Below are 144179 nucleotides of genomic sequence, written 5' to 3'. Positions count from 1 at the left end.
GCTTCTTTCCAGATTTCATCTGAGGATATTTCCTTTTTCACCATAGCCCTCTATGGGCTTCCAAATATCACTTTGCCAATTCCACAAGAACTGTCTTAGCGAAAGGATTCTCGAGGGGAAAGCTGTAACTCTGTTAGATGATTTCACAGAACACAAAGAAGTTTCTCAGAAAGCTTCTTTCTCATTGTTATCGGAGGATATTTCCTTTGGCCCTATAGTCTTCAAAGGGATCCGAAATATCTGTTCTCAGATTCCAAAGAAATAAGGCTAGCAAAGAGATGCACGAAATACAGATGTAACTCTGTGAGATGAATTAACAGAACACTAAGCAGTTTCTCAGAAAGCTTCTTACCAGATTTCATCTGAGGATATTTCCTTTTTCACCATAGCCCTCTATGGGCTTCCAAATATCACTTTGCCGATTGCACAAGAACTGTCTTAGCGAAAGGCTTCTTGAGGGGAAAGCTGTAACTCTGTGAGATGATTTCACAGAACACAAAGAAATTTCTCAGAAAGCTTCTTTCTCTTTGTTGTCGGAGGATATTTCCTTTGGCTCTATAGTCATCAAAGGGATCTAAAATATCTGTTCTCAGATTCCACAGAAATAAGGCTAGCAAAGAGATCCACGAAATACAGATGTAACTCTGTGTGATGAATTAACAGAACACTAAGCAGTTTCTCAGAAAGCTTCTTTCCAGATTTCATCTGAGGATATTTCCTTTTTCACCATAGCCCTCTATGGGCTTCCAAATATCACTTTGCCAATTCCACAAGAACTGTCGTAGCGAAAGGCTTCTTGAGGGGAAAGCTGTAACTCTGTGAGATGATTTCGCAGATCACAAAGAAGTTTCTCAGAAAGCTTCTTTCTCTTTGTTATCGGAGGATATTTCCTTTGGCCCTACAGTCTTCAAAGGGATCCGAAATATCTCTTCTCAGATTCCACAGAAATAAGGCTAGCAAAGAGATCCACGAAATACAGATGTAACTCTGTGAGAGGAAGTCACACATCACAGAGCAATTTCTCAGAAAGCTTCTTTCCAGATTTCATCTGAGGATATTTCCTTTTTCACCATAGCCCTCTATGGGCTTCCAAATATCACTTTTCCAATTCCACAAGAACTGTCTCAGCGAAAGGCTTCTTGAGGGGAAAGCTGTAACTCTGTGAGATGATTTCACAGAACACAAAGAAGTTTCTCAGAAAGCTTCTTTCTCTTTGTTATCGGTGGATATTTCCTTTGGCCCTATAGTCTTCAAAGGGATCCGAAATATCTCTTCTCAGATTCCACAGAAATAAGGCTAGCAAAGAGATGCACAAAATACCGATGTAACTCTGTGAGATGAATTAACAGAACACTAAGCAGTTTCTCAGAAAGCTTCTTTCCAGATTTCATCTGAGGATATTTCCTTTTTCACCATAGCCCTCTATGGGCTTCCAAATATCACTTTGCCAATTCCACAAGAACTGTCTTAGCGAAAGGCTTCTTGAGGGGAAAGCTGTAACTCTGTGATATGATTTCACAGAACACAAAGAAGTTTCTCAGAAAGCTTCTTTCTGTTTGTTATCGGAGGATATTTCCTTTGGCTCTATAGTCATCAAAGGGATCCGAAATATCTGTTCTCAGATTCCACAGAAATAAGGCTAGCAAAGAGATCCACGAAATACAGATGTAACTCTGTGTGATAAATTAACAGAACACTAAGCAGTTTCTCAGAAACCTTCTTTCCAGATTTCATCTGAGGATATTTCCTTTTTCACCATAGCCCTCTAGGGGCTTCCAAATATCACTTTGCGAATTCCACAAGAACTGTCTTAGCGAAAGGCTTCTTGAGGGGAAAGCTGTAACTCTGTGAGATGATTTCACAGATCACAAAGAAGTTTCTCAGAAAGCTTCTTTCTCTTTGTTATCGGAGGATATTTCCTTTGGCCCTATAGTCTTCAAAGGGATCCGAAATATCTCTTGTCAGATTCCAAGGAAATAAGGCTAGCAAAGAGATGCACGAAATACAGATGTAACTCTGTGAGGTGGATTAACAGAACACTAAGCAGTTTCTCAGAAAGCTTCTTTCCAGATTTCATCTGAGAATATTTCCTTTTTCACCATAGCCCTCTATGGGCTTCCAAATATCACTTTGCCAATTCCACAAGAACTGTCTTAGCGAAAGGCTTCTTGAGGGGAAAGCTGTAAGTCTGTGAGATGATTTCACAGAACACAAAGAAGTTTCTCAGTAAGCTTCTTTCTCTTTGTTATCGGAGGATATTTCCTTTGGCCCTATAGTCTTCAAAGGGATCCGAAATATCTCTTCTCAGATTCCACAGAAATAAGGCTAGCAAAGTGATCCACGAAATACAGATGTAACTCTGTGAGAGGAAGTCACACATCACAGAGCAGTTTGTCAGAAAGCTTCTTTCCAAATTTCATCTGAGGATATTTCCTTTTTCACCATAGCCCTCTATGGGCTTCCAAATATCACTTTGCCAATGCCACAAGAACTGTCTTAGCGAAAGGCTTCTTGAGGGGAAAGCTGTAACTCTGTGAATTGATTTCACAGAACACAAAGAAGTTTCTCAGAGGGCTTCTTTCTGTTTGTTATCCGAGGATATTTCCTTTGGCCCTATAGTCTTCAAAGTGATCCGAAATATCTGTTCTCAGATTCCACAGAAATAAGGCTAGCAAAGAGATCCACGAAATACCGATGTAACTCTGTGAGAGGAAGTCACACATCACAGAGCAGTTTCTCAGAAAGCTTCTTTCCAGATTTCATCTGAGGATATTTCCTTTTTCACCATAGCCCTCTATGGGCTTCCAAATATCACTTTGCCAATTCCACAAGAACTGTCTTAGCGAAAGGATTCTCGAGGGGAAAGCTGTAACTCTGTTTATGATTTCACAGAACACAAAGAAGTTTCTCAGAAAGCTTCTTTCTCATTGTTATCGGAGGATATTTCCTTTGGCCCTATAGTCTTCAAAGGGATCCGAAATATCTGTTCTCAGATTCCAAAGAAATAAGGCTAGCAAAGAGATGCACGAAATACAGATGTAACTCTGTGAGATGAATTAACAGAACACTAAGCAGTTTCTCAGAAAGCTTCTTTCCAGATTTCATCTGAGGATATTTCCTTTTTCACCATAGCCCTCTATGGGCTTCCAAATATCACTTTGCCAATTGCACAAGAACTGTCTTAGCGAAAGGCTTCTTGAGGAGAAAGCTGTAACTCTGTGAGATGATTTCACAGAACACAAAGAAGTTTCTCAGAAAGCTTCTTTCTCTTTGTTATCGGAGGATATTTCCTTTGGCTCTATAGTCATCAAAGGGATCCGAAATATCTGTTCTCAGATTCCACAGAAATAAGGCTAGCAAAGAGATCCACGAAATACAGATGTAACTCTGTGTGATGAATTAACAGAACACTAAGCAGTTTCTCAGAAAGCTTCTTTCCAGATTTCATCTGAGGATATTTCCTTTTTCACCATAGCCCTCTATGGGCTTCCAAATATCACTTTGCCAATTCCACAAGAACTGTCTTAGCGAAAGGCTTCTTGAGGGGAAAGCTGTAACTCTGTGAGATGATTTCACAGAACACAAAGAAGTTTCTCAGAAAGCTTCTTTCTCATTGTTATCGGAGGATATTTCCTTTGGCCCTATAGACTTCAAAGGGATCCGAAATATCACTTCTCAGATTCCACAGAAATAAGGCTAGCAAAGAGATCCACGAAATACAGATGTAACTCTGTGAGAGGAAGTCACACATCACAGAGCAGTTTCTCAGAAAGCTTCTTTGCAGATTTCATCTGAGGATATTTCCTTTTTCACCATAGCCCCCTATGGGCTTCCAAATATCACTTTGCCAATTTCACAAGAACTGTCTTAGCGAAAGGCTTCTTGAGGGGAAAGCTGTAACTCTGTGAGATGATTTCACAGATCACAAAGAAGTTTCTCAGAAAGATTCTTTCTCTTTGTTATCGGAGGATATTTCCTTTGGCCCTATAGTCTTCAAAGGGATCCGAAATATCTGTTCTCAGATTCCACAGAAAAAAGGCTAGCAAAGAGATGCACGAAATACAGATGTAACTCTGTGAGATGAATTAAAAGAACACTAAGCAGTTTCTCAGAAAGCTTCTTTCCAGATTTCATCTGAGGATATTTCCTTTTTCACCATAGCCCTCTATGGGCTTCCAAATATCACTTTGCCAATTCCACAAGAACTGTCTTAGCGAAAGGCTTCTTGAGGGGAAAGCTGTAACTCTGTGAGATGATTTCACAGATCACAAAGAAGTTTCTCAGAAAGCTTCTTTCTCTTTTTTATCGGAGGATATTTCCTTTGGCCCTATAGTCTTCAAAGGGATCCGAAATATCTCTTCTCAGATTCCACAGAAATAAGGCTAGCAAAGAAATCCACGAAATACAGATGTAACTCTGTGAGAGGAAGTCACACATCACAGAGCAGTTTCTCAGAAAGCTTCTTTCCAGATTTCATCTGAGGATATTTCCTTTTTCACCATAGCCCTCTATGGGCTTCCATATATCACTTTGCAATTCCACAAGAACTGTCTTAGCGAAAGGCTTCTTGAGGGGAAAGCTGTAACTCTGTGAGATGATTTCACAGAACACAAAGAAGTTTCTCAGTAAGCTTCTTTCTCTTTGTTATCGGAGGATATTTCCTTTGGCCCTATAGTCTTCAGGGGATCCGAAATATCTGTTCTCAGATTCCACAGAAATAAGGCTAGCAAAGAGATGCCCAAAATACAGATGTAACTCTGTGAGATGAATTAACAGAACACTAAGCAGTTTCTCAGAAAGCTTCTTTCCAGATTTCATCTGAGGATATTTCCTTTTTTAACCATAGCCCTCTATGGGCTTCCAAATATCACTTTGCCAATTCCACAAGAACTGTCTTAGCGACAGGCTTCTTGAGGGGAAAGCTGTAACTCTGTGAGATGATTTCACAGATCACAAAGAAGTTTCTCAGAAAGCTTCTTTCTCTTTGTTATCGGAGGATATTTCCTTTGGCCCTATAGTCTTCAAAGGGATCCCAAATATCTGTTCTCAGATTCCACAGAAATAAGGCTAGCAAAGAGATGCACGAAATACAGATGTAACTCTGTGAGATGAATTAACAGAACACTAAGCAGTTTCTCAGAAAGCTTCTTTCCAGATTTCATCTGAGGATATTTCCTTTTTCACCATAGCCCTCTATGGGCTTCCAAATATCACTTTGCCAATTCCACAAGAACTGTCTTAGCGAAAGGCTTCTTGAGGGGACAGCTGTAACTCTGTGAGATGATTTCACAGATCACAAAGAAGTTTCTCAGAAAGCTTCTTTCTCTTTGTTATCGGAGGATATTTCCTTTGGCCCTGTAGTCTTCAAAGGGATCCGAAATATCTCTTCTCAGATTCCACAGAAATAAGGCTAGCAAAGAGATCCATGAAATATAGATGTAACTCTGTGAGTGGAAGTCACACATCACAGAGCAGTTTCTCAGAAAGCTTCTTTCCAGATTTCATCTGAGGATATTTCCTTTTTCACCATAGCCCTCTATGGGCTTCCAAATATCACTTTGCCAATTCCACAAGAACTGTCTTAGCGAAAGGCTTCTTGAGGGGAAAGCTGTAACTCTGTGAGATGATTTCACAGAACACAAAGAAGTTTCTCAGAAAGCTTCTTTCTGTTTGTTATGGGAGGATAAGTCCTTTGGCCCTATAGTCTTCAAAGGGATCCGAAATATCTCTTCTCAGATTCCACAGAAATAAGGTAGCAAAGAGATCCACGAAATACCGATGTAACTCTGTGAGATGATTTAACAGAACACTTAGCAGTTTCTCAGAAAGCTTCTTTCCAGATTTCTTCTGAGGATATTTCCTTTTTCACCATAGCCCTCTATGGGCTTCCAAATATCACTTTGCCAATTCCACAAGAACTGTCTTAGCGAAAGACTTCTTGAGGGGAAAGCTGTAACTCTGTAAGATGATTAACAGAACACAAAGAAGTTTCTCAGAAAGCTTCTTTCTCTTTGTTATCGGAGAATATTTCCTTTGGCCCTATAGTCTTCAAAGGGATCCGAAATATCTGTTCTCAGATTCCACAGAAATAAGGTTAGCAAAGAGATCCACGAAATACAGATGTAACTCTGTGAGTGGAAGTCACACATCACAGAGCAGTTTCTCAGAAAGCTTCTTTCCAGATTTCATCTGAGGATATTTCCTTTTTCACCATAGCCCTCTATGGGCTTCCAAATATCACTTTGCCAATTCCACAAGAACTGTCTTAGCGAAAGGCTTCTTGAGGGGAAAGCTGTAACTCTGTGAGATGATTTCACAGATCACAAAGAAGTTTCTCAGAAAGCTTCTTTCTCTTTGTTATTGGAGGATATTTCCTTTGGCCCTATAGTCTTCAAAGGGATCCGAAATACCTCTTCTCAGATTCCACAGAAATAAGGCTAGCAAAGAGATCCACGAAATACAGATGTAACTCTGTGAGAGGAAGTCACACATCACAGAGCAGTTTCTCAGAAAGCTTCTTTCCAGATTTCATCTGAGGATATTTCCTTTTTCACCATAGCCCCCTGTGGGCTTCCAAATATCACTTTGCGAATTCCACAAGAACTGTCTTAGCGAAAGGCTTCTTGAGGGGAAAGGTGTAACTATGTGAGATGATTTCACAGAACACAAAGAAGTTTCTCAGTAAGCTTCTTTCTCTTTGTTATCGGAGGATATTTCCTTTGGCCCTATAGTCTTCAAAGGGATCCGAAATATCTGTTCTCATATTCCACAGAAATAAGGCTAGCAAAGAGATGCACGAAATACAGATGTAACTCTGTGAGATGAATTAACAGAACACTAAGCAGTTTCTCAGAAAGCTTCTTTCCAGATTTCATCGGAGGATATTTCCTTTTTCAACATAGCCCTCTGTGGGCTTCCAAATATCACTTTGCCAATTCCACAAGAACTGTCTTAGCGAAAGGCTTCTTGAGGGGAAAGCTGTAACTCTGTGAGATGATTTCACAGATCACAAAGAAGTTTCTCAGAAAGCTTCTTTCTCTTTGTTATCGGAGGATATTTCCTTTTGCCCTGTAGTCTTCAAAGGGATCCGAAATATCTGTTCTCAGATTCCACAAAAATAAGGCTAGCAAAGAGATCCACGAAATACAGATGTAACCCTGTGAGGTGAATTAACAGAACACTAAGCAGTTTCTCAGAAATCTTCCTTCCAGATTTCATCTGAGGATATTTCCTTTTTCACCATAGCCCTCTATGGGCTTCCAAATATCACTTTGCCAATTCCACAAGAACTGTCTTAGCGAAAGGCTTCTTGAGGCGAAAGCTCTAACTCTGTGAGATGATTTCACAGAACACAAAGAAGTTTCTCAGAAAGCTTCTTTCTGTTTGTTATGGGAGGATATGTCCTTTGGCCCTATAGCCTTTAAAGGGATCCGAAATATCTGTTCTCAGATTCCACAGAAATAAGGCTAGCAAAGAGATCCACGAAATACAGATGTAACTCTGTGAGTGGAAGTCACACATCACAGAGCAATTTCTCAGAAAGCTTCTTTCCAGATTTCATCTGAGGATATTTCCTTTTTCACCATAGCCCTCTATGGGCTTCCAAATATCACTTTGCCAATTCCACAAGAACTGTCTTAGCGAAAGGCTTCTTGAGGGGAAAGCTGTAACTCTGTGAGATGATTTCACAGATCACAAAGAAGTTTCTCAGAAAGCTTCTTTCTCTTTTTTATCGGAGGATATTTCCTTTGACCCTATAGTCTTCAAAGGGATCCGAAATATCTGTTCTCAGATTCCACAGAAATAAGGCTAGCAAAGAGATGCCCAAAATACAGATGTAACTTTGTGAGATGAATTAACAGAACACTAAGCAGTTTCTCAGAAAGCTTCTTTCCAGATTTCATCTGAGAATATTTCCTTTTTCACCATAGCCCTCTATGGGCTTCCAAATATCACTTTGCCAATTCCACAAGAACTGTCTTAGCGAAAGGCTTCTTGAGGGGAAAGCTGTAAGTCTGTGAGATGATTTCACAGAACACAAAGAAGTTTCTCAGTAAGCATCTTTCTCTTTGTTATCGGAGGATATTTCCTTTGGCCCTATAGTCTTCAAAGGGATCCGAAATATCTCCTCTCAGATTCCACAGAAATAAGGCTAGCAAAGAGATCCACGAAATACAGATGTAACTCTGTGAGAGGAAGTCACACATCACAGAGCAGTTTCTCAGAAAGCTTCTTTCCAAATTTCATCTGAGGATATTTCCTTTTTCACCATAGCCCTCTATGGGCTTCCAAATATCACTTTGCCAATGCCACAAGAACTGTCTTAGCGAAAGGCTTCTTGAGTGGAAAGCTGTAACTCTGTGAATTGATTTCACAGAACACAAAGAAGTTTCTCAGAGGGCTTCTTTCTGTTTGTTATCCGAGGATATTTCCTTTGGCCCTATAGTCTTCAAAGTGATCCGAAATATCTGTTCTCAGATTCCACAGAAATAAGGCTAGCAAAGAGATCCACGAAATACCGATGTAACTCTGTGAGAGGAAGTCACACATCACAGAGCAGTTTCTCAGAAAGCTTCTTTCCAGATTTCATCTGAGGATATTTCCTTTTTCACCATAGCCCTCTATGGGCTTCCAAATATCACTTTGCCAATTCCACAAGAACTGTCTTAGCGAAAGGATTCTCGAGGGGAAAGCTGTAACTCTGTTAGATGATTTCACAGAACACAAAGAAGTTTCTCAGAAAGCTTCTTTCTCATTGTTATCGGAGGATATTTCCTTTGGCCCTATAGTCTTCAAAGGGATCCGAAATATCTGTTCTCAGATTCCAAAGAAATAAGGCTAGCAAAGAGATGCAGGAAATACAGATGTAACTCTGTGAGATGAATTAACAGAACACTAAGCAGTTTCTCAGAAAGCTTCTTTCCAGATTTCATCTGAGGATATTTCCTTTTTCACCATAGCCCTCTATGGGCTTCCAAATATCACTTTGCCAATTGCACAAGAACTGTCTTAGCGAAAGGCTTCTTGAGGAGAAAGCTGTAACTCTGTGAGATGATTTCACAGAACACAAAGAAGTTTCTCAGAAAGCTTCTTTCTCTTTGTTATCGGAGGATATTTCCTTTGGCTCTATAGTCATCAAAGGGATCCGAAATATCTGTTCTCAGATTCCACAGAAATAAGGCTAGCAAAGAGATCCACGAAATACAGATGTAACTCTGTGTGTTGAATTAACAGAACACTAAGCAGTTTCTCAGAAAGCTTCTTTCCAGATTTCATCTGAGGATATTTCCTTTTTCACCATAGCCCTCTATGGGCTTCCAAATATCACTTTGCCAATTCCACAAGAACTGTCTTAGCGAAAGGCTTCTTGAGGGGAAAGCTGTAACTCAGTGAGATGATTTCACAGAACACAAAGAAGATTCTCAGAAAGCTTCTTTCTCATTGTTATCGGAGGATATTTCCTTTGGCCCTATAGACTTCAAACGGATCCGAAATATCTCTTCTCAGATTCCACAGAAATAAGGCTAGCAAAGAGATCCACGAAATACAGATGTAACTCTGTGAGAGGAAGTCACACATCACAGAGCAGTTTCTCAGAAAGCTTCTTTGCAGATTTCATCTGAGGATATTTCCTTTTTCACCATAGCCCCCTATGGGCTTCCAAATATCACTTTGCCAATTTCACAAGAACTGTCTTAGCGAAAGGCTTCTTGAGGGGAAATCTGTAACTCTGTGAGATGATTTCACAGATCACAAAGAAGTTTCTCAGAATGATTCTTTCTCTTTGTTATCGGAGGATATTTCCTTTGGCCCTATAGTCTTCAAAGGGATCCGAAATATCTGTTCTCAGATTCCACAGAAAAAAGGCTAGCAAAGAGATGCACGAAATACAGATGTAACTCTGTGAGATGAATTAAAAGAACACTAAGCAGTTTCTCAGAAAGCTTCTTTCCAGATTTCATCTGAGGATATTTCCTTTTTCACCATAGCCCTCTATGGGCTTCCAAATATCACTTTGCCAATTCCACAAGAACTGTCTTAGCGAAAGGCTTCTTGAGGGGAAAGCTGTAACTCTGTGAGATGATTTCACAGATCACAAAGAAGTTTCTCAGAAAGCTTCTTTCCCTTTTTTATCGGAGGATATTTCCTTTGGCCCTATAGTCTTCAAAGGGATCCGAAATATCTCTTCTCAGATTCCACAGAAATAAGGCTAGCAAAGAGATCCACGAAATACAGATGTAACTCTGTGAGAGGAAGTCACACATCACAGAGCAGTTTCTCAGAAAGCTTCTTTCCAGATTTCATCTGAGGATATTTCCTTTTTCACCATAGCCCTCTATGGGCTTCCATATATCACTTTGCCAATTCCACAAGAACTGTCTTAGCGAAAGGCTTCTTGAGGGGAAAGATGTAACTCTGTGAGATGATTTCACAGAACACAAAGAAGTTTCTCAGTAAGCTTCTTTCTCTTTGTTATCGGAGGATATTTCCTTTGGCCCTTTAGTCTTCAGGGGATCCGAAATATCTGTTCTCAGATTCCACAGAAATAAGGCTAGCAAAGAGATGCCCAAAATACAGATGTAACTCTGTGAGATGAATTAACAGAACACTAAGCAGTTTCTCAGAAAGCTTCTTTCCTGATTTCATCTGAGGATATTTCCTTTTTCACCATAGCCCTCTATGGGCTTCCAAATATCACTTTGCCAATTCCACAAGAACTGTCTTAGCGAAAGGCTTCTTGAGGGGAAAGCTCTAACTCAGTGAGATGATTCCACAGATCACAACGAAGTTTCTCAGAAAGCTTCTTTCTCTTTGTTATCGGAGGATATTTCCTTTGGCCCTGTAGTCTTCAAAGGGATCCGAAATATCTCTTCTCAGATTCCACAGAAATAAGGCTAGCAAAGAGATCCATGAAATATAGATGTAACTCTGTGAGTGGAAGTCACACATCACAGAGCAGTTTCTCAGAAAGCTTCTTTCCAGATTTCATCTGAGGATATTTCCTTTTTCACCATAGCCCTCTATGGGCTTCCAAATATCACTTTGCCAATTCCACAAGAAGTGTCTTAGCGAAAGGCTTCTTGAGGGGAAAGCTGTAACTCTGTGAGATGATTTCACAGAACACAAAGAAGTTTCTCAGAAAGCTTCTTTCTGTTTGTTATGGGAGGATAAGTCCTTTGGCCCTATAGTCTTCAAAGGGATCCGAAATATCTCTTCTCAGATTCCACAGAAATAAGGTAGCAAAGAGATCCACGAAATACCGATGTAACTCTGTGAGATGAATTAACAGAACACTAAGCAGTTTCTCAGAAAGCTTCTTTCCAGATTTCTTCTGAGGATATTTCCTTTTTCACCATAGCCCTCTATGGGCTTCCAAATATCTCTTTGCCAATTCCACAAGAACTGTCTTAGCGAAAGACTTCTTGAGGGGAAAGCTGTAACTCTGTAAGATGATTAACAGAACACAAAGAAGTTTCTCAGAAAGCTTCTTTCTCTTTGTTATCGGAGAATATTTCCTTTGGCCCTATAGTCTTCAAAGGGATCCGAAATATCTGTTCTCAGATTCCACAGAAATAAGGTTAGCAAAGAGATCCACGAAATACAGATGTAACTCTGTGAGTGGAAGTCACACATCACAGAGCAGTTTCTCAGAAAGCTTCTTTCCAGATTTCATCTGAGGATATTTCCTTTTTCACCATAGCCCTCTATGGGCTTCCAAATATCACTTTGCCAATTCCACAAGAACTGTCTTAGCGAAAGGCTTCTTGAGGGGAAAGCTGTAACTCTGTGAGATGATTTCACAGATCACAAAAAAGTTTCTCAGAAAGCATCTTTCTCTTTGTTATTGGAGGATATTTCCTTTGGCCCTATAGTCTTCAAAGGGATCCGAAATACCTCTTCTCAGATTCCACAGAAATAAGGCTAGCAAAGAGATCCACGAAATACAGATGTAACTCTGTGAGAGGAAGTCACACATCACAGAGCATTTTCTCAGAAAGCTTCTTTCCAGATTTCATCTGAGGATATTTCCTTTTTCACCATAGCCCCCTGTGGGCTTCCAAATATCACTTTGCGAATTCCACAAGAACTGTCTTAGCGAAAGGCTTCTTGAGGGGAAAGGTGTAACTATGTGAGATGATTTCACAGAACACAAAGAAGTTTCTCAGTAAGCTTCTTTCTCTTTGTTATCGGAGGATATTTCCTTTGGCCCTATAGTCTTCAAAGGGATCCGAAATATCTGTTCTCATATTCCACAGAAATAAGGCTAGCAAAGAGATGCACGAAATACAGATGTAACTCTGTGAGATGAATTAACAGAACACTAAGCAGTTTCTCAGAAAGCTTCTTTCCAGATTTCATCGGAGGATATTTCCTTTTTCACCATAGCCCTCTGTGGGCTTCCAAATATCACTTTGCCAATTCCACAAGAACTGTCTTAGCGAAAGGCTTCTTGAGGGGAAAGCTGTAACTCTGTGAGATGATTTCACAGATCACAAAGAAGTTTCTCAGAAAGCTTCTTTCTCTTTGTTATCGGAGGATATTTCCTTTTGCCCTGTAGTCTTCAAAGGGATCCGAAATATCTGTTCTCAGATTCCACAGAAATAAGGCTAGCAAAGAGATCCACGAAATACAGATGTAACCCTGTGAGGTGAATTAACAGAACACTAAGCAGTTTCTCAGAAATCTTCTTTCCAGATTTCATCTGAGGATATTTCCTTTTTCACCATAGCCCTCAATGGGCTTCCAAATATCACTTTGCCAATTCCACAAGAACTGTCTTAGCGAAAGGCTTCTTGAGGGGAAAGCTCTAACTCTGTGAGATGATTTCACAGAACACAAAGAAGTTTCTCAGAAAGCTTCTTTCTGTTTGTTATGGGAGGATATGTCCTTTGGCCCTATAGCCTTTAAAGGGATCCGAAATATCTGTTCTCAGATTCCACAGAAATAAGGCTAGCAAAGAGATCCACGAAATACAGATGTAACTCTGTGAGTGGAAGTCACACATCACAGAGCAATTTCTCAGAAAGCTTCTTTCCAGATTTCATCTGAGGATATTTCCTTTTTCACCATAGCCCTCTATGGGCTTCCAAATATCACTTTGCCAATTCCACAAGAACTGTCTTAGCGAAAGGCTTCTTGAGGGGAAAGCTGTAACTCTGTGAGATGACTTCACAGAACACAAAGAAGTTTCTCAGTAAGCTTCTTTCTGTTTGTTATCGGAGGATATTTCCTTTGGCTCTATAGTCTTCAAAGGGATCCGAAATATCTGTTCTCAGATTCCACAGAAATAAGGCTAGCAAAGAGATCCACGAAATACAGATGTAACTCCGTGAGATGAATTAACAGAACATTAAGCAGTTTCTCAGAAAGCTTCTTTCCAGATTTCATCTGAGGATATTTCCTTTTTCACCATAGCCCTCTATGGGCTACCAAATATCACTTTGCCAATTCCACAAGAACTGTCTTAGCGAAAGGCTTCTTGAGGGGAAAGCTGTAAGTCTGTGAGATGATTTCACAGAACACAAAGAAGTTTCTCAGTAAGCATCTTTCTCTTTGTTATCGGAGGATATTTCCTTTGGCCCTATAGTCTTCAAAGGGATCCGAAATATCTCCTCTCAGATTCCACAGAAATAAGGCTAGCAAAGAGATCCACGAAATACAGATGTAACTCTGTGAGAGGAAGTCACACATCACAGAGCAGTTTCTCAGAAAGCTTCTTTCCAAATTTCATCTGAGGATATTTCCTTTTTCACCATAGCCCTCTATGGGCTTCCAAATATCACTTTGCCAATGCCACAAGAACTGTCTTAGCGAAAGGCTTCTTGAGGGGAAAGCTGTAACTCTGTGAATTGATTTCACAGAACACAAAGAAGTTTCTCAGAGGGCTTCTTTCTGTTTGTTATCCGAGGATATTTCCTTTGGCCCTATAGTCTTCAAAGTGATCCGAAATATCTGTTCTCAGATTCCACAGAAATAAGGCTAGCAAAGAGATCCACGAAATACCGATGTAACTCTGTGAGAGGAAGTCACACATCACAGAGCAGTTTCTCAGAAAGCTTCTTTCCAGATTTCATCTGAGGATATTTCCTTTTTCACCATAGCCCTCTATGGGCTTCCAAATATCACTTTGCCAATTCCACAAGAACTGTCTTAGCGAAAGGATTCTCGAGGGGAAAGCTGTAACTCTGTTAGATGATTTCACAGAACACAAAGAAGTTTCTCAGAAAGCTTCTTTCTCATTGTTATCGGAGGATATTTCCTTTGGCCCTATAGTCTTCAAAGGGATCCGAAATATCTGTTCTCAGATTCCAAAGAAATAAGGCTAGCAAAGAGATGCACGAAATACAGATGTAACTCTGTGAGATGAATTAACAGAACACTAAGCAGTTTCTCAGAAAGCTTCTTTCCAGATTTCATCTGAGGATATTTCCTTTTTCACCATAGCCCTCTATGGGCTTCCAAATATCACTTTGCCAATTGCACAAGAACTGTCTTAGCGAAAGGCTTCTTGAGGAGAAAGCTGTAACTCTGTGAGATGATTTCACAGAACACAAAGAAGTTTCTCAGAAAGCTTCTTTCTCTTTGTTATCGGAGGATATTTCCTTTGGCTCTATAGTCATCAAAGGGATCCGAAATATCTGTTCTCAGATTCCACAGAAATAAGGCTAGCAAAGAGATCCACGAAATACAGATGTAACTCTGTGTGATGAATTAACAGAACACTAAGCAGTTTCTCAGAAAGCTTCTTTCCAGATTTCATCTGAGGATATTTCCTTTTTCACCATAGCCCTCTATGGGCTTCCAAATATCACTTTGCCAATTCCACAAGAACTGTCTTAGCGAAAGGCTTCTTGAGGGGAAAGCTGTAACTCTGTGAGATGATTTCACAGAACACAAAGAAGTTTCTCAGAAAGCTTCTTTCTGATTGTTATCGGAGGATATTTCCTTTGGCCCTATAGACTTCAAACGGATCCGAAATATCTCTTCTCAGATTCCACAGAAATAAGGCTAGCAAAGAGATCCACGAAATACAGATGTAACTCTGTGAGAGGAAGTCACACATCACAGAGCAGTTTCTCAGAAAGCTTCTTTGCAGATTTCATCTGAGGATATTTCCTTTTTCACCATAGCCCCCAATGGGCTTCCAAATATCACTTTGCCAATTCCACAAGAACTGTCTTAGCGAAAGGCTTCTTGAGGGGAAAGCTGTAACTCTGTGAGATGATTTCACAGAACACAAAGAAGTTTCTCAGAAAGATTCTTTCTCTTTGTTATCAGAGGATATTTCCTTTGGCCCTATAGTCTTCAAAGGGATCCGAAATATCTGTTCTCAGATTCCACAGAAAAAAGGCTAGCAAAGAGATGCACGAAATACAGATGTAACTCTGTGAGATGAATTAAAAGAACACTAAGCAGTTTCTCAGAAAGCTTCTTTCCAGATTTCATCTGAGGATATTTCCTTTTTCACCATAGCCCTCTATGGGCTTCCAAATATCACTTTGCCAATTCCACAAGAACTGTCTTAGCGAAAGGCTTCTTGAGGGGAAAGCTGTAACTCTGTGAGATGATTTCACAGATCACAAAGAAGTTTCTCAGAAAGCTTCTTTCTCTTTTTTATCGGAGGATATTTCCTTTGGCCCTATAGTCTTCAAAGGGATCCGAAATATCTCTTCTCAGATTCCACAGAAATAAGGCTAGCAAAGAGATCCACGAAATACAGATGTAACTCTGTGAGAGGAAGTCACACATCACAGAGCAGTTTCTCAGAAAGCTTCTTTCCAGATTTCATCTGAGGATATTTCCTTTTTCACCATAGCCCTCTATGGGCTTCCATATATCACTTTGCCAATTCCACAAGAACTGTCTTAGCGAAAGGCTTCTTGAGGGGAAAGATGTAACTCTGTGAGATGATTTCACAGAACACAAAGAAGTTTCTCGGTAAGCTTCTTTCTCTTTGTTATCGGAGGATATTTCCTTTGGCCCTTTAGTCTTCAGGGGATCCGAAATATCTGTTCTCAGATTCCACAGAAATAAGGCTAGCAAAGAGATGCCCAAAATACAGATGTAACTCTGTGAGATGAATTAACAGAACACTAAGCAGTTTCTCAGAAAGCTTCTTTCCAGATTTCATCTGAGGATATTTCCTTTTTCACCATAGCCCTCTATGGGCTTCCAAATATCACTTTGCCAATTCCACAAGAACTGTCTTAGCGAAAGGCTTCTTGAGGGGACAGCTGTAACTCTGTGAGATGATTTCACAGATCAGAAAGAAGTTTCTCAGAAAGCTTCTTTCTCTTTGTTATCGGAGGATATTTCCTTTGGCCCTGTAGTCTTCAAAGGGATCCGAAATATCTCTTCTCAGATTCCACAGAAATAAGGCTAGCAAAGAGATCCATGAAATATAGATGTAACTCTGTGAGTGGAAGTCACACATCACAGAGCAGTTTCTCAGAAAGCTTCTTTCCAGATTTCATCTGAGGATATTTCCTTTTTCACCATAGCCCTCTATGGGCTTCCAAATATCACTTTGCCAATTCCACAAGAACTGTCTTAGCGAAAGGCTTCTTGAGGGGAAAGCTGTAACTCTGTGAGATGATTTCACAGAACACAAAGAAGTTTCTCAGAAAGCTTCTTTCTGTTTGTTATGGGAGGATAAGTCCTTTGGCCCTATAGTCTTCAAAGGGATCCGAAATATCTCTTCTCAGATTCCACAGAAATAAGGTAGCAAAGAGATCCACGAAATACCGATGTAACTCTGTGAGATGAATTAACAGAACACTAAGCAGTTTCTCAGAAAGCTTCTTTCCAGATTTCTTCTGAGGATATTTCCTTTTTCACCATAGCCCTCTATGGGCTTCCAAATATCACTTTGCCAATTCCACAAGAACTGTCTTAGCGAAAGACTTCTTGAGGGGAAAGCTGTAACTCTGTAAGATGATTAACAGAACACAAAGAAGTTTCTCAGAAAGCTTCTTTCTCTTTGTTATCGGAGAATATTTCCTTTGGCCCTATAGTCTTCAAAGGGATCGGAAATATCTGTTCTCAGATTCCACAGAAATAAGGTTAGCAAAGAGATCCACGAAATACAGATGTAACTCTGTGAGTGGAAGTCACACATCACAGAGCAGTTTCTCAGAAAGCTTCTTTCCAGATTTCATCTGAGGATATTTCCTTTTTCACCATAGCCCTCTATGGGCTTCCAAATATCACTTTGCCAATTCCACAAGAACTGTCTTAGCGAAAGGCTTCTTGAGGGGAAAGCTGTAACTCTGTGAGATGATTTCACAGATCACAAAGAAGTTTCTCAGAAAGCTTCTTTCTCTTTGTTATTGGAGGATATTTCCTTTGGCCCTATAGTCTTCAAAGGGATCCGAAATACCTCTTCTCAGATTCCACAGAAATAAGGCTAGCAAAGAGATGCACGAAATACAGATGTAACTCTGTGAGATGAATTATCAGAACACTAAGCAGTTTCTCAGAAAGCTTCTTTCCAGATTTCATCGGAGGATATTTCCTTTTTCACCATAGCCCTCTGTGGGCTTCCAAATATCACTTTGCCAATTCCACAAGAACTGTCTTAGCGAAAGGCTTCTTGAGGGGAAAGCTGTAACTCTGTGAGATGATTTCACAGATCACAAAGAAGTTTCTCAGAAAGCTTCTTTCTCTTTGTTATCGGAGGATATTTCCTTTTGCCCTGTAGTCTTCAAAGGGATCCGAAATATCTGTTCTCAGATTCCACAGAAATAAGGCTAGCAAAGAGATCCACGAAATACAGATGTAACCCTGTGAGGTGAATTAACAGAACACTAAGCAGTTTCTCAGAAATCTTCTTTCCAGATTTCATCTGAGGATATTTCCTTTTTCACCATAGCCCTCTATGGGCTACCAAATATCACTTTGCCAATTCCACAAGAACTGTCTTGGCGAAAGGCTTCTTGAGGGGAAAGCTGTAACTCTGTGAGATGATTTTACAGAACACAAAGAAGTTTCTCAGAAAGCTTCTTTCTCTTTGTTATCGGAGGATATTTCCTTTGGCCCTATAGTCTTCAAAGGGATCCGAAATATCTGTTTTCAGATTCCAAAGAAATAAGGCTAGCAAAGAGATCCACGAAATACAGATGTAACTCTGTGAGATGAATTAACAGAACACTAAGCAGTTTCTCAGAAAGCTTCTTTCCAGATTTCATCGGAGGATATTTCCTTTTTCACCATAGCCCTCTAGGGGCTTCCAAATATCACTTTGCCAATTCCACAAGAACTGTTTTAGCGAAAGGCTTCTTGAGGGGAAAGCTGTAACTCTGTGAGATGATTTCACAGAACACAAAGAAGTGTCTCAGAAAGCTTCTTTCTGTTTATTATCGGAGGATGTTTCCTTTGGCTCTATAGTCTTCAAAGGGATCCGAAATATCTGTTCTCAGATTCCACAGAAATAAGGCTAGCAAAGAGATCCACGAAATACAGATGTAACTCTGTGAGATAAATTAACAGAACACTAAGCAGTTTCTCAGAAAGCTTCTTTCCAGATTTCATCTGAGGATATTTCCTTTTTCACCATAGCCCTCTATGGGCTTCCAAATATCACTTTGCCAATTCCACAAGAACTGTCTTAGCGAAAGGCTTCTTGAGGGGACAGCTGTAACTCTGTGAGATGATTTCACAGATCACAAAGAAGTTTCTCAGAAAGCTTCTTTCTCTTTGTTATCGGAGAATATTTCCTTTGGCCCTATAGTCTTCAAAGGGATCCGAAATATCTGTTCTCAGATTCCACAGAAATAAGGTTAGCAAAGAGATCCACGAAATACAGATGTAACTCTGTGAGTGGAAGTCACACATCACATAGCAGTTTCTCAGAAAGCTTCTTTCCAGATTTCATCTGAGGATATTTCCTTTTTCACCATAGCCCTCTATGGGCTTCCAAATATCACTTTGCCAATTCCACAAGAACTGTCTTAGCGAAAGGCTTCTTGAGGGGAAAGCTGTAACTCTGTGAGATGATTTCACAGATCACAAAGAAGTTTCTCAGAAAGCTTCTTTCTCTTTGTTATTGGAGGATATTTCCTTTGGCCCTATAGTCTTCAAAGGGATCCGAAATACCTCTTCTCAGATTCCACAGAAATAAGGCTAGCAAAGAGATCCACGAAATACAGATGTAACTCTGTGAGAGGAAGTCACACATCACAGAGCAGTTTCTCAGAAAGCTTCTTTCCAGATTTCATCTGAGGATATTTCCTTTTTCACCATAGCCCCCTGTGGGCTTCCAAATATCACTTTGCGAATTCCACAAGAACTGTCTTAGCGAAAGGCTTCTTGAGGGGAAAGGTGTAACTATGTGAGATGATTTCACAGAACACAAAGAAGTTTCTCAGTAAGCTTCTTTCTCTTTGTTATCGGAGGATATTTCCTTTGGCCCTATAGTCTTCAAAGGGATCCGAAATATCTGTTCTCATATTCCACAGAAATAAGGCTAGCAAAGAGATGCACGAAATACAGATGTAACTCTGTGAGATGAATTAACAGAACACTAAGCAGTTTCTCAGAAAGCTTCTTTCCAGATTTCATCGGAGGATATTTCCTTTTTCACCATAGCCCTCTGTGGGCTTCCAAATATCACTTTGCCAATTCCACAAGAACTGTCTTAGCGAAAGGCTTCTTGAGGGGAAAGCTGTAACTCTGTGAGATGATTTCACAGATCACAAAGAAGTTTCTCAGAAAGCTTCTTTCTCTTTGTTATCGGAGGATATTTCCTTTTGCCCTGTAGTCTTCAAAGGGATCCGAAATATCTGTTCTCAGATTCCACAGAAATAAGGCTAGCAAAGAGATCCACGAAATACAGATGTAACACTGTGAGGTGAATTAACAGAACACTAAGCAGTTTCTCAGAAACCTTCTTTCCAGATTTCATCTGAGGATATTTCCTTTTTCACCATAGCCCTCTATGGGCTTCCAAATATCACTTTGCCAATTCCACAAGAACTGTCTTAGCGAAAGGCTTCTTGAGGGGAAAGCTCTTACTCTGTGAGATGATTTCACAGAACACAAAGAAGTTTCTCAGAAAGCTTCTTTCTGTTTGTTATGGGAGGATATGTCCTTTGGCCCTATAGCCTTTAAAGGGATCCGAAATATCTGTTCTCAGATTCTACAGAAATAAGGCTAGCAAAGAGATCCACGAAACACAGATGTAACTCTGTGAGTGGAAGTCACACATCACAGAGCAATTTCTCAGAAAGCTTCTTTCCAGATTTCATGTGAGGATATTTCCTTTTTCACCATAGCCCTCTATGGGCTTCCAAATATCACTTTGCCAATTCCACAAGAACTGTCTTAGCGAAAGGCTTCTTGAGGGGAAAGCTGTAACTCTGTGAGATGACTTCACAGAACACAAAGAAGTTTCTCAGTAAGCTTCTTTCTGTTTGTTATCGGAGGATATTTCCTTTGGCTCTATAGTCTTCAAAGGGATCCGAAATATCTGTTCTCAGATTCCACAGAAATAAGGCTAGCAAAGAGATCCACGAAATACAGATGTAACTCCGTGAGATGAATTAACAGAACATTAAGCAGTTTCTCAGAAAGCTTCTTTCCAGATTTCATCTGAGGATATTTCCTTTTTCACCATAGCCCTCTATGGGCTACCAAATATCACTTTGCCAATTCCACAAGAACTGTCTTGGCGAAAGGCTTCTTGAGGGGAAAGCTGTAACTCTGTGAGATGATTTTACAGAACACAAAGAAGTTTCTCAGAAAGCTTCTTTCTCTTTGTTATCGGAGGATATTTCCTTTGGCCCTATAGTCTTCAAAGGGATCTGAAATATCTGTTCTCAGATTCCACAGAAATAAGGCTAGCAAAGAGATCCACGAAATACAGATGTAACTCTGTGAGATGAATTAACAGAACACTAAGCAGTTTCTCAGAAAGCTTCTTTCCAGATTTCATCTGAGGATATTTCCTTTTTCACCATAGCCCTCTATGGGCTTCCAAATATCACTTTGCCAATTCCACAAGAACTGTCTTAGCGAAAGGCTTCTTGAGGGGAAAGATGTAACTCTGTAAGATGATTTCACAGAACACAAAGAAGTTTCTCAGAAAGCTTCTTTCTCTTTGTTATCGGAGGATATTTTCTTTGGCCCTATAGTCTTCAAAGGGATCCGAAATATCTGTTCTCAGATTCCACAGAAACAAGGTTAGCAAAGAGATCCACGAAATACAGATGTAACTCTGTGAGTGGAAGTCACACATCACAGAGCAGTTTCTCAGAAAGCTTCTTTCCAGATTTCATCTGAGGATATTTCCTTTTTCACCATAGCCCTCTATGGGCTTCCAAATATCACTTTGCCAATTCCACAAGAACTGTCTTAGCGAAAGGCTTCTTGAGGGGAAAGCTGTAACTCTGTGAGGTGATTTCACAGAACACAAAGAAGTTTCTCAGAAAGCTTCTTTCTCATTGTTATCGGAGGATATTTCCTTTGGCCCTATAGTCTTCAAAGGGATCCGAAATATCTGTTCTCAGATTCCAAAGAAATAAGGCTAGCAAAGAGATGCACGAAATACAGATGTAACTCTGTGAGATGAATTAACAGAACACTAAGCAGTTTCTCAGAAAGCTTATTTCCAGATTTCATCTGAGGATATTTCCTTTTTCACCATAGCCCTCTATGGGCTTCCAAATATCACTTTGCCATTCCACAAGAACTGTCTTAGCGAAAGGCTTCTTGAGGGGAAAGCTGTAACTCTGTGAGATGATTTCACAGAACACAAAGAAGTTTCTCAGAAAGCTTCTTTCTCTTTGTTATCGGAGGATATTTCCTTTGGCCCTATAGTCTTAAAAGGGATCGGAAATATCTGTTCTCAGATTCCAAAGAAATAAGGCTAGCAAAGAGATCCACGTAATACAGATGTAATTCTGTGAGTCGAAGTCACACATCACAGAGCAGTTTCTCAGAAAGCTTCTTTCCACATTTCATCTGAGGATATTTCCTTTTTCACCATAGCCCTCTATGGGCTTCCAAATATCACTTTGCCAATTCCACAAGAACTGTCTTAGCGAAAGGCTTCTTGAGGGGAAAGCTGTAACTCTGTGAGATGATTTTACAGAACACAAAGAAGTTTCTCAGAAAGCTTCTTTCTCATTGCTATAGGAGGATATTTCCTTTGGCCCTATAGTCTTCAAAGGGATCCGAAATATCTGTTCTCAGATTCCAAAGAAATAAGGCTATCAAAGAGATGCACGAAACACAGATGTAACTCTGTGAGATTAATTAACAGAACACTAAGCAGTTTCTCAGAAAGCTTCTTTCCAGATTTCATCTGAGGATATTCCTTTTTCACCATAGCCCTCTATGGGCTTCCAAATATCACTTTGCAAATTCCACAAGAACTGTCTTAGCGAAAGGCTTCTTTAGGGGAAAGCTGTAACTCTGTGAGATGATTTCACAGAACACAAAGAAGTTTCTCAGAAAGCTTCTTTCTCATTGTTATCGGAGGATATTTCCTTTGGCCCTATAGTCTTCAAAGGGATCCGAAATATCTGTTCTCAGATTCCAAAGAAATAAGGCTAGCAAAGAGATGCACGAAATACAGATGTAACTCTGTGAGATGAATTCACAGAACACTAAGCAGTTTCTCAGAAAGCTTCTTTCCAGATTTCATCGGAGGATATTTCCTTTTTCACCATAGCCCTCTATGGGCTTCCAAATATCACTTTGCCAATTCCACAAGAACTGTCTTAGCGAAAGGCTTCTTGAGGGGAAAGCTGTAACACTCTGAGATGATTTCACAGATCACAAAGAAGTTTCTCAGAAAGCTTCTTTCTCTTTGTTATCGGAGGATATTTCCTTTGGCCCTATAGTCTTCAAAGGGATCCGAAATATCTGTTCTCAGATTCCACAGAAATAAGGCTAGCAAAGAGATCCACGAAATACAGATGTAACTCTTTGAGATGAATTAAAAGAACACTAAGCAGTTTCTCAGAAAGCTTCTTTCCAGATTTCATCTGAGGATATTTCCTTTTTCACCATAGCCCTCTATGGGCTACCAAATATCACTTTGCCAATTCCACAAGAACTGTCTTGGCGAAAGGCTTCTTGAGGGGAAAGCTGTAACTCTGTGAGATGATTTTACAGAACACAAAGAAGTTTCTCAGAAAGCTTCTTTCTCTTTGTTATCGGAGGATATTTCCTTTGGCCCTATAGTCTTCAAAGGGATCTGAAATATCTGTTCTCAGATTCCACAGAAATAAGGCAAGCAAAGAGATCCACGAAATACAGATGTAACTCTGTGAGATGAATTAACAGAACACTAAGCAGTTTCTCAGAAAGCTTCTTTCCAGATTTCATCTGAGGATATTTCCTTTTTCACCATAGCCCTCTATGGGCTTCCAAATATCACTTTGCCAATTCCACAAGAACTGTCTTAGCGAAAGGCTTCTTGAGGGGAAAGCTGTAACTCTGTAAGATGATTTCACAGAACACAAAGAAGTTTCTCAGAAAGCTTCTTTCTCTTTGTTATCGGAGGATATTTCCTTTGGCCACATAATCTTCAAAGGGATCCGAAATATCTGTTCTCAGATTCCACAGAAATAAGGCTAGCAAAGAGATCCACGAAATACCGATGTAACTCTGTGAGATGAATTAACAGAACACTAAGCAGTTTCTCAGAAAGCTTCTTTCCAGATTTCATGTGAGGATATTTCCTTTTTCACCATAGCCCTCTATGGGCTTCCAAATATCACTTTGCCAATTCCACAAGAACTGTCTTAGCGAAAGACTTCTTGAGGGGAAAGCTGTAACTCTGTAAGATGATTAACAGAACACAAAGAAGTTTCTCAGAAAGCTTCTTTCTCTTTGTTATCGGAGAATATTTCCTTTGGCCCTATAGTCTTCAAAGGGATCCGAAATATCTGTTCTCAGATTCCACAGAAATAAGGTTAGCAAAGAGATCCACGAAATACAGATGTAACTCTGTGAGTGGAAGTCACATATCACAGAGCACGATCTCAGAAAGCTTCTTTCCAGATTTCATCTGAGGATATTTCCTTTTTCACCATAGCCCTCTATGGGCTTCCAAATATCACTTTGCCAATTCCACAAGAACTGTCTTAGCGAAAGGCTTCTTGAGGGGAAAGCTGTAACTCTGTGAGATGATTTCACAGATCACAAAGAAGTTTCTCAGAAAGCTTCTTTCTCTTTGTTATCGGAGGATAATTCCTTTGGCCCTATAGTCTTCAAAGGGATCCGAAATATCTGTTCTCAGATTCCACAGAAAAAAGGCTAGCAAAGAGATGCACGAAATACAGATGTAACTCTGTGAGGTGAATTAACAGAACACTAAGCAGTTTCTCAGAAAGCTTCTTTCCAGATTTCATCTGAGGATATTTCCTTTTTCACCATAGCCCTCTATGGGCTTCCAAATATCACTTTGCCAATTCCACAAGAGCGGTCTTAGCGAAAGGCTTCTTGAGCGGAAAGCTGTAACTCTGTGAGATGATTTCACAAAACACAAAGAAGTTTCTCAGTAAGCTTCTTTCTCTTTGTTATCGGAGGATATTTCCTTTGTCCCTATAGTCTTCAAAGGGATCCGAAATATCTGTTCTCAGATTCCACAGAAATAAGGCTAGCAAAGAGATCCACGAAATACAGATGTAACTCTGTGAGATGAATTAACAGAACACTAAGCAGTTTCTCAGAAAGCTTCTTTCCAGATTTCATCGGAGGATATTTCCTTTTTCACCATAGCCCTCTGTGGGCTTCCAAATATCACTTTGCCAATTCCACAAGAACTGTCTTAGCGAAAGGCTTCTTGAGGGGAAAGCTGTAACTCTGTGAGATGATTTCACAGATAACAAAGAAGTTTCTCAGAAAGCTTCTTTCTCTTTGTTATCGGAGGATATTTCCTTTTGCCCTGTAGTCTTCAAAGGGATCCGAAATATCTCTTCTCAGATTTCACAGAAATAAGGCTAGCAAAGAGATCCAGGAAATATAGATGTAACTCTGTGAGTGGAAGTCACACATCACAGAGCAGTTTCTCAGAAATCTGCTTTCCAGATTTCATCTGAGGATATTTCCTTTTTCACCATAGCCCTCTATGGGCTTCCAAATATCACTTTGCCAATTCCACAAGAACTGTCTTAGCGAAAGGCTTCTTGAGGGGAAAGCTGTAACTCTGTGAGATGATTTCACAGAACACAAAGAAGTGTCTCAGAAAGCTTCTTTCTGTTTGTTATGGGAGGATATGTCCTTTGGCCCTATAGTCTTCAAAGGGATCCGAAATATCTGTTCTCAGATTCCACAGAAATAAGGCTAGCAAAGAGATCCACGAAATACAGATGTAACTCTGTGAGTGGAAGTCACACATCACAGAGCAATTTCTCAGAAAGCTTCTTTCCAGATTTCATCTGAGGATATTTCCTTTTTCACCATAGCCCTCTATGGGCTTCCAAATATCACTTTGCCAATTCCACAAGAACTGTCTTAGCGAAAGGCTTCTTGAGGGGAAAGCTGTAACTCTGTGAGGTGATTTCACAGAACACAAAGAAGTTTCTCAGAAAGCTTCTTTCTCATTGTTATCAGAGGATATTTCCTTTGGCCCTATAGTCTTCAAAGGGATCCGAAATATCTGTTCTCAGATTCCAAAGAAATAAGGCTAGCAAAGAGATGCACGAAATACAGATGTAACTCTGTGAGATGAATTAACAGAACACTAAGCAGTTTCTCAGAAAGCTTATTTCCAGATTTCATCTGAGGATATTTCCTTTTTCACCATAGCCCTCTATGGGCTTCCAAATATCACTTTTCCATTCCACAAGAACTGTCTTAGCGAAAGGCTTCTTGAGGGGAAAGCTGTAACTCTGTGAGATGATTTCACAGAACACAAAGAAGTTTCTCAGAAAGCTTCTTTCTGTTTGTTATCGGAGGATATTTCCTTTGGCCCTATAGTCTTGAAAGGGATCGGAAATATCTGTTCTCAGATTCCACAGAAATAAGGCTAGCAAAGAGATCCACGAAATACAGATGTAACTCCGTGAGATGAATTAACAGAACACTAAGCAGTTTCTCAGAAAGCTTCTTTCCAGATTTCAACGGAGGATATTTCCTTTTTCACCATAGCCCTCTATGGGCTTCCGAATATCACTTTGCCAATTTCACAAGAACTGTCTTAGCGAAAGGCTTCTTTAGTGAAAAGGTGTAACTCTGTGAGATGATTTCACGGAACACAAAGAAGTTTCTCAGAAAGCTTCTGTCTCTTTGTTATCGGAGGATATTTCCTTTGGCCCTATAGTCTTCAAAGGGATCCGAAGTATCTGTTCTCAGATTCCACAGGAATAAGGCTAGCAAAGAGATCCACGAAATACAGATGTAACTCTGTGAGATGAATTAACAGAACACTAAGCAGTTTCTCAGAAAGCTTCTTTCCAGATTTCATCTGAGGATATTTCCTTTTTCACCATAGCCCTCTATGGGCTTCCAAATATCACTTTGCCGATTCCACAAGAACTGTCTAAGCGAAAGGCTTCTTGAGTTGAAAGCTGTAACTCTGTGAGATGATTTCACGGAACACAAAGAAGTATCTCAGAAAGCTTCTTTCTCTTTGTTATCGGAAGATATTTCCTTTGGCCCTATAGTCTTCAAAGGGATCCGAAATATCTGTTCTCAGATTCCAAAGAAATAAGGCTAGCAAAGAGATGCACGAAATACAGATGTAACTCTGTGAGATGAATTAACAGAACACTAAGCAGTTTCTCAGAAAGCTTCTTTCCAGATTTCATCTGAGATTATTTCTTTTTTCACCATAGCCCTCTATGGGCTTCCAAATATCACTTTGCCAATTCCACAAGAACTGTCTTAGCGAAAGTCTTCTTGAGGGGAAAGCTGTAACTCTGTGAGATGATTTCACAGATCACAAAGAAGTTTCTCAGAAAGCTTCTTTCTATTTGTTATCGGAGGATATTTCCTTTGGCCCTATAGTCTTCAAAGGGATCCGAAATATCTGTTCTCAGATTCCACAGAAATAAGGCTAGCAAAGAGATGCACGAAATACAGATGTAACTCTGTGAGTGGAAGTCACACATCACAGAGCAGTTTCTCAGAAAGCTTCTTTCCAGATTTCATCTGAGGATATTTCCTTTTTCACCATAGCATTCTATGGGCTTCCATATATCACTTTGCCAATTCCACAAGAACTGTCTTAGCGAAAGGCTTCTTGAGGGGAAAGCTGTAACTCTGTGACATGATTTCACAGATCACAAAGAAGTTTCTCAGAAAGCTTCTTTCTCTTTGTTATAGGAGGATATTTCCTTTGGCCCTATATTCTTCAAAGGGATCCGAAATATCTGTTCTCAGATTCCACAGAAATAAGGCTAGCAAAGAGATCCACGAAATACAGATGTAACTCTGTGAGATGAATTAACAGAACACTAAGCAGTTTCTCAGAAAGCTTCTTTCCAGATTTCATCTGAGGATATTTCCTTTTTCACCATAGCCCTCTATGGGCTTCCAAATATCACTTTGCCAATTCCACAAGAACTGTCTTAGCGAAAGGCTTCTTGAGGGGAAAGCTGTAACTCTGTGAGATGATTTCACAGAACACAAAGAAGTTTCTTAGAAAGCTTCTTTCTCTTTGTTATCGGAGGATATTTCCTTTGGCCCTATAGTCTTCAAAGGGATCCGAAATATCTGTTCTCAGATTCTACAGAAATAAGGCTAGCAAAGAGATCCACGAAATACAGATGTAACGCTGTGAGATGAATTAACAGAACACTAAGCAGTTTCTCAGAAAGCTTCTTTCCAGATTTCATCTGAGGATATTTCCTTTTTCACCATAGCCCTCTAAGGGCTTCCAAATATCACCTTGCCAATTCCACAAGAACTGTCTCAGCGAAAGGCTTCTTGAGTGGAAAGCTGTAACTCTGTGAGATGATTTCACGGAACACAAAGAAGTATCTCAGAAAGCTTCTTTCTCTTTGTTATCGGAGGATATTTCCTTTGGCCCTATAGTCTTCAAAGGGATCCGAAGTATCTGTTCTCAGATTCCACAGAAATAAGGCTAGCAAAGAGATGCACGAAATACAGATGTAACTCTGTGAGATGAATTAACAGAACACTAAGTAGTTTCTCAGAAAGCTTCTTTCCAGATTTCATCTGAGGATATTTCCTTTTTCACCATAGCCCTCTAAGGGCTTCCAAATATCACCTTGCCAATTCCACAAGAACTGTCTCAGCGAAAGTCTTCTTGAGGGGAAAGCTGTAACTCTGTGAGATGATTTCACGGAACACAAAGAAGTATCTCAGAAAGCTTCTTTCTCTTTGTTATCGGAGGATATTTCCTTTGGCCCTATAGTCTTCAAAGGGATCCGAAGTATCTGTTCTCAGATTCCACAGAAATAAGGCTAGCAAAGAGATGCACGAAATACAGATGTAACTCTGTGAGATGAATTAACAGAACACTAAGCAGTTTCTCAGAAAGCTTCTTTCCAGATTTCATCTGAGGATATTTCCTTTTTCACCATAGCCCTCTATGGGCTTCCAAATATCACTTTGCCAATTCCACAAGAACTGTCTTAGCGAAAGGCTTCTTGAGGGGAAAGCTGTACCTCTGTGAGATGATTTCACAAAACACAAAGAAGTTTCTCAGTAAGCTTCTTTCTCTTTGTTATCGGAGGATATTTCCTTTGGCCCTATAGTCTTCAAAGGGATCCGAAATATCTGTTCTCAGATTCCACAAAAAATAAGGCTAGCAAAGAGATGCACGAAACACAGATGTAACTCTGTGAGATGAATTAACAGAACACTAATCAGTTTCTCAGAAAGCTTCTTTCCAGATTTCATCTGAGGATATTTCCTTTTTCACCATAGCCCTCTATGGGCTTCCAAATATCACTTTGCCAATTCCACAAGAACTGTCTTAGCGAAAGGCTTCTTGAGGGGAAAGCCGTAACTCTGTGAGATGATTTCACAGAACACAAAGAAGTTTCTCAGAAAGCTTCTTTCTCTTTGTTATCGGAGGTTATTTCCTTTGGCCCTATAGTCTTCAAAGGGATCCGAAATATCTGTTTTCAGATTCCAAAGAAATAAGGCTAGCAAAGAGATCCACGAAATACAGATGTAACTCTGTCAGATGAATTAACAGAACACTAAGCAGTTTCTCAGAAAGCTTCTTTCCAGATTTCATCTGAGGATATTTCCTTTTTCACCATACCCTCTATGGGCTTCCAAATATCACTTTGCCAATTCCACAAGAACTGTCTTAGCGAAAGACTTCTTGAGGGGAAAGCTGTAACTCTGTAAGATGATTAACAGAACACAAAGAAGTTTCTCAGAAAGCTTCTTTCTCTTTGTTATCGGAGAATATTTCCTTTGGCCCTATAGTCTTCAAAGGGATCCGAAATATCTGTTCTCAGATTCCACAGAAATAAGGTTAGCAAAGAGATCCACGAAAAACAGATGTAACTCTGTGAGTGGAAGTCACATATCACAGAGCACTATCTCAGAAAGCTTCTTTCCAGATTTCATCTGAGGATATTTCCTTTTTCACCATAGCCCTCTATGGGCTTCCAAATATCACTTTGCCAATTCCAGAAGAACTGTCTTAGCGAAAGGCTTCTTGAGGGGAAAGCTGTAACTCTGTGAGATGATTTCACAGATCACAAAGAAGTTTCTCAGAAAGCTTCTTTCTCTTTGTTATCGGAGGATAATTCCTTTGGCCCTATAGTCTTCAAAGGGATCCGAAATATCTGTTCTCAGATTCCACAGAAAAAATGCTAGCAAAGAGATGCACGAAATACAGATGTAACTCTGTGAGGTGAATTAACAGAACACTAAGCAGTTTCTCAGAAAGCTTCTTTCCAGATTTCATCTGAGGATATTTCCTTTTTCACCATAGCCCTCTATGGGCTTCCAAATATCACTTTGCCAATTCCACAAGAGCGGTCTTAGCGAAAGGCTTCTTGAGCGGAAAGCTGTAACTCTGTGAGATGATTTCACAAAACACAAAGAAGTTTCTCAGTAAGCTTCTTTCTCTTTGTTATCGGAGGATATTTCCTTTGTCCCTATAGTCTTCAAAGGGATCCGAAATATCTGTTCTCAGATTCCACAGAAATAAGGCTAGCAAAGAGATCCACGAAATACAGATGTAACTCTGTGAGATGAATTAACAGAACACTAAGCAGTTTCTCAGAAAGCTTCTTTCCAGATTTCATCGGAGGATATTTCCTTTTTCACCATAGCCCTCTGTGGGCTTCCAAATATCACTTTGCCAATTCCACAAGAACTGTCTTAGCGAAAGGCTTCTTGAGGGGAAAGCTGTAACTCTGTGAGATGATTTCACAGATCACAAAGAAGTTTCTCAGAAAGCTTCTTTCTCTTTGTTATCGGAGGATATTTCCTTTTGCCCTGTAGTCTTCAAAGGGATCCGAAATATCTCTTCTCAGATTTCACAGAAATAAGGCTAGCAAAGAGATCCAGGAAATATAGATGTAACTCTGTGAGTGGAAGTCACACATCACAGAGCAGTTTCTCAGAAATCTTCTTTCCAGATTTCATCTGAGGATATTTCCTTTTTCACCATAGCCCTCTATGGGCTTCCAAATATCACTTTGCCAATTCCACAAGAACTGTCTTAGCGAAAGGCTTCTTGAGGGGAAAGCTGTAACTCTGTGAGATGATTTCACAGAACACAAAGAAGTTTCTCAGAAAGCTTCTTTCTGTTTGTTATGGGAGGATATGTCCTTTGGCCCTATAGTCTTCAAAGGGATCCGAAATATCCGTTCTGAGATTCCAAAGAAATAAGGCTAGCAAAGAGATCCACGAAATACAGATGTAACTCTGTGAGTGGAAGTCACACATCACAGAGCAATTTCTCAGAAAGCTTCTTTCCAGATTTCATCTGAGGATATTTCCTTTTTCACCATAGCCCTCTATGGGCTTCCAAATATCACTTTGCCAATTCCACAAGAACTGTCTTAGCGAAAGGCTTCTTGAGGGGAATGCTGTAACTCTGTGAGATGATTTCACAGAACACAAAGAAGTTTCTCAGAAAGCTTCTTTCTGTTTGTTATCGGAGGATATTTCCTTTGGCTCTATAGTCTTCAAAGGGATCCGAAATATCTGTTCTCAGATTCCACAGAAATAAGGCTATCAAAGAGATCCACGAAATACAGATGTAACTCTGTGAGATGAATTAACAGAACATTAAGCAGTTTCTCAGAAAGCTTCTTTCCAGATTTCATCTGAGGATATTTCCTTTTTCACCATAGCCCTCTATGGGCTTCCAAATATCACTTTGCCAATTCCACAAGAACTGTCTTGGCGAAAGGCTTCTTGAGGGGAAAGCTGTAACTCTGTGAGATGATTTTACAGAACACTAAGAAGTTTCTCAGAAAGCTTCTTTCTCTTTGTTATCGGAGGATATTTCCTTTGGCCCTGTAGTCTTCAAAGGGATCCGAAATATCTGTTCTCAGATTCCACAGAAATAAGGCTAGCAAAGAGATCCACGAAATACAGATGTAACTCTGTGAGATGAATTAACAGAACACTAAGCAGTTTCTCAGAAAGCTTCTTTCCAGATTTCATCTGAGGATATTTCCTTTTTCACCATAGCCCTCTATGGGCTTCCAAATATCACTTTGCCAATTCCACAAGAACTGTCTTAGCGAAAGGCTTCTTGAGGGGAAAGCAGTAACTCTGTAAGATGATTTCACAGAACACAAAGAAGTTTCTCAGAAAGCTTCTTTCTCTTTGTTATCGGAGGATATTTCCTTTGGCCCTATAGTCTTCAAAGGGATCCGAAATATCTGTTCTCAGATTCCACAGAAACAAGGTTAGCAAAGAGATCCACGAAATACAGATGTAACTCTGTGAGTGGAAGTCACACATCACAGAGCAGTTTCTCAGAAAGCTTCTTTCCAGATTTCATCTGAGGATATTTCCTTTTTCACCATAGACCTCTATGGGCTTCCAAATATCACTTTGCCAATTCCACAAGAACTGTCTTAGCGAAAGGCTTCTTGAGGGGAAAGCTGTAACTCTGTGAGGTGATTTCACAGAACACAAAGAAGTTTCTCAGAAAGCTTCTTTCTCATTGTTATCGGAGGATATTTCCTTTGGCCCTATAGTCTTCAAAGGGATCCGAAATATCTGTTCTCAGATTCCAAAGAAATAAGGCTAGCAAAGAGATCCACGAAATACAGATGTAACTCTGTGAGATGAATTAACAGAACACTAAGCAGTTTCTCAGAAAGCTTATTTCCAGATTTCATCTGAGGATATTTCCTTTTTCACCATAGCCCTCTATGGGCTTCCAAATATCACTTTTCCATTCCACAAGAACTGTCTTAGCGAAAGGCTTCTTGAGGGGAAAGCTGTAACTCTGTGAGATGATTTCACAGAACACAAAGAAGTTTCTCAGAAAGCTTCTTTCTGTTTGTTATCGGAGGATATTTCCTTTGGCCCTATAGTCTTGAAAGGGATCGGAAATATCTGTTCTCAGATTCCACAGAAATAAGGCTAGCAAAGAGATCCACGAAATACAGATGTAACTCTGTGAGATGAATTAACAGAACACTAAGCAGTTTCTCAGAAAGCTTCTTTCCAGATTTCAACGGAGGATATTTCCTTTTTCACCATAGCCCTCTACGGGCTTCCGAATATCACTTTGCCAATTCCACAAGAACTATCTTAGCGAAAGGCTTCTTTAGTGAAAAGGTGTAACTCTGTGAGATGATTTCACGGAACACAAAGAAGTTTCTCAGAAAGCTTCTTTCTCTTTGTTATCGGAGGATATTTCCTTTGGCCCTATAGTCTTCAAAGGGATCCGAAGTATCTGTTCTCAGATTCCACAGGAATAAGGCTAGCAAAGAGATCCACGAAATACAGATGTAACTCTGTGAGATGAATTAACAGAACACTAAGCAGTTACTCAGAAAGCTTCTTTCCAGATTTCATCTGAGGATATTTCCTTTTTCACCATAGCCCTCTATGGGCTTCCAAATATCACTTTGCCGATTCCACAAGAACTGTCTAAGCGAAAGGCTTCTTGAGTTGAAAGCTGTAACTCTGTGAGATGATTTCACGGAACACAAAGAAGTATCTCAGAAAGCTTCTTTCTCTTTGTTATCGGAAGATATTTCCTTTGGCCCTATAGTCTTCAAAGGGATCCGAAATATCTGTTCTCAGATTCCAAAGAAATAAGGCTAGCAAAGAGATGCACGAAATACAGATGTAACTCTGTGAGATGAATTAACAGAACACTAAGCAGTTTCTCAGAAAGCTTCTTTCCAGATTTCATCTGAGATTATTTCCTTTTTCACCATAGCCCTCTATGGGCTTCCAAATATCACTTTGCGAATTCCACAAGAACTGTTTTAGCGAAAGGCTTCTTGAGGGGAAAGCTGTAACTCTGTGAGATGATTTCACAGATCACAAAGAAGTTTCTCAGAAAGCTTCTTTCTATTTGTTATCGGAGGATATTTCCTTTGGCCCTATAGTCTTCAAAGGGATCCGAAATATCTGTTCTCAGATTCCACAGAAATAAGGCTAGCAAAGAAATGCACGAAATACAGATGTAACTCTGTGAGTGGAAGTCACACATCACAGAGCAGTTTCTCAGAAAGCTTCTTTCCAGATTTCATCTGAGGATATTTCCTTTTTCACCATAGCATTCTATGGGCTTCCATATATCACTTTGCCAATTCCACAAGAACTGTCTTAGCGAAAGGCTTCTTGAGGGGAAAGCTGTAACTCTGTGACATGATTTCACAGATCACAAAGAAGTTTCTCAGAAAGCTTCTTTCTCTTTGTTATAGGAGGATATTTCCTTTGGCCCTATATTCTTCAAAGGGATCCGAAATATCTGTTCTCAGATTCCACAGAAATAAGGCTAGCAAAGAGATGCACGAAATACAGATGTAACTCTGTGAGATGAATTAACAGAACACTAAGCAGTTTCTCAGAAAGCTTCCTTCCAGATTTCATCTGAGGATATTTCCTTTTTCACCATAGCCCTCTATGGGCTTCCAAATATCACTTTGACAATTCCACAAGAACTGGCTTAGCGAAAGGCTTCTTGAGAGGAAAGCTGTAACTCTGTGAGATGATTTCACAGAACACAAAGAAGTTTCTCAGAAAGCTTCTTTCTATTTGTTATCGGAGGATAATTCCTTTGGCCCTATAGTCTTCAAAGGGATCCGAAATATCTGTTCTCAGATTCCACAGAAATAAGGCTAGCAAAGAGATCCACGAAATACAGATGTAACTCTGTGAGATGAATTAACAGAACACTAAGCAGTTTCTCAGAAAGCTTCTTTCCAGATTTCATCTGAGGATATTTCCTTTTTCACCATAGCCCTCTATGGGCTTCCAAATATCACTTTGCCAATTCCACAAGAACTGTCTTAGCGAAAAGCTTCTTGAGGGGAAAGCTGTAACTCTGTGAGATGATTTCACAGAACACAAAGAAGTTTCTTAGAAAGCTTCTTTCTCTTTGTTATCGGAGGATATTTCCTTTGGCCCTATAGTCTTCAAAGGGATCCGAAATATCTGTTCTCAGATTCTACAGAAATAAGGCTAGCAAAGAGATCCACGAAATACAGATGTAACTCTGTGAGATGAATTAACAGAATACTAAGCAGTTTCTCAGAAAGCTTCTTTCTAGATTTCATCTGAGGATATTTCCTTTTTCACCATAGCCCTCTAAGGGCTTCCAAATATCACCTTGCCAATTCCACAAGAACTGTCTCAGCGAAAGGCTTCTTGAGTGGAAAGCTGTAACTCTGTGAGATGATTTCACGGAACACAAAGAAGTATCTCAGAAAGCTTCTTTCTCTTTGTTATCGGAGGATATTTCCTTTGGCCCTATAGTCTTCAAAGGGATCCGAAGTATCTGTTCTCAGATTCCACAGAAATAAGGCTAGCAAAGAGATGCACGAAATACAGATGTAACTCTGTGAGATGAATTAACAGAACACTAAGTAGTTTCTCAGCAAGCTTCTTTCCAGATTTCATCTGAGGATATTTCCTTTTTCACCATAGCCCTCTAAGGGCTTCCAAATATCACCTTGCCAATTCCACAAGAACTGTCTCAGCGAAAGGCTTCTTGAGTGGAAAGCTGTAACTCTGTGAGATGATTTCACGGAACACAAAGAAGTATCTCAGAAAGCTTCTTTCTCTTTGTTATCGGAGGATATTTCCTTTGGCCCTGTAGTCTTCAAAGGGATCCGAAGTATCTGTTCTCAGATTCCACAGAAATAAGGCTAGCAAAGAGATGCACGAAATACAGATGTAACTCTGTGAGATGAATTAACAGAACACTAAGCAGTTTCTCAGAAAACTTCTTTCCAGATTTCATCTGAGGATATTTCCTTTTTCACCATAGCCCTCTATGGGCTTCCAAATATCATTTTGCCAATTCCACAAGAACTGTCTTAGCGAAAGGCTTCTTGAGGGGAAAGCTGTACCTCTGTGAGATGATTTCACAAAACACAAAGAAGTTTCTCAGTAAGCTTCTTTCTCTTTGTTATCGGAGGATATTTCCTTTGGCCCTATAGTCTTCAAAGGGATCCGAAATATCTGTTCTCAGATTCCACAGAAAAAAGGCTAGCAAAGAGATGCACGAAATACAGATGTAACTCTATGAGATGAATTAACACAACACTAAGCAGTTTCTCAGAAAGCTTCTTTCCAGATTTCATCTGAGGATATTTCCTTTTTCACCATAGCCCTCTATGGCTTCCAAATATCACTTTGCCAATTCCACAAGAACTGTCTTAGCGAAAGGCTTCTTGAGGGGAAAGCTGTAACTCTGTGAGATGATTTCACGGAACACAAAGAAGTTTCTCAGAAAGCTTCTTTCTATTTGTTATCGGAGGATATTTCCTTTGGCCCTATAGTCTTCAAAGGGATCCGAAGTATCTGTTCTCAGATTCCACAGAAATAAGGCTAGCAAAGAGATCCACGAAATACAGATGTAACTGTGTGAGATGAATTAACAGAACACTAAGCAGTTTCTCAGAAAGCTTCTTTCCAGATTTCATCTGAGGATATTTCCTTTTTCACCATAGCCCTCTATGGGCTTCCAAATATCACTTTGCCAATTCCACAAGAACTGTCTTAGCGAAAGGCTTCTTGAGTGGAAAGCTGTAACTCTGTGAGATGATTTCACGGAACACAAAGAAGTATCTCAGAAAGCTTCTTTCTCTTTGTTATCGGAGGATATTTCCTTTGGCCCTATAGTCTTCAAAGGGATCCGAAATATCTGTTCTCAGATTCCACAGAAATAAGGCTAGCAAAGAGATGCACGAAATACAGATGTAACTCTGTGAGATGAATTAACAGAACACTAAGCAGTTTCTCAGAAAGCTTCTTTCCAGATTTCATCTGAGGATATTTCTTTTTTCACCATAGCCCTCTAGGGGCTTCCAAATATCACTTTGCGAATTCCACAAGAAGTGTCTTAGCGAAAGGCTTCTTGAGGGGAAAGCTGTAACTCTGTGAGATGATTTCACAGAACACAAACAAGTTTCTCAAAAAGCTTCTTTCTCTTTGTTATCGGAGGATATTTCCTTTGGCCCTATAGTCTTCAAAGGGATACGAAATATCTGTTCTCAGATTCCACAGAAATAAGGCTAGCAAAGAGATGCACGAAATACAGATGTAACTCTGTGAGATGAATTAACAGAACACTAAGCAGTTTCTCAGAAAGCTTCTTTCCAGATTTCATCTGAGGATATTTCCTTTTTCACCATAGCCCTCTATGGGCTTCCAAATATCAGTTTGCCAATTCCACAAGAACTGTCTTAGCGAAAGGCTTCTTGAGGGGAAAGGTGTAACACTGTGAGATGATTTCACAGAACACAAAGAAGTTTCTCAGAAAGCTTCTTTCTGTTTGTTATCGGAGGATATTTCCTTTGGCTCTACAGTCTTCAAAGGGATACGAAATATCTGTTCTCAGATTCCACAGAAATAAGGCTAGCAAAGAGATCCACGAAATACAGATGTAACTCTGTGAGATGAATTAACAGAACACTAAGCAGTTTCTCAGAAAGCTTCTTTCCAGATTTCATCTGAGGATATTTCCTCTTTCACCATAGCCCTCTATGGGCTTCCAAATATCACTTTGCCAATTCCACAAGAACTGTCTTAGCGAAAGGCTTCTTGAGGGGAAAGCTGTAACTCTGTGAGATGATTTCACAGAACACAAAGAAGTTTCTCAGAAAGCTTCTTTCTGTTTGTTATGGGAGGATATTTCCTTTGGCCCTATAGTCTTCAAAGGGATCCGAAATATCTGTTCTCAGATTCCACAGAAATAAGGCTAGCAAAGAGATCCACGAAATACAGAAGTAACTCCGTGAGATGAATTAACAGAACACTAAGCAGTTTCTCAGACAGCTTCTTTCCAGATTTCATGTGAGGATATTTCCTTTTTCACCAAAGCCCTCAATGGGCTTCCAAATATCACTTTGCCAATTCCACAAGAACTATCTTAGCGTAAGGCTTCTTAATGGAAAGGTGTAACTCTGTGAGATGATTTCACAGATCACAAAGAAGTTTCTCAGAAAGCTTCTTTCTCTTTGTTATCGGAGGATATTTCCTTTGGCCCTATAGTCTTCAAAGGGATCCGAAATAACTGTTCTCAGATTCCAATGAAATAAGGCTAGCTAAGAGATCCACGAAATACAGATGTAACTCTGTGAGATGAATTAACAGAACACTAAGCAGTTTCTCAGAAAGCTTCTTTCCAGATTTCATCTGAGGATATTTCCTTTTTCACCATAGCCCTCTATGGGCTTCCAAATATCACTTTGCCAATTCCACAAGAACTGTCTTAGCGAAAGGCTTCTTGAGGGGAAAGCTGTAACTCTGTGAGATGATTTCACAGAACACAAAGAAGTTTCTCAGAAAGCTTCTTTCTCTTTGTTATCGGAGGATATTTCCTTTGGCCCTATAGTCTTCAAAGGGATCCGAAATATCTGTTCTCAGATTCCACAGAAATAAGGCTACCAAAGAGATGCACGAAATACAAATGTAACTCTGTGAGTCGAAGTCACACGTCACAGAGCAGTTTCTCAGAAAGCTTCTTTCCACATTTCATCTGAGGATATTTCCTTTTTCACCATAGCCCTCTATGGGCTTCCAATTATCACTTTGCCGATTCCACAAGAACTGTCTTAGCGAAAGGTTTCTTGAGGGGAAAGCTGTAACTCTGTGAGAAGATTTCACAGAACACAAAGAAGTTTTCAGAAAGCTTCTTTCTCATTGTTATCGGAGGATATTTCCTTTGGCCCTACAGTCTTCAAAGGGATCCGAAATATCTGTTCTCAGATTCCAAAGAAATAAGGCTAGCAAAGAGATGCACGAAATACAGATGTAACTCTGTGAGATGAATTAACAGAACACTAAGCAGTTTCTCAGAAAGCTTCTTTCCAGATTTCATCTGAGGATATTTCCTTTTTCACCATAGCCCTCTATGGGCTTCCAAATATCACTTTGCCAATTCCAGAAGAACTGTCTTACCGAAAGGCTTCTTGAGTGGAAAGCTGTAACTCTGTGAGATGATTTCACGGAACACAAAGAAGTATCTTAGAAAGCTTCTTTCTCTTTCTTATCGGAGGATATTTCTTTTGGCCTTATAGTCTTCAAAGCGATCCGAAATATCTGTTCTCAGATTCCACAGAAATAAGGCTAGCAAAGAGATGCACGAAATACAGATGTAACTCTGTGAGATGAATTAACAGAACACTAAGGAGTTTCTCACAAAGCTTCTTTCCAGATTTCATCTGAGGACATTTCCTTTTTCACCATAGCCCTCTATGGGCTTCCAAATATCACTTTGCGAATTCCACAAGAACTGTTTTAGCGAAAGGCTTCTTGAGGGGAAAGCTGTAACTCTGTGAGATGATTTCACAGATCACAAAGAAGTTTCTCAGAAAGCTTCTTTCTATTTGTTATCGGAGGATATTTCCTTTGGCCCTATAGTCTTCAAAGGGATCCGAAATATCTGTTCTCAGATTCCACAGAAATAAGGCTAGCAAAGAGATCCACGAAATACAGATGTAACACTGTTAGTGGAAGTCACACATCACAGAGCAGTTTCTCAGAAAGCTTCTTTCCAGATTTCATCTGAGGATACTTCCTTTTTCACCATAGCCCTCTATGGGCTTCCAAATATCACTTTGCCAATTCCACAAGAACTGTCTTAGCGAAAGGCTTCTTGAGGGGAAAGCTGTAACTCTGTGAGATGATTTCACAGATCCCAAAGAAGTTTCTCAGAAAGCTTCTTTCTCTTTGTTATCGGAGGATATTTCCTTTGGCCCTATAGTCTTCAAAGGGATCCGAAATATCTGTTCTCAGATTCCACAGAAATAAGGCAAGCAAAGAGATCCACGAAATACAGATGTAACTCTGTGAGATGAATTAACAGAACACTAAGCAGTTTCTCAGAAAGCTTCTTTCCAGATTTCATCTGAGGATATTTCCTTTTTCACCATAGCCCTCTATGGGCTTCCAAATATCACTTTGCCAATTCCACAAGAACTGTCTTAGCGAAAGGCTTCTTGAGTGGAAAGCTGTAACTCTGTGAGATGATTTCACAAAACACAAAGAAGTTTCTCAGTAATCTTCTTTCTCTTTGTTATCGGAGGATATTTCCTTTGGCCCTATAGTCTTCAAAGGGATCCGAAATATCTGTTCTCAGATTCCACGGAAATAAGGCTAGCAATGAGATGCACGAAATACAGATGTAACTCTGTGAGATGAATTAACAGAACACTAAGCAGTTTCTCAGAAAGCTTCTTTCCAGATTTCATCTGAGGATACTTCCTTTTTCAGCATAGCCCTCTATGGGCTTCCAAATATCACTTTGCCAATTCCAAAAGAACTGTCTTAGCGAAAGGCTTCTTGAGGGGAAAGCTGTAACTCTGTGAGATGATTTCACAGAACACAAAGAAGTTTCTCAGAAAGCTTCTTTCTGTTTGTTATCGGAGGATATTTCCTTTGGCCCTATAGTCTTCAAAGGGATCGGAAATATCTGTTCTCAGATTCCACAGAAATAAGGCTAGCAAAGAGATCCACGAAATACAGATGTAACTCCGTGAGATGAATTAACAGAACACAAAGCAGTTTCTCAGAAAGCTTCTTTCCAGATTTCAACGGAGGATATTTCCTTTTTCACCATAGCCCTCTATGGGCTTCCGAATATCACTTTGCCAATTCCACAAGAACTATCTTAGCGAAAGGCTTCTTGAGGGGAAAGGTGTAACTCTGTGAGATGATTTCACGGAACACAAAGAAGTTTCTCAGAAAGCTTCTTTCTCTTTGTTATCGGAGGATATTTCCTTTGGCCCTATAGTCTTCAAAGGGATCCGAAGTATCTGTTCTCAGATTCCACAGGAATAAGGCTAGCAAAGAGATCCACGAAATACAGATGTAACTCTGTGAGATGAATTAACAGAACACTAAGCAGTTTCTCAGAAAGCTTCTTTCCAGATTTCATCTGAGGATATTTCCTTTTTCACCATAGCCCTCTATGGGCTTCCAAATATCACTTTGCCGATTCCACAAGAACTGTCTAAGCGAAAGGCTTCTTGAGTTGAAAGCTGTAACTCTGTGAGATGATTTCACGGAACACAAAGAAGTATCTCAGAAAGCTTCTTTCTCTTTGTTATCGGAAGATATTTCCTTTGGCCCTATAGTCTTCATAGGGATCCGAAATATCTGTTCTCAGATTCCAAAGAAATAAGGCTAGCAAAGAGATGCACGAAATACAGATGTAACTCTGTGAGATGAATTAACAGAACACTAAGCAGTTTCTCAGAAAGCTTCTTTCCAGATTTCATCTGAGATTATTTCCTTTTTCACCATAGCCCTCTATGGGCTTCCAAATATCACTTTGCGAATTCCACAAGAACTGTTTTAGCGAAAGGCTTCTTGAGGGGAAAGCTGTAACTCTGTGAGATGATTTCACAGATCACAAAGAAGTTTCTCAGAAAGCTTCTTTCTATTTGTTATCGGAGGATATTTCCTTTGGCCCTATAGTCTTCAAAGGGATCCGAAATATCTGTTCTCAGATTCCACAGAAATAAGGCTAGCAAAGAGATGCACGAAATACAGATGTAACTCTGTGAGTGGAAGTCACACATCACAGAGCAGTTTCTCAGAAAGCTTCTTTCCAGATTTCATCTGAGGATATTTCCTTTTTCACCATAGCATTCGATGGGCTTCCATATATCACTTTGCCAATTCCACAAGAACTGTCTTAGCGAAAGGCTTCTTGAGGGGAAAGCTGTAACTCTGTGACATGATTTCACAGATCACAAAGAAGTTTCTCAGAAAGCTTCTTTCTCTTTGTTATAGGAGGATATTTCCTTTGGCCCTATATTCTTCAAAGGGATCCGAAATATCTGTTCTCAGATTCCACAGAAATAAGGCTAGCAAAGAGATGCACGAAATACAGATGTAACTCTGTGAGATGAATTAACAGAACACTAAGCAGTTTCTCAGAAAGCTTCCTTCCAGATTTCATCTGAGGATATTTCCTTTTTCACCATAGCCCTCTATGGGCTTCCAAATATCACTTTGACAATTCCACAAGAACTGGCTTAGCGAAAGGCTTCTTGAGAGGAAAGCTGTAACTCTGTGAGATGATTTCACAGAACACAAAGAAGTTTCTCAGAAAGCTTCTTTCTATTTGTTATCGGAGGATATTTCCTTTGGCCCTATAGTCTTCAAAGGGATCCGAAATATCTGTTCTCAGATTCTACAGAAATAAGGCTAGCAAAGTGATCCACGAAATACAGATGTAACTCTGTGAGATGAATTAACAGAATACTAAGCAGTTTCTCAGAAAGCTTCTTTCCAGATTTCATCTGAGGATATTTCCTTTTTCACCATAGCCCTCTAAGGGCTTCCAAATATCACCTTGCCAATTCCACAAGAACTGTCTCAGCGAAAGGCTTCTTGAGTGGAAAGCTGTAACTCTGTGAGATGATTTCACGGAACACAAAGAAGTATCTCAGAAAGCTTCTTTCTCTTTGTTATCGGAGGATATTTCCTTTGGCCCTATAGTCTTCAAAGGGATCCGAAGTATCTGTTCTCAGATTCCACAGAAATAAGGCTAGCAAAGAGATGCACGAAATACAGATGTAACTCTGTGAGATGAATTAACAGAACACTAAGTAGTTTCTCAGCAAGCTTCTTTCCAGATTTCATCTGAGGATATTTCCTTTTTCACCATAGCCCTCTAAGGGCTTCCAAATATCACCTTGCCAATTCCACAAGAACTGTCTCAGCGAAAGGCTTCTTGAGTGGAAAGCTGTAACTCTGTGAGATGATTTCACGGAACACAAAGAAGTATCTCAGAAAGCTTCTTTCTCTTTGTTATCGGAGGATATTTCCTTTGGCCCTATAGTCTTCAAAGGGATCCGAAGTATCTGTTCTCAGATTCCACAGAAATAAGGCTAGCAAAGAGATGCACGAAATACAGATGTAACTCTGTGAGATGAATTAACAGAACACTAAGCAGTTTCTCAGAAAACTTCTTTCCAGATTTCATCTGAGGATATTTCCTTTTTCACCATAGCCCTCTATGGGCTTCCAAATATCACTTTGCCAATTCCACAAGAACTGTCTTAGCGAAAGGCTTCTTGAGGAGAAAGCTGTACCTCTGTGAGATGATTTCACAAAACACAAAGAAGTTTCTCAGTAAGCTTCTTTCTCTTTGTTATCGGAGGATATTTCCTTTGGCCCTATAGTCTTCAAAGGGATCCGAAATATCTGTTCTCAGATTCCACAGAAAAAAGGCTAGCAAAGAGATGCACGAAATACAGATGTAACTCTATGAGATGAATTAACACAACACTAAGCAGTTTCTCAGAAAGCTTCTTTCCAGATTTCATCTGAGGATATTTCCTTTTTCACCATAGCCCTCTATGGCTTCCAAATATCACTTTGCCAATTCCACAAGAACTGTCTTAGCGAAAGGCTTCTTGAGGGGAAAGCTGTAACTCTGTGAGATGATTTCACGGAACACAAAGAAGTTTCTCAGAAAGCTTCTTTCTATTTGTTATCGGAGGATATTTCCTTTGGCCCTATAGTCTTCAAAGGGATCCGAAGTATCTGTTCTCAGATTCCACAGAAATAAGGCTAGCAAAGAGATACACGAAATACAGATGTAACTGTGTGAGATGAATTAACAGAACACTAAGCAGTTTCTCAGAAAGCTTCTTTCCAGATTTCATCTGAGGATATTTCCTTTTTCACCATAGCCCTCTATGGGCTTCCAAATATCACTTTGCCAATTCCACAAGAACTGTCTTAGCGAAAGGCTTCTTGAGTGGAAAGCTGTAACTCTGTGAGATGATTTCACGGAACACAAAGAAGTATCTCAGAAAGCTTCTTTCTCTTTGTTATCGGAGGATATTTCCTTTGGCCCTATAGTCTTCAAAGGGATCCGAAATATCTGTTCTCAGATTCCACAGAAATAAGGCTAGCAAAGAGATGCACGAAATACAGATGTAACTCTGTGAGATGAATTAACAGAACACTAAGCAGTTTCTCAGAAAGCTTCTTTCCAGATTTCATCTGAGGATATTTCTTTTTTCACCATAGCCCTCTAGGGGCTTCCAAATATCACTTTGCGAATTCCACAAGAAGTGTCTTAGCGAAAGGCTTCTGGAGGGGAAAGCTGTAACTCTGTGAGATGATTTCACAGAACACAAACAAGTTTCTCAAAAAGCTTCTTTCTCTTTGTTATCGGAGGATATTTCCTTTGGCCCTATAGTCTTCAAAGGGATACGAAATATCTGTTCTCAGATTCCACAGAAATAAGGCTAGCAAAGAGATGCACGAAATACAGATGTAACTCTGTGAGATGAATTAACAGAACACTAAGCAGTTTCTCAGAAAGCTTCTTTCCAGATTTCATCTGAGGATATTTCCTTTTTCACCATAGCCCTCTATGGGCTTCCAAATATCACTTTGCCAATTCCACAAGAACTGTCTTAGCGAAAGGCTTCTTGAGGGGAAAGCTGTAACACTGTGAGATGATTTCACAGAACACAAAGAAGTTTCTCAGAAAGCTTCTTTCTGTTTGTTATCGGAGGATATTTCCTTTGGCTCTACAGTCTTCAAAGGGATACGAAATATCTGTTCTCAGATTCCACAGAAATAAGGCTAGCAAAGAGATCCACGAAATACAGATGTAACTCTGTGAGATGAATTAACAGAACACTAAGCAGTTTCTCAGAAAGCTTCTTTCCAGATTTCATCTGAGGATATTTCCTCTTTCACCATAGCCCTCTATGGGCTTCCAAATATCACTTTGCCAATTCCACAAGAACTGTCTTAGCGAAAGGCTTCTTGAGGGGAAAGCTGTAACTCTGTGAGATGATTTCACAGAACACAAAGTAGTTTCTCAGAAAGCTTCTTTCTGTTTGTTATGGGAGGATATTTCCTTTGGCCCTATAGTCTTCAAAGGGATCCGAAATATCTGTTCTCAGATTCCACAGAAATAAGGCTAGCAAAGAGATCCACGAAATACAGAAGTAACTCCGTGAGATGAATTAACAGAACACTAAGCAGTTTCTCAGACAGCTTCTTTCCAGATTTCATGTGAGGATATTTCCTTTTTCACCAAAGCCCTCTATGGGCTTCCAAATATCACTTTGCCAATTCCACAAGAACTATCTTAGCGTAAGGCTTCTTTAGTGGAAAGGTGTAACTCTGTGAGATGATTTCACAGATCACAAAGAAGTTTCTCAGAAAGCTTCTTTCTCTTTGTTATCGGAGGATATTTCCTTTGGCCCTATAGTCTTCAAAGGGATCCGAAATAACTGTTCTCAGATTCCAATGAAATAAGGCTAGCAAAGAGATCCACGAAATACAGATGTAACTCTGTGAGATGAATTAACAGAACACTAAGCAGTTTCTCAGAAAGCTTCTTTCCAGATTTCATCTGAGGATATTTCCTTTTTCACCATAGCCCTCTATGGGCTTCCAAATATCACTTTGCCAATTCCACAAGAACTGTCTTAGCGAAAGGCTTCTTGAGGGGAAAGCTGTAACTCTGTGAGATGATTTCACAGAACACAAAGAAGTTTCTCAGAAAGCTTCTTTCTCTTTGTTATCGGAGGATATTTCCTTTGGCCCTATAGTCTTCAAAGGGATCCGAAATATCTGTTCTCAGATTCCACAGAAATAAGGCTACCAAAGAGATGCACGAAATACAAATGTAACTCTGTGAGTCGAAGTCACACGTCACAGAGCAGTTTCTCAGAAAGCTTCTTTCCACATTTCATCTGAGGATATTTCCTTTTTCACCATAGCCCTCTATGGGCTTCCAATTATCACTTTGCCGATTCCACAAGAACTGTCTTAGCGAAAGGTTTCTTGAGGGGAAAGCTGTAACTCTGTGAGAAGATTTCACAGAACACAAAGAAGTTTTCAGAAAGCTTCTTTCTCATTGTTATCGGAGGATATTTCCTTTGGCCCTACAGTCTTCAAAGGGATCCGAAATATCTGTTCTCAGATTCCAAAGAAATAAGGCTAGCAAAGAGATGCACGAAATACAGATGTAACTCTGTGAGATGAATTAACAGAACACTAAGCAGTTTCTCAGAAAGCTTCTTTCCAGATTTCATCTGAGGATATTTCCTTTTTCACCATAGTCCTCTATGGGCTTCCAAATATCACTTTGCCAATTCCAGAAGAACTGTCTTACCGAAAGGCTTCTTGAGTGGAAAGCTGTAACTCTGTGAGATGATTTCACGGAACACAAAGAAGTATCTCAGAAAGCTTCTTTCTCTTTCTTATCGGAGGATATTTCTTTTGGCCCTATAGTCTTCAAAGCGATCCGAAATATCTGTTCTCAGATTCCACAGAAATAAGGCTAGCAAAGAGATGCACGAAATACAGATGTAACTCTGTGAGATGAATTAACAGAACACTAAGGAGTTTCTCACAAAGCTTCTTTCCAGATTTCATCTGAGGATATTTCCTTTTTCACCATAGCCCTCTATGGGCTTCCAAATATCACTTTGCGAATTCCACAAGAACTGTTTTAGCGAAAGGCTTCTTGAGGGGAAAGCTGTAACTCTGTGAGATGATTTCACAGATCACAAAGAAGTTTCTCAGAAAGCTTCTTTCTATTTGTTATCGGAGGATATTTCCTTTGGCCCTATAGTCTTCAAAGGGATCCGAAATATCTGTTCTCAGATTCCACAGAAATAAGGCTAGCAAAGAGATCCACGAAATACAGATGTAACACTGTTAGTGGAAGTCACACATCACAGAGCAGTTTCTCAGAAAGCTTCTTTCCAGATTTCATCTGAGGATACTTCCTTTTTCACCATAGCCCTCTATGGGCTTCCAAATATCACTTTGCCAATTCCACAAGAACTGTCTTAGCGAAAGGCTTCTTGAGGGGAAAGCTGTAACTCTGTGAGATGATTTCACAGATCCCAAAGAAGTTTCTCAGAAAGCTTCTTTCTCTTTGTTATCGGAGGATATTTCCTTTGGCCCTATAGTCTTCAAAGGGATCCGAAATATCTGTTCTCAGATTCCACAGAAATAAGGCAAGCAAAGAGATCCACGAAATACAGATGTAACTCTGTGAGATGAATTAACAGAACACTAAGCAGTTTCTCAGAAAGCTTCTTTCCAGATTTCATCTGAGGATATTTCCTTTTTCACCATAGCCCTCTATGGGCTTCCAAATATCACTTTGCCAATTCCACAAGAACTGTCTTAGCGAAAGGCTTCTTGAGTGGAAAGCTGTAACTCTGTGAGATGATTTCACAAAACACAAAGAAGTTTCTCAGTAATCTTCTTTCTCTTTGTTATCGGAGGATATTTCCTTTGGCCCTATAGTCTTCAAAGGGATCCGAAATATCTGTTCTCAGATTCCACGGAAATAAGGCTAGCAATGAGATGCACGAAATACAGATGTAACTCTGTGAGATGAATTAACAGAACACTAAGCAGTTTCTCAGAAAGCTTCTTTCCAGATTTCATCTGAGGATATTTCCTTTTTCAGCATAGCCCTCTATGGGCTTCCAAATATCACTTTGCAATTCCAAAAGAACTGTCTTAGCGAAAGGCTTCTTGAGGGGAAAGCTGTAACTCTGTGAGATGATTTCACAAAACACAAAGAAGTTTCTCAGTAAGCTTCTTTCTCTTTGTTATCGGAGGATATTTCCTTTGGCCCTATAGTCTTCAAAGGGATCCGAAATATCTGTTCTCAGATTCCACTGAAATAAGGCTAGCAAAGAGATGCACGAAATACAGATGTAACTCTGTGAGATGAATTAACAGAACACTAAGCAGTTTCTCAGAAAGCTTCTTTCCAGATTTCATCTGAGGATATTTCCTTTTTCACCGTAGCCCTCTATGGGCTTCCAAATATCACTTTGCCAATTCCACAAGAACTGTCTTAGCGAAAGGCTTCTTGAGGGGAAAGCTGTAACTCTGTGAGATGATTTCACAGAACACATAGAAGTTTCTCAGTAAGCTTCTTTCTCTTTGTTATCGGAGGATATTTCCTTTGGCCCTATAGTCTTCAAAGGGATCCGAAATATCTGTTCTCAGATTCCACAAAAAATAAGGCTAGCAAAGAGATGCACGAAACACAGATGTAACTCTGTGAGATGAATTAACAGAACACTAATCAGTTTCTCAGAAAGCTTCTTTCCAGATTTCATCTGAGGATATTTCCTTTTTCACCATAGCCCTCTATGGGCTTCCAAATATCACTTTGCCAATTCCACAAGAACTGTCTTAGCGAAAGGCTTCTTGAGGGGAAAGCTGTAACTCTGTGAGATGATTTCACAGAACACAAAGAAGTTTCTCAGAAAGCTTCTTTCTCTATGTTATCGGAGGTTATTTCCTTTGGCCCTATAGTCTTCAAAGAGATCCGAAATATCTGTTTTCAGATTCCAAAGAAATAAGGCTAGCAAAGAGATCCACGAAATACAGATGTAACTCTGTGAGATGAATTAACAGAACACTAAGCAGTTTCTCAGAAAGCTTCTTTCCAGATTTCATCTGAGGATATTTCCTTTTTCACCATAGCCCTCTATGGGCTTCAAAATATCACTTTGCCAATTCCACAAGAACTGTCTTAACGAAAGGCTTCTTGAGGGGAAAGCTGTAACTCTGTGAGATGATTTCACAGATCACAAAGAAGTTTCTCAGAAAGCTTCTTTCTCTTTGTTATCGGAGGATATTTCCTATGGCCCTATAGTCTTCAAAGGGATCCGAAATATCTGTTCTCAGATTCCGCAGAAATAAGGCTAGCAAAGAGATCCACGAAATACAGATGTAACTCTGTGAGTGGAATTCACACATCAGAGAGCACTTTCTCAGAAACCTTCTTTCCAGATTTCATCTGAGGATATTTCCTTTTTCACCATAGCCCTCTATGTGCTTCCAAATATCACTTTGCCAATTCCACAAGAACTGTCTTAGCGAAAGGCTTCTTGAGGGGAAAGCTGTAACTCTGTGAGATGATTTCACAGAACACAAAGAAGTTTCTCAGAAAGCTTCTTTCTCTTTGTTATCGGAAGATAATTCCTTTGGCCCTATAGTCCTCAAAGGGATCCGAAATATCTGTTCTCAGATTCCACAGAAATAAGGCTAGCAAAGAGATGCACGAAATACAGATGTAACTCTGTGAGATGAATTAACAGAACACTAAGCAGTTTCTCAGAAAGCTTCTTTCCAGATTTCATCTGAGGATATTTCCTTTTTCACCATAGCCCTCTATGGGCTTCCAAATATCACTTTGCCAATTCCACAAGAACTGTCTTAGCGAAAGGCTTCTTGAGTGGAAAGCTGTAACTCTGTGAGATGATTGCACGGAACACAAAGAAGTATCTCAGAAAGCTTCTTTCTCTTTCTTATCGGAGGATATTTCCTTTGGCCCTATAGTCTTCAAAGGGATCCGAAATATCTGTTCTCAGATTCCACAGAAATAAGGCTAGCAAAGAGATGCACGAAATACAGATGTAACTCTGTGAGATGAATTAACAGAACACTAAGCAGTTTCTCACAAATCTTCTTTCCAGATTTCATCTGAGGATATTTCCTTTTTCACCATAGCCCTCTATGGGCTTCCAAATATCACTTTGCCAATTCCACAAGAACTGTCTTAGCGAAAGGCTTCTTGAGGGGAAAGATGTAACATTGTGAGATGATTTCACAGAACACAAAGAAGTTTTCAGAAAGCTTCTTTCTCTTTGTTATCACAGGATATTTCCTTTGGCCCTATAGTCTTCAAAGGGATCCGAAATATGTGTTCTCAGATTCCAAAGAAATAAGGCTAGCAAAGAGATGCACGAAATACAGATGTAACTCTGTGAGATGAATTAACAGAATACTAAGCAGTTTCTCAGAAAGCTTCTTTCCAGATTTCATCTGAGGATATTTCCTTTTTCACCATTGCCCTCTATGGGCTTCGAATATCACTTTGCCAATTCCACAAGAACTGTCTTAGCGAAAGGCTTCTTGAGGGGAAAGCTGTAACTCTGTGAGATGATTTCACAGAACACAAAGAAGTTTCTCAGAAAGCTTCTTTCTCTTTGTTATCGGAGGATATTTCCTTTGGCCCTATAGTCTTCAAAGGGATCCGAAATATCTGTTCTCAGATTCCACAGAAATAAGGCTAGCAAAGAGATCCACGAAATACAGATGTAACTCTGTGAGATGAATTAACAGAACACTAAGCAGTTTCTCAGAAAGCTTCTTTCCCGATTTCATCTGAGGATATTTCCTTTTTCACCATAGCCCTCTATGGGCTTCCAAATATCACTTCGCCAATTCCACAAGAACTGTCTTAGCGAAAGGCTTCTTGAGTTGAAAGCAGTAACTCTGTGAGATGATTTCACGGAATACAAAGATGTATCTCAGAAAGCTTCTTTCTCTTTGTTATCGGAGGATATTTCCTTTGGCCCTATAGTCTTCAAAGGGATCCGAAATATCTGTTCTCAGATTCCACAGAAATAAGGCTAGCAAAGAGATGCACGAAATACAGACGTAACTCTGTGAGATGAATTAAGAGAACACTAAGCAGTTTCTCAGAAAGCTTCTTTCCAGATTTCATCTGAGGATATTTCCTTTTTCACCATAGCCCTCTATGGGCTTCCAAATATCACTTTACGAATTCCACAAGAACTGTTTTAGTGAAAGGCTTCTTGAGGGGAAAGCTGTAACTCTGTGAGATGATTTCACAGATCACAAAGAAATTTCTCAGAAAGCTTCTTTCTATTTGTTATCGGAGGATATTTCCTTTGGCCCTATAGTCTTCAAAGGGATCCGAAATATCTGTTCTCAGATTCCACAGAAATAAGGCTAGCAAAGAGATCCACGAAATACAGATGTAACTCTGTGAGTGGAAGTCACACATCACAGAGCAGTTTCTCAGAAAGCTTCTTTCCAGATTTCATCTGAGGATATTTCCTTTTTCACCATAGCCCTCTATGGGCTTCCAAATATCACTTTGCCAATTCCACAAGAACTGTCTTAGCGAAAGGCTTCTTGAGGGGAAAGCTGTAACTCTGTGAGATGATTTCACAAAACCCAAAGAAGTTTCTCAGAAAGCTTCTTTCTCTTTGTTATCGGAGGATATTTCCTTTGGTCCTATAGTCTTCAAAGGGATCCGAAATATCTGTTCTCAGATTCCACAGAAATAAGGCTAGCAAAGAGATGCACGAAATACAGATGAAACTCTGTGAGATGAATTAACAGAACACTAAGCAGTTTCTCAGAAAGCTTCTTTCCAGATTTCATCTGAGGATATTTCCTTTTTCACCATAGCCATCTATGGGCTTCCAAATATCACTTTGCCAATTCCACAAGAACTGTCTTAGCGAAAGGCTTCTTCAGGGGAAAGCTGTAACTCTGTGAGATGATTTCACGGAACACAAACAAGTTTCCAGAAAGCTTCTTTCTCTTTGTTATCGGAGGATATTTCCTTTGGCCCTATAGTCTTCAAAGGGATCCGAAATATCTGTTCTCAGATTCCAAAGAAATAAGGCTAGCAAAGAGATCCACGAAATACAGATGTAACTCTGTGAGTGGAAGTCACACATCACAGAGCAGTTTCTCAGAAAGCTTCTTTCCAGATTTCATCTGAGGGTATTTCCTTTTTCACCATAGCCCTCTATGGGATTCCGAATATCACTTTGCCAATTCCACAAGAACTGTCTTAGCGAAAGGCTTCTTGAAGGGAAAGCTGTAACTCTGTGAGATGATTTCACAGAACCCAAAGAAGTTTCTCAGAAAGCTTCTTTCTCTTTGTTATCGGAGGATATTTCCTTTGGCCCTATAGTCTTCAAAGGGATCCGAAATATCTGTTCTCAGATTCCACAGAAATAAGGCTAGCAAAGAGATCCACGAAATATAGATGTAACTCTGTGAGATGAATTAACAGAACACTAAGCAGTTTCTCAGAAAGCTTCTTTCAGATTTCATCTGAGGATATTTCCTTTTTCACCATAGCCCTCTATGGGCTTCCAAATATCACTTTGCCAATTCCACAAGAACTGTCTTAGCGAAAGGCTTCTTTAGTGGAAAGGTGTAACTCTGTGAGATGATTTCACGGAACACAAAGAAGTTTCTCAGAAAGCTTCTTTCTCTTTGTTATCGGAGGATATTTCCTTTGGCCCTATAGTCTTCAAAGGGATCCGAAGTATTTGTTCTCAGATTCCACAGAAATAAGGCTAGCAAAGAGATCCACGAAATACAGATGTAACTCTGTGAGATGAATTAACAGAACACGAAGCAGTTTCTCAGAAAGCTTCTTTCCAGATTTCATCTGAGGATATTTCCTTTTTCACCATAGCCCTCTAAGGGCTTCCAAATATCACTTTGCCAATTCCACAAGAACTGTCTTAGCGAAAGGCTTCTTGAGTTGAGGGCTGTAACTCTGTGAGTTGATTTCACGGAACACAAAGAAGTATCTCAGAAAGCTTCTTTCTCTTTGTTATCGGAGGATATTTCCTTTGGCCCTATAGTCTTCAAAGGGATCCGAAATATCTGTTCTCAGATTCCACAGAAACAAGGCTAGCAAAGAGAGATGCACGAAATACAGATGTAATTCTGTGAGATGAATTAACAGAATACTAAGCAGTTTCTCAGAAAGCTTCTTTCCATATTTCATCTGAGGATATTTCCTTTTTCACCATAGCCCTCTATGGGCTTCCAAATATCACTTTGCCAATTCCACAAGAACTGTTTTAGCGAAAGGCTTCTTGAGGGGAAAGCTGTAACTCTGTGAGATGATTTCACAGATCACAAAGAAGTTTCTCAGAAAGCTTCTTTCTCTTTGTTATCGGAGGATATTTCCTTTGGCCCTATAATCTTCAAAGGGATGTGAAATATCTGTTCTCATATTCCACAGAAATAAGGCTAGCAAAGAGATCCACGAAATACAGATGTAACTCTGTGAGTGGAAGTCACACATCACAGAGCAGTTTCTCAGAAAGCTTCTTTCCAGATTTCATCTGAGGACATTTCCTTTTTCACCATAGCCCTCTATGGGCTTCCAAATATCACTTTGCCAATTCCACAAGAACTGTCTTAGCGAAAGGCTTCTTGAGTTGAAAGCAGTAACTCTGTGAGATGATTTCACGGAATACAAAGAAGTATCTCAGAAAGCTTCTTTCTCTTTGTTATCGGAGGATATTTCCTTTGGCCCTATAGTCTTCAAAGGGATCCGAAATATCTGTTCTCAGAATCCACAGAAATAAGGCTAGCAAAGAGATGCACGAAATACAGATGTAACTCTGTGAGATGAATTAACAGAACACTAAGCAGTTTCTCAGAAAGCTTCTTTCGAGATTTCATCTGAGGATATTTCCTTTTTCACCATAGCCCTCTATGGGCTTCCAAATATCACTTTGCCAATTCCACAAGAACTGTCTTAGCGAAAGGCTTCTTGAGGGGAAAGCTGTAACTCTGTGAGATGATTTCACAGAACACAAAGAAGTTTCTCAGAAAGATTCTTTCTGTTTGTTATTGGAGGATATTTCTTTTGGCCCTATAGTCTTCAAAGAGATCCGAAATATCTGTTCTCAGATTCCACAGAAATAAGGCTAGCAAAGAGATCCACGAAATACAGATGTAACTCTGTGAGTCGAAGTCACACATCACAGAGCAGTCTCTCAGAAAGCTTCTTTCCAGATTTCATCTGAGGATATTTCCTTTTTCACCATAGCCCTCTATGGGCTTCCGAATATCACTTTGCCAATTCCACAAGAACTGTCTTAGCGAAAGGCTTCTTGAGGGGAAAGCTGTAACTCTGTGAGATGATTTCACAGAACACAAAGAAGTTTCTCAGAAAGCTTCTTTCTCTTTGTTATCGGAGGATATTTCCTTTGGCCCTATAGTCTTCAAAGGGATCCGAAATATCTGTTCTCAGATTCCACAGAAATAAGGCTAGCAAAGAGATCCACGAAGTACAGATGTAACTCTGTGAGATGAATTAACAGAACACTAAGCAGTTTCTCAGAAAGCTTCTTTCCCGATTTCATCTGAGGATATTTCCTTTTTCACCATAGCCCTCTATGGGCTTCCAAATATCACTTCGCCAATTCCACAAGAACTGTCTTAGCGAAAGGCTTCTTGAGTTGAAAGCAGTAACTCTGTGAGATGATTTCACGGAATACAAAGAAGTATCTCAGAAAGCTTCTTTCTCTTTGTTATCGGAGGATATTTCCTTTGGCCCTATAGTCTTCAAAGGGATCCGAAATATCTGTTCTCAGATTCCACAGAAATAAGGCTAGCAAAGAGATCCACGAAATACAGATGTAACTCTGTGAGTGGAAGTCACACATCACAGAGCAGTTTCTCAGAAAGCTTCTTTCCAGATTTCATCTGAGGATATTTCCTTTTTCACCATAGCCCTCTATGGGCTTCCAAATATCACTTTGCCAATTCCACAAGAACTGTCTTAGCGAAAGGCTTCTTGAAGGGAAAGCTGTAACTCTGTGAGATGATTTCACAAAACACAAGGAAGTTTCTCAGTAAGCTTCTTTCTCTTTGTTATCGGAGGATATTTCCTTTGGCCCTATAGTCTTCAAAGAGATCCGAAATATCCGTTCTCAGATTACACAGAAATAAGGCTAGCAAAGAGATGCACGAAATACAGATGTAACACTGTGAGACGAATTAACAGAACACTAAGCAGTTTCTCAGAAAGCTTCTTTCCAGATATCATCTGAGGATATTTCCTTTTTCACCATAGCCCTCTATGGGCTTCCAAATATCACTTTGCCAATTCAACAAGAACTGTCTTAGCGAAAGGTTTCTTGAGGGGAAAGGTGTAACTCTGTGAGATGATTTCACAGAACACAAAGAAGTTTCTCAGAAAGCTTCTTTCTCTTTGTTATCGGAGGATATTTCCTTTGGCCCTATAGTCTTCAAAGGGATCCGAAATATCTGTTCTCAGATTCCACAGAAATAAGGCTAGCAAAGAGATCCACGAAATATAGATGTAACTCTGTGAGATGAATTAACAGAACACTAAGCAGTTTCTCAGAAAGCTTCTTTCAGATTTCATCTGAGGATATTTCCTTTTTCACCATAGCCCTCTATGGGCTTCCAAATATCACTTTGCCAATTCCACAAGAACTGTCTTAGCGAAAGGCTTCTTTAGTGGAAAGGTGTAACTCTGTGAGATGATTTCACGGAACACAAAGAAGTTTCTCAGAAAGCTTCTTTCTCTTTGTTATCGAAGGATATTTCCTTTGGCCCTATAGTCTTCAAAGGGATCCGAAGTATTTGTTCTCAGATTCCACAGAAATAAGGCTAGCAAAGAGATCCACGAAATACAGATGTAACTCTGTGAGATGAATTAACAGAACACGAAGCAGTTTCTCAGAAAGCTTCTTTCCAGATTTCATCTGAGGATATTTCCTTTTTCACCATAGCCCTCTAAGGGCTTCCAAATATCACTTTGCCAATTCCACAAGAACTGTCTTAGCGAAAGGCTTCTTGAGTTGAAAGCTGTAACTCTGTGAGTTGATTTCACGGAACACAAAGAAGTATCTCAGAAAGCTTCTTTCTCTTTGTTATCGGAGGATATTTCCTTTGGCCCTATAGTCTTCAAAGGGATCCGAAATATCTGTTCTCAGATTCCACAGAAACAAGGCTAGCAAAGAGAGATGCACGAAATACAGATGTAACTCTGTGAGATGAATTAACAGAATACTAAGCAGTTTCTCAGAAAGCTTCTTTCCAGATTTCATCTGAGGATATTTCCTTTTTCACCATAGCCCTCTATGGGCTTCCAAATATCACTTTGCCAATTCCACAAGAACTGTTTTAGCGAAAGGCTTCTTGAGGGGAAAGCTGTAACTCTGTGAGATGATTTCACAGATCACAAAGAAGTTTCTCAGAAAGCTTCTTTCTCTTTGTTATCGGAGGATATTTCCTTTGGCCCTATAATCTTCAAAGGGATGTGAAATATCTGTTCTCATATTCCACAGAAATAAGGCTAGCAAGGAGATCCAGGAAATACAGAAGTAACTCTGTGAGTGGAAGTCACACATCACAGAGCAGTTTCTCAGAAAGCTTCTTTCCAGATTTCATCTGAGGATATTTCCTTTTTCACCATAGCCCTCTATGGGCTTCCAAATATCACTTTGCGAATTCCACAAGAACTGTCTTAGCGAAAGGCTTCTTGAGGGGAAAGCTGTAACTCTGTGAGATGATTTCACAGATCACAAAGAAGTTTCCCAGAAAGCTTCTTTCTGTTTCTTATCGGAGGATATTTCCTTTGGCTCTACAGTCTTCAAGGGGATCCGAAATATCTGTTCTCAGATTCCACAGAAATAAGGCTAGCAAAGAGATCCACGAAATACAGATGTAACTCTGTGAGATGAATTAACAGAACATTAAGCAGTTTCTCAGAAAGCTTCTTTCCAGATTTCATCTGAGGATATTTCCTTTTTCACCATAGCCCTCTATGGGCTTCCAAATATCACTTTGCGAATTCCACAAGAACTGTTTTAGCGAAAGGCTTCTTGAGGGGAAAGCTGTAACTCTGTGAGATGATTTCACAGATCACAAAGAAGTTTCTCAGAAAGCTTCTTTCTCTTTGTTATCGGAGGATATTTCCTTTGGCCCTATAGTCTTCAAAGGGATCCGAAATATCTGTTCTCAGATTCCACAGAAATAAGGCTAGCAAAGAGATCCACGAAATACAGATGTAACTCTGTGAGTGGAAGTCACACATCACAGAGCAGTTTCTCAGAAAGCTTCTTTCCAGATTTCATCTGAGGATATTTCCTTTTTCACCATAGCCCTCTATGGGCATCCAAATATCACTTTGCCAATTCCACAAGAACTGTCTTAGCGAAAAGCTTCTTGAGGGGAAAGCTGTAACTCTGTGAGATGATTTCACAGATCACAAAGAAGTTTCTCAGAAAGCTTCTTTCTCTTTGTTATCGGAGGATATTTCCTTTGGCCCTATAGTCTTCAAAGCGATCCGAAATATCTGTTCTCAGATTCCACAGAAATAAGGCTAGCAAGGAGATGCACGAAATACAGATGTAACTCTGTGAGATGAATTAACAGAACACTAAGCAGTTTCTCAGAAAGCTTCTTTCCAGATTTCATCTGAGGATATTTCGTTTTTCACCATAGCCCTCTATGGGCTTCCAAATATCACTTTTCCAATTCCACAAGAACTGTCTTAGCGAAAGGATTCGTGAGGGGAAAGCTGTAACTCTGTGAGATGATTTCACAAAACACAAAGAAGTTTCTCAGAAAGCTTCTTTCTCTTTGTTATCGGAGGATATTTCCTTTGGCCCTATAGTCTTCAAAGGGATCCGAAATATCTCTTCTCAGATTCCACAGAAATAAGGCTAGCAAAGAGATCCACGAAATACAGATGTAACTCTGTGAGTGGAATTCACAAATCACAGAGCAGTTTCTCAGAAAGCTGCTTTCCAGATTTCATCTGAGGATATTTCCTTTTTCACCATAGCCCTCTATGGGCTTCCAAATATCACTTTGCCAATTCCACAAGAACTGTCTTAGCGAAAGGCTTCTTGAAGGGAAAGCTGTAACTCTGTGAGATGATTTCACAGACACAAAGAAGTTTCTCAGAAAGCTTCTTTCTGTTTGTTATCGGAGGATATTTCCTTTGTCTCTATAGTCTTCAAAGGGATCCGAAATATCTGTTCTCAGATTCCACAGAAATAAGGCTAGCAAAGAGATCCACGAAATACAGATGTAACTCTGTGAGTGGAAGTCACACATCACAGAGCAGTTTCTCAGAAAGCTTCTTTCCAGATTTCATCTGAGGATATTTCCTTTTTCACCATAGCCCTCTATGGGCTTCCAAATATCACTTTGCCAATTCCACAAGAACTGTCTTAGCGAAAGGCTTCTTGAGGGGAAAGCTGTAACTCTGTGAGATGATTTCACAGATCACAAAGAAGTTTCTCAGAAAGCTTCTTTCTCTTTGTTATCGGAGGATATTTCCTTTGGCCCTATAGTCTTCAAAGGGATCCGAAGTATCTGTTCTCAGATTCCACAGAAATGAGGCTAGCAAAGAGATGCACGAAATACAGATGTAACTCTGTGAGATGAATTAACAGAACACTAAGCAGTTTCTCAGAAAGCTTCTTTCCAGATTTCATCTGAGGATATTTCCTTTTTCACCATAGCCCTCTATGGGCTTCCAAATATCACTTTGCCAATTCCACAAGAACTGTCTTTGCGAAAGGCTTCTTGAGGGGAAAGCTGTAACTCTGTGAGATGATTTCACAGACACAAAGAAGTTTCTCAGAAAGCTTCTTTCTGTTTGTTATCGGAGGATATTTCCTTTGGCCCTATAGTCTTCAAAGAGATCCGAAATATCTGTTCTCAGATTCCACGGAAATAAGGCTAGCAAAGAGATGCACGAAATACAGATGTAACTCTGTGAGATGAGTTAACAGAACACTAAGCAGTTTCTCAGAAAGCTTCTTTCCACATTTCATCTGAGGATATTTCCTTTTTCAGCATAGCCCTCTATGGGCATCCAAATATCACTTTGCCAATTCCAAAAGAACTGTCTTAGCGAAAGGCTTCTTGAGGGGAAAGCTGTAACTCTGTGAGATGATTTCACAGAACACAAAGAAGTTTCTCAGAAAGCTTCTTTCTCTTTGTTATCGGAGGATATTTCCTTTGGCCCTATAGTCTTCAAAGGGATCCGAAATATCTTTTCTCAGATTCCACAGAAATAAGGCTAGCAAAGAGATCCACGAAATACAGATGTAACTCCGTGAGATGAATTAACAGAACACTAAGCAGTTTCTCAGAAAGCTTCTTTCCAGATTTCATCTGAGGATATTTCCATTTTCACCATAGCCCTCTATGGGCTTCCAAATATCACTTTGCCAATTCCACAAGAACTGTCTTAGCGAAAGGCTTCTTGAGGGGAAAGCTGTAACTCTGTGAGATGATTTCACGGAACACAAAGAAGTTTCTCAGAAAGCTTCTTTCTCTTTGTTATCGGAGGATATTTCCTTTGGCCCTATAGTCTTCAAAGGGATCCGAACTATCTGTTCTCAGATTCCACAGAAATAAGGCCAGCAAAGAGATCCACGAAATACAGATGTAACTCTGTGAGATGAATTAACAGAACACTAAGCAGTTTCTCAGAAAGCTTCTTTCCAGATTTCATCTAGGATATTTCCTTTTTCACCATAGCCCTCTATGGGCTTCCAAATATCACTTTGCCAATTCCACAAGAACTGTCTTAGCGAAAGGCTTCTTGAGTGGAAAGCTGTAACTCTGTGAGATGATTTCACGGAACACAAAGAAGTATCTCAGAAAGCTTCTTTCTCTTTGTTATCGGAGGATATTTCCTTTGGCCCTATAGTCTTCAAAGGGATCCGAAATATCTGTTCTCAGATTCCACAGAAATAAGGGAAGCAAGGAGATGCACGAAATACAGATGTAACTCTGTGAGATGAATTAAGAGAACACTAAGCAGTTTCTCAGAAAGCTTCCTTCCAGATTTCATGTGAGGATATTTCCTTTTTCACCATAGCCCTCTATGGGCTTCCAAATATCACTTTGCGAATTCCACAAGAACTGTTTTAGGGAAAGGCTTCTTGAGGGGAAAGCTGTAACTCTGTGAGATGATTTCACAGATCACAAAGAAGTTTCTCAGAAAGCTTCTTTCTCTTTGTTATCGGAGGATATTTCCTTTGGGCCTATAATCTTCAAAGGGATCTGAAATATCTGTTCTCAGATTCCACAGAAATAAGGCTAGCAAAGAGATCCACGAAATACAGATGTAACTCTGTGAGTGGAAGTCACACATCACAGAGCAGTTTCTCAGAAAGCTTCTTTCCAGATTTCATCTGAGGATATTTCCTTTTTCACCATAGCCCTCTATGGGCTTCCAAATATCACTTTGCCAATTCCACAAGAACTGTCTTAGCGAAAGGCTTCTTTAGTGGAAAGGTGTAACTCTGTGAGATGATTTCACGGAACACAAAGAAGTTTCTCAGAAAGCTTCTTTCTATTTGTTATCGGAGGATATTTCCTTTGGCCCTATAGTCTTCAAAGGGATCCGAAGTATCTGTTCTCAGATTCCACAGAAAAAAGGCTAGCAAAGAGATCCACGAAATACAGATATAACTCTGTGAGATGAAATAACAGAACATTAAGCAGTTTCTCAGAAAGCTTCTTTCCAGATTTCATCTGAGGATATTTCCTTTTTCAACATAGCCCTCTATGGGCTTCCAAATATCACTTTGCCAATTCCACAAGAACTGTCTTAGCGAAAGGCTTCTTGAGTGGAAAGCTGTAACTCTGTGAGATGATTTCACTTAACACAAAGAAGTATCTCAGAAAGCTTCTTTCTGTTTCTTATCGGAGGATATTTCCTTTGGCTCTACAGTCTTCAAAGGGATCCGAAATATCTGTTCTCAGATTCCACAGAAATAAGGGTAGCAAAGAGATGCACGAAATACAGATGTAACTCTGTGAGATGAATTAAGAGAACACTAAGCAGTTTCTCAGAAAGCTTCTTTCCAGATTTCATCTGAGGATATTTCCTTTTTCACCATAGCCCTCTATGGGCTTCCAAATATCACTTTGCGAATTCCACAAGAACTGTTTTAGCGAAAGGCTTCTTGAGGGGAAAGCTGTAACTCTGGGAGATGATTTCACAGATCTTAAAGAAGTTTCTCAGAAAGCTTCTTTCTATTTGTTATCGGAGGATATTTCCTTTGGCCCTATAGTCTTCAAAGGGATCCGAAATACCTGTTCTCAGATTCCACAGAAATAAGGCTAGCAAAGAGATCCACGAAATACAGATGTAACTCTGTGAGTGGAAGTCACACATCACAGAGCAGTTTCTCAGAAAGCTTCTTTCCAGATTTCATCTGAGGATATTTCCTTTTTCACCATAGCCCTCTATGGGCATCCAAATATCACTTTGCCAATTCCACAAGAACTGTCTTAGCGAAAAGCTTCTTGAGGGGAAAGCTGTAACTCTGTGAGATGATTTCACAGATCACAAAGAAGTTTCTCAGAAAGCTTCTTTCTCTTTGTTATCGGAGGATATTTCCTTTGGCCCTATAGTCTTCAAAGCGACCCGAAATATCTGTTCTCAGATTCCACAGAAATAAGGCTAGCAAGGAGATGCACGAAATACAGATGTAACTCTGTCAGATGAATTAACAGAACACTAAGCAGTTCTCAGAAAGCTTCTTTCCAGATTTCATCTGAGGATATTTCGTTTTTCACCATAGCCCTCTATGGGCTTCCAAATATCACTTTTCCAATTCCACAAGAACTGTCTTAGCGAAAGGATTCGTGAGGGGAAAGCTGTAACTCTGTGAGATGATTTCACAAAACACAAAGAAGTTTCTCAGAAAGCTTCTTTCTCTTTGTTATCGGAGGATATTTCCTTTGGCCCTATAGTCTTCAAAGGGATCCGAAATATCTCTTCTCAGATTCCACAGAAATAAGGCTAGCAAAGAGATCCACGAAATACAGATGTAACTCTGTGAGTGGAATTCACAAATCACAGAGCAGTTTCTCAGAAAGCTTCTTTCCAGATTTCATCTGAGGATATTTCCTTTTTCACCATAGCCCTCTATGGGCTTCCAAATATCACTTTGCCAATTCCACAAGAACTGTCTTAGCGAAAGGCTTCTTGAAGGGAAAGCTGTAACTCTGTGAGATGATTTCACAGACACAAAGAAGTTTCTCAGAAAGCTTCTTTCTGTTTGTTATCGGAGGATATTTCCTTTGTCTCTATAGTCTTCAAAGGGATCCGAAATATCTGTTCTCAGATTCCACAGAAATAAGGCTAGCAAAGAGATCCACGAAATACAGATGTAACTCTGTGAGTGGAAGTCACACATCACAGAGCAGTTTCTCAGAAAGCTTCTTTCCAGATTTCATCTGAGGATATTTCCTTTTTCACCATAGCCCTCTATGGGCTTCCAAATATCACTTTGCCAATTCCACAAGAACTGTCTTAGCGAAAGGCTTCTTGAGGGGAAAGCTGTAACTCTGTGAGATGATTTCACAGATCACAAAGAAGTTTCTCAGAAAGCTTCTTTCTCTTTGTTATCGGAGGATATTTCCTTTGGCCCTATAGTCTTCAAAGGGATCCGAAATATCTGTTCTCAGATTCCACAGAAATGAGGCTAGCAAAGAGATGCACGAAATACAGATGTAACTCTGTGAGATGAATTAACAGAACACTAAGCAGTTTCTCAGAAAGCTTCTTTCCAGATTTCATCTGAGGATATTTCCTTTTTCACCATAGCCCTCTATGGGCTTCCAAATATCACTTTGCCAATTCCACAAGAACTGTCTTTGCGAAAGGCTTCTTGAGGGGAAAGCTGTAACTCTGTGAGATGATTTCACAGACACAAAGAAGTTTCTCAGAAAGCTTCTTTCTGTTTGTTATCGGAGGATATTTCCTTTGGCCCTATAGTCTTCAAAGAGATCCGAAATATCTGTTCTCAGATTCCACGGAAATAAGGCTAGCAAAGAGATGCACGAAATACAGATGTAACTCTGTGAGATGAGTTAACAGAACACTAAGCAGTTTCTCAGAAAGCTTCTTTCCACATTTCATCTGAGGATATTTCCTTTTTCAGCATAGCCCTCTATGGGCATCCAAATATCACTTTGCCAATTCCAAAAGAACTGTCTTAGCGAAAGGCTTCTTGAGGGGAAAGCTGTAACTCTGTGAGATGATTTCACAGAACACAAAGAAGTTTCTCAGAAAGCTTCTTTCTCTTTGTTATCGGAGGATATTTCCTTTGGCCCTATAGTCTTCAAAGGGATCCGAAATATCTGTTCTCAGATTCCACAGAAATAAGGCTAGCAAAGAGATCCACGAAATATAGATGTAACTCTGTGAGATGAATTAACAGAACACTAAGCAGTTTCTCAGAAAGCTTCTTTCAGATTTCATCTGAGGATATTTCCTTTTTCACCATAGCCCTCTATGGGCTTCCAAATATCACTTTGCCAATTCCACAAGAACTGTCTTAGCGAAAGGCTTCTTTAGTGGAAAGGTGTAACTCTGTGAGATGATTTCACGGAACACAAAGAAGTTTCTCAGAAAGCTTCTTTCTCTTTGTTATCGGAGGATATTTCCTTTGGCCCTATAGTCTTCAAAGGGATCCGAAGTATTTGTTCTCAGATTCCACAGAAATAAGGCTAGCAAAGAGATCCACGAAATACAGATGTAACTCTGTGAGATGAATTAACAGAACACGAAGCAGTTTCTCAGAAAGCTTCTTTCCAGATTTCATCTGAGGATATTTCCTTTTTCACCATAGCCCTCTAAGGGCTTCCAAATATCACTTTGCCAATTCCACAAGAACTGTCTTAGCGAAAGGCTTCTTGAGTTGAAAGCTGTAACTCTGTGAGTTGATTTCACGGAACACAAAGAAGTATCTCAGAAAGCTTCTTTCTCTTTGTTATCGGAGGATATTTCCTTTGGCCCTATAGTCTTCAAAGGGATCCGAAATATCTGTTCTCAGATTCCACAGAAACAAGGCTAGCAAAGAGAGATGCACGAAATACAGATGTAACTCTGTGAGATGAATTAACAGAATACTAAGCAGTTTCTCAGAAAGCTTCTTTCCAGATTTCATCTGAGGATATTTCCTTTTTCACCATAGCCCTCTATGGGCTTCCAAATATCACTTTGCCAATTCCACAAGAACTGTTTTAGCGAAAGGCTTCTTGAGGGGAAAGCTGTAACTCTGTGAGATGATTTCACAGATCACAAAGAAGTTTCTCAGAAAGCTTCTTTCTCTTTGTTATCGGAGGATATTTCCTTTGGCCCTATAATCTTCAAAGGGATGTGAAATATCTGTTCTCATATTCCACAGAAATAAGGCTAGCAAGGAGATCCACGAAATACAGAAGTAACTCTGTGAGTGGAAGTCACACATCACAGAGCAGTTTCTCAGAAAGCTTCTTTCCAGATTTCATCTGAGGATATTTCCTTTTTCACCATAGCCCTCTATGGGCTTCCAAATATCACTTTGCGAATTCCACAAGAACTGTCTTAGCGAAAGGCTTCTTGAGGGGAAAGCTGTAACTCTGTGAGATGATTTCACAGATCACAAAGAAGTTTCCCAGAAAGCTTCTTTCTGTTTCTTATCGGAGGATATTTCCTTTGGCTCTACAGTCTTCAAGGGGATCCGAAATATCTGTTCTCAGATTCCACAGAAATAAGGCTAGCAAAGAGATCCACGAAATACAGATGTAACTCTGTGAGATGAATTAACAGAACATTAAGCAGTTTCTCAGAAAGCTTCTTTCCAGATTTCATCTGAGGATATTTCCTTTTTCACCATAGCCCTCTATGGGCTTCCAAATATCACTTTGCGAATTCCACAAGAACTGTTTTAGCGAAAGGCTTCTTGAGGGGAAAGCTGTAACTCTGTGAGATGATTTCACAGATCACAAAGAAGTTTCTCAGAAAGCTTCTTTCTCTTTGTTATCGGAGGATATTTCCTTTGGCCCTATAGTCTTCAAAGGGATCCGAAATATCTGTTCTCAGATTCCACAGAAATAAGGCTAGCAAAGAGATCCACGAAATACAGATGTAACTCTGTGAGTGGAAGTCACACATCACAGAGCAGTTTCTCAGAAAGCTTCTTTCCAGATTTCATCTGAGGATATTTCCTTTTTCACCATAGCCCTCTATGGGCATCCAAATATCACTTTGCCAATTCCACAAGAACTGTCTTAGCGAAAAGCTTCTTGAGGGGAAAGCTGTAACTCTGTGAGATGATTTCACAGATCACAAAGAAGTTTCTCAGAAAGCTTCTTTCTCTTTGTTATCGGAGGATATTTCCTTTGGCCCTATAGTCTTCAAAGCGATCCGAAATATCTGTTCTCAGATTCCACAGAAATAAGGCTAGCAAGGAGATGCACGAAATACAGATGTAACTCTGTGAGATGAATTAACAGAACACTAAGCAGTTTCTCAGAAAGCTTTTTTCCAGATTTCATCTGAGGATATTTCGTTTTTCACCATAGCCCTCTATGGGCTTCCAAATATCACTTTTCCAATTCCACAAGAACTGTCTTAGCGAAAGGATTCGTGAGGGGAAAGCTGTAACTCTGTGAGATGATTTCACAAAACACAAAGAAGTTTCTCAGAAAGCTTCTTTCTCTTTGTTATCGGAGGATATTTCCTTTGGCCCTATAGTCTTCAAAGGGATCCGAAATATCTCTTCTCAGATTCCACAGAAATAAGGCTAGCAAAGAGATCCACGAAATACAGATGTAACTCTGTGAGTGGAATTCACAAATCACAGAGCAGTTTCTCAGAAAGCTGCTTTCCAGATTTCATCTGAGGATATTTCCTTTTTCACCATAGCCCTCTATGGGCTTCCAAATATCACTTTGCCAATTCCACAAGAACTGTCTTTGCGAAAGGCTTCTTGAGGGGAAAGCTGTAACTCTGTGAGATGATTTCACAGACACAAAGAAGTTTCTCAGAAAGCTTCTTTCTGTTTGTTATCGGAGGATATTTCCTTTGGCCCTATAGTCTTCAAAGAGATCCGAAATATCTGTTCTCAGATTCCACGGAAATAAGGCTAGCAAAGAGATGCACGAAATACAGATGTAACTCTGTGAGATGAGTTAACAGAACACTAAGCAGTTTCTCAGAAAGCTTCTTTCCACATTTCATCTGAGGATATTTCCTTTTTCAGCATAGCCCTCTATGGGCATCCAAATATCACTTTGCCAATTCCAAAAGAACTGTCTTAGCGAAAGGCTTCTTGAGGGGAAAGCTGTAACTCTGTGAGATGATTTCACAGAACACAAAGAAGTTTCTCAGAAAGCTTCTTTCTCTTTGTTATCGGAGGATATTTCCTTTGGCCCTATAGTCTTCAAAGGGATCCGAAATATCTTTTCTCAGATTCCACAGAAATAAGGCTAGCAAAGAGATCCACGAAATACAGATGTAACTCCGTGAGATGAATTAACAGAACACTAAGCAGTTTCTCAGAAAGCTTCTTTCCAGATTTCATCTGAGGATATTTCCATTTTCACCATAGCCCTCTATGGGCTTCCAAATATCACTTTGCCAATTCCACAAGAACTGTCTTAGCGAAAGGCTTCTTGAGGGGAAAGCTGTAACTCTGTGAGATGATTTCACGGAACACAAAGAAGTTTCTCAGAAAGCTTCTTTCTCTTTGTTATCGGAGGATATTTCCTTTGGCCCTATAGTCTTCAAAGGGATCCGAACTATCTGTTCTCAGATTCCACAGAAATAAGGCCAGCAAAGAGATCCACGAAATACAGATGTAACTCTGTGAGATGAATTAACAGAACACTAAGCAGTTTCTCAGAAAGCTTCTTTCCAGATTTCATCTAGGATATTTCCTTTTTCACCATAGCCCTCCATGGGCTTCCAAATATCACTTTGCCAATTCCACAAGAACTGTCTTAGCGAAAGGCTTCTTGAGTGGAAAGCTGTAACTCTGTGAGATTATTTCACGGAACACAAAGAAGTATCTCAGAAAGCTTCTTTCTCTTTGTTATCGGAGGATATTTCCTTTGGCCCTATAGTCTTCAAAGGGATCCGAAATATCTGTTCTCAGATTCCACAGAAATAAGGGAAGCAAGGAGATGCACGAAATACAGATGTAACTCTGTGAGATGAATTAAGAGAACACTAAGCAGTTTCTCAGAAAGCTTCCTTCCAGATTTCATGTGAGGATATTTCCTTTTTCACCATAGCCCTCTATGGGCTTCCAAATATCACTTTGCGAATTCCACAAGAACTGTTTTAGGGAAAGGCTTCTTGAGGGGAAAGCTGTAACTCTGTGAGATGATTTCACAGATCACAAAGAAGTTTCTCAGAAAGCTTCTTTCTCTTTGTTATCGGAGGATATTTCCTTTGGGCCTATAATCTTCAAAGGGATCTGAAATATCTGTTCTCAGATTCCACAGAAATAAGGCTAGCAAAGAGATCCACGAAATACAGATGTAACTCTGTGAGTGGAAGTCACACATCACAGAGCAGTTTCTCAGAAAGCTTCTTTCCAGATTTCATCTGAGGATATTTCCTTTTTCACCATAGCCCTCTATGGGCTTCCAAATATCACTTTGCCAATTCCACAAGAACTGTCTTAGCGAAAGGCTTCTTTAGTGGAAAGGTGTAACTCTGTGAGATGATTTCACGGAACACAAAGAAGTTTCTCAGAAAGCTTCTTTCTATTTGTTATCGGAGGATATTTCCTTTGGCCCTATAGTCTTCAAAGGGATCCGAAGTATCTGTTCTCAGATTCCACAGAAAAAAGGCTAGCAAAGAGATCCACGAAATACAGATATAACTCTGTGAGATGAAATAACAGAACATTAAGCAGTTTCTCAGAAAGCTTCTTTCCAGATTTCATCTGAGGATATTTCCTTTTTCAACATAGCCCTCTATGGGCTTCCAAATATCACTTTGCCAATTCCACAAGAACTGTCTTAGCGAAAGGCTTCTTGAGGGGAAAGCTGTAACTCTGGGAGATGATTTCACAGATCTTAAAGAAGTTTCTCAGAAAGCTTCTTTCTATTTGTTATCGGAGGATATTTCCTTTGGCCCTATAGTCTTCAAAGGGATCCGAAATACCTGTTCTCAGATTCCACAGAAATAAGGCTAGCAAAGAGATCCACGAAATACAGATGTAACTCTGTGAGTGGAAGTCACACATCACAGAGCAGTTTCTCAGAAAGCTTCTTTCCAGATTTCATCTGAGGATATTTCCTTTTTCACCATAGCCCTCTATGGGCATCCAAATATCACTTTGCCAATTCCACAAGAACTGTCTTAGCGAAAAGCTTCTTGAGGGGAAAGCTGTAACTCTGTGAGATGATTTCACAGATCACAAAGAAGTTTCTCAGAAAGCTTCTTTCTCTTTGTTATCGGAGGATATTTCCTTTGGCCCTATAGTCTTCAAAGCGACCCGAAATATCTGTTCTCAGATTCCACAGAAATAAGGCTAGCAAGGAGATGCACGAAATACAGATGTAACTCTGTGAGATGAATTAACAGAACACTAAGCAGTTCTCAGAAAGCTTCTTTCCAGATTTCATCTGAGGATATTTCGTTTTTCACCATAGCCCTCTATGGGCTTCCAAATATCACTTTTCCAATTCCACAAGAACTGTCTTAGCGAAAGGATTCGTGAGGGGAAAGCTGTAACTCTGTGAGATGATTTCACAAAACACAAAGAAGTTTCTCAGAAAGCTTCTTTCTCTTTGTTATCGGAGGATATTTCCTTTGGCCCTATAGTCTTCAAAGGGATCCGAAATATCTCTTCTCAGATTCCACAGAAATAAGGCTAGCAAAGAGATCCACGAAATACAGATGTAACTCTGTGAGTGGAATTCACAAATCACAGAGCAGTTTCTCAGAAAGCTTCTTTCCAGATTTCATCTGAGGATATTTCCTTTTTCACCATAGCCCTCTATGGGCTTCCAAATATCACTTTGCCAATTCCACAAGAACTGTCTTAGCGAAAGGCTTCTTGAAGGGAAAGCTGTAACTCTGTGAGATGATTTCACAGACACAAAGAAGTTTCTCAGAAAGCTTCTTTCTGTTTGTTATCGGAGGATATTTCCTTTGTCTCTATAGTCTTCAAAGGGATCCGAAATATCTGTTCTCAGATTCCACAGAAATAAGGCTAGCAAAGAGATCCACGAAATACAGATGTAACTCTGTGAGTGGAAGTCACACATCACAGAGCAGTTTCTCAGAAAGCTTCTTTCCAGATTTCATCTGAGGATATTTCCTTTTTCACCATAGCCCTCTATGGGCTTCCAAATATCACTTTGCCAATTCCACAAGAACTGTCTTAGCGAAAGGCTTCTTGAGGGGAAAGCTGTAACTCTGTGAGATGATTTCACAGATCACAAAGAAGTTTCTCAGAAAGCTTCTTTCTCTTTGTTATCGGAGGATATTTCCTTTGGCCCTATAGTCTTCAAAGGGATCCGAAATATCTGTTCTCAGATTCCACAGAAATGAGGCTAGCAAAGAGATGCACGAAATACAGATGTAACTCTGTGAGATGAATTAACAGAACACTAAGCAGTTTCTCAGAAAGCTTCTTTCCAGATTTCATCTGAGGATATTTCCTTTTTCACCATAGCCCTCTATGGGCTTCCAAATATCACTTTGCCAATTCCACAAGAACTGTCTTTGCGAAAGGCTTCTTGAGGGGAAAGCTGTAACTCTGTGAGATGATTTCACAGACACAAAGAAGTTTCTCAGAAAGCTTCTTTCTGTTTGTTATCGGAGGATATTTCCTTTGGCCCTATAGTCTTCAAAGAGATCCGAAATATCTGTTCTCAGATTCCACGGAAATAAGGCTAGCAAAGAGATGCACGAAATACAGATGTAACTCTGTGAGATGAGTTAACAGAACACTAAGCAGTTTCTCAGAAAGCTTCTTTCCACATTTCATCTGAGGATATTTCCTTTTTCAGCATAGCCCTCTATGGGCATCCAAATATCACTTTGCCAATTCCAAAAGAACTGTCTTAGCGAAAGGCTTCTTGAGGGGAAAGCTGTAACTCTGTGAGATGATTTCACAGAACACAAAGAAGTTTCTCAGAAAGCTTCTTTCTCTTTGTTATCGGAGGATATTTCCTTTGGCCCTATAGTCTTCAAAGGGATCCGAAATATCTGTTCTCAGATTCCACAGAAATAAGGCTAGCAAAGAGATCCACGAAATATAGATGTAACTCTGTGAGATGAATTAACAGAACACTAAGCAGTTTCTCAGAAAGCTTCTTTCAGATTTCATCTGAGGATATTTCCTTTTTCACCATAGCCCTCTATGGGCTTCCAAATATCACTTTGCCAATTCCACAAGAACTGTCTTAGCGAAAGGCTTCTTTAGTGGAAAGGTGTAACTCTGTGAGATGATTTCACGGAACACAAAGAAGTTTCTCAGAAAGCTTCTTTCTCTTTGTTATCGGAGGATATTTCCTTTGGCCCTATAGTCTTCAAAGGGATCCGAAGTATTTGTTCTCAGATTCCACAGAAATAAGGCTAGCAAAGAGATCCACGAAATACAGATGTAACTCTGTGAGATGAATTAACAGAACACGAAGCAGTTTCTCAGAAAGCTTCTTTCCAGATTTCATCTGAGGATATTTCCTTTTTCACCATAGCCCTCTAAGGGCTTCCAAATATCACTTTGCCAATTCCACAAGAACTGTCTTAGCGAAAGGCTTCTTGAGTTGAAAGCTGTAACTCTGTGAGTTGATTTCACGGAACACAAAGAAGTATCTCAGAAAGCTTCTTTCTCTTTGTTATCGGAGGATATTTCCTTTGGCCCTATAGTCTTCAAAGGGATCCGAAATATCTGTTCTCAGATTCCACAGAAACAAGGCTAGCAAAGAGAGATGCACGAAATACAGATGTAACTCTGTGAGATGAATTAACAGAATACTAAGCAGTTTCTCAGAAAGCTTCTTTCCAGATTTCATCTGAGGATATTTCCTTTTTCACCATAGCCCTCTATGGGCTTCCAAATATCACTTTGCCAATTCCACAAGAACTGTTTTAGCGAAAGGCTTCTTGAGGGGAAAGCTGTAACTCTGTGAGATGATTTCACAGATCACAAAGAAGTTTCTCAGAAAGCTTCTTTCTCTTTGTTATCGGAGGATATTTCCTTTGGCCCTATAATCTTCAAAGGGATGTGAAATATCTGTTCTCATATTCCACAGAAATAAGGCTAGCAAGGAGATCCACGAAATACAGAAGTAACTCTGTGAGTGGAAGTCACACATCACAGAGCAGTTTCTCAGAAAGCTTCTTTCCAGATTTCATCTGAGGATATTTCCTTTTTCACCATAGCCCTCTATGGGCTTCCAAATATCACTTTGCGAATTCCACAAGAACTGTCTTAGCGAAAGGCTTCTTGAGGGGAAAGCTGTAACTCTGTGAGATGATTTCACAGATCACAAAGAAGTTTCCCAGAAAGCTTCTTTCTGTTTCTTATCGGAGGATATTTCCTTTGGCTCTACAGTCTTCAAGGGGATCCGAAATATCTGTTCTCAGATTCCACAGAAATAAGGCTAGCAAAGAGATCCACGAAATACAGATGTAACTCTGTGAGATGAATTAACAGAACATTAAGCAGTTTCTCAGAAAGCTTCTTTCCAGATTTCATCTGAGGATATTTCCTTTTTCACCATAGCCCTCTATGGGCTTCCAAATATCACTTTGCGAATTCCACAAGAACTGTTTTAGCGAAAGGCTTCTTGAGGGGAAAGCTGTAACTCTGTGAGATGATTTCACAGATCACAAAGAAGTTTCTCAGAAAGCTTCTTTCTCTTTGTTATCGGAGGATATTTCCTTTGGCCCTATAGTCTTCAAAGGGATCCGAAATATCTGTTCTCAGATTCCACAGAAATAAGGCTAGCAAAGAGATCCACGAAATACAGATGTAACTCTGTGAGTGGAAGTCACACATCACAGAGCAGTTTCTCAGAAAGCTTCTTTCCAGATTTCATCTGAGGATATTTCCTTTTTCACCATAGCCCTCTATGGGCATCCAAATATCACTTTGCCAATTCCACAAGAACTGTCTTAGCGAAAAGCTTCTTGAGGGGAAAGCTGTAACTCTGTGAGATGATTTCACAGATCACAAAGAAGTTTCTCAGAAAGCTTCTTTCTCTTTGTTATCGGAGGATATTTCCTTTGGCCCTATAGTCTTCAAAGCGATCCGAAATATCTGTTCTCAGATTCCACAGAAATAAGGCTAGCAAGGAGATGCACGAAATACAGATGTAACTCTGTGAGATGAATTAACAGAACACTAAGCAGTTTCTCAGAAAGCTTCTTTCCAGATTTCATCTGAGGATATTTCGTTTTTCACCATAGCCCTCTATGGGCTTCCAAATATCACTTTTCCAATTCCACAAGAACTGTCTTAGCGAAAGGATTCGTGAGGGGAAAGCTGTAACTCTGTGAGATGATTTCACAAAACACAAAGAAGTTTCTCAGAAAGCTTCTTTCTCTTTGTTATCGGAGGATATTTCCTTTGGCCCTATAGTCTTCAAAGGGATCCGAAATATCTCTTCTCAGATTCCACAGAAATAAGGCTAGCAAAGAGATCCACGAAATACAGATGTAACTCTGTGAGTGGAATTCACAAATCACAGAGCAGTTTCTCAGAAAGCTGCTTTCCAGATTTCATCTGAGGATATTTCCTTTTTCACCATAGCCCTCTATGGGCTTCCAAATATCACTTTGCCAATTCCACAGGAACTGTCTTTGCGAAAGGCTTCTTGAGGGGAAAGCTGTAACTCTGTGAGATGATTTCACAGACACAAAGAAGTTTCTCAGAAAGCTTCTTTCTGTTTGTTATCGGAGGATATTTCCTTTGGCCCTATAGTCTTCAAAGAGATCCGAAATATCTGTTCTCAGATTCCACGGAAATAAGGCTAGCAAAGAGATGCACGAAATACAGATGTAACTCTGTGAGATGAGTTAACAGAACACTAAGCAGTTTCTCAGAAAGCTTCTTTCCACATTTCATCTGAGGATATTTCCTTTTTCAGCATAGCCCTCTATGGGCATCCAAATATCACTTTGCCAATTCCAAAAGAACTGTCTTAGCGAAAGGCTTCTTGAGGGGAAAGCTGTAACTCTGTGAGATGATTTCACAGAACACAAAGAAGTTTCTCAGAAAGCTTCTTTCTCTTTGTTATCGGAGGATATTTCCTTTGGCCCTATAGTCTTCAAAGGGATCCGAAATATCTTTTCTCAGATTCCACAGAAATAAGGCTAGCAAAGAGATCCACGAAATACAGATGTAACTCCGTGAGATGAATTAACAGAACACTAAGCAGTTTCTCAGAAAGCTTCTTTCCAGATTTCATCTGAGGATATTTCCATTTTCACCATAGCCCTCTATGGGCTTCCAAATATCACTTTGCCAATTCCACAAGAACTGTCTTAGCGAAAGGCTTCTTGAGGGGAAAGCTGTAACTCTGTGAGATGATTTCACGGAACACAAAGAAGTTTCTCAGAAAGCTTCTTTCTCTTTGTTATCGGAGGATATTTCCTTTGGCCCTATAGTCTTCAAAGGGATCCGAACTATCTGTTCTCAGATTCCACAGAAATAAGGCCAGCAAAGAGATCCACGAAATACAGATGTAACTCTGTGAGATGAATTAACAGAACACTAAGCAGTTTCTCAGAAAGCTTCTTTCCAGATTTCATCTAGGATATTTCCTTTTTCACCATAGCCCTCTATGGGCTTCCAAATATCACTTTGCCAATTCCACAAGAACTGTCTTAGCGAAAGGCTTCTTGAGTGGAAAGCTGTAACTCTGTGAGATTATTTCACGGAACACAAAGAAGTATCTCAGAAAGCTTCTTTCTCTTTGTTATCGGAGGATATTTCCTTTGGCCCTATAGTCTTCAAAGGGATCCGAAATATCTGTTCTCAGATTCCACAGAAATAAGGGAAGCAAGGAGATGCACGAAATACAGATGTAACTCTGTGAGATGAATTAAGAGAACACTAAGCAGTTTCTCAGAAAGCTTCCTTCCAGATTTCATGTGAGGATATTTCCTTTTTCACCATAGCCCTCTATGGGCTTCCAAATATCACTTTGCGAATTCCACAAGAACTGTTTTAGGGAAAGGCTTCTTGAGGGGAAAGCTGTAACTCTGTGAGATGATTTCACAGATCACAAAGAAGTTTCTCAGAAAGCTTCTTTCTCTTTGTTATCGGAGGATATTTCCTTTGGGCCTATAATCTTCAAAGGGATCTGAAATATCTGTTCTCAGATTCCACAGAAATAAGGCTAGCAAAGAGATCCACGAAATACAGATGTAACTCTGTGAGTGGAAGTCACACATCACAGAGCAGTTTCTCAGAAAGCTTCTTTCCAGATTTCATCTGAGGATATTTCCTTTTTCACCATAGCCCTCTATGGGCTTCCAAATATCACTTTGCCAATTCCACAAGAACTGTCTTAGCGAAAGGCTTCTTTAGTGGAAAGGTGTAACTCTGTGAGATGATTTCACGGAACACAAAGAAGTTTCTCAGAAAGCTTCTTTCTATTTGTTATCGGAGGATATTTCCTTTGGCCCTATAGTCTTCAAAGGGATCCGAAGTATCTGTTCTCAGATTCCACAGAAAAAAGGCTAGCAAAGAGATCCACGAAATACAGATATAACTCTGTGAGATGAAATAACAGAACATTAAGCAGTTTCTCAGAAAGCTTCTTTCCAGATTTCATCTGAGGATATTTCCTTTTTCAACATAGCCCTCTATGGGCTTCCAAATATCACTTTGCCAATTCCACAAGAACTGTCTTAGCGAAAGGCTTCTTGAGTGGAAAGCTGTAACTCTGTGAGATGATTTCACGGAACACAAAGAAGTATCTCAGAAAGCTTCTTTCTGTTTCTTATCGGAGGATATTTCCTTTGGCTCTACAGTCTTCAAAGGGATCCGAAATATCTGTTCTCAGATTCCACAGAAATAAGGGTAGCAAAGAGATGCACGAAATACAGATGTAATCTGTGAGATGAATTAAGAGAACACTAAGCAGTTTCTCAGAAAGCTTCTTTCCAGATTTCATCTGAGGATATTTCCTTTTTCACCATAGCCCTCTATGGGCTTCCAAATATCACTTTGCGAATTCCACAAGAACTGTTTTAGCGAAAGGCTTCTTGAGGGGAAAGCTGTAACTCTGGGAGATGATTTCACAGATCTTAAAGAAGTTTCTCAGAAAGCTTCTTTCTATTTGTTATCGGAGGATATTTCCTTTGGCCCTATAGTCTTCAAAGGGATCCGAAATACCTGTTCTCAGATTCCACAGAAATAAGGCTAGCAAAGAGATCCACGAAATACAGATGTAACTCTGTGAGTGGAAGTCACACATCACAGAGCAGTTTCTCAGAAAGCTTCTTTCCAGATTTCATCTGAGGATATTTCCTTTTTCACCATAGCCCTCTATGGGCATCCAAATATCACTTTGCCAATTCCACAAGAACTGTCTTAGCGAAAAGCTTCTTGAGGGGAAAGCTGTAACTCTGTGAGATGATTTCACAGATCACAAAGAAGTTTCTCAGAAAGCTTCTTTCTCTTTGTTATCGGAGGATATTTCCTTTGGCCCTATAGTCTTCAAAGCGACCCGAAATATCTGTTCTCAGATTCCACAGAAATAAGGCTAGCAAGGAGATGCACGAAATACAGATGTAACTCTGTGAGATGAATTAACAGAACACTAAGCAGTTTCTCAGAAAGCTTCTTTCCAGATTTCATCTGAGGATATTTCGTTTTTCACCATAGCCCTCTATGGGCTTCCAAATATCACTTTTCCAATTCCACAAGAACTGTCTTAGCGAAAGGATTCGTGAGGGGAAAGCTGTAACTCTGTGAGATGATTTCACAAAACACAAAGAAGTTTCTCAGAAAGCTTCTTTCTCTTTGTTATCGGAGGATATTTCCTTTGGCCCTATAGTCTTCAAAGGGATCCGAAATATCTCTTCTCAGATTCCACAGAAATAAGGCTAGCAAAGAGATCCACGAAATACAGATGTAACTCTGTGAGTGAAATTCACAAATCACAGAGCAGTTTCTCAGAAAGCTTCTTTCCAGATTTCATCTGAGGATATTTCCTTTTTCACCATAGCCCTCTATGGGCTTCCAAATATCACTTTGCCAATTCCACAAGAACTGTCTTAGCGAAAGGCTTCTTGAAGGGAAAGCTGTAACTCTGTGAGATGATTTCACAGACACAAAGAAGTTTCTCAGAAAGCTTCTTTCTGTTTGTTATCGGAGGATATTTCCTTTGTCTCTATAGTCTTCAAAGGGATCCGAAATATCTGTTCTCAGATTCCACAGAAATAAGGCTAGCAAAGAGATCCACGAAATACAGATGTAACTCTGTGAGTGGAAGTCACACATCACAGAGCAGTTTCTCAGAAAGCTTCTTTCCAGATTTCATCTGAGGATATTTCCTTTTTCACCATAGCCCTCTATGGGCTTCCAAATATCACTTTGCCAATTCCACAAGAACTGTCTTAGCGAAAGGCTTCTTGAGGGGAAAGCTGTAACTCTGTGAGATGATTTCACAGATCACAAAGAAGTTTCTCAGAAAGCTTCTTTCTCTTTGTTATCGGAGGATATTTCCTTTGGCCCTATAGTCTTCAAAGGGATCCGAAATATCTGTTCTCAGATTCCACAGAAATGAGGCTAGCAAAGAGATGCACGAAATACAGATGTAACTCTGTGAGATGAATTAACAGAACACTAAGCAGTTTCTCAGAAAGCTTCTTTCCAGATTTCATCTGAGGATATTTCCTTTTTCACCATAGCCCTCTATGGGCTTCCAAATATCACTTTGCCAATTCCACAAGAACTGTCTTTGCGAAAGGCTTCTTGAGGGGAAAGCTGTAACTCTGTGAGATGATTTCACAGACACAAAGAAGTTTCTCAGAAAGCTTCTTTCTGTTTGTTATCGGAGGATATTTCCTTTGGCCCTATAGTCTTCAAAGAGATCCGAAATATCTGTTCTCAGATTCCACGGAAATAAGGCTAGCAAAGAGATGCACGAAATATAGATGTAACTCTGTGAGATGAGTTAACAGAACACTAAGCAGTTTCTCAGAAAGCTTATTTCCAGATTTCATCGGAGGATATTTCCTTATTCACCTTAGCCCTCTATGGGCTTCCAAATATCACTTTGCCAATTCCACAAGAACTGTCTTAGCGAAAGGCTTCTTTAGGGGACAGCTGTAACTCTGTGAGATGATTTCACAGAACACAAAGAAGTTTCTCAGAAACCTTCTTTCTGTTTGTTATCGGAGGATATTTCCTTTGGCCCTATATTCTTCAAAGGGATCCGAAATATCTGTTCTCAGATTCCAAAGAAATAAGGCTAGCAAAGAGATCCACGAAATACAGATGTAACTCTGTGAGATGAATTAACAGAACACTAAGCAGTTTCTCAGAAAGCTTCTTTCCAGATTTCATCTGAGGATATTTCCTTTTTCACCATAGCCCTCTATGGGCTTCCAAATATCATTTTGCCAATTCCACAAGAACTGTTTTAGCCAAAGGCTTCTTGAGGGGAAAGCTGTAACTCTGTGAGATGATTTCACAGAACACAAAGAAATTTCTCAGAAAGCTTCTTTCTGTTTGTTATCGGAGGATATTTCCTTTGGCCCTATAGTCCTCAAAGGGATCGGAAATATCTCTTCTCAGATTCCACAGAAATAAGGCTAGCAAAGAGATCCACGAAATACAGATGTAACTCTGTGAGTCGAAGTCACACATCACAGAGCAGTTTCTCAGAAATCTTCTTTCCACATTTCATCTGAAGATATTTCCTTTTTCACCTTAGCCCTCTAGGGGCTTCCAAATATCACTTTGCCAATTCCACAAGAACTGTCTTAGCGAAAGGCTTCTTGAGGGGAAAGCTGTAACTCTGTGAGATGATTTCACAGAACACAAAGAAGTTTCTCAGAAAGCTTCTTTCTCTTTGTTATCGGGGGATATTTCCTTTGGCCCTATAGTCTTCAAAGGGATCCGAAATATCTGTTCTCAGATTCCAAAGAAATAAGGCTAGCAAAGAGATCCACGAAATACAGATGTAACTCTGTGAGTCGAAATCACACATCACAGAGCAGTTTCTCAGAAAGCTTCTTTCCAGATTTCATCTGAGGATATTTCCTTTTTCACCATAGCCCCCTATGGGCTTCCAAATATCACTTTGCCAATTCCACAAGAACTGTCTTAGCGAAAGGCTTCTTGAGGGGAAAGCTGTAACTCTGTGAGATGATTTCACAGATCACAAAGAAGTTTCTCAGAAAGCTTCTTTCTCTTTGTTATCGGAGGACATTTCCTTTGGCCCTATAGTCTTCAAAGGGATCCGAAATATCTGTTCTCAGATTCCACAGAAAAAAGGCTAGCAAAGAGATGCACGAAATACAGATGTAACTCTGTGAGATGAATTAACAGAACACTAAGCAGTTTCTCAGAAAGCTTCTTTCCAGATTTCATGTGAGGATATTTCCTTTTTCACCATAGCCCTCTATGGGCTTCCAAATATCACTTTGCCAATTCCACAAGAACTGTCTTAGCGAAAGGCTTCTTGAGGGGAAAGCTGTAACTCTGTGAGATGATTTCACAGAACACAAAGAAGTTTCTCAGAAAGCTTCTTTCTCTTTGTTATCGGAGGATATTTCCTTTGGCCCTATAGTCTTCAAAGGGATCCGAAATATCTGTTCTCAGATTCCACAGAAATAAGGCTAGCAAAGAGATCCACGAAATACAGATGTAACTCTGTGAGAAAAATAAACAGAACACTAAGCAGTTTCTTAGAAAGCTTCTTTCCAGATTTCATCTGAGGATATTTCCTTTTTCACCATAGCCCTCTATGGGCTTCCAAATATCACTTTGCCAATTCCACAAGAACTGTCTTAGCGAAAGGCTTCTTGAGGGGAAAGCTGTAACTCTGTAAGATGATTTCACAGAACACAAAGAAGTTTCTCAGAAAGCTTCTTTCTCTTTGTTATCGGAGGATATTTCCTTTGGCCCTATAGTCTTCAAATGGATCCGAAATATCTGTTCTCAGATTCCATAGAAATAAGGTTAGCAAAGAGATCCACGAAATACAGATATAACTCTGTGAGTGGAAGTCACACATCACAGAGCAGTTTCTCAGAAAGCTTCTTTCCAGATTTCATCTGAGGATATTTCCTTTTTCACCATAGCCCTCTATGGGCTTCCAAATATCACTTTGCCAATTCCACAAGAACTGTCTTAGCGAAAGGATTCTTGAGGGGAAAGCTGTAACTCTGTGAGATGATTTCACAGAACTCAAAGAAGTTTCTCAGTAAGCTTCTTTCTCTTTGTTATCGGAGGATATTTCCTTTGGCCCTATAGTCTTCACAGGGATCTGAAATATCTGTTCTGAGATTCCACAGAAATAAGGCTAGCAAAGAGATCCACGAAATACAGATGTAACTCCGTGAGATGAATTAACAGAACACTAAGCAGTTTCTCAGAAAGCTTCTTTCCAGATTTCATCTGAGGATATTTCCTTTTTCACCATAGCCCTCTATGGGCTTCCGAATATCACTTTGCCAATTCCACAAGAACTGTCTTAGCGAAAGGCTTCTTTAGTGGAAAGGTGTAACTCTGTGAGATGATTTCACGGAACACAAAGAAGTTTCTCAGAAAGCTTCTTTCTCTTTGTTATCGGAGGATATTTCCTTTGGCCCTATAGTCTTCAAAGGGATCCGAAATATCTCTTCTCAGATTCCACAGAAATAAGGCTAGCAAAGAGATCCACGAAATACAGATGTAACTCTGTGAGATGAATTAACAGAACACTAAGCAGTTTCTCAGAAAGCTTCTTTCCAGATTTCATCTGAGGATATTTCCTTTTTCACCATAGCACTCTATGGGCTTCCAAATATCACTTTGCCAATTCCACAAGAACTGTCTTAGCGAAAGGCTTCTTGAGGGGAAAGCTGTAACTCTGTAAGATGATTTCACAGAACACAAAGAAGTTTCTCAGAAAGCTTCTTTCTCTTTGTTATCGGAGGATATTTCCTTTGGCCCTATAGTCTTCAAATGGATCCGAAATATCTGTTCTCAGATTCCACAGAAATAAGGTTAGCAAAGAGATCCACGAAATACAGATATAACTCTGTGAGTGGAAGTCACACATCACAGAGCAGTTTCTCAGAAAGCTTCTTTCCAGATTTCATCTGAGGATATTTCCTTTTTCACCATATCCCTCTATGGGCTTCCAAATATCACTTTGCCAATTCCACAAGAACTGTCTTAGCGAAAGGCTTCTTGAGGGGAAAGCTGTAACTCGGTGAGATGATTTCACAGATCACAAAGAAGTTTCTCAGAAAGCTTCTTTCTCTTTGTTATCGGAGGATATTTCCTTTGGCCCTATAGTCTTCAAAGGGATCCGAAATATCTGTTCTCAGATTCCACAGAAATAAGGCTAGCAAAGAGATGCACGAAATACAGATGTAACTCTGTGAGATGAATTAACGGAACACTAAGCAGTTTCTCAGAAAGCTTCTTTCCAGATTTCATCTGAGGATACTTCCTTTTTCACCATAGCCCTCTATGGGCTTCCAAATATTACTTTGCCAATTCCACAAAACTGTCTTAGCGAAAGGCTTCTTGAGGGGAAAGATGTAACTCTGTGAGATGATTTCACAGAACACAAAGAAGTTTCTCAGAAAGCTTCTTTCTGTTTGTTATCGGAAGATATTTCCTTTGGTCCTATAGTCTTCAAAGGGATCCGAAATATCTGTTCTCAGATTCCACAGAAATAAGGCTAGCAAAGAGATGCACGAAATACAGATGTAACTCTGTGAGATGAATTAACAGAACACTAAGCAGTTTCTCAGAAAGCTTCTTTCCAGATTTCATCTGAGGATATTTCCTTTTTCACCATAGCCCTCTATGGGCTTCCAAATATCACTTTGCCAATTCCACAAGAACTGTCTTAGCGAAAGGCTTCTTGAGGGGAAAGCTGTAACTCTGTGAGATGATTTCACAAAACACAAAGAAGTTTCTCAGTAAGCTTCTTTCTCTTTGTTATCGGAGGATATTTCCTTTGGCCTATAGTCTTCAAAGGGATCCGAAATATCTGTTCTCAGATTCCAAAGAAATAAGGCTAGCAAAGAGATCCACGAAATACAGATGTAACTCTGTGAGATGAATTAACAGAACACTAAGCAGTTTCTCAGAAAGCTTCTTTCCAGATTTCATCTGAGGATATTTCCTTTTTCGCCATAGCCCTCTATGGGCTTCCAAATATCACTTTGCCAATTCCACAAGAACTGTCTTAGCGAAAGGCTTCTTGAGAGGAAAGCTGTAACTCTGTGAGATGATTTCACAGAACACAAAGAAGTTTCTCAGAAAGCTTCTTTCTGTTTATTATCGGAGGATATTTCCTTTGGCTCTATAGTCATCAAAGGGATCCGAAATATCTGTTCTCAGATTCCACAGAAATAAGGCTAGCAAAGATATCCACGAAATACAGATGTAACTCTGTGTGATGAATTAACAGAACCCGAAGCAGTTTCTCAGAAAGCTTCTTTCCAGATTTCATCTGAGGATATTTCCTTTTTCACCATAGCCCCCTATGGGCTTCCAAATATCACTTTGCCAATTCCACAAGAACTGTCTTAGCGAAAGGCTTCTTGAGGGGAAAGCTGTAACTCTGTGAGATGATTTCACAGATCACAAAGAAGTTTCTCAGAAAGCTTCTTTCTCTTTGTTATCGGAGGACATTTCCTTTGGCCCTATAGTCTTCAAAGGAATCCGAAATATCTGTTCTCAGATTCCACAGAAAAAAGGCTAGCAAAGAGATGCACGAAATACAGATGTAACTCTGTGAGATGAATTAACAGAACACTAAGCAGTTTCTCAGAAAGCTTCTTTCCAGATTTCATCTGAGGATATTTCCTTTTTCACCATAGCCCTCTATGGGCTTCCAAATATCACTTTGCCAATTCCACAAGAACTGTCTTAGCGAAAGGCTTCTTGAGGGGAAAGCTGTAACTCTGTAAGATGATTTCACAGAACACAAAGAAGTTTCTCAGAAAGCTTCTTTCTCTTTGTTATCGGAGGATATTTCCTTTGGCCCTATAGACTTCAAATGGATCCGAAATATCTGTTCTCAGATTCCACAGAAATAAGGTTAGCAAAGAGATCCATGAAATACAGATATAACTCTGTGAGTGGAAGTCACACATCACAGAGCAGTTTCTCAGAAAGCTTCTTTCCAGATTTCATCTGAGGATATTTCATTTTTCACCATAGCCCTCTATGGGCTTCCAAATATCACTTTGCCAATTCCACAAGAACTGTCTTAGCGAAAGGCTTCTTGAGGGGAAAGCTGTAACTCTGTGAGATGATTTCACAGAACACAAAGAAGTTTCTCAGTAAGCTTCTTTCTCTTTGTTATCGGAGGATATTTCCTTTGGCCCTATAATCTTCACAGGGATCCGAAATATCTGTTCTGAGATTCTACAGAAATAAGGCTAGCAAAGAGATGCACGGAATACAGATGTAACTCTGTGAGAGGAAGTCACACATCACAGAGCAGTTTTTCAGAAAGCTTCTTTCCAGATTTCATCTGACGATATGTCCTTTTTCACCTTAGCCCTCTATGGGCTTCCAAATATCACTTTGCCAATTCCACAAGAACTGTCTTAGCGAAAGGCTTCTTGAGGGGAAAGCTGTAACTCTGTGAGATGATTTCACAGAACACAAAGAAGTTTCTCAGAAAGCTTCTTTCTGTTTGTTATCGGAGGATATTTCCTTTGGCCCTATAGTCTTCAAAGGGATCCGAAATATCTGTTTTCAGATTCCAAAGAAAGAAGGCTAGCAAAGAGATCCACGAAATACAGATGTAACTCTGTGAGATGAATTAACAGAACACGAAGCAGTTTCTCAGAAAGCTTCTTTCCAGATTTCATCTGAGGATATTTCCTTTTTCACCATAGCCCTCTTTGGGCTTCCAAATATCACTTTGCCAATTCCACAAGAACTGTCTTAGCGAAAGGCTTCTTGAGGGGAAAGCTGTAACTCTGTGAGATGATTTCTGAGAACACAAAGAAGTTTCTCAGAAAGCTTCTTTCTCTTTGTTATCGGAGGATATTTCCTTTGGCCCTATAGTCTTCAAAGGGATTGGAAATATCTGTTCTCAGATTCCACAGAAATAAGGCTAGCAAAGAGATCCACGAAATACAGATGTAAATCCGTGAGATGAATTAACAGAACACTAAGCAGTTTCTCAGAAAGCTTCTTTCCAGATTTCATCTGAGGATATTTCCTTTTTCACCATAGCCCTCTATGGGCTTCCGAATATCACTTTGCCAATTCCACAAGAACTGTCTTAGCGAAAGGCTTCTTTAGTGGAAAGGTGTAACTCTGTTAGATGATTTCACGGAACACAAAGAACTTTCTCAGAAAGCTTCTTTCTCTTTGTTATCGGAGGATATTTCCTTTTGCCGTATAGTCTTCAAAGGGATCCGAAGTATCTGTTCTCAGATTCCGCAGAAATAAGGCTAGCAAAGAGATCCACGAAATACAGATGTAACTCTGTGAGATGAATTAACAGAACACTAAGCAGTTTCTCAGAAAGTTTCTTTCCAGATTTCATCTGAGGATATTTCCTTTTTCACCATAGCCCTCTATGGGCTTCCAAATATCACTTTGCCGATTCCACAAGAACTGTCTTAGCGAAAGGCTTCTTGAGTTGAAAGCTGTAACTCTGTGAGATGATTTCACGGAACACAAAGAAGTTTCTCAGAAAGCTTCTTTCTCTTTGTTATCGGAGGATATTTCCTTTGGCCCTATAGTCTTCAAAGGGATCCGAAATATCTGTTCTCAGATTCCACAGAAATAAGGCTAGCAAAGAGATGCACGAAATACAGATGTAACTCTGTGAGTGGAAGTCACACATCACAGAGCAGTTTCTCAGAAAGCTTCTTTCCAGATTTCATCTGAGGATATTTCGTTTTTCACCATAGCCCTCTATGGGCTTCCAAATATCACTTTGCCAATTCCACAAGAACTGTCTTAGCGAAAGGCTTCTTGAGGGGAAAACTGTAACTCTGTGAGATGATTTCACAGATCACTAAGAAGTTTCTCAGAAAGCTTCTTTCTCTTTGTTATCGGAGGATATTTCCTTTGGCCCTATAGTCTTCAAAGGGATCCGAAATATCTGTTCTGCGATTCCACAGAAATAAGGATAGCAAAGAGATGCACGAAATACAGATGTAACTCTGTGAGATGAATTAACGGAACACTAAGCAGTTTCTCAGAAAGCTTCTTTCCAGATTTCATCTGAGGATATTTCCTTTTTCACCATAGCCCTCTATGGGCTTCCAAATATCACTTTGCCAATTCCACAAGAACTGTCTTAGCGAAAGGCTTCTTGAGGGGAAAGCTGTAACTCTGTGAGATGATTTCACAGAACACAAAGAAGTTTCTCTGTAAGCTTCTTTCCCTTTGTTATCGGAGGATATTTCCTTTGGCCCTATTGTCTTCAAAGGGATCCGAAATATCTGTTCTCAGATTCCACAGAAATAAGGCTAGCAAAGAGATGCACGAAATACAGATGTAACTCTGTGAGATGAATTAACAGAACACTAAGCAGTTTCTCAGAAAGCTTCTTTCCAGATTTCATCTGAGGATATTTCCTTTTTCACCATAGCCCACTATGGGCTTCCAAATATCACTTTGCCAATTCCACAAGAACTGTCTTAGCGAAAGGCTTCTTGAGGGGAAAGCTGTATCTCTGTGAGATGATTTCACAAAACACAAAGAAGTTTCTCAGTAAGCTTCTTTCTCTTTGTTATCGGAGGTTATTTCCTTTGGCCCTATAGTCTACAAAGGGATCCGAAATATCTGTTCTCAGATTCCACAGAAATAAGGCTTGCAAAGAGATCCACGAAATACAGATGTAACACTGTGAGATGAATTAACAGAACACTAAGCAGTTTCTCAGAAAGCTTCTTTCCAGATTTCATCTGAGGATATTTCCTTTTTCACCATAGCCCTGTATGGGCTTCCAAATATCACTTTGCCAATTCCACAAGAACTGTCTTAGCGAAAGGCTTCTTGAGGGGAAAGCTCTAACTCTGGGAGATGATTTCACAGAACACAAAGAAGTTTCTCAGAAAGCTTCTTTCTCATTGTTATCGGAGGATATTTCCTTTGTCCCTATAGTCTTCAAAGGGATCCGAAATATCTGTTCTCAGATTCCAAAGAAATAAGGCTAGCAAAGAGATGCACGAAATCCAGATGTAACTCTGTGAGATGAATTAACAGAACACTAAGCAGTTTCTCAGAAAGCTTCTTTCCAGATTTCATCTGAGGATATTTCCTTTTTCGCCATAGCCCTCTATGGGCTTCCGAATATCACTTTGCCAATTCCACAAGAACTGTCTAAGCGAAAGGCTTCTTTATTGGAAAGGTGTAACTCTGTGAGATGATTTCACGGAAAACAAAGAAGTTTCTCAGAAAGCTTCTTTCTGTTTGTTATCGGAGGATATTTCCTTTGGCCGCATAGTCTTCAAAGGGATCCGCAGTATCTGTTCTCAGATTCCACAGAAATAAGGCTAGGAAAGAGATCCACGAAATACAGATGTAACTCTGTGAGATGAATTAACAGAACACTAAGCAGTTTCTCAGAAAGCTTCTTTCCAGATTTCATCTGAGAATATTTCCTTTTTCACCATAGCCCTCTATGGGCTTCCAAATATCACTTTGCCGATTGCACAAGAACTGTCTTAGCGAAAGGCTTCTTGAGTTGAAAGCTGTAACTCTGTGAGATGATTTCAAGGAACACAAAGAAGTATCTCAGAAAGCTTCTTTCTCTTTGTTATCGGAAGATATTTCCTTTGGCCCTATAGTCTTCAAAGGGATCCGAAATATCAGTTCTCAGATTCCACAGAAATAAGGCCAGCAAAGAGATGCACGAAATACAGATGTAACTCTGTGAGATGAATTAACAGAACACTAAGCAGTTTCTCAGAAAACTTCTTTCCAGATTTCATCTGAGAATATTTCCTTTTTCACCATAGCCCTCTGTGGGCTTCCAAGTATCACTTTGCGAATTCCACAAGAACTGTCTTAGCGAAACGCTTCTTGAGGGGAAAGCTGTAACTCTGTGAGATGATTTCACAGAACACAAAGAAGTTTCTCAGTAAGCTTCTTTCTCTTTGTTATCGGAGGATATTTCCTTTGGCCCTATAGTCTTCAAAAGGATCGGAAATATCTGTTCTCAGACTCCACAGAAATAAGGCTAGCAAAGAGATCCACGAAATACAGATGTAACTCCGTGAGATGAATTAACAGAACACTAAGCAGTTTCTCAGAACGCTTCTTTCCAGATTTCATCTGAGGATATTTCCGTTTTCACCATAGCCCTCTATGGGCTTCCGAATATCACTTTGCCAATTCCACAAGAACTGTCTTAGCGAAAGGCTTCTTTAGTGGAAAGGTGTAACTCTGTGAGATGATTTCACGGAACACAAAGAAGTTTCTCAGAAAGCTTCTTTCTCTTTGTTATCGGAGGATATTTCCTTTGGCCGTATAGTCTTCAAAGGGATCCGCAGTATCTGTTCCCAGATTCCACAGAAAAAAGGCTAGCAAAGAGATCCACGAAATACACATGTAACTCTGTGAGATGAATTAACAAAACACTAAGCAGTTTCTTAGAAAGCTTCTTTCCAGATTTCATCTGAGGATATTTCCTATTTCACCATAGCCCTCTATGGGCTTCCAAATATCACTTTGCCGATTCCACAAGAACTGTCTTAGCGAAAGGCTTCTTGAGTTGAAAGCTGTAACTCTGTGAGATGATTTCAAGGAACACAAAGAAGTATCTCAGAAAGCTTCTTTCTCTTTGTTATCGGAAGATATTTCCTTTGGCCCTATAGTCTTCAAAGGGATCCGAAATATCAGTTCTCAGATTCCACAGAAATAAGGCCAGCAAAGAGATGCACGAAATACAGATGTAACTCTGTGAGATGAATTAACAGAACACTAAGCAGTTTCTCAGAAAACTTCTTTCCAGATTTCATCTGAGAATATTTCCTTTTTCACCATAGCCCTCTATGGGCTTCCAAGTATCACTTTGCTAATTCCACAAGAACTGTCTTAGCGAAAGGCTTCTTGAGGGGAAAGCTGTAACTCTGTAAGATGATTTCACAGAACACAAAGAAGTTTCTCAGAAAGCTTCTTTCTCTTTGTTATCGGAGGATATTTCCTTTGGCCCTATAGTCTTCAAATGGATCCGAAATATCTGTTCTCAGATTCCACAGAAATAAGGTTAGTAAAGAGATCCACGAAATACAGATATAACTCTGTGAGTGGAAGTCACACATCACAGAGCAGTTTCTCAGAAAGCTTCTTTCCAGATTTCACCTGAGGATATTTCCTTTTTCACCATAGCCCTGTATGGGCTTCCAAATATCACTTTGCCAATTCCACAAGAACTGTCTTAGCGAAAGGCTTCTTGAGGGGAAAGCTGTAACTCTGTGAGATGATTTCACAGAACACAAAGAAGTTTCTCAGAAAGCTTCCTTCTCTTTGTTATCGGAGGATATTTCCTTTGGCCCTATAGTCTTCACAGGGATCCGAAATATCTGTTCTGAGATTCTACAGAAATAAGGCTAGCAAAGAGATGCACGAAATACAGATGTAACTCTGTGAGAGGAAGTCACACATCACAGAGCAGTTTCTCAGAAAGCTTCTTTCCAGATTTCATCTGACGATATTTCCTTTTTCACCTTAGCCCTCTATGGGCTTCCAAATATCACTTTGCCAATTCCACAAGAACTGTCTTAGCGAAAGGCTTCTTGAGGGGAAAGCTGTAACTCTGTGAGATGATTTCACAGAACACAAAGAAGTTTCTCAGAAAGCTTCTTTCTCTTTGTTATCGGAGGATATTTCCTTTGGCCCTATAGTCTTCAAAGGGATCCGAAATATCTGTTCTCAGATTCCAAAGAAAGAAGGCTAGCAAAGAGATCCACGAAATACAGATGTAACTCTGTGAGATGAATTAACAGAACACGAAGCAGTTTCTCAGAAAGCTTCTTTCCAGATTTCATCTGAGGATATTTCCTTTTTCACCATAGCCCTCTATGGGCTTCCAAATATCACTTTGCCAATTCCACAAGAACTGTCTTAGCGAAAGGCTTCTTGAGGGGGAAGCTGTAACTCTGTGAGATGATTTCACAGAACACAAAGAAGTTTCTCAGAAAGCTTCTTTCTCTTTGTTATCGGAGGATATTTCCTTTGGCCCTATAGTCTTCAAAGGGATCGGAAATATCTGTTCTCAGATTCCACAGAAATAAGGCTAGCAAAGAGATCCACGAAATACAGATGTAACTCCGTGAGATGAATTAACAGAACACTAAGCAGTTTCTCAGAAAGCTTCTTTCCAGATTTCATCTGAGGATATTTCCTTTTTCACCATAGCCCTCTATGGGCTTCCAAATATCACTTTGCCAATTCCACAAGAACCGTTTTAGCGAAAGGCTTCTTGATGGGAAAGCTGTAACTCTGTGAGATGATTTCACAGATCACAAAGAAGTTTCTCAGAAAGCTTCTTTCTATTTGTTATCGGAGGATATTTCCTTTGGCCCTATAGTCTTCAAAGGGATCCGAAATATCTGTTCTCAGATTCCACAGAAATAAGGCTAGCAAAGAGATGCACGAAATACAGATGTAACTCTGTGAGTGGAAGTCACACATCACAGAGCAGTTTCTCAGAAAGCTTCTTTCCAGATTTCATCTGAGGATATTTCCTTTTTCACCATAGCCCTGTATGGGCTTCCAAATATCACTTTGCCAATTCCACAAGAACTGTCTTAGCGAAAGGCTTCTTGAGGGGAAAGCTGTAACTCTGTGAGATGATTTCACAGAACACAAAGAAGTTTCTCAGAAAGCTTCTTTCTGTTTGTTATCGGAAGATATTTCCTTTGGTCCTATAGTCTTCAAAGGGATCCGAAATATCTGTTATCAGATTCCACAGAAATAAGGCTAGCAAAGAGATGCACGAAATACAGATGTAACTCTGTGAGATGAATTAACAGAACACTAAGCAGTTTCTCAGAAAGCTTCTTTCCAGATTTCATCTGAGGATATTTCCTTTTTCACCATTGCCCTCTATGGGCTTCCAAATATCACTTTGCCAATTCCACAAGAACTGTCTTAGCGAAAGGCTTCTTGAGGGGAAAGCTGTAACTCTGTGAGATGATTTCACAAAACACAAAGAAGTTTCTCAGTAAGCTTCTTTCTCTTTGTTATCGGAGGATATTTCCTTTGGCCCTATAGTCTTCAAAGGGATCCGAAATATCTGTTCTCAGATTCCACAGAAATAAGGCTAGCAAAGAGATCCACGAAATACAGATGTAACTCTGAGAGATGAATTACCAGAACACTAAGCAGTTTCTCAGAAAGCTTCTTTCCAGATTTCATCTGAGGATATTTCATTTTTCACCTTAGCCCTCTATGGGCTTCCAAATATCACTTTGCCAATTCCAAAAGAACTGTCTTAGCGAAAGGCTTCTTGAGGGGAAAGCTGTAACTCTGTGAGATGATTTCACAGAACACAAAGAAGTTTCTCAGAAAGCTTCTTTCTGTTTGTTATCGGAGGATATTTCCTTTGGCCCTATAGTCTTCAAAGGGATCCGAAATATCTGTTCTCAGATTCCACAGAAATAAGGCTAGCAAAGAGATGCACGAAATACAGATGTAACTCTGTGAGTGGAAGTCACACATCACAGAGCAGTTTCTCAGAAAGGTTCTTTCCAGATTTCATCTGAGGATATTTCCTTTTTCACCATAGCCCTGTATGGGCTTCCAAATATCACTTTGCCAATTCCACAAGAACTGTCTTAGCGAAAGGCTTCTTGAGGGGAAAGCTGTAACTCTGTGAGATGATTTCACAGAACACAAAGAAGTTTCTCAGTAAGCTTCCTTCTCTTTGTTATCGGAGGATATTTCCTTTGGCCCTATAGTCTTCACAGTTATCCGAAATATCTGTTCTGAGATTCTACAGAAATAAGGCTAGCAAAGAGATGCACGAAATACAGATGTAACTCTGTGAGAGGAAGTCACACATCACAGAGCAGTTTCTCAGAAAGCTTCTTTCCAGATTTCATCTGACGATATTTCCTTTTTCACCTTAGCCCTCTATGGGCTTCCAAATATCACTTTGCCAATTCCACAAGAACTGTCTTAGCGAAAGGCTTCTTGAGGGGAAAGCTGTAACTCTGTGAGATGATTTCACAGAACACAAAGAAGTTTCTCAGAAAGCTTCTTTCTCTTTGTTATCGGAGGATATTTCCTTTGGCCCTATAGTCTTCAAAGGGATCGGAAATATCTGTTCTCAGATTCCACAGAAATAAGGCTCGCAAAGAGATCCACGAAATACAGATGTAACTCCGTGAGATGAATTAACAGAACACTAAGCAGTTTCTCAGAAAGCTTCTTTCCAGATTTCATCTGAGGATATTTCCTTTTTCACCGTAGCCCTCTATGGGCTTCCAAATATCACTTTGCCAATTCCACAAGAACCGTTTTAGCGAAAGGCTTCTTGATGGGAAAGCTGTAACTCTGTGAGATGATTTCACAGATCACAAAGAAGTTTCTGAGAAAGCTTCTTTCTATTTGTTATCGGAGGATATTTCCTTTGGCCCTATAGTCTTCAAAGGGATCCGAAATATCTGTTCTCAGATTCCACAGAAATAAGGCTAGCAAAGAGATGCATGAAATACAGATGTAACTCTGTGAGTGGAAGTCACACATCACAGAGCAGTTTCTCAGAAAGCTTCTTTCCAGATTTCATCTGAGGATATTTCCTTTTTCACCATAGCCCTGTATGGGCTTCCAAATATCACTTTGCCAATTCCACAAGAACTGTCTTAGCGAAAGGCTTCTTGAGGGGAAAGCTGTAACTCTGTGAGATGATTTCACAGAACACAAAGAAGTTTCTCAGAAAGCTTCTTTCTGTTTGTTATCGGAAGATATTTCCTTTGGTCCTATAGTCTTCAAAGGGATCCGAAATATCTGTTATCAGATTCCACAGAAATAAGGCTAGCAAAGAGATGCACGAAATACAGATGTAACTCTGTGAGATGAATTAACAGAACACTAAGCAGTTTCTCAGAAAGCTTCTTTCCAGATTTCATCTGAGGATATTTCCTTTTTCACCATTGCCCTCTATGGGCTTCCAAATATCACTTTGCCAATTCCACAAGAACTGTCTTAGCGAAAGGCTTCTTGAGGGGAAAGCTGTAACTCTGTGAGATGATTTCACAAAACACAAAGAAGTTTCTCAGTAAGCTTCTTTCTCTTTGTTATCGGAGGATATTTCCTTTGGCCCTATAGTCTTCAAAGGGATCCGAAATATCTGTTCTCAGATTCCACAGAAATAAGGCTAGCAAAGAGATCCACGAAATACAGATGTAACTCTGTGAGATGAATTACCAGAACACTAAGCAGTTTCTCAGAAAGCTTCTTTCCAGATTTCATCTGAGGATATTTCATTTTTCACCTTAGCCCTCTATGGGCTTCCAAATATCACTTTGCCAATTCCAAAAGAACTGTCTTAGCGAAAGGCTTCTTGAGGGGAAAGCTGTAACTCTGTGAGATGATTTCACAGAACACAAAGAAGTTTCTCAGAAAGCTTCTTTCTGTTTGTTATCGGAGGATATTTCCTTTGGCCCTATAGTCTTCAAAGGGATCCGAAATATCTGTTCTCAGATTCCACAGAAATAAGGCTAGCAAAGAGATGCACGAAATACAGATGTAACTCTGTGAGTGGAAGTCACACATCACAGAGCAGTTTCTCAGAAAGCTTCTTTCCAGATTTCATCTGAGGATATTTCCTTTTTCACCGTAGCCCTCTATGGGCTTCCAAATATCACTTTGCCAATTCCACAAGAACCGTTTTAGCGAAAGGCTTCTTGATGGGAAAGCTGTAACTCTGTGAGATGATTTCACAGATCACAAAGAAGTTTCTGAGAAAGCTTCTTTCTATTTGTTATCGGAGGATATTTCCTTTGGCCCTATAGTCTTCAAAGGGATCCGAAATATCTGTTCTCAGATTCCACAGAAATAAGGCTAGCAAAGAGATGCATGAAATACAGATGTAACTCTGTGAGTGGAAGTCACACATCACAGAGCAGTTTCTCAGAAAGCTTCTTTCCAGATTTCATCTGAGGATATTTCCTTTTTCACCATAGCCCTGTATGGGCTTCCAAATATCACTTTGCCAATTCCACAAGAACTGTCTTAGCGAAAGGCTTCTTGAGGGGAAAGCTGTAACTCTGTGAGATGATTTCACAGAACACAAAGAAGTTTCTCAGAAAGCTTCTTTCTGTTTGTTATCGGAAGATATTTCCTTTGGTCCTATAGTCTTCAAAGGGATCCGAAATATCTGTTATCAGATTCCACAGAAATAAGGCTAGCAAAGAGATGCACGAAATACAGATGTAACTCTGTGAGATGAATTAACAGAACACTAAGCAGTTTCTCAGAAAGCTTCTTTCCAGATTTCATCTGAGGATATTTCCTTTTTCACCATTGCCCTCTATGGGCTTCCAAATATCACTTTGCCAATTCCACAAGAACTGTCTTAGCGAAAGGCTTCTTGAGGGGAAAGCTGTAACTCTGTGAGATGATTTCACAAAACACAAAGAAGTTTCTCAGTAAGCTTCTTTCTCTTTGTTATCGGAGGATATTTCCTTTGGCCCTATAGTCTTCAAAGGGATCCGAAATATCTGTTCTCAGATTCCACAGAAATAAGGCTAGCAAAGAGATCCACGAAATACAGATGTAACTCTGTGAGATGAATTACCAGAACACTAAGCAGTTTCTCAGAAAGCTTCTTTCCAGATTTCATCTGAGGATATTTCATTTTTCACCTTAGCCCTCTATGGGCTTCCAAATATCACTTTGCCAATTCCAAAAGAACTGTCTTAGCGAAAGGCTTCTTGAGGGGAAAGCTGTAACTCTGTGAGATGATTTCACAGAACACAAAGAAGTTTCTCAGAAAGCTTCTTTCTGTTTGTTATCGGAGGATATTTCCTTTGGCCCTATAGTCTTCAAAGGGATCCGAAATATCTGTTCTCAGATTCCACAGAAATAAGGCTAGCAAAGAGATGCACGAAATACAGATGTAACTCTGTGAGTGGAAGTCACACATCACAGAGCAGTTTCTCAGAAAGCTTCTTTCCAGATTTCATCTGAGGATATTTCCTTTTTCACCATAGCCCTGTATGGGCTTCCAAATATCACTTTGCCAATTCCACAAGAACTGTCTTAGCGAAAGGCTTCTTGAGGGGAAAGCTGTAACTCTGTGAGTTGATTTCACAGAACACAAAGAAGTTTCTCAGAAAGCTTCTTTCTCTTTCTTATCGGAGGATATTTCCTTTGGCCCTATAGTCTTCAAAGGGATCCGAAATATCTGTTCTCAGATTCCACAGAAATAAGGCCTGCAAAGAGATCCACGAAATACAGATGTAACTCTGTGAGATGAATTAACAGAACACTAAGCAGTTTCTCAGAAAGCTTCTTTCCAGATTTCATCTGAGGATATTTCCTTTTTCACCATAGCCCTCTATGGGCTTCCAAATATCACTTTGCCAATTCCACAAGAACTGTCTTAGCGAAAGGCTTCTTGAGGGGAAAGCTGTAACTCTGTGAGATGATTTCACAGATCACAAAGTAGTTTCTCAGAAAGCTTCTTTCTCATTGTTATCGGAGGATATTTCCTTTGGCCCTATAGTCTTCAAAGGGATCCGAAATATCCGTTCTTAGATTCCACAGAAATAAGGCTAGCAAAGAGATGCACGAAATACAGATGTAACTCTGTGAGATGAATTAACAGAACACTAAGCAGTTTCTCAGAGGGCTTCTTTCCAGATGTCTTCTGAGGATATTTTCTTTTTCACCATAGCCCTCTATGGGCTTCCAAATATCACTTTGCCAATTCCACAAGAACTGTCTTTTAGCGAAAGGCTTCTTGAGGGGAAAGCTGTAACTCTGTGAGATGATTTCACAGAACACAAAGAAGTTTCTCAGAAAGCTTCTTTCTCTTTGTTATCGGAGGATATTTCCTTTGGCCCTATAGTCTTCAAAGGGATCCGAAATATCTGTTCTCAGATTCCAAAGAAATAAGGCTAGCAAAGAGATACACGAAATACAGATGTAACTCTGTGAGATGAATTAACAGAACACTAAGCAGTTTCTCAGAAATCTTCTTTCCAGATTTCATCTGAGGATATTTCCTTTTTCACCATAGCCATCTATGCGCTTCCAAATATCACTTTGCCAATTCCACAAGAACTGTCTTAGCGAAAGGCTTCTTGAGGGGAAAGCTGTAACTCTCTGAGATGATTTCACAGAACACAAAGAAGTTTCTCAGAAAGCTTCTTTCTGTTTGTTATCGGAGGATATTTCCTTTGGCTCTATAGTCTTCAAAGGGATCCGAAATATCTGTTCTCGGATTCCACAGAAATAAGGCTAGCAAAGAGATCCACGAAATACAGATGTAACTCTGTGAGATGAATTAACAGAACACTAAGCAGTTTCTCAGAAAGCTTCTTTCCAGATTTCATCTGAGGATATTTCCTTTTTCACCATAGCCCTCTATGGGCTTCCAAATATCACTTTGCCAATTCCACAAGAACTGTCTTAGCGAAAGGCTTCTTGAGGGGAAAGCTGTAACTCTGTGAGATGATTTCACAGAACACAAAGAAGTTTCTCAGAAAGCTTCTTTCTCTTTGTTATCGGAGGATATTTCCTTTGGCCCTATAGTCTTCAAAGGAATCCGAAATATCTGTTCTCAGATTCCAAAGAAATAAGGCTAGCAAAGAGATCCACGAAATAAAGATATAACTCTGTGAGATGAATTAACGGAACACTAAACAGTTTCTCAGAAAGCTTCTTTCCAGATTTCATCTGAGGATATTTCCTTTTTCACCATAGCCCTCTAAAGGGCTTCCAAATATCACTTTGCCAATTCCACAAGAACTGTCTTAACGAAAGGCTTCTTGAGGGGAAAGCTGTAACTCTGTGAGATGATTTCACAGAATACAAAGAAGTTTCTCAGAAAGCTTCTTTCTGTTTGTTATCGGAGGATATTTCCTTTGGCCCTATAGTCTTCAAAGGGATCCGAAATATCTGTTCTCAGATTCCACAGAAATAAGGCTAGCAAAGAGATCCACGAAATACAGATGTAACTCTGTGAGTCGAAGTCACACATCACAGAGCAGTTTCTCAGAAAGCTTCTTTCCAGATTTCATCTGAGGATATTTCCTTTTTCACCATAGCCCTCTATGGGCTTCCAAATATCACTTTGCCAATTCCACAAGAACTGTGTTAGTGAAAGGCTTCTTGAGGGGAAAGCTGTAACTCTGTGAGATGATTTCACAGAACACAAAGAAGTTTCTCAGAAAGCTTCTTTCTGTTTGTTATCGGAGGATATTTCCTTTGGCTCTATAGTCTTCAAAGGGATCCGAAATATCTGTTCTCAGATTCCACAGAAATAAGGCCAGCAAAGAGATCCACGAAATACAGATGTAACTCTGTGAGATGAATTAACAGAACACTAAGCAGTTTCTCAGAAAGCTTCTTTCCAGATTTCATCTGAGGATATTTCCTTTTTCACCATAGCCCTCTATGGGCTTCCAAATATCACTTTGCCAATTCCACAAGAACTGTCTTAGCGAACGGCTTCTTGAGGGGAAAGCTGTAACTCTGTGAGATGATTTCACAGATCACAAAGAAGTTTCTCAGAAAGCTTCTTTCTCTTTGTTATCGGAGGATATTTCCTTTGGCCCTATAGTCTTCAAAGGGATCCGAAATATCTGTTCTCAGATTCCACAGAAATAAGGCTAGCAAAGAGATCCACGAAATACAGATGTAACGCTGTGAGTGGAAGTCACACATCACAGAGCAGTTTCTCAGAAAGCTTCTTTCCAGATTTCATCTGAGGATATTTCCTTTTTCACCATAGCCCTCTAGGGGCGTCCAAATATCACTTTGCCAATTCCACAAGAACTGTCTTAGCGAAAGGCTTCTTGAGGGGAAAGCTGTAACTCTGTGAGATGATTTCACGGAACACAAAGAAGTTTCTCAGAAAGCTTCTTTCTCTTTGTTATCGGAGGATATTTCCTTTGGCCCTATAGTCTTCAAAGGGATCCGAAATACCTGTTCTCAGATTCCACAGAAATAAGGCTAGCAAAGACATGCACGAAATACAGATGTAACTCTGTGAGATGAATTAACAGAACACTAAGCAGTTTCTCAGAAAGCTTCTTTCCAGATTTCATCTGAGGATATTTCCTTTTTCACCATAGCCCTCTATGGGCTTCCAAATATCACTTTGCCAATTCCACAAGAACTGTCTTAGCGAAAGGCTTCTTGAGGGGAAAGCTGTAACTCTGTGAGACGATTTCACAGAACACAAAGAAGTTTCTCAGAAAGCTTCTTTCTCTTTGTTATCGGAGGATATTTCCTTTGGCCCTATAGTCTTCAAAGGGATCCGAAATATGTGTTCTCAGATTCCAAAGAAATAAGGCTAGCAAAGAGATGCACGAAATACAAATGTAACTCTGTGAGATGAATTAACAGAACACTAAGCAGTTTCTCAGAAAGCTTCTTTCAAGATTTCATCTGAGGATATTTCCTTTTTCACCATAGCCCTCTATGGGCTTCCAAATATCACTTTGCCAATTCCACAAGAAATGTCTTACCGAAACGCTTCTTCAGGGGAAAGCTGTATCTCTGTGAGATGATTTCACAAAACACAAAGAAGTTTCTCAGAAAGCTTCTTTCTCTTTGTTATCGGTGGATATTTCCTTTGGCCTTATAGTCTTCAAAGGGATCCGAAATATCTGTTCTCAGATTCCACAGAAATAAGGCTAGCAAAGAGATGCACGAAATACAGATGTAACTCTGTGAGATGAATTAACAGAACACTAAGCAGTTTCTCAGAAAGCTTCCTTCCAGATTTCATCTGAGGATATTTCCTTTTTCACCATAGCCCTCTATGGGCTTCCAAATATCCCTTTGCCAATTCCACAAGAACTGTCTTAGCGAAAGGCTTCTTGAGGGGAAAGCTGTAACTCTGTGAGATGATTTCACAGAACACAAAGAAGTTTCTCAGAAAGCTTCTTTCTGTTTGTTATCCGAGGATATTTCCTTTGGCCCTATAGTCTTCAAAGGGATCCGAAATATCTGTTCTCAGATTCCAAAGAAATCAGGCTAGCAAAGAGATCCACGAAATACAGATGTAACTCTGTGAGATGAATTAACAGAACACTAAGCAGTTTCTCAGAAAGCTTCTTTCCAGATTTCATCTGAGCATATTTCCTTTTTCACCATAGCCCTCTATGGGCTTCCAAATATCACTTTGCCAATTCCACAGGAACTGTCTTGGCGAAAGGCTTCTTGAGGGGAAAGCTGTAACTCTGTGAGATGATTTCACAGATCACAAAGAAGTTTCTCAGAAAGCTTCTTTCTCTTTGTTATCGGAGGATATTTCCTTTGGCCCTATAGTCTTCAAAGGGATCCGAAATATCTCTTATCAGATTCCACAGAAATAAGGCTAGCAAAGAGATCCACGAAATACAGATGTAACTCTGTGAGTGGAAGTCACACATCACAGAGCAGTTTCTCAGAAAGCTTCTTTCCAGATTTCATCTGAGGATATTTCCTTTTTCAACATAGCCCTCTATGGGCTTCCAAATATCACTTTGCCAATTCCACAAGAACTGTCTTAGCGAAAGGCTTCTTGAGGGGAAAGCTGTAACTCTGTGAGATGATTTCACAGATCACAAAGAAGTTTCTCAGAAGGCTTCTTTCTCATTGTTATCGGAGGATATTTCCTTTGGCCCTAAAGTCTTCAAAGGGATCCGAAATATCTGTTCTCATATTCCACAGAAATAAGGCTAGCAAAGAGATGCACGAAATACAGATGTAACTCTGTGAGATGAATTAACAGAACACTAAGCAGTTTCTCAGAAAACTTCTTTCCAGATTTCATCTGAGGATATTTTCTTTTTCACCATAGCCCTCTATGGGCTTCCAAATATCACTTTTCCAATTCCACAAGAACTGTCTTACCGAAAGGCTTCTTGAGGGGAAAGCTGTAACTCTGTGAGATGATTTCACAGAACACAAAGAAGTTTCTCAGTAAGCTTCTTTCTCTTTGTTATTGGAGGTTACTTCCTTTGGCCCTATAGTCTTCAAAGGGATCCGACATATCGGTTCTCAGATTCCAAAGAAATAAGGCTAGCAAAGAGATGCACGAAATACAGATGTAACTCTGTGAGATGAATTAACAGGACACTAAGCAGTTTCTCAGAAAGCTTCTTTCCAGATTTCATCTGAGGATATTTCCTTTTTCACCATAGCCCTCTATGGGCTTCCAAATATCACTTTGCCAATTCCACAAGAACTGTCTAAGCGAAAGGCTTCTTGAGGGGAAAGCTGTAACTCTGTGAGATGATTTCACAGATCACAAAGAAGATTCTCAGAAGGCTTCTTTCTCATTGTTATCGGAGGATATTTCCTTTGGCCCTATAGTCTTCAAAGGGATCCGAAATATCTGTTCTCAGATTCCACAGAAATAAGGCTAGCAAAGAGATCCACGAAATACAGTTGTATCTCTGTGAGATGAATTAACAGAACACTAAGCCGTTTCTCAGAAAGCTTCTTTCCAGATTTTATCTGAGGATATTTCCTTTTTCACCATAGCCCTGTAAGGGCTTCCAAATATCACTGTGCGAATTCCACAAGAACTGTCTTAGCGAAAGGCTTCTTGAGGGGAAAGCTGTAACTCTGTGAGATGATTTCCCAGATCACAAAGAAGTTTCTCAGAAAGCTTCTTTCTCTTTGTTATCGGAGGATATTTCGTATGGCCCTATAGTCTTCAAAGGGATCCGAAATATCTGTTCTCAGATTCCACAGAAATAAGGCTAGCAAAGAGATCCACGAAATACAGATGTAACTCTGTGAGTGGAAGTCACACATCACAGAGCAGTTTCTCAGAAAGCTTCTTTCCAGATTTCATCTGAGGATATTTCCTTTTTCACCATAGCCCTCTATGGGCTTCCAAATATCACTTTGCCAATTCCACAAGAACTGTCTTAGCGAAAGGCTTCTTGAGGGGAAAGCTGTAACTCTGTGAGATGATTTCACAGAACACAAAGAAGTTTCTCAGAAAGCTTCTTTCTCTTTGTTATCGGAGGATATTTCCTTTGGCCCTATAGTCTTCAAAGGGATCGGAAATATCTGTTCTCAGATTCCACAGAAATAAGGCTCGCAAAGAGATCCACGAAATACAGATGTAACTCCGTGAGATGAATTAACAGAACACTAAGCAGTTTCTCAGAAAGCTTCTTTCCAGATTTCATCTGAGGATATTTCCTTTTTCACCGTAGCCCTCTATGGGCTTCCAAATATCACTTTGCCAATTCCACAAGAACCGTTTTAGCGAAAGGCTTCTTGATGGGAAAGCTGTAACTCTGTGAGATGATTTCACAGATCACAAAGAAGTTTCTGAGAAAGCTTCTTTCTATTTGTTATCGGAGGATATTTCCTTTGGCCCTATAGTCTTCAAAGGGATCCGAAATATCTGTTCTCAGATTCCACAGAAATAAGGCTAGCAAAGAGATGCATGAAATACAGATGTAACTCTGTGAGTGGAAGTCACACATCACAGAGCAGTTTCTCAGAAAGCTTCTTTCCAGATTTCATCTGAGGATATTTCCTTTTTCACCATAGCCCTGTATGGGCTTCCAAATATCACTTTGCCAATTCCACAAGAACTGTCTTAGCGAAAGGCTTCTTGAGGGGAAAGCTGTAACTCTGTGAGATGATTTCACAGAACACAAAGAAGTTTCTCAGAAAGCTTCTTTCTGTTTGTTATCGGAAGATATTTCCTTTGGTCCTATAGTCTTCAAAGGGATCCGAAATATCTGTTATCAGATTCCACAGAAATAAGGCTAGCAAAGAGATGCACGAAATACAGATGTAACTCTGTGAGATGAATTAACAGAACACTAAGCAGTTTCTCAGAAAGCTTCTTTCCAGATTTCATCTGAGGATATTTCCTTTTTCACCATTGCCCTCTATGGGCTTCCAAATATCACTTTGCCAATTCCACAAGAACTGTCTTAGCGAAAGGCTTCTTGAGGGGAAAGCTGTAACTCTGTGAGATGATTTCACAAAACACAAAGAAGTTTCTCAGTAAGCTTCTTTCTCTTTGTTATCGGAGGATATTTCCTTTGGCCCTATAGTCTTCAAAGGGATCCGAAATATCTGTTCTCAGATTCCACAGAAATAAGGCTAGCAAAGAGATCCACGAAATACAGATGTAACTCTGTGAGATGAATTACCAGAACACTAAGCAGTTTCTCAGAAAGCTTCTTTCCAGATTTCATCTGAGGATATTTCATTTTTCACCTTAGCCCTCTATGGGCTTCCAAATATCACTTTGCCAATTCCAAAAGAACTGTCTTAGCGAAAGGCTTCTTGAGGGGAAAGCTGTAACTCTGTGAGATGATTTCACAGAACACAAAGAAGTTTCTCAGAAAGCTTCTTTCTGTTTGTTATCGGAGGATATTTCCTTTGGCCCTATAGTCTTCAAAGGGATCCGAAATATCTGTTCTCAGATTCCACAGAAATAAGGCTAGCAAAGAGATGCACGAAATACAGATGTAACTCTGTGAGTGGAAGTCACACATCACAGAGCAGTTTCTCAGAAAGCTTCTTTCCAGATTTCATCTGAGGATATTTCCTTTTTCACCATAGCCCTGTATGGGCTTCCAAATATCACTTTGCCAATTCCACAAGAACTGTCTTAGCGAAAGGCTTCTTGAGGGGAAAGCTGTAACTCTGTGAGTTGATTTCACAGAACACAAAGAAGTTTCTCAGAAAGCTTCTTTCTCTTTCTTATCGGAGGATATTTCCTTTGGCCCTATAGTCTTCAAAGGGATCCGAAATATCTGTTCTCAGATTCCACAGAAATAAGGCCTGCAAAGAGATCCACGAAATACAGATGTAACTCTGTGAGATGAATTAACAGAACACTAAGCAGTTTCTCAGAAAGCTTCTTTCCAGATTTCATCTGAGGATATTTCCTTTTTCACCATAGCCCTCTATGGGCTTCCAAATATCACTTTGCCAATTCCACAAGAACTGTCTTAGCGAAAGGCTTCTTGAGGGGAAAGCTGTAACTCTGTGAGATGATTTCACAGATCACAAAGTAGTTTCTCAGAAAGCTTCTTTCTCATTGTTATCGGAGGATATTTCCTTTGGCCCTATAGTCTTCAAAGGGATCCGAAATATCCGTTCTTAGATTCCACAGAAATAAGGCTAGCAAAGAGATGCACGAAATACAGATGTAACTCTGTGAGATGAATTAACAGAACACTAAGCAGTTTCTCAGAGGGCTTCTTTCCAGATGTCTTCTGAGGATATTTTCTTTTTCACCATAGCCCTCTATGGGCTTCCAAATATCACTTTGCCAATTCCACAAGAACTGTCTTTTAGCGAAAGGCTTCTTGAGGGGAAAGCTGTAACTCTGTGAGATGATTTCACAGAACACAAAGAAGTTTCTCAGAAAGCTTCTTTCTCTTTGTTATCGGAGGATATTTCCTTTGGCCCTATAGTCTTCAAAGGGATCCGAAATATCTGTTCTCAGATTCCAAAGAAATAAGGCTAGCAAAGAGATACACGAAATACAGATGTAACTCTGTGAGATGAATTAACAGAACACTAAGCAGTTTCTCAGAAATCTTCTTTCCAGATTTCATCTGAGGATATTTCCTTTTTCACCATAGCCATCTATGCGCTTCCAAATATCACTTTGCCAATTCCACAAGAACTGTCTTAGCGAAAGGCTTCTTGAGGGGAAAGCTGTAACTCTCTGAGATGATTTCACAGAACACAAAGAAGTTTCTCAGAAAGCTTCTTTCTGTTTGTTATCGGAGGATATTTCCTTTGGCTCTATAGTCTTCAAAGGGATCCGAAATATCTGTTCTCGGATTCCACAGAAATAAGGCTAGCAAAGAGATCCACGAAATACAGATGTAACTCTGTGAGATGAATTAACAGAACACTAAGCAGTTTCTCAGAAAGCTTCTTTCCAGATTTCATCTGAGGATATTTCCTTTTTCACCATAGCCCTCTATGGGCTTCCAAATATCACTTTGCCAATTCCACAAGAACTGTCTTAGCGAAAGGCTTCTTGAGGGGAAAGCTGTAACTCTGTGAGATGATTTCACAGAACACAAAGAAGTTTCTCAGAAAGCTTCTTTCTCTTTGTTATCGGAGGATATTTCCTTTGGCCCTATAGTCTTCAAAGGAATCCGAAATATCTGTTCTCAGATTCCAAAGAAATAAGGCTAGCAAAGAGATCCACGAAATAAAGATATAACTCTGTGAGATGAATTAACGGAACACTAAACAGTTTCTCAGAAAGCTTCTTTCCAGATTTCATCTGAGGATATTTCCTTTTTCACCATAGCCCTCTAAAGGGCTTCCAAATATCACTTTGCCAATTCCACAAGAACTGTCTTAACGAAAGGCTTCTTGAGGGGAAAGCTGTAACTCTGTGAGATGATTTCACAGAATACAAAGAAGTTTCTCAGAAAGCTTCTTTCTGTTTGTTATCGGAGGATATTTCCTTTGGCCCTATAGTCTTCAAAGGGATCCGAAATATCTGTTCTCAGATTCCACAGAAATAAGGCTAGCAAAGAGATCCACGAAATACAGATGTAACTCTGTGAGTCGAAGTCACACATCACAGAGCAGTTTCTCAGAAAGCTTCTTTCCAGATTTCATCTGAGGATATTTCCTTTTTCACCATAGCCCTCTATGGGCTTCCAAATATCACTTTGCCAATTCCACAAGAACTGTGTTAGTGAAAGGCTTCTTGAGGGGAAAGCTGTAACTCTGTGAGATGATTTCACAGAACACAAAGAAGTTTCTCAGAAAGCTTCTTTCTGTTTGTTATCGGAGGATATTTCCTTTGGCTCTATAGTCTTCAAAGGGATCCGAAATATCTGTTCTCAGATTCCACAGAAATAAGGCCAGCAAAGAGATCCACGAAATACAGATGTAACTCTGTGAGATGAATTAACAGAACACTAAGCAGTTTCTCAGAAAGCTTCTTTCCAGATTTCATCTGAGGATATTTCCTTTTTCACCATAGCCCTCTATGGGCTTCCAAATATCACTTTGCCAATTCCACAAGAACTGTCTTAGCGAACGGCTTCTTGAGGGGAAAGCTGTAACTCTGTGAGATGATTTCACAGATCACAAAGAAGTTTCTCAGAAAGCTTCTTTCTCTTTGTTATCGGAGGATATTTCCTTTGGCCCTATAGTCTTCAAAGGGATCCGAAATATCTGTTCTCAGATTCCACAGAAATAAGGCTAGCAAAGAGATCCACGAAATACAGATGTAACGCTGTGAGTGGAAGTCACACATCACAGAGCAGTTTCTCAGAAAGCTTCTTTCCAGATTTCATCTGAGGATATTTCCTTTTTCACCATAGCCCTCTAGGGGCGTCCAAATATCACTTTGCCAATTCCACAAGAACTGTCTTAGCGAAAGGCTTCTTGAGGGGAAAGCTGTAACTCTGTGAGATGATTTCACGGAACACAAAGAAGTTTCTCAGAAAGCTTCTTTCTCTTTGTTATCGGAGGATATTTCCTTTGGCCCTATAGTCTTCAAAGGGATCCGAAATATCTGTTCTCAGATTCCACAGAAATAAGGCTAGCAAAGACATGCACGAAATACAGATGTAACTCTGTGAGATGAATTAACAGAACACTAAGCAGTTTCTCAGAAAGCTTCTTTCCAGATTTCATCTGAGGATATTTCCTTTTTCACCATAGCCCTCTATGGGCTTCCAAATATCACTTTGCCAATTCCACAAGAACTGTCTTAGCGAAAGGCTTCTTGAGGGGAAAGCTGTAACTCTGTGAGATGATTTCACAGAACACAAAGAAGTTTCTCAGAAAGCTTCTTTCTCTTTGTTATCGGAGGATATTTCCTTTGGCCCTATAGTCTTCAAAGGGATCCGAAATATGTGTTCTCAGATTCCAAAGAAATAAGGCTAGCAAAGAGATGCACGAAATACAAATGTAACTCTGTGAGATGAATTAACAGAACACTAAGCAGTTTCTCAGAAAGCTTCTTTCAAGATTTCATCTGAGGATATTTCCTTTTTCACCATAGCCCTCTATGGGCTTCCAAATATCACTTTGCCAATTCCACAAGAAATGTCTTACCGAAACGCTTCTTCAGGGGAAAGCTGTATCTCTGTGAGATGATTTCACAAAACACAAAGAAGTTTCTCAGAAAGCTTCTTTCTCTTTGTTATCGGTGGATATTTCCTTTGGCCTTATAGTCTTCAAAGGGATCCGAAATATCTGTTCTCAGATTCCACAGAAATAAGGCTAGCAAAGAGATGCACGAAATACAGATGTAACTCTGTGAGATGAATTAACAGAACACTAAGCAGTTTCTCAGAAAGCTTCCTTCCAGATTTCATCTGAGGATATTTCCTTTTTCACCATAGCCCTCTATGGGCTTCCAAATATCCCTTTGCCAATTCCACAAGAACTGTCTTAGCGAAAGGCTTCTTGAGGGGAAAGCTGTAACTCTGTGAGATGATTTCACAGAACACAAAGAAGTTTCTCAGAAAGCTTCTTTCTGTTTGTTATCCGAGGATATTTCCTTTGGCCCTATAGTCTTCAAAGGGATCCGAAATATCTGTTCTCAGATTCCAAAGAAATCAGGCTAGCAAAGAGATCCACGAAATACAGATGTAACTCTGTGAGATGAATTAACAGAACACTAAGCAGTTTCTCAGAAAGCTTCTTTCCAGATTTCATCTGAGCATATTTCCTTTTTCACCATAGCCCTCTATGGGCTTCCAAATATCACTTTGCCAATTCCACAGGAACTGTCTTGGCGAAAGGCTTCTTGAGGGGAAAGCTGTAACTCTGTGAGATGATTTCACAGATCACAAAGAAGTTTCTCAGAAAGCTTCTTTCTCTTTGTTATCGGAGGATATTTCCTTTGGCCCTATAGTCTTCAAAGGGATCCGAAATATCTCTTATCAGATTCCACAGAAATAAGGCTAGCAAAGAGATCCACGAAATACAGATGTAACTCTGTGAGTGGAAGTCACACATCACAGAGCAGTTTCTCAGAAAGCTTCTTTCCAGATTTCATCTGAGGATATTTCCTTTTTCAACATAGCCCTCTATGGGCTTCCAAATATCACTTTGCCAATTCCACAAGAACTGTCTTAGCGAAAGGCTTCTTGAGGGGAAAGCTGTAACTCTGTGAGATGATTTCACAGATCACAAAGAAGTTTCTCAGAAGGCTTCTTTCTCATTGTTATCGGAGGATATTTCCTTTGGCCCTAAAGTCTTCAAAGGGATCCGAAATATCTGTTCTCATATTCCACAGAAATAAGGCTAGCAAAGAGATGCACGAAATACAGATGTAACTCTGTGAGATGAATTAACAGAACACTAAGCAGTTTCTCAGAAAACTTCTTTCCAGATTTCATCTGAGGATATTTTCTTTTTCACCATAGCCCTCTATGGGCTTCCAAATATCACTTTTCCAATTCCACAAGAACTGTCTTACCGAAAGGCTTCTTGAGGGGAAAGCTGTAACTCTGTGAGATGATTTCACAGAACACAAAGAAGTTTCTCAGTAAGCTTCTTTCTCTTTGTTATTGGAGGTTACTTCCTTTGGCCCTATAGTCTTCAAAGGGATCCGACATATCGGTTCTCAGATTCCAAAGAAATAAGGCTAGCAAAGAGATGCACGAAATACAGATGTAACTCTGTGAGATGAATTAACAGGACACTAAGCAGTTTCTCAGAAAGCTTCTTTCCAGATTTCATCTGAGGATATTTCCTTTTTCACCATAGCCCTCTATGGGCTTCCAAATATCACTTTGCCAATTCCACAAGAACTGTCTAAGCGAAAGGCTTCTTGAGGGGAAAGCTGTAACTCTGTGAGATGATTTCACAGATCACAAAGAAGATTCTCAGAAGGCTTCTTTCTCATTGTTATCGGAGGATATTTCCTTTGGCCCTATAGTCTTCAAAGGGATCCGAAATATCTGTTCTCAGATTCCAAAGAAATAAGGCTAGCAAAGAGATGCACGAAATACAGATGTAATTCTGTGAGATGAATTAACAGAACACTAAGCAGATTCTCAGAAAACTTCTTTCCAGAATTCATATGAGGATATTTTCTTTTTCACCATTGCCCTCTATGGGCTTCCAAATATCACTTTGCCAATTCCACAAGAACTGTCTTAGCGAAAGGCTTCTTGAGGGGAAAGCTGTAACTCTGTGAGATGATTTCACAGAACACAAAGAAGTTTCTCAGTAAGCTTCTTTCTCTTTGTTATCGGAGGATATTTCCTTTGGCCCTATAGTCTTCAAAGGGATCCGAAATATCTGTTCTCAGATTCCACAGAAATAAGGCTAGCAAAGAGATCCACGAAATACAGTTGTATCTCTGTGAGATGAATTAACAGAACACTAAGCCGTTTCTCAGAAAGCTTCTTTCCAGATTTCATCTGAGGATATTTCCTTTTTCACCATAGCCCTGTAAGGGCTTCCAAATATCACTGTGCGAATTCCACAAGAACTGTCTTAGCGAAAGGCTTCTTGAGGGGAAAGCTGTAACTCTGTGAGATGATTTCCCAGATCACAAAGAAGTTTCTCAGAAAGCTTCTTTCTCTTTGTTATCGGAGGATATTTCGTATGGCCCTATAGTCTTCAAAGGGATCCGAAATATCTGTTCTCAGATTCCACAGAAATAAGGCTAGCAAAGAGATCCACGAAATACAGATGTAACTCTGTGAGTGGAAGTCACACATCACAGAGCAGTTTCTCAGAAAGCTTCTTTCCAGATTTCATCTGAGGATATTTCCTTTTTCACCATAGCCCTCTATGGGCTTCCAAATATCACTTTGCCCATTCCACCAGAACTGTTTTAGCGAAAGGCTTCTTTAGTGGAAAGGTGTAACTCTGTGAGATGATTTCACGGAACACAAAGAAGTTTCTAAGAAAGCTTCTTTCTATTTGTTATCGGAGGATATTTCCTTTGGCCCTATAGCCTTCAAAGGGATCCGAAATATCTGTTCTCAGATTCCACAGGAATAAGGCTAGCAAAGAGATCCACGAAATACAGATGTAACTCTGTGAGTGGAAGTCACACATCACAGAGCAGTTTCTCAGAAAGCTTCTTTCCAGATTTCGTCTGAGGATATTTCCTTTTTCACCGTAGCCCTCTATGGGCTTCCAAATATCACTTTGCCAATTCCACAAGAATTGTCTTAGCGAAAGGCTTCTTGAGGGGAAAGCTGTAACTCTGTGAGATGATTTCACAGAAAACAAAGAAGTTTCTCAGAAAGCTTCTTTCTCTTTGTTATCGGAGGATATTTCCTTTGGCCCTATATTCTTCAAAGGGATCCGAAATATCTCTTCTCAGATTCCAAAGAAATAAGGCTAGCAAAGAGATCCACGAAATACAGATGTAACTCTGTGAGATGAATTAACAGAACACTAAGCAGTTTCTCAGAAAGCTTCTTTCCAGATTTCATCTGAGGATATTTCCTTTTTCACCATTGTCCTCTATGGGCTTCCAAATATCACTTTGCCAATTCCACAAGAACTGTCTTAGCGAAAGGCTTCTTGAGGGGAAAGCTGTAACTCTGTGAGATGATTTCACAACACAAAGAAGTTTCTCAGAAAGCTTCTTTCTGTTTGTTATCGGAGGATATTTCCTTTGGCCCTATAGTCTTCAAAGGGATCCGAAATATCTGTTCTCAAATTCCACAGAAATAAGGCTAGCAAAGAGATCCACGAAATACAGATGTAACTCTGTGAGATGAATTAACAGAACACTAAGCAGTTTCTCAGAAAGCTTCTTTCCAGATTTCATGTGAGGATATTTCCTTTTTCACCATAGCCCTCTAAGGGCTTCCAAATATCACTTTGCGAATTCCACAAGAACTGTCTTAGCGAAAGGCTTCTTGAGGGGAAAGCTGTAACTCTGTGAGATGATTTCCCAGATCACAAAGAAGTTTCTCAGAAAGCTTCTTTCTCTTTGTTATCGGAGGACATTTCGTATGGCCCTATAGTCTTCAAAGGGATCCGAAATATCTGTTCTCAGATTCCACAGAAATAAGGCTAGCAAAGAGATCCACGAAATACAGATGTAACTCTGTGAGTGGAATTCACACATCACAGAGCAGTTTCTCAGAAAGCTTTTTTACAGATTTCATCTGAGGATATTTCCTTTATCACCATAGCCCTCTATGGGCTTCCAAATATCACTTTGCCCATTCCACAAGAACTGTTTTAGCGAAAGGCTTCTTTAGTGGAAAGGTGTAACTCTGTGAGATGATTTCACGGAACACAAAGAAGTTTCTCAGAAAGCTTTTTTCTCTTTGTTATCGGAGGATATTTCCTTTGGCCCTACAGTCTTCAAAGGGATCCGAAATATCTGTTCTCAGATTCCACAGAAATAAGGCTAGCAAAGAGATCCACGAAATACAGATGTAACTCTGTGAGATGAATTAACAGAACACTAAGCAGTTTCTCAGAAAGCTTCTTTCCAGATTTCATCTGAGGTTATTTCCTTTTTCACCATAGCCCTCTATGGGCTTCCAAATATCACTTTGCCCATTCCACAAGAACTGTTTTAGCGAAAGGCTTCTTGAGGGGAAAGCTGTAACTCTGTGAGATGATTTCACAGAACACAAAGAAGTTTCTCAGAAAGCTTCTTTCTATTTGTTATCGGAGGATATTTCCTTTGCCCCTATAGCCTTCAAAGGGATCCGAAATATCTGTTCTAAGATTCCACAGGAATAAGGCTAGCAAAGAGATCCACGAAATACAGATGTAACTCTGTGAGTGGAAGTCACACATCACAGAGCAGTTTCTCAAAAAGCTTCTTTCCAGATTTCATCTGAGGATATTTCCTTTTTCACCATAGCCCTCTATGGTCTTCCAAATATCACTTTGCCAATTCCACAAGAACTGTCTTAGCGAAAGTCTTCTTGAGGGGAAAGCTGTAACTCTGTGAGATGATTTCACAGAACACAAAGAAGTTTCTCAGAAAGCTTCTTTCTCTTTGTTATCGGAGTATATTTCCTTTGGCCCTATAGTCTTCAAAGGGATCCGAAATATCTGTTCTCAGATTCCACAGAAATAAGGCTAGCAAAGAGATCCACGAAATACAGATGTAACTCTGTGAGATGAATTAACAGAACACTAAGCAGTTTCTCAGAAAGCTTCTTTCCAGATTTCATCTGAGGATATTTCCTTTTTCCACATAGCCCTCTATGGGCTTCCAAATATCACTTTGCCAATTCCACAAGAACTGTCTTAGCGAAAGGCTTCTTGAGGGGAAAGCTGTAACTCTGTGAGATGATTTCACAGAACACAAAGAAGTTTCTCAGAAAGCTTCTTTCTGTTTGTTATCGGAGGATATTTCCTTTGGCCCCATAGCCTTCAAAGGGATCCGAAATATCTGTTCTCAGATTCCACAGAAATAAGGCTAGCAAAGAGATGCACGAAATACAGATGTAACTCTGTGAGATGAATTAACAGAACACTAAGCAGTTTCTCAGAAAGCTTCTTTCCAGATTTCATCTGACGATATTTCCTTTTTCAACATAGCCCTCTATGGGCTTCCAAATATCACTTTGCCAATTGCACAAGAACTGTCTTAGCGAAAGGCTTCTTTAGTGGACAGGTGTAACTCTGTGAGATGATTTCACGGAACACAAAGAAATTTCTCAGAAAGCTTCTTTCTCTTTGTTATCGGAGGATATTTCCTTTGGCCCTATAGTCTTCAAAGGGATCCGAAATATCTGTTCTCAGATTCCACAGAAATAAGGCTAGCAAAGAGATCCACGAAATACAGATGTAACTCTGTGAGATGAATTAACAGAACACTAAGCAGTTTCTCAGAAAGCTTCTTTCCAGATTTCATCTGAGGATATTTCCTTTTTCACCATAGCCCTCTATGGGCTTCCAAATATCACTTTGCACATTCCACAAGAACTGTTTGAGCGAAAGGCTTCTTTAGTGGAAAGGTGTAACTCTGTGAGATGATTTCACGGAACACAAAGAAGTTTCTCAGAAAGCTTCTTTCTCTTTGTTATCGGAGGATATTTCCTTTGGCCCTATAGTCTTCAAAGGGATCCGAAATATCTGTTCTCAGATTCCACAGAAATAAGGCTAGCAAAGAGATCAACGAAATACAGATGTAACTCTGTGAGTCGAAGTCACACATCACAGAGCAGTTTCTCAGAAAGTTTCTTTCCAGATTTCATCTGAGGATATTTCCTTTTTCACCATAGCCCTCTATGGGCTTTCAAATATCACTTTGCCAATTCCACAGGAACTGTCTTAGCGAAAGGCTTCTTGAGGGGAAAGCTGTAACTCTGTGAGATGATTTCACAGATCACAAAGAAGTTTCTCAGAAAGCTTCTTTCTATTTGTTATCGGAGGATATTTCCTTTGGCCCTATAGTCGTCAAAGAGATCCGAAATATCTCTTCTCAGATTCCACAGAAATAAGGCTAGCAAAGAGATCCACGAAATACAGATGTAACTATGTGAGTGGAAGTCACACATCACAGAGCAGTTTCTCAGAAAGCTTCTTTCCAGATTTCATCTGAGGATATTTCCTTTTTCACCATATCCCTCTATGGGCTTCCAAATATCACTTTGCCAATTCCACAAGAACAGTCTTAGCGAAAGGCTTCTTGAGGGGAAAGCTGTAACTCTGTGAGATGATTTCACAGAACACAAAGAAGTTTCTCAGTAAGCTTCTTTCTCTTTGTTATCGGATGATATTTCCTTTGGCCCTATAGTCTTCAAAGGGTTCCGAAATATCTGTTCTCAGATTCCACAGAAATAAGGCTAGCAAAGAGATGCACGAAATACAGGTGTAACTCTGTGAGATGAATTAACAGAACACTAAGCAGTTTCTCAGAAAGCTTCTTTCTAGATTTCATCTGAGGATATTTCCTTTTTCACCATAGCCCTCTATGGGCTTCCACATATCACTTTGCCAATTCCACAAGAACTGTCTTAGCGAAAGGCTTCTTGAGGGGAAAGCTGTAACTCTGTGAGATGATTTCACAGAACACAAAGAAGATTCTCAGAAAGCTTCTTTCTGTTTGTTATCGGAGGATATTTCCTTTGGCTCTATAGTCTTCAAAGGGATCCGAAATATCTGTTCTCAGATTCCACAGAAATAAGACTAGCAAAGAGATCCACGAAATACAGATGTAACTCTGTGAGATGAATTAACAGAACACTAAGCAGTTTCTCAGAAAGCTTCTTTCCCGATATCATCTGAGGATATTTCCTTTTTCACCATAGCCCTCTATGGGCTTCCAAATATCACTTTGCCAATTCCACAAGAACTGTCTTAGCGAAAGGCTTCTTGAGGTGAAAGCTGTAACTCTGTGAGATGATTTCACAGATCACAAAGAAGTTTCTCAGAAAGCTTCTTTCTGTTTGTTATCCGAGGATATTTCCTTTGGACCTATAGTCTTCAAAGGGATCCGAAATATCTGTTCTCAGATTCCAAAAAATAAGGCTAGCAAAGAGATCCACGAAATACAGATGTAACTCTGTGAGATGAATTAACAGAACACTAAGCAGTTTCTCAGAAAGCTTCTTTCCAGATTTCATCTGAGGATATTTCCTTTTTCACCATAGCCCTCTATGGGCTTCCAAATATCACTTTGCCAATTCCACAAGAACTGTCTTAGCGAAAGGCTTCTTGAGGGGAAAGCTGTAACTCTGTGAGATGATTCCACAGAACACAAAGAAGTTTCTCAGAAAGTTTCTTTCTGTTTGTTATCGGAGGATATTTCCTTTGGCCCTATAGTCTTCAAAGGGATCCGAAATATCTGTTCTCAGATTCCACAGAAATAAGGCTAGCAAAGAGATCCACGAAATACAGATGTAATTCCGTGAGATGAAATAACAGAACACTAAGCAGTTTCTCAGAAAGCTTCTTTCCAGATTTCATCTGAGGATATTTCCTTTTTCACCATAGCCCTCTATGGGCTTCCAAATATCACTTTGCCAATTCCACAAGAACTGTCTTAGCGAAAGGCTTCTTGAGGGGAAAGCTGTAACTCTGTGAGATGATTTCATGGAACACAAAGAGGTTTCTGAGAAAGCTTCTTTCTCTTTGTTATCGGAGGATATTTCCTTTGTCCCTATAGTCTTCAAAGGGATCCGAAATATCTGTTCTCAGATTCCACAGAAATAAGGCTTGCAAAGAGATCCACGAAATACAGATGTAACTCTGTGAGATGATTTAACGGAACACTGAGCAGTTTCTCAGAAAGCTTCTTTCCAGATTTCATCTGAGGATATTTCCTTTTTCACCATAGCCCTCTATGGGCTTCCAAATATCACTTTGCCAATTCCACAAGAACTTTCTTAGCGAAAGGCATCTTGAGGGGAAAGCTGTAACTCTGTGAGATGATTTCACAGATCACAAAGAAGTTTCTCAGAAAGCTTCTTTCTATTTGTTATCGGAGGATATTTCCTTTGGCCCTATATTCTTCAAAGGGATCCGAAATATCTGTTCTCAGATTCCACAGAAATAAGGCTAGCAAAGAGATCCACGAAATAAAGATGTAATTCGGTGAGTGGAATTCACACATCACAGAGCAGTTTCTCAGAAAGCTTCTTTCCAGATTTCATCTGAGGATACTTCCTTTTTCACCATAGCCCTCTAAGGGCTTCCAAATATCACTTTGCCAATTCCACAAGAAGTGTCATAGCGAAAGGCTTCATGAGGGGAAAGCTGTAACTCTGTGAGATGATTTCACAGATCACAAAGAAGTTTCTCTGAAAGCTTCTTTCTCTTTGTTACCGGAGGATATTTCCTTTGGCCCTATAGTCTTCAAAGGGATCGGAAATATCTTTTCTCAGATTCCAAAGAAATAAGGCTAGCAAAGAGATCCACGAAATACAGATGTAACTCTGGGAGTGGAAGTCACACACCACAGAGCAGTTTCTCAGAAAGCTTCTTTCTAGATTTCATCTGAGGATATTTCCTTTTTCACCATAGCCCTCTATGGGCTTCCAAATATCACTTTGCCAATTCCACAAGAACTGTCTTAGTGAAAGGCTTCTTGAGGGGAAAGCTGTAACTCTGTGAGATTATTTCACAGAACACAAAGAAGTTTCTCAGAAAGCTTCTTTCTCATTGTTATCGGAGGATATTTCCTTTGGCCCCATAGTCTTCAAAGGGATCCGAAATATCTGTTCTCAGATTCCAAAGAAATAAGGCTAGCAAAGAGATCCACGAAATACAGATGTAACTCTGTGAGATGAATTAACAGAACACTAAGCAGTTTCTCAGAAAGCTTCTTTCCAGATTTCATCTGAGGATATTTCCTTTTTCACCATAGCCCTCTATGGGCTTCCAAATATCACTTTGCCAATTCCACAAGAACTGTCTTAGCAAAAGGCTTATTGAGTGGAAAGCTGTAACTCTGTGAGATGATTTCACGGAACACAAAGAAGTATCTCAGAAAGCTTCTTTCTCTTTGTTATCGGAGGATATTTCCTTTGGCCCTGTAGTCTACAAAGGGATCCGAAATATCTGTTCTCAGATTCCACAGAAATAAGGCTACCAAAGAGATCCACGAAATACAGATGTAACTCTGGGAGTGGAAGTCACACATCACAGAGCAGTTTCTCAGAAAGCTTCTTTCCACATTTCATCTGAGGATATTTCCTTTTTCACCATAGCCCTCTATGGGCTTCCAAATATCACTTTGCCAATTCCACAAGAACTGTCTTAGCGAAAGGCTTCTTGAGCGGAAAGCTGTAACTCTGTGAGATGATTTCACAGAACACAAAGAAGTTTCTCAGAAAGCCCTTTCTGTCTGTTATCGGAGGATATTCCCTTTGGCCCTATAGTCTTCAAAGGGATCCGAAACATCTGTTCTCAGATTCCACAGAAATAAGGCTAGCAAAGAAATGCACGAAATACAGATGTAACTCTGTGAGATGAATTAACAGAACACTAAGCAGTTTCTCAGAAAGCTTCTTTCCAGATTTCATCTGAGGATATTTCCTTTTTCACCATAGCCCTCTATGGGCTTCCAAATATCACTTTGCCAATTCCACAAGAACGGTCTTAGCGAAAGGCTTCTTGAGTGGAAAGCTGTAACTCTGTGAGATGATTTCACAAAACACAAAGAAGTATATCAGAAAGCTTCTTTCTCTTTGTTATCGGAGGATATTTCCTTTGTCCCTATAGTCTTCAAAGGGATCCGAAATATCTGTTCTCAGATTCCACAGAAATAAGGCTAGCAAAGAGATCCACGAAATACAGATGGAACTCTGCGAGATGAATTAACAGAACACTAAGCAGTTTCTCAGAAAGCTTCTTTCCAGATTTCATCTGAGGATATTTCCTTTTTCACCATAGCCATCTATGGGCTTCCAAATATCACTTTGCCAATTCCACAAGAACTGTATTAGTGAAAGGCTTCTTGAGGGGAAAGCTGTAACTCTGTGAGATGATTTCACAGAACACAAAGAAGTTTCTCAGAAAGCTTCTTTCTGTTTGTTATCGGAGGATACTTCCTTTGGCCCTATAGTCTTCAAAGGGATCCGAAATATCTGTTCTCAGATTCCACAGAAATAAGGCTAGCAAAGAGATCCACGAAATACAGATGTAACTCCGTGAGATGAATTAACAGAACACTAAGCAGTTTCTCACAAAGCTTCTTTCCAGATTTCATCTGAGGATATTTCCTTTTTCACCATAGCCCTCTAAGGGCTTCCAAATATCACTTTGCGAATTCCACAAGAACTGTCTTAGCGAAAGGCTTCTTGAGGGGAAAGCTGTAACTCTGTGAGATGATTTCACAGATCACAAAGAAGTTTCTCAGAAAGCTTCTTCCTCTTTGTTATCGGAGGATATTTCCTATGGCCCTATAGTCTTCAAAGGGATGCGAAATATCTGTTCTCAGATTCCACAGAAATAAGGCTAGCAAAGAGATCCACGAAATACAGATGTCACTCTGTGAGTGGAATTCACACATCACAGAGCAGTTTCTCAGAAAGCTTCTTTCCAGATTTCATCTGAGGATATTTCCTTTTTCACCATAGCCCTCTATGGGCTTCCAAATATCACTTTGCCAATTCCACAAGAACTGTCTTAGTGAATGGCTTCTTGAGGGGAAAGCTGTAACTCTGTGAGATGATTTCCCAGATCACAAAGAAGTTTCTCAGAAAGCTTCTTTCTGTCTGTTATCGGAGGATATTTCCTTTGGCCCTATAGTCTTCAAAGGGATCCGAAATATCTGTTCTCAGATTCCACAGAAATAAGGCTTGCAAAGAGATCCACGAAATACAGATGTAACTCTGTGAGATGAATTAACAGAACACTGAGCAGTTTCTCAGAAAGCTTCTTTCCAGATTTCATCTGAGGATATTTCCTTTTTCACCATAGCCCTCTATGGGCTTCCAAATATCACTTTGCCAATTCCACAAGAACTGTCTTAGCGAAAGGCTTCTTGAGTGGAAAGCTGTAACTCTGTGAGATGATTTCACGGAACACAAAGAAGTTTCTCAGAAAGCTTCTTTCTCTTTGTTATCGGAGGATATTTCCTATGGCCCTATAGTCTTCAAAGGGATCCGAAATATCTGTTCTCAGATTCCACAGAAATAAGGCTAGCAAAGAGATCCACGAAATAAAGATGTAATTCGGTGAGTGGAATTCACACATCACAGAGCAGTTTCTCAGAAAGCTTCTTTCCAGATTTCATCTGAGGATATTTCCTTTTTCACCATAGCCCTCTATGGGCTTCCAAATATCACTTTGCCAATTCCACAAGAAGTGTCTTAGCGAAAGGCTTCTTGAGGGGAAAGCTGTAAATCTGTGAGTTGATTTCACAGATCACAAAGAAGTTTCTCTTAAAGCTTCTTTCTCTTTGTTACCGGAGGATATTTCCTTTGGCCCTATAGTCTTCAAAGGGATCCGAACTATCTTTTCTCAGATTCCAAAGAAATAAGGCTAGCAAAGAGATCCACGAAATACAGATGTAACTCTGGGAGTGGAAGTCACACATCACAGAGCAGTTTCTCAGAAAGCTTCTTTCCAGATTTCATCTGAGGATATTTCCTTTTTCACCATAGCCCCTATGGGCTTCCAAATATCACTTTGCCAATTCCACAAGAACTGTCTTAGTGAAAGGCTTCTTGAGGGGAAAGCTGTAACTCTGTGAGATTATTTCACAGAACACAAAGAAGTTTCTCAGTAAGCTTCTTTCTCTTTGTTATCGGAGGATATTTCCTTTGGCCCTATAGTCTTCAAAGGGATCCGAAATATCTGTTCTCAGATTCCACAGAAATAAGGGTAGCAAAGAGATGCACGAAATACAGGTGTAACTCTGTGAGATGAATTAACAGAACACTAAGCAGTTTCTCAGAAAGCTTCTTTCCACATTTCATCTGAGGATATTTCCTTTTTCACCATAGCCCTCTATGGGCGTCCGAATATCACTGCCAATTCCACAAGAACTGTCTTAGCGAAAGGCTTCTGGAGGGGAAAGCTGTAACGCTGTGAGATGATTTCACAGAACACAAAGAAGTTTCTCAGAAAGCTTCTTTCTCATTGTTATCGGAGGATATTTCCTTTGGCCCCATAGTCTTCAAAGGGATCCGAAATATCTGTTCTCAGATTCCAAAGAAATAAGGCTAGCAAAGAGATCCACGAAATACAGATGTAACTCTGTGAGATGAATTAACAGAACACTAAGCAGTTTCTCAGAAAGCTTCTTTCCAGAGTTCATCTGAGGATATTTCCTTTTTCACCATAGCCCTCTATGGGCTTCCAAATATCACTTTGCCAATTCCACAAGAACTGTCTTAGCGAAAGGCTTCTTTATTGGAAAGGTGTAACACTGTGAGATGATTTCACGGAACACAAAGAAGTTTCACAGAAAGCTTCTTTCTCTTTGTTATCGGAGGATATTTCCTTTGGCCCTATAGTCTTCAAAGGGATCAGAAATATCTTTTCTCAGATTCCACAGAAATAAGGCTAGCAAGGAGATCCACAAAATACAGATGTAACTCTGTGAGATGAATTAACAGAACACTAAGCCGTTTCTCAGAAAGCTTCTTTCCAGATTTCATCTGAGGATATTTCCTTTTTCACCATAGCCCTCTATGTGCTTCTAAATATCACTTTGCCAATTCCACAAGAACTGTCTTAGCAAAAGGCTTCTTGAGGGGAAAGCTGTAACTCTGTGAGATGATTTCACGGAACACAAAGAAGTATATCAGAAAGCTTCTTTCTGTTTGTTATCGGAGGATATTTCCTTTGGCCCTATAGTCTTCAAAGGGATCCGAAATATCTGTTCTCAGATTCCACAGAAATAAGGCTAGCAAAGAGATCCACGAAGTACAGATGTAACTCTGTGAGTGGAATTCACACATCACAGAGCAGTTTCTCAGAAAGCATCTTTCCAGATTTCATCTGAGGATATTTCCTTTTTCACCATAGCCCTCTATGGGCTTCCAAATATCACTTTGCCAATTCCACAAGAACTGTCTTAGTGAAAGGCTTCTTGAGGGGAAAGCTGTAACTCTGTGAGATGATTTCACAGAACACAAAGAAGTTTCTCAGAAAGCTTCTTTCTGTCTGTTATCGGAGGATATTTCCTTTGGCCCTATAGTCTTCAAAGGGATCCGAAATATCTGTTCTCAGACTCCACAAAATAAGGCTAGCAAAGAGATGCACAAAATACAGTTGTAACTCTGTGAGATGAATTAACAGAACACTAAGCAGTTTCTCAGAAAGCTTCTTTGCAGATTTCATCTGAGGATATTTCCTTTTTCACCATAGCCCTCTATGGGCTTCCAAATATCACTTTGCCAATTCCACAAGAACTGTCTTAGCGAAAGGCTTCTTGAGTGGAACGCTGTAACTCTGTGAGATCATTTCACGGAACACAAAGAAGTATCTCAGAAAGCTTCTATCTCTTTGTTATCGGAGGATATTTCCTTTGGCCCTATAGTCTTCAAAGGGATCCGAAATATTTGTTCTCAGATTCCACAGAAATAAGGCTAGCAAAGAGATCCACGAAATACAGATGTATCTCTGTGAGATGAATTAACGGAACACTAAGCAGTTTCTCAGAAAGCTTCTTTCCAAATTTCATCTGAGGATATTTCCTTTTGGACCATAGCCCTCTAGGAGCTTCCAAATATCACGTTGCCAATTCCACAAGAACTGTTTTAGCGAAAGGCTTCTTGAGGGGAAAGCTGTGACTCTGTGAGATGATTTCACAGATCACAAAGAAGTTTCTCAGAAAGCTTCTTTCTATTTGTTATCGGAGGATGTTTCCTTTGGCCCTATAGACTTCAAAGGGATCCGAAATATCTGTTCTCAGATTCCACAGAAATAAGGCTAGCAAACAGATCCACGAAATAAAGATGTAATTCGGTGAGTGGAATTCACACATCACAGAGCAGTTTCTCAGAAAGCTTCTTTCCAGATTTCATCTGAGGATATTTCCTTTTTCACCATAGCCCTCTATGGGCTTCCAAATATCACTTTGCCAATTCCACAAGAAGTGTCATAGCGAAAGGCTTCTTGAGGGGAAAGCTGTAACTCTGTGAGATGATTTCACAGATCACAAAGAAGTTTCTCTGAAAGCTTCTTTCTCTTTGTTACCGGAGGATATTTCCTTTGGCCCTATAGTCTTCAAAGGGATCCGAAATATCTTTTCTCAGATTCCAAAGAAATAAGGCTAGCAAAGAGATCCACGAAATACAGATGTAACTCTGGGAGTGTAAGTCACACATCACAGAGCAGTTTCTCAGAAAGCTTCTTTCCAGATTTCATCTGAGGATATTTCCTTTTTCACCATAGCCCTCTATGGGCTTCCAAATATCACTTTGCCAATTCCACAAGAACTGTCTTAGTGAAAGGCTTCTTGAGGGGAAAGCTGTAACTCTGTGAGATTATTTCACAGAACACAAAGAAGTTTCTCAGTAAGCTTCTTTCTCTTTGTTATCGGAGGATATTTCCTTTGGCCCTATAGTCTTCAAAGGGATCCGAAATATCTGTTCTCAGATTCCACAGAAATAAGGGTAGCAAAGAGATGCACGAAATACAGGTGTAACTCTGTGAGATGAATTAACAGAACACTAAGCAGTTTCTCAGAAAGCTTCTTTCCACATTTCATCTGAGGATATTTCCTTTTTCACCATAGCCCTCTATGGGCTTCCAAATATCACTTTGCCAATTCCACAAGAACTGTCTTAGCGAAAGGCTTCTGGAGGGGAAAGCTGTAACGCTGTGAGATGATTTCACAGAACACAAAGAAGTTTCTCAGAAAGCTTCTTTCTCATTGTTATCGGAGGATATTTCCTTGGCCCCATAGTCTTCAAAGGGATCCGAAATATCTGTTCTCAGATTCCAAAGAAATAAGGCTAGCAAAGAGATCCACGAAATACAGATGTAACTCTGTGAGATGAATTAACAGAACACTAAGCAGTTTCTCAGAAAGCTTCTTTCCAGAGTTCATCTGAGGATATTTCCTTTTTCACCATAGCCCTCTATGGGCTTCCAAATATCACTTTGCCAATTCCACAAGAACTGTCTTAGCAAAAGGCTTATTGAGTGTAAAGCTGTAACTCTGTGAGATGATTTCACGGAACACAAAGAAGTATATCAGAAAGCTTCTTTCTCTTTGTTATCGGAGGATATTTCCTTTGGCCCTATAGTCTTCAAAGGGATCCGAAATATCTGTTCTCAGATTCCACAGAAATAAGGCTAGCAAAGAGATCCACGAAGTACAGATGTAACTCTGGGAGTGGAAGTCACACATCACAGAGCAGTTTCTCAGAAAGCTTCTTTCCAGATTTCATATGAGGATATTTCCTTTTTCACCATAGCCCTCTATGGGCTTCCAAATATCACTTTGCCAATTCCACAAGAACTGTCTTAGCGAAAGGCTTCTTGAGCGGAAAGCTGTAACTCTGTGAGATGATTTCACAGAACACAAAGAAGTTTCTCAGAAAGCCCTTTCTGTCTGTTATCGAAGGATATTCCCTTTGGCCCTATAGTCTTCAAAGGGATCCGAAACATCTGTTCTCAGATTCCACAGAAATAAGGCTAGCAGAGAAATGCACGAAATACAGATGTAACTCTGTGAGATGAATTAACAGAACACTAAGCAGTTTCTCAGAAAGCTTCTTTCCAGATTTCATCTGAGGATATTTCCTTTTTCACCATAGCCCTCTATGGGCTTCCAAATATCACTTTGCCAATTCCACAAGAACTGTCTTAGCGAAAGGCTTCTTGAGTGGAATGCTGTAACTCTGTGAGATCATTTCACGGAACACAAAGAAGTATCTCAGAAAGCTTCTTTCTCTATGTTATCAGAGGATATTTCCTTTGTCCCTATAGTCTTCAAAGGGATCCGAAATATCTGTTCTCAGATTCCACAGAAATAAGGCTAGCAAAGAGATCCACGAAACACAGATGTATCTCTGTGAGATGAATTAACAGAACACTAAGCAGTTTCTCAGAAAGCTTCTTTCCAGATTTCATCTGAGGATATTTCCTTTTTCACCATAGCCCTCTATGGGCTTCCAAATATCACTTTGCCAATTCCACAAGAACTGTATTAGTGAAAGGCTTCTTGAGGGGAAAGCTGTAACTCTGTGAGATGATTTCACAGAACACAAAGAAGTTTCTCAGAAAGCTTCTTTCTGTTTGTTATCGGAGGATACTTCCTTTGGCCCTATAGTCTTCAAAGGGATCCGAAATATCTGTTCTCAGATTCCACAGAAATAAGGCTAGCAAAGAGATCCACGAAATACAGATGTAACTCCGTGAGATGAATTAAAAGAACACTAAGCAGTTTCTCACAAAGCTTCTTTCCAGATTTAATCTGAGGATATTTCCTTTTTCACCATAGCCCTCTAAGGGCTTTCAAATATCACTTTGCGAATTCCACAAGAACTGTCTTAGCGAAAGGCTTCTTGAGGGGAAAACTGTAACTCTGTGAGATGATTTCACAGATCACAAAGAAGTTTCTCAGAAAGCTTCTTTCTCTTTGTTATCGGAGGATATTTCCTATGGCCCTATAGTCTTCAAAGGGATTCGAAATATCTGTTCTCAGATTCCACAGAAATAAGGCTAGCAAAGAGATCCACGAAATACAGATGTAACTCTGTGAGTGGAATTCACACATCACAGAGCAGTTTCTCAGAAAGCTTCTTTCCAGATTTCATCTGAGGATATTTCCTTTTTCACCATAGCCCTCTAAGGGCTTCCAAATATCACTTTGCCAATTCCACAAGAACTGTCTTAGTGAAAGGCTTCTTGAGGGGAAAGCTGTAACTCTGTGAGATGATTTCACAGAACACAAAGAAGTTTCTCAGAAAGCTTCTTTCTGTCTGTTATCGGAGGATATTTCCTTTGGCCCTATAGTCTTCAAAGGGATCCGAAATATCTGTTCTCAGATTCCACAGAAATAAGGCTAGCAAAGAGATGCACAAAATACAGTTGTAACTCTGTGAGATGAATTAACAGAACAATAAGCAGTTTCTCAGAAAGCTTCTTTGCAGATTTCATCTGAGGATATTTCCTTTTTCACCATAGCCTTCTATGGGCTTCCAAATATCACTTTGACAATTCCACAAGAACTGTCTTAGCAAAAGGCTTATTGAGTGGAAAGCTGTAACTCTGTGAGATGATTTCACGGAACACAAAGAAGTATCTCAGAAAGCTTCTTTCTCTTTGTTATCGGAGGATATTTCCTTTGGCCCTATAGTCTTCAAAGGGATCCGAAATATCTGTTCTCAGATTCCACAGAAATAAGGCTAGCAAAGAGATCCACGAAGTACAGATGTAACTCTGGGAGTGGAAGTCACACATCACAGAGCAGTTTCTCAGAAAGCTTCTTTCCAGATTTCATCTGAGGATATTTCCTTTTTCACCATAGCCCTCTATGGGCTTCCAAATATCACTTTGCCAATTCCACAAGAACTGTCTTAGCGAAAGGCTTCTTGAGCGGAAAGCTGTAACTCTGTGAGATGATTTCACAGAACACAAAGAAGTTTCTCAGAAAGCTTCTTTCTGTCTGTTATTGTAGGATATTCCCTTTGGCCCTATAGTCTTCAAAGGGATCCGAAATATCTGTTCTCAGATTCCACAGAAATAAGGCTAGCAAAGAAATGCACAAAATACAGTTGTAACTCTGTGAGATGAATTAACAGAACACTAAGCAGTTTCTCAGAAAGCTTCTTTCTCTTTGTTACCGGAGGATATTTCCTTTGGCCCTATAGTCTTCAAAGGGATCCGAAATATCTTTTCTCAGATTCCAAAGAAATAAGGCTAGCAAAGAGATCCACGAAATACAGATGTAACTCTGGGAGTGGAAGTCACACATCACAGAGCAGTTTCTCAGAAAGCTTCTTTCCAGATTTCATCTGAGGATATTTCCTTTTTCACCATAGCCCTCTATGGGCTTCCAAATATCACTTTGCCAATTCCACAAGAACTGTCTTAGGGAAAGGCTTCTTGAGGGGAAAGCTGTAACTCTGTGAGATTATTTCACAGAACACAAAGAAGTTTCTCAGTAAGCTTCTTTCTCTTTGTTATCGGAGGATATTTCCTTTGGCCCTATAGTCTTCAAAGGGATCCGAAATATCTGTTCTCAGATTCCACAGAAATAAGGGTAGCAAAGAGATGCACGAAATACAGGTGTAACTCTGTGAGATGAATTAACAGAACACTAAGCAGTTTCTCAGAAAGCTTCTTTCCACATTTCATCTGAGGATATTTCCTTTTTCACCATAGCCCTCTATGGGCTTCCAAATATCACTTTGCCAATTCCACAAGAATTGTCTTAGCGAAAGGCTTCTGGAGGGGAAAGCTGTAACGCTGTGAGATGATTTCACAGAACACAAAGAAGTTTCTCAGAAAGCTTCTTTCTAATTGTTATCGGAGGATATTTCCTTTGGCCCCATAGTCTTCAAAGGGATCCGAAATATCTGTTCTCAGATTCCAAAGAAATAAGGCTAGCAAAGAGATCCACGAAATACAGATGTAACTCTGTGAGATGAATTAACAGAACACTAAGCAGTTTCTCAAAAGCTTCTTTCCAGAGTTAATCTGAGGATATTTCCTTTTTCACCATAGCCCTCTATGGGCTTCCAAATATCACTTTGCCAATTCCACAAGAACTGTCTTAGCGAAAGGCTTCTGGAGGGGAAAGCTGTAACGCTGTGAGATGATTTCACAGAACACAAAGAAGTTTCTCAGAAGGCTTCTTTCTCTTTGTTATCGGAGGATATTTCCTTTGGCCCCATAGTCTTCAAAGGGATCCGAAATATCTGTTCTCAGATTCCAAAGAAATAAGGCTAGAAAAGAGATCCACGAAATACAGATGTAACTCTGTGAGATGAATTAACAGAACACTAAGCAGTTTCTCAGAAAGCTTCTTTCCAGATTTCATCTGAGGATATTTCCTTTTTCACCATAGCCCTCTATGGGCTTCCAAATATCACTTTGCCAATTCCACAAGAACTGACTTAGCGAAAGGCTTCTTTATTGGAAAGGTGTAACACTGTGAGATGATTTCACGGAACACAAAGAAGTTTCACAGAAAGCTTCTTTCTCTTTGTTATCGGAGGATATTTCCTTTGGCCCTATAGTCTTCAAAGGGATCCGAAATATCTGTTCTCAGATTCCACAGAAATAAGGGTAGCAAAGAGATGCACGAAATACAGATGTAACTCTGTGAGATGAATTAACAGAACACTAAGCAGTTTCTCAGAAAGCTTCTTTCCAGATTTCATCTGAGGATATTTCCTTTTTCACCATAGCCCTCTATGGGCTTCCAAATATCACTTTGCCAATTCCACAAGAACTGTCTTAGCAAAAGGCTTCTTGAGGGGAAAGCTGTAACTCTGTGAGATGATTTCACGGAACACAAAGAAGTATCTCAGAAAGCTTCTTTCTCTTTGTTATCGGAGGATATTTCCTTTGGCCCTGTAGTCTTCAAAGGGATCCGAAATATCTGTTCTCAGATTCCACAGAAATAAGGCTAGCAAAGAGATCCACGAAGTACAGATGTAACTCTGGGAGTGGAAGTCACACATCACAGAGCAGTTTCTCAGAAAGCTTCTTTCCAGATTTCATCTGAGGATATTTCCTTTTTCACCATAGCCCTCTATGGGCTTCCAAATATCACTTTGCCAATTCCACAAGAACTGTCTTAGCGAAAGGCTTCTTGAGCGGAAAGCTGTAACTCTGTGAGATGATTTCACAGAACACAAAGAAGTTTCTCAGAAAGCCCTTTCTGTCTGTTATCGGAGGATATTCCCTTTGGCCCTATAGTCTTCAAAGGGATCCGAAACATCTGTTCTCAGATTCCACAGAAATAAGGCTAGCAAAGAAATGCACGAAATACAGATGTAACTCTGTGAGATGAATTAACAGAACACTAAGCAGTTTCTCAGAAAGCTTCTTTCCAGATTTCATTTGAGGATATTTCCTTTTTCACCATAGCCCTCTATGGGCTTCCAAATATCACTTTGCCAATTCCACAAGAACTGTCTTAGCGAAAGGTTCTTGAGTGGAATGCTGTAACTCTGTGAGATCATTTCACGGAACACAAAGAAGTATCTCAGAAAGCTTCTTTCTCTTTGTTATCGGACGATATTTCCTTTGGCCCTATAGTCTTCAAAGGGATCCGAAATATCTGTTCTCAGATTCCACAGAAATAAGGCTAGGAAAGTGATCCACGAAATACAGATGTATCTCTGTGAGATGAATTAACAGAACACTAAGCAGTTTCTCAGAAAGCTTCTTTCCAGATTTCATCTGAGGATATTTCCTTTTTGACCGTAGCCCTCTATGGGCTTCCAAATATCACTTTGCCAATTCCACAAGAACTGTCGTAGCGAAAGGCTTCTTGAGGGGAAAGCTGTAACTCTGTGAGATGATTTCACAGAACACAAAGAAGTTTCTCAGAAAGCTTCTTTCTGTTTGTTATCGGAGGATACTTCCTTTGGCCCTATAGTCTTCAAAGGGATCCGAAATATCTGTTCTCAGATTCCACAGAAATAAGGCTAGCAAAGAGATCCACGAAATACAGATGTAACTCCGTGAGATGAATTAACAGAACACTAAGCAGTTTCTCACAAAGCTTCTTTCCAGATTTCATCTGAGGATATTTCCTTTTTCACCATAGCCCTCTAAGGGCTTCCAAATATCACTTTGCGAATTCCACAAGAACTGTCTTAGCGAAAGGCTTCTGGAGGGGAAAGCTGTAACTCTGTGAGATGATTTCACAGATCACAAAGAAGTTTCTCAGAAAGCTTCTTTCTCTTTGTTATCGGAGGATATTTCCTATGGCCCTATAGTCTTCAAAGGGATGCGAAATATCTGTTCTCAGATTCCACAGAAATAAGGCTAGCAAAGTGATCCACGAAATACAGATGTAACTCTGTGAGTGGAATTCACACATCACAGAGCAATTTCTCAGAAAGCTTCTTTCCAGATTTCATCTGAGGATATTTCCTTTTTCACCATAGCCCTCTATGGGCTTCCAAATATCACTTTGCCAATTCCACAAGAACTGTCTTAGTGAAAGACTTCTTGAGGGGAAAGCTGTAACTCTGTGAGATGATTTCACAGAACACAAAGAAGTTTCTCAGAAAGCTTCTTTCTGTCTGTTATCGGAGGATATTTCCTTTGGCCCTATAGTCTTCAAAGGGATCCGAAATATCTGTTCTCAGATTCCATAGAAATAAGGCTTGCAAAGAGATCCACGAAATACAGATGTAACTCTGTGAGATGAATTAACCGAACACTGAGCAGTTTCTCAGAAAGCTTCTTTCCAGATTTCATCTGAGGATATTTCCTTTTTCACCATAGCCCTCTATGGGCTTCCAAATATCACTTTGCCAATTCCACAAGAACTGTCTTAGCGAAAGGCTTCTTGAGTGGAAAGCTGTAACTCTGTGAGATGATTTCACGGAACACAAAGAAGTTTCTCAGAAAGCTTCTTTCTCATTGTTATCGGAGGATATTTCCTTTGGCCCCATAGTCTTCAAAGGGATCCGAAATATCTGTTCTCAGATTCCAAAGAAATAAGGCTAGCAAAGAGATCCACGAAATACAGATGTAACTTTGTGAGATGAATTAACAGAACACTAAGCAGTTTCTCAGAAAGCTTCTTTCCAGATTTCATCTGAGGATATTTCCTTTTTCACCATAGCCCTCTATGGGCTTCCAAATATCACTTTGACAATTCCACAAGAACTTTCTCAGCGAAAGGCTTCTTGAGGGGAAAGCTGTAACTCTGTGAGATGATTTCACAGAACACAAAGAAGTTTCTCAGAAAGCTTCTTTCTGTCTGTTATCGGAGGATATTTCCTTTGGCCCTATAGTCTTCAAAGGGATCCGAAATATCTGTTCTCAGATTCCACAGAAATAAGGCTAGCAAAGAGATGCACAAAATACAGTTCTAACTCTGTGAGATGAATTAACAGAACACTAAGCAGTTTCTCTGAAAGCTTCTTTCCAGATTTCATCTGAGGATATTTCCTTTTTCACCATAGCCCTCTATGGGCTTCCAAATATCACTTTGCCAATTCCACAAGAACTGTCTTAGCGAAAGGCTTCTTGAGTGGAACGCTGTAACTCTGTGAGATCATTTCACGGAACACAAAGAAGTATCTCAGAAAGCTTCTTTCTCTTTGTTATCGGAGGATATTTCCTTTGGCCCTATATTCTTCAAAGGGATCCGAAATATTTGTTCTCAGATTCCATAGAAATAAGGCTAGCAAAGAGATCCACGAAATACAGATGTATCTCTGTGAGATGAATTAACAGAACACTAAGCAGTTTCTCAGAAAGCTTCTTTCCAGATTTCATCTGAGGATATTTCCTTTTGGACCATAGCCCTCTAGGGGCTTCCAAATATCACTTTGCCAATTCCACAAGAACTGTTTTAGCGAAAGGCTTCTTGAGGGGAAAGCTGTAACTCTGTGAGATGATTTCACAGATCACAAAGAAGTTTCTCAGAAAGCTTCTTTCTATTTGTTATCGGAGGATGTTTCCTTTGGCCCTATAGACTTCAAAGGGATCCGAAATATCTGTTCTCAGATTCCACAGAAATAAGGCTAGCAAAGAGATCCACGAAATAAAGATGTAATTCGGTGAGTGGAATTCACACATCACAGAGCAGTTTCTCAGAAAGCTTCTTTCCAGATTTCATCTGAGGATATTTCCTTTTGGACCATAGCCCTCTAGGGGCTTCCAAATATCACTTTGCCAATTCCACAAGAACTGTTTTAGCGAAAGGCTTCTTGAGGGGAAAGCTGTAACTCTGTGAGATGATTTCACAGATCACAAAGAAGTTTCTCAGAAAGCTTCTTTCTATTTGTTATCGGAGGATGTTTCCTTTGGCCCTATAGACTTCAAAGGGATCCGAAATATCTGTTCTCAGATTCCACAGAAATAAGGCTAGCAAAGAGATCCACGAAATAAAGATGTAATTCGGTGAGTGGAATTCACACATCACAGAGCAGTTTCTCAGAAAGCTTCTTTCCAGATTTCATCTGAGGATATTTCCTTTTTCACCATAGCCCTCTATGGGCTTCCAAATATCACTTTGCCAATTCCACAAGAAGTGTCATAGCGAAAGGCTTGTTGAGGGGAAAGCTGTAACTCTGTGAGATGATTTCACAGATCACAAAGAAGTTTCCCTGAAAGCTTCCTTCTCTTTGTTACCGGAGGATATTTCCTTTGGCCCTATAGTCTTCAAAGGGATCCGAAATATCTTTTCTCAGATTCCAAAGAAATAAGGCTAGCAAAGAGATCCACGAAATACAGATGTAACTCTGGGAGTGGAAGTCACACATCACAGAGCAGTTTCTCAGAAAGCTTCTTTCCAGATTTCATCTGAGGATATGTCCTTTTTCACCATAACCCTCTATGGGCTTCCAAATATCACTTTGCCAATTCCACAAGAACTGTCTTAGTGAAAGGCTTCTTGAGGGGAAAGCTGTAACTCTGTGAGATTATTTCACAGAACACAAAGAAGTTTCTCAGTAAGCTTCTTTCTCTTTGTTATCGGAGGATATTTCCTTTGGCCCTATAGTCTTCAAAGGGATCCGAAATATCTGTTCTCAGATTCCACAGAAATAAGGCTAGCAAAGAGATGCACGAAATACAGGTGTAACTCTGTGAGATGAATTAACAGAACACTAAGCAGTTTCTCAGAAAGCTTCTTTCCAGATTTCATCTGAGGATATTTCCTTTTTCACCATAGCCCTCTAAGGGCTTCCAAATATCACTTTGCGAATTCCACAAGAACTGTCTTAGCGAAAGGCTTCTTGAGGGGAAAGCTGTAACTCTGTGAGATGATTTCACAGATCACAAAGAAGTTTCTCAGAAAGCTTCTTTCTCTTTGTTATCGGAGGATATTTCCTATGGCCCTATAGTCTTCAAAGGGATGCGAAATATCTGTTCTCAGATTCCACAGAAATAAGGCTAGCAAAGTGATCCACGAAATACAGATGTAACTCTGTGAGTGGAATTCACACATCACAGAGCAGTTTCTCAGAAAGCTTCTTTCCAGATTTCATCTGAGGATATTTCCTTTTTCACCATAGCCCTCTATGGGCTTCCAAATATCACTTTGCCAATTCCACAAGAACTGTCTTAGTGAAAGACTTCTTGAGGGGAAAGCTGTAACTCTGTGAGATGATTTCACAGAACACAAAGAAGTTTCTCAGAAAGCTTCTTTCTGTCTGTTATCGGAGGATATTTCCTTTGGCCCTATAGTCTTCAAAGGGATCCGAAATATCTGTTCTCAGATTCCATAGAAATAAGGCTTGCAAAGAGATCCACGAAATACAGATGTAACTCTGTGAGATGAATTAACCGAACACTGAGCAGTTTCTCAGAAAGCTTCTTTCCAGATTTCATCTGAGGATATTTCCTTTTTCACCATAGCCCTCTATGGGCTTCCAAATATCACTTTGCCAATTCCACAAGAACTGTCTTAGCGAAAGGCTTCTTGAGTGGAAAGCTGTAACTCTGTGAGATGATTTCACGGAACACAAAGAAGTTTCTCAGAAAGCTTCTTTCTCATTGTTATCGGAGGATATTTCCTTTGGCCCCATAGTCTTCAAAGGGATCCGAAATATCTGTTCTCAGATTCCAAAGAAATAAGGCTAGCAAAGAGATCCACGAAATACAGATGTAACTTTGTGAGATGAATTAACAGAACACTAAGCAGTTTCTCAGAAAGCTTCTTTCCAGATTTCATCTGAGGATATTTCCTTTTTCACCATAGCCCTCTATGGGCTTCCAAATATCACTTTGACAATTCCACAAGAACTTTCTCAGCGAAAGGCTTCTTGAGGGGAAAGCTGTAACTCTGTGAGATGATTTCACAGAACACAAAGAAGTTTCTCAGAAAGCTTCTTTCTGTCTGTTATCGGAGGATATTTCCTTTGGCCCTATAGTCTTCAAAGGGATCCGAAATATCTGTTCTCAGATTCCACAGAAATAAGGCTAGCAAAGAGATGCACAAAATACAGTTCTAACTCTGTGAGATGAATTAACAGAACACTAAGCAGTTTCTCTGAAAGCTTCTTTCCAGATTTCATCTGAGGATATTTCCTTTTTCACCATAGCCCTCTATGGGCTTCCAAATATCACTTTGCCAATTCCACAAGAACTGTCTTAGCGAAAGGCTTCTTGAGTGGAACGCTGTAACTCTGTGAGATCATTTCACGGAACACAAAGAAGTATCTCAGAAAGCTTCTTTCTCTTTGTTATCGGAGGATATTTCCTTTGGCCCTATATTCTTCAAAGGGATCCGAAATATTTGTTCTCAGATTCCACAGAAATAAGGCTAGCAAAGAGATCCACAAAATACAGATGTATCTCTGTGAGATGAATTATCAGAACACTAAGCAGTTTCTCAGAAAGCTTCTTTCCAGATTTCATCTGAGGATATTTCCTTTTGGACCATAGCCCTCTAGGGGCTTCCAAATATCACTTTGCCAATTCCACAAGAACTGTTTTAGCGAAAGGCTTCTTGAGGGGAAAGCTGTAACTCTGTGAGATGATTTCACAGATCACAAAGAAGTTTCTCAGAAAGCTTCTTTCTATTTGTTATCGGAGGATGTTTCCTTTGGCCCTATAGACTTCAAAGGGATCCGAAATATCTGTTCTCAGATTCCACAGAAATAAGGCTAGCAAAGAGATCCACGAAATAAAGATGTAATTCGGTGAGTGGAATTCACACATCACAGAGCAGTTTCTCAGAAAGCTTCTTTCCAGATTTCATCTGAGGATATTTCCTTTTGGACCATAGCCCTCTAGGGGCTTCCAAATATCACTTTGCCAATTCCACAAGAACTGTTTTAGCGAAAGGCTTCTTGAGGGGAAAGCTGTAACTCTGTGAGATGATTTCACAGATCACAAAGAAGTTTCTCAGAAAGCTTCTTTCTATTTGTTATCGGAGGATGTTTCCTTTGGCCCTATAGACTTCAAAGGGATCCGAAATATCTGTTCTCAGATTCCACAGAAATAAGGCTAGCAAAGAGATCCACGAAATAAAGATGTAATTCGGTGAGTGGAATTCACACATCACAGAGCAGTTTCTCAGAAAGCTTCTTTCCAGATTTCATCTGAGGATATTTCCTTTTTCACCATAGCCCTCTATGGGCTTCCAAATATCACTTTGCCAATTCCACAAGAAGTGTCATAGCGAAAGGCTTCTTGAGGGGAAAGCTGTAACTCTGTGAGATGATTTCACAGATCACAAAGAAGTTTCTCTGAAAGCTTCCTTCTCTTTGTTACCGGAGGATATTTCCTTTGGCCCTATAGTCTTCAAAGGGATCCGAAATATCTTTTCTCAGATTCCAAAGAAATAAGGCTAGCAAAGAGATCCACGAAATACAGATGTAACTCTGGGAGTGGAAGTCACACATCACAGAGCAGTTTCTCAGAAAGCTTCTTTCCAGATTTCATCTGAGGATATGTCCTTTTTCACCATAACCCTCTATGGGCTTCCAAATATCACTTTGCCAATTCCACAAGAACTGTCTTAGTGAAAGGCTTCTTGAGGGGAAAGCTGTAACTCTGTGAGATTATTTCACAGAACACAAAGAAGTTTCTCAGTAAGCTTCTTTCTCTTTGTTATCGGAGGATATTTCCTTTGGCCCTATAGTCTTCAAAGGGATCCGAAATATCTGTTCTCAGATTCCACAGAAATAAGGCTAGCAAAGAGATGCACGAAATACAGGTGTAACTCTGTGAGATGAATTAACAGAACACTAAGCAGTTTCTCAGAAAGCTTCTTTCCAGATTTCATCTGAGGATATTTCCTTTTTCACCATAGCCCTCTAAGGGCTTCCAAATATCACTTTGCGAATTCCACAAGAACTGTCTTAGCGAAAGGCTTCTTGAGGGGAAAGCTGTAACTCTGTGAGATGATTTCACAGATCACAAAGAAGTTTCTCAGAAAGCTTTTTTCTCTTTGTTATCGGAGGATATTTCCTATGGCCCTATAGTCTTCAAAGGGATCCGAAATATTTGTTCTCAGATTCAACAGAAATAAGGCTAGCAAAGAGATCCACGAAATACAGATGTAACTCTGTGAGCGGAATTCACATATCACAGAGCAGTTTCTCAGAAAGGTTCTTTCCAGATTTCATCTGAGGATATTTCCTTTTTCACCATAGCCCTCTATGGGCTTCCAAGTATCACTTTGCCAATTCCACAAGAACTGTCTTAGCAAAAGGCTTCTTGAGGGGAAAGCTGTAACTCTGTGAGATGATTACACAGAACAGAAAGAAGTTTCTCAGAAAGCTTCTTTCTGTCTGTTATCAGAGGATATTTCCTTTGGCCCTATAGTCTTCAAAGGTATCCGAAATATCTGTTCTCAGATTCCACAGAAATAAGGCTAGCAAAGAGATCCACGAAATACAGATGTAACTCTGTGAGATGAATTAACAGAACACTAAGCAGTTTCTCAGAAAGCTTCTTTGCAGATTTCATCTGAGGATATTTCCTTTTTCACCATAGCCCTCTATGGGCTTCCAAATATCACTTTGCCAATTCCACAAGAACTGTCTTAGCGAAAGGCTTCTTGAGTGGAACGCTGTATCTCTGTGAGATCATTTCACGGAACACAAAGAAGTATCTCAGAAAGCTTCTTTCTCTTTGTTATCGGAGGATATTTCCCTTGGCCCTATAGTCTTCAAAGGGATCCGAAATATTTGTTCTCAGATTCCACAGAAATAAGGCTAGCAAAGAGATCCACGAAATACAGATGTATCTCAGTGAGATGAATTAACAGAACACTAAGCAGTTTCTCAGAAAGCTTCTTTCCAGATTTCATCTGAGGATATTTCCTTTTTGACCATAGCCCTCTAGGGGCTTCCAAATATCACTTTACCAATTCCACAAGAACTGTTTTAGCGAAAGGCTTCTTGAGGGGAAAGCTGTAACTCTGTGAGATGATTTCACAGAACACAAAGAAGTTTCTCAGTAGGCTTCTTTCTCTTTGTTATCCGAGGATATTTCCTTTGGCCCTATAGTCTTCAAAGGGATCCGAAATATCTGTTCTCAGATTCCAAAAAATAAGGCTAGCAAAGAGATCCACGAAATAAAGATGTAATTCGGTGAGTGGAATTCACACATCACAGAGCAGTTTCTCAGAAAGCTTCTTTCCAGATTTCATCTGAGGATATTTCCTTTTTCACCATAGCCCTCTATGGGCTTCCAAATATCACTTTGCCAATTCCACAAGAAGTGTCATAGCGAAAGGCTTTGAGGGAAAAGCTGTAACTCTGTGAGATGATTTCACAGATCACAAAGAAGTTTCTCTGAAAGCTTCTTTCTCTTTGTTACCGGAGGATATTTCCTTTGGCCCTATAGTCTTCAAAGGGATCGGAAATATCTTTTCTCAGATTCCAAAGAAATAAGGCTAGCAAAGAGATCCACGAAATACAGATGTAACTCTGGGAGTGGAAGTCACACTTCACAGAGCAGTTTCTCAGAAAGCTTCTTTCCAGATTTCATCTGAGGATATTTCCTTTTTCACCATAGCCCTCTATGGGCTTCCAAATATCACTTTGCCAATTCCACAAGAACTGTCTTAGTGAAAGGCTTCTTGAGGGGAAAGCTGTAACTCTGTGAGATTATTTCACAGAACACAAAGAAGTTTCTCAGAAAGCTTCTTTCTCATTGTTATCGGAGGATATTTCCTTTGGCCCCATAGTCTTCAAAGGGATCCGAAATATCTGTTCTCAGATTCCAAAGAAATAAGGCTAGCAAAGAGATCCACGAAATACAGATGTAACTCTGTGAGATGAATTAACAGAACACTAAGCAGTTTCTCAGAAAGCTTCTTTCCAGATTTCATCTGAGGATATTTCCTTTTTCACCATAGCCCTCTATGGGCTTCCAAATATCACTTTGCCAATTCCACAAGAACTGTCTTAGCAAAAGGCTTATTGAGTGGAAAGCTGTAACTCTGTGAGATGATTTCACGGAACACAAAGAAGTATCTCAGAAAGCTTCTTTCTCTTTGTTATCGGAGGATATTTCCTTTGGCCCTGTAGTCTTCAAAGGGATCCGAAATATCTGTTCTCAGATTCCACAGAAATAAGGCTAGCAAAGAGATCCACGAAATACAGATGTAACTCTGGGAGTGGAAGTCACACATCACAGAGCAGTTTCTCAGAAAGCTTCTTTCCAGATTTCATCTGAGGATATTTCCTTTTTCACCATAGCCCTCTATGGGCTTCCAAATATCACTTTACCAATTCCACAAGAACTGTCTTAGCGAAAGGCTTCTTGAGCGGAAAGCTGTAACTCTGTGAGATGATTTCACAGAACACAAAGAAGTTTCTCAGAAAGCCCTTTCTGTCTGTTATCGGAAGATATTCCCTTTGGCCCTATAGTCTTCAAAGGGATCCGAAACATCTGTTCTCAGATTCCACAGAAATAAGGCTAGCAAAGAAATGCACGAAATACAGATGTAACTCTGTGAGATGAATTAACAGAACACTAAGCAGTTTCTCAGAAAGCTTCATTTCAGATTTCATCTGAGGATATTTCCTTTTTCACCATAGCCCTCTATGGGCTTCCAAATATCACTTTGCCAATTCCAGAAGAACGGTCTTAGCGAAAGGCTTCTTGAGCGGAAAGCTGTAACTCTGTGAGATGATTTCACAAAACACAAAGAAGTTTCTCAGAAAGCTTCTTTCTGTTTGTTATCGGAGGATATTTCCTTTTTCCCTATAGTCTTCAAAGGGATCCGAAATATCTGTTCTCAGATTCCACAGAAATAAGGCTAGCAAAGAGATCCACGAAATACAGATGTAACTCTGTGAGATGAATTAACAGAACACTAAGCAGTTTCTCAGAAAGCTTCTTTCCAGATTTCATCTGAGGATATTTCCTTTTTCACCATAGCCATCTATGGGCTTCCAAATATCACTTTGCCAATTCCACAAGAACTGTATTAGCGAAAGGCTTCTTGAGGGGAAAGCTGTAACTCTGTGAGATGATTTCACAGAACACAAAGAAGTTTCTCAGAAAGCTTCTTTCTGTTTGTTATCGGAGGATACTTCCTTTGGCCCTATAGTCTTCAAAGGGATCCGAAATATCTGTTCTCAGATTCCACAGAAATAAGGCTAGCAAAGAGATCCACGAAATACAGATGTAACTCCGTGAGATGAATTAACAGAACACTAAGCAGTTTCTCACAAAGCTTCTTTCCAGATTTCATCTGAGGATATTTCCTTTTTCACCATAGCCCTCTAAGGGCTTCCAAATATCACTTTGCGAATTCCACAAGAACTGTCTTAGCGAAAGGCTTCTTGAGGGGAAAGCTGTAACTCTGTGAGATGATTTCACAGATCACAAAGAAGTTTCTCAGAAAGCTTCTTTCTCTTTGTTATCGGAGGATATTTCCTATGGCCCTATAGTCTTCAAAGGGATGCGAAATATCTGTTCTCAGATTCCACAGAAATAAGGCTAGCAAAGAGATCCACGAAATACAGATGTCACTCTGTGAGTGGAATTCACACATCACAGAGCAGTTTCTCAGAAAGCTTCTTTCCAGATTTCATCTGAGGATATTTCCTTTTTCACCATAGCCCTCTATGGGCTTCCAAATATCACTTTGCCAATTCCACAAGAACTGTCTTAGTGAATGGCTTCTTGAGGGGAAAGCTGTAACTCTGTGAGATGATTTCCCAGATCACAAAGAAGTTTCTCAGAAAGCTTCTTTCTGTCTGTTATCGGAGGATATTTCCTTTGGCCCTATATTCTTCAAAGGGATCCGAAATATCTGTTCTCAGATTCCACAGAAATAAGGCTTGCAAAGAGATCCACGAAATACAGATGTAACTCTGTGAGATGAATTAACAGAACACTGAGCAGTTTCTCAGAAAGCTTCTTTCCAGATTTCATCTGAGGATATTTCCTTTTTCACCATAGCCCTCTATGGGCTTCCAAATATCACTTTGCCAATTCCACAAGAACTGTCTTAGCGAAAGGCTTCTTGAGTGGAAAGCTGTAACTCTGTGAGATGATTTCACGGAACACAAAGAAGTTTCTCAGAAAGCTTCTTTCTCATTGTTATCGGAGGATATTTCCTTTGGCCCCATAGTCTTCAAAGGGATCCGAAATAACTGTTCTCAGATTCCACAGAAATAAGGCTAGCAAAGAGATCCACGAAATACAGATGTAACTCTGTGAGATGAATTAACAGAACACTAAGCAGTTTCTCAGAAAGCTTCTTTCCAGATTTCATCTGAGGATATTTCCTTTTTCACCATAGCCCTCTAAGGGCTTCCAAATATCACTTTGCGATTTCCAGAAGAACTGTCTTAGCGAAAGGCTTATTGAGGGGAAAGCTGTAACTCTGTGAGATGATTTCACAGATCACAAAGAAGTTTCTCAGAAAGCTTCTTTCTCTTTGTTATCGGAGGATATTTCCTATGGCCCTATAGTCTTCAAAGGGATCCGAAATATCTGTTCTCAGATTCCACAGAAATAAGGCTAGCAAAGAGATCCACGAAATAAAGATGTAATTCGGTGAGTGGAATTCACACATCACAGAGCAGTTTCTCAGAAAGCTTCTTTCCAGATTTCATCTGAGGATATTTCCTTTTTCACCATAGCCCTCTATGGGCTTCCAAATATCACTTTGCCAATTCCACAAGAAGTGTCTTAGCGAAAGGCTTCTTGAGGGGAAACCTGTAAATCTGTGAGATGATTTCACAGATCACAAAGAAGTTTCTCTGAAAGCTTCTTTCTCTTTGTTACCGGAGGATATTTCCTTTGGCCCTATAGTCTTCAAAGGGATCCGAACTATCTTTTCTCAGATTCCAAAGAAATAAGTCTAGCAAAGAGATCCACGAAATACAGATGTAACTCTGGGAGTGGAAGTCACACATCACAGAGCAGTTTCTCAGAAAGCTTCTTTCCAGATTTCATCTGAGGATATTTCCTTTTTCACCATAGCCCTCTATGGGCTTCCAAATATCACTTTGCCAACTCCACAAGAACTGTCTTAGTGAAAGGCTTCTTGAGGGGAAAGCTGTAACTCTGTGAGATTATTTCACAGAACACAAAGAAGTTTCTCAGTAAGCTTCTTTCTCTTTGTTATCGGAGGATATTTCCTTTGGCCCTATAGTCTTCAAAGGGATCCGAAATATCTGTTCTCAGATTCCACAGAAATAAGGGTAGCAAAGAGATGCACGAAATACAGGTGTAACTCTGTGAGATGAATTAACAGAACACTAAGCAGTTTCTCAGAAAGCTTCTTTCCAGATTTCATCTGAGGATATTTCCTTTTTCACCTTAGCCCTCTATGGGCATCCAAATATCACTTTGCCAATTCCACAAGAACTGTCTTAGCGAAAGGCTTCTGGAGGGGAAAGCTGTAACGCTGTGAGATGATTTCACAGAACACAAAGAAGTTTCTCAGAAAGCTTCTTTCTCGTTGTTATCGGAGGATATTTCCTTTGGCCCCATAGTCTTCAAAGGGATCCGAAATATCTGTTCTCAGATTCCAAAGAAATAAGGCTAGAAAAGAGATCCACGAAATACAGATGTAACTCTGTGAGATGAATTAACAGAACACTAAGCAGTTTCTCAGAAAGCTTCTTTCCAGATTTCATCTGAGGATATTTCCTTTTTCACCATAGCCCTCTATGGGCTTCCAAATATCACTTTGCCAATTCCACAAGAACTGACTTAGCGAAAGGCTTCTTTATTGGAAAGGTGTAACACTGTGAGATGATTTCACGGAACACAAAGAAGTTTCACAGAAAGCTTCTTTCTCTTTGTTATCGGAGGATATTTCCTTTGGCCCTATAGTCTTCAAAGGGATCCGAAATATCTGTTCTCAGATTCCACAGAAATAAGGGTAGCAAAGAGATGCACGAAATACAGATGTAACTCTGTGAGATGAATTAACAGAACACTAAGCAGTTTCTCAGAAAGCTTCTTTCCAGATTTCATCTGAGGATATTTCCTTTTTCACCATAGCCCTCTATGGGCTTCCAAATATCACTTTGCCAATTCCACAAGAACTGTCTTAGCAAAAGGCTTATTGAGTGGAAAGCTGTAACTCTGTGAGATGATTTCACGGAACACAAAGAAGTATCTCAGAAAGCTTCTTTCTCTTTGTTATCGGAGGATATTTCCTTTGGCCCTGTAGTCTTCAAAGGGATCCGAAATATCTGTTCTCAGATTCCACAGAAATAAGGCTAGCAAAGAGATCCACGAAGTACAGATGTAACTCTGGGAGTGGAAGTCACACATCACAGAGCAGTTTCTCAGAAAGCTTCTTTCCAGATTTCATCTGAGGATATTTCCTTTTTCACCATAGCCCTCTAAGGGCTTCCAAATATCACTTTGCCAATTCCACAAGAACTGTCTTAGCGAAAGGCTTCTTGAGCGGAAAGCTGTAACTCTGTGAGATGATTTCACGGAACACAAAGAAGTATCTCAGAAAGCTTCTTTCTCTTTGTTATCGGAGGATATTTCCTTTGGCCCTATAGTCTTCAAAGGGATCCGAAATATTTGTTCTCAGATTCCACAGAAATAAGGCTAGCAAAGAGATCCACGAAATACAGATGTATCTCTGTGAGATGAATTAACAGAACACTAAGCAGTTTCTCAGAAAGCTTCTTTCCAGATTTCATCTGAGGATATTTCCTTTTTCACCATAGCCCTCTATGGGCTTCCAAATATCACTTTGCCAATTCCACAAGAACTGTCTTAGGGAAAGGCTTCTTGAGGGGAAAGCTGTAACTCTGTGAGATTATTTCACAGAACACAAAGAAGTTTCTCAGTAAGCTTCTTTCTCTTTGTTATCGGAGGATATTTCCTTTGGCCCTATAGTCTTCAAAGGGATCCGAAATATCTGTTCTCAGATTCCACAGAAACAAGGGTAGCAAAGAGATGCACGAAATACAGGTGTAACTCTGTGAGATGAATTAACAGAACACTAAGCAGTTTCTCAGAAAGCTTCTTTCCAGATTTCATCTGAGGATATTTCCTTTTTCACCATAGCCCTCTATGGGCTTCCAAATATCACTTTGCCAATTCCACAAGAACTGTCTTAGCGAAAGGCTTCTGGAGGGGAAAGCTGTAACGCTGTGAGATGATTTCACAGAACACAAAGAAGTTTCTCAGAAGGCTTCTTTCTCATTGTTATCGGAGGATATTTCCTTTGGCCCCATAGTCTTCAAAGGAATCCGAAATATCTGTTCTCAGATTCCAAAGAAATAAGGCTAGAAAAGAGATCCACGAAATACAGATGTAACTCTGTGAGATGAATTAACAGAACACTAAGCAGTTTCTCAGAAAGCTTCTTTCCAGATTTCATCTGAGGATATTTCCTTTTTCACCATAGCCCTCTATGGGCTTCCAAATATCACTTTGCCAATTCCACAAGAACTGACTGAGCGAAAGGCTTCTTTATTGGAAAGGTGTAACACTGTGAGATGATTTCACGGAACACAAAGAAGTTTCACAGAAAGCTTCTTTCTCTTTGTTATCGGAGGATATTTCCTTTGGCCCTATAGTCTTCAAAGGGATCCGAAATATCTGTTCTCAGATTCCACAGAAATAAGGGTAGCAAAGAGATGCACGAAATACAGATGTAACTCTGTGAGATGAATTAACAGAACACTAAGCAGTTTCTCAGAAAGCTTCTTTCCAGATTTCATCTGAGGATATTTCCTTTTTCACCATAGCCCTCTATGGGCTTCCAAATATCACTTTGCCAATTCCACAAGAACTGTCTTAGCAAAAGGCTTATTGAGTGGAAAGCTGTAACTCTGTGAGATTATTTCACGGAACACAAAGAAGTTTCTCAGTAAGCTTCTTTCTCTTTGTTATCGGACGATATTTCCTTTGGCCCTATAGTCTTCAAAGGGATCCGAAATATCTGTTCTCAGATTCCACAGAAATAAGGGTAGCAAAGAGATGCACGAAATACAGGTGTAACTCTGTGAGATGAATTAACAGAACACTAAGCAGTTTCTCAGAAAGCTTCTTTCCAGATTTCATCTGAGGATATTTCCTTTTTCACCATAGCCCTCTATGGGCTTCCAAATATCACTTTGACAATTCCACAAGAACTTTCTCAGCGAAAGGCTTCTTGAGGGGAAAGCTGTAACTCTGTGAGATGATTTCACAGAACACAAAGAAGTTTCTCAGAAAGCTTCTTTCTGTCTCTTATCGGAGGATATTTCCTTTGGCCCTATAGTCTTCAAAGGGATCCGAAATATCTGTTCTCAGATTCCACAGAAATAAGGCTAGCAAAGAGATGCACAAAATACAGTTGTAACTCTGTGAGATGAATTAACAGAACACTAAGCAGTTTCTCTGAAAGCTTCTTTCCAGATTTCATCTGAGGATATTTCCTTTTTCACCATAGCCCTCTATGGGCTTCCAAATATCACTTTGCCAATTCCACAAGAACTGTCTTAGCGAAAGGCTTCTTGAGTGGAACGCTGTAACTCTGTGAGATCATTTCACGGAACACAAAGAAGTATCTCAGAAAGCTTCTTTCTCTTTGTTATCGGAGGATATTTCCTTTGGCCCTATATTCTTCAAAGGGATCCGAAATATTTGTTCTCAGATTCCACACAAATAAGGCTAGCAAAGAGATCCACGAAATACAGATGTATCTCTCTGAGATGAATTAACAGAACACTAAGCAGTTTCTCAGAAAGCTTCTTTCCAGATTTCATCTGAGGATATTTCCTTTTGGACCATAGCCCTCTAGGGGCTTCCAAATATCACTTTGCCAATTCCACAAGAACTGTTTTAGCGAAAGGCTTCTTGAGGGGAAAGCTGTAACTCTGTGAGATGATTTCACAGATCACAAAGAAGTTTCTCAGAAAGCTTCTTTCTATTTGTTATCGGAGGATGTTTCCTTTGGCCCTATAGACTTCAAAGGGATCCGAAATATCTGTTCTCAGATTCCACAGAAATAAGGCTAGCAAAGAGATCCACGAAATAAAGATGTAATTCGGTGAGTGGAATTCACACATCACAGAGCAGTTTCTCAGAAAGCTTCTTTCCAGATTTCATCTGAGGATATTTCCTTTTTCACCATAGCCCTCTATGGGCTTCCAAATATCACTTTGCCAATTCCACAAGAAGTGTCATAGCGAAAGGCTTCTTGAGGGGAAAGCTGTAACTCTGTGAGATGATTTCACAGATCACAAAGAAGTTTCTCTGAAAGCTTCCTTCTCTTTGTTACCGGAGGATATTTCCTTTGGCCCTATAGTCTTCAAAGGGATCCGAAATATCTTTTCTCAGATTCCAAAGAAATAAGGCTAGCAAAGAGATCCACGAAATACAGATGTAACTCTGGGAGTGGAAGTCACACATCACAGAGCAGTTTCTCAGAAAGCTTCTTTCCAGATTTCATCTGAGGATATGTCCTTTTTCACCATAACCCTCTATGGGCTTCCAAATATCACTTTGCCAATTCCACAAGAACTGTCTTAGTGAAAGGCTTCTTGAGGGGAAAGCTGTAACTCTGTGAGATTATTTCACAGAACACAAAGAAGTTTCTCAGTAAGCTTCTTTCTCTTTGTTATCGGAGGATATTTCCTTTGGCCCTATAGTCTTCAAAGGGATCCGAAATATCTGTTCTCAGATTCCACAGAAATAAGGCTAGCAAAGAGATGCACGAAATACAGGTGTAACTCTGTGAGATGAATTAACAGAACACTAAGCAGTTTCTCAGAAAGCTTCTTTGCAGATTTCATCTGAGGATATTTCCTTTTTCACCATAGCCCTCTAAGGGCTTCCAAATATCACTTTGCGAATTCCACAAGAACTGTCTTAGCGAAAGGCTTCTGGAGGGGAAAGCTGTAACTCTGTGAGATGATTTCACAGATCACAAAGAAGTTTCTCAGAAAGCTTTTTTCTCTTTGTTATCGGAGGATATTTCCTATGGCCCTATAGTCTTCAAAGGGATCCGAAATATTTGTTCTCAGATTCAACAGAAATAAGGCTAGCAAAGAGATCCACGAAATACAGATGTAACTCTGTGAGTGGAATTCACATATCACAGAGCAGTTTCTCAGAAAGGTTCTTTCCAGATTTCATCTGAGGATATTTCCTTTTTCACCATAGCCCTCTATGGGCTTCCAAGTATCACTTTGCCAATTCCACAAGAACTGTCTTAGCAAAAGGCTTCTTGAGGGGAAAGCTGTAACTCTGTGAGATGATTACACAGAACAGAAAGAAGTTTCTCAGAAAGCTTCTTTCTGTCTGTTATCAGAGGATATTTCCTTTGGCCCTATAGTCTTCAAAGGGATCCGAAATATCTGTTCTCAAATTCCACAGAAATAAGGCTAGCAAAGAGATCCACGAAATACAGATGTAACTCTGTGAGATGAATTAACAGAACACTAAGCAGTTTCTCAGAAAGCTTCTTTGCAGATTTCATCTGAGGATATTTCCTTTTTCACCATAGCCCTCTATGGGCTTCCAAATATCACTTTGCCAATTCCACAAGAACTGTCTTAGCGAAAGGCTTCTTGAGTGGAACGCTGTATCTCTGTGAGATCATTTCACGGAACACAAAGAAGTATCTCAGAAAGCTTCTTTCTCTTTGTTATCGGAGGATATTTCCCTTGGCCCTATAGTCTTCAAAGGGATCCGAAATATTTGTTCTCAGATTCCACAGAAATAAGGCTAGCAAAGAGATCCACGAAATACAGATGTATCTCTGTGAGATGAATTAACAGAACACTAAGCAGTTTCTCAGAAAGCTTCTTTCCAGATTTCATCTGAGGATATTTCCTTTTTGACCATAGCCCTCTAGGGGCTTCCAAATATCACTTTACCAATTCCACAAGAACTGTTTTAGCGAAAGGCTTCTTGAGGGGAAAGCTGTAACTCTGTGAGATGATTTCACAGAACACAAAGAAGTTTCTCAGTAGGCTTCTTTCTCTTTGTTATCCGAGGATATTTCCTTTGGCCCTATAGTCTTCAAAGGGATCCGAAATATCTGTTCTCAGATTCCAAAAAATAAGGCTAGCAAAGAGATCCACGAAATAAAGATGTAATTCGGTGAGTGGAATTCACACATCACAGAGCAGTTTCTCAGAAAGCTTCTTTCCAGATTTCATCTGAGGATATTTCCTTTTTCACCATAGCCCTCTATGGGCTTCCAAATATCACTTTGCCAATTCCACAAGAAGTGTCATAGCGAAAGGCTTCTTGAGGGAAAAGCTGTAACTCTGTGAGATGATTTCACAGATCACAAAGAAGTTTCTCTGAAAGCTTCTTTCTCTTTGTTACCGGAGGATATTTCCTTTGGCCCTATAGTCTTCAAAGGGATAGGAAATATCTTTTCTCAGATTCCAAAGAAATAAGGCTAGCAAAGAGATCCACGAAATACAGATGTAACTCTGGGAGTGGAAGTCACACTTCACAGAGCAGTTTCTCAGAAAGCTTCTTTCCAGATTTCATCTGAGGATATTTCCTTTTTCACCATAGCCCTCTATGGGCTTCCAAATATCACTTTGCCAATTCCACAAGAACTGTCTTAGTGAAAGGCTTCTTGAGGGGAAAGCTGTAACTCTGTGAGATTATTTCACAGAACACAAAGAAGTTTCTCAGAAAGCTTCTTTCTCATTGTTATCGGAGGATATTTCCTTTGGCCCCATAGTCTTCAAAGGGATCCGAAATATCTGTTCTCAGATTCCAAAGAAATAAGGCTAGCAAAGAGATCCACGAAATACAGATGTAACTCTGTGAGATGAATTAACAGAACACTAAGCAGTTTCTCAGAAAGCTTCTTTCCAGATTTCATCTGAGGATATTTCCTTTTTCACCATAGCCCTCTATGGGCTTCCAAATATCACTTTGCCAATTCCACAAGAACTGTCTTAGCAAAAGGCTTATTGAGTGGAAAGCTGTAACTCTGTGAGATGATTTCACGGAACACAAAGAAGTATCTCAGAAAGCTTCTTTCTCTTTGTTATCGGAGGATATTTCCTTTGGCCCTGTAGTCTTCAAAGGGATCCGAAATATCTGTTCTCAGATTCCACAGAAATAAGGCTAGCAAAGAGATCCACGAAATACAGATGTAACTCTGGGAGTGGAAGTCACACATCACAGAGCAGTTTCTCAGAAAGCTTCTTTCCAGATTTCATCTGAGGATATTTCCTTTTTCACCATAGCCCTCTATGGGCTTCCAAATATCACTTTGCCAATTCCACAAGAACTGTCTTAGCGAAAGGCTTCTTGAGCGGAAAGCTGTAACTCTGTGAGATGATTTCACAGAACACAAAGAAGTTTCTCAGAAAGCCCTTTCTGTCTGTTATCGGAAGATATTCCCTTTGGCCCTATAGTCTTCAAAGGGATCCGAAACATCTGTTCTCAGATTCCACAGAAATAAGGCTAGCAAAGAAATGCACGAAATACAGATGTAACTCTGTGAGATGAATTAACAGAACACTAAGCAGTTTCTCTGAAAGCTTCTTTCCAGATTTCATCTGAGGATATTTCCTTTTTCACCATAGCCCTCTATGGGCTTCCAAATATCACTTTGCCAATTCCACAAGAACGGTCTTAGCGAAAGGCTTCTTGAGCAGAAAGCTGTAACTCTGTGAGATGATTTCACAAAACACAAAGAAGTTTCTCAGAAAGCTTCTTTCTGTTTGTTATCGGAGGATATTTCCTTTTTCCCTATAGTCTTCAAAGGGATCCGAAATATCTGTTCTCAGATTCCACAGAAATAAGGCTAGCAAAGAGATCCACGAAATACAGATGTAACTCTGTGAGATGAATTAACAGAACACTAAGCAGTTTCTCAGAAAGCTTCTTTCCAGATTTCATCTGAGGATATTTCCTTTTTCACCATAGCCATCTATGGGCTTCCAAATATCACTTTGCCAATTCCACAAGAACTGTATTAGCGAAAGGCTTCTTGAGGGGAAAGCTGTAACTCTGTGAGATGATTTCACAGAACACAAAGAAGTTTCTCAGAAAGCTTCTTTCTGTTTGTTATCGGAGGATACTTCCTTTGGCCCTATAGTCTTCAAAGGGATCCGAAATATCTGTTCTCAGATTCCACAGAAATAAGGCTAGCAAAGAGATCCACGAAATACAGATGTAACTCCGTGAGATGAATTAACAGAACACTAAGCAGTTTCTCACAAAGCTTCTTTCCAGATTTCATCTGAGGATATTTCCTTTTTCACCATAGCCCTCTAAGGGCTTCCAAATATCACTTTGCGAATTCCACAAGAACTGTCTTAGCGAAAGGCTTCTTGAGGGGAAAGCTGTAACTCTGTGAGATGATTTCACAGATCACAAAGAAGTTTCTCAGAAAGCTTCTTTCTCTTTGTTATCGGAGGATATTTCCTATGGCCCTATAGTCTTCAAAGGGATGCGAAATATCTGTTCTCAGATTCCACAGAAATAAGGCTAGCAAAGAGATCCACGAAATACAGATGTCACTCTGTGAGTGGAATTCACACATCACAGAGCAGTTTCTCAGAA

The sequence above is a fragment of the Macaca fascicularis genome, chromosome X (genome assembly GCF_037993035.2).
Source record: "Macaca fascicularis isolate 582-1 chromosome X, T2T-MFA8v1.1".
Lineage (NCBI taxonomy): Eukaryota > Metazoa > Chordata > Mammalia > Primates > Cercopithecidae > Macaca > Macaca fascicularis.
Note: the sequence above shows the minus strand (reverse complement) of the source record.